This window comes from Equus caballus, chromosome 25 (assembly GCF_041296265.1).
Source record: "Equus caballus isolate H_3958 breed thoroughbred chromosome 25, TB-T2T, whole genome shotgun sequence".
NCBI lineage: Eukaryota > Metazoa > Chordata > Mammalia > Perissodactyla > Equidae > Equus > Equus caballus.
In genome coordinates, this window is record NC_091708.1 from 5,088,012 (window position 1) to 5,232,190 (window position 144,179).

The following is a 144,179-nucleotide window of genomic DNA, read 5'->3' on the forward strand; positions in this document are numbered from 1 at the left end:
AACCACGTGACGGCCATGCCTGAACCTCCTGCCGAGCACGGCGGAACCACCTGCCGGACACGCCAAAATCACCTGTGGGCTACGCCAGAACCACTTGGACGACTCTCCGAAATGACCTGCCGGGCATGTTGGAACCACCTCTCAGACGTGCCAGAAGCACGTGGCGGACAGTCCGGAATCACCTGTTGGGCATACGCAACCACCTCTGACACGTACCAGAACCACGTGCCGTGCACGCCGGAACCACCTACCGGACAGACCGGAATCAACTTTTGGGCATGCCGGAACCACCAGTCAGATGTGCCAGAAACACGTGCCGGAGACGCCGGAAGCACCTGCCGAGCACGTCGCAACCACCTGCTCAACTCGCCTGAACCACCTGCCGGACACGCCAAAATGACCTGCCCGCTACACCAGCACCACTTCGGGGACAAGCCGGAATCACGTGAGGGGCATGCTGGCACAGCCTCTCAGACTGAACCTCGTGCCGGACACCACAGAACCACCTGCCGGACAGACCGTAACCACCTGCCGGACACGCCGGAACGACCGCTGGACATGCAAAATCACCTGCCGGCTACGCCGGAAAAACTTGGCGAACACTCCGGAATCACCTGCCGGGCATGCCGGAACCACCTCTCAGATATGCCAGAACCACGTGCCAATGACCCCGGAAGCACCTGCCGAGCACGCCGGAACCATCTGCTCGACTCGCCAGAACCACCTGCCGGACACGCAAAAATCAACTGCCGGCTACGCCACAACCAGTTGGGGAACACTTCGGAATCACCTGCCGGGCTTGCTGGAACCACCTGCCGGTCATGCCAAAATCACCTGCCAACTACGCCAGTACCACTTGGCGGACACTGTGGAAACACCTGTCGGGCCGGCCGGAACCACATCTCAGACGTGCCAGAACCATGTGCATGAGATGCTGGAACCACACCCCGAACAGACGGAAAACACCTGCCAGACCCGTCTGAACAACCTGCCGAGCACGCCGGAGCCACCTGCTCGACGCGCCGGAACCACCTACCTGACATGCCCAAATCACCAGCCGGGTATGCCAGAACCACTTGGCGGACACTCTGGAATCATCTGCCGGACATGCCGGAACCAGCTCTCAGACACACCAGAACCACGTGCCGGGAACGCCGGAAGCACCTGCCGAGCATGCCGGAGCCACCTGCTCGACTCGCCAGAAACACCTGCCGGACACGCCAAAATCACCTGCCGGGTACGCCAGAACCACCTGGCGGACACTCCGAAATCACCTGTCGCGCATGCCGGAACCACCTCTCAGACGTGCCGGAAGCACGTGCCGGACACGCCGGAATCACCTACCGGACAGACCGGAACCACCTGCCGAGCACGCCGGAGCCACCTGTTCGACTCGCTGGAACCACCTGCCGGACAGGCCAATATCAACTGCTGGCTATGCCAGAACCACCTGGGGGACGGTCCGGAATCACCTGCCAGCCCTGGCGGAACCACCTCTCAGACGTACCAGAACCACCTGCCGGAGAAGCTGGAAACACGTCCTGGACAGTCTGGAACCACCTGCCGGCCAAGCCTGAACCACCTGCCAAGCACAACGGAACAACCTGCCAGACACGCCAAAATCACCTGCGTGTTATGCCAGAACCACTTGGAGGACTCTCTGGGATGACCTGCCGGGCATGCCGGAACCACCTCTCAGACGTGCCAGAACCATGTGGCGGACAGTCCGGAATCACCTGTTGGGCATGCGCAACCACCTCTGAGACGTACCAGAACCACATGCCGTGCAGGCTGGAACCACCTACCGGACAGACCGGAATCACCTTTCGGGCATGCCGGAACCACCTGTCAGATGTGCCAGAAACACGTGCCGGAGACGCCGGAAGCACCGTACAATCACGTTGGAACCACCTGCTCAACTCGCCTGAACCACCTGCCGGACATGCCAAAATCACCTGCCGACTATGCCAGAACCACTTGGCGAACACTCCGGAATCACTTGCCGGGCATGCAGGAACCACCTCTCAGACATGCCAGAACCCCGTGCCAATGACCCCGGAAGCACCAGCCGAGCACGCCGGAACCACCTGCTCGACTCGCCAGAACCACCTGCCGATCACGCAAAAATCACCTGCCGGCTACGCCACAACCAGTTGGTGAACACTTTGGAATCACCTGCCAGGCTTGCTGGAACCACCTGCCAGTCATGCCAAAATCACCTGCCAACTACGCCAGAACCGCTTGGCGGACACTGCGGAAACACCTGTCGGGCCGGCTGGAACCACATCTCAGACGTGCCAGAAACGTGTTCATGAGATGCTGGAACCACACCCCGAACAGACGGATACCACCTGCCAGAACCGCCTGAACCACCTGCCGAGCACGCCGGAACCACCTGCTCGACTCACCGGTACCACCTCCCTGACACGCCAAAATCACCTGCTGGGTATGCCAGAACCACTTGGCGGACACTCCGGAATCATCTGCCGGACATGCCGGAACCAGCTCTCAGACACACCAGAACCAAGTGCCGGAGACGCCGGAAGCACCTGCCGAGCATGCCGGAGCCACCTGCTCGACTCGCCAGAAACACCTGCCGGACACGCCAAAATCACCTGCCGGGTATGCCAGAACCACCTGGCGGACACTACGGGATCACCTGCCGCGCATGCCGGAAGCAGGTGCCAGACACGCCGGAAACACCTACCGGACAGACTGCAACCACCTGCCAAGAACGCCGGAGCCACCTGTTCGACTCGCTGGAACCACCTGCCGGACAGGCCAATATCAACTGCTGGCTATGCCAGAACCACCTGGGGGACAGTCCGGGATCACCTGCCAGCCATGGCAGAACCACCTCTCAGACGTACCAGAACCACCTGCCGGAGAAGCTGGAAACACGTCCTGGACAGACTGGAACCACGTGACGGCCATGCCTGAAACACCTGCCGAGAACGGCAGAACCACCTGCCGGACACGCCAAATCACCTGCGGGCTACGCCAGAACCACTTGGACGACTCTCCAAAATGACCTGCCGGGCATGTTGGAACCACCTCTCAGACGTGCCAGAAGCACGTGGCGGACAGTCCGGAATCACCTGTTGGGCATACGCAACCACCTCTGACACGTACCCGAACCACGTGCCGTGCACGCCGGAACCACCTACCGGACAGACCGGAATCAACTTTTGGGCATGCCAGAACCACCAGTCAGATGTGCCAGAAACACGTGCCGGAGACGCCGGAAGCACCTGCCGAGCACGTCGCAACCGCCTGCTCAACTCGCCTGAACCACCTGCCGGACATGGCAAAATCACCTGCCGACTATGCCAGAACCACTTGGCGAACACTCCGGAATCACTTGCCGGGCATGCAGGAACCACCTCTCAGACATGCCAGAACCCCGTGCCAATGACCCCGGAAGCACCAGCCGAGCACGCCGGAACCACCTGCTCGACTCGCCAGAACCACCTGCCGATGACGCAAAAATCATCTGCCGGGTACGCCAGAACCACCTGGCGGACACTCCGAAATCACCTGTCGGTCATGCCGGAACCACCTCTCAGACATGCCAGAACCCCGTGCCAATGACCCCGGAAGCACCAGCCGGGCACGCCGGAACCACCTGCTCGACTCGCCAGAACCACCTGCAGATCACGCAAAAATCACCTGCCGGCTACGCCACAACCAGTTGGGGAATACTTCGGAATCACCTGCCGGGCTTGCTGGAACCACCTGCCGGTCATGCCAAAATCACCTGCCAACTACGCCAGTACCACTTGGCGGACACTGTGGAAACACCTGTCGGGCCGGCCGGAACCACATCTCAGACGTGCCAGAACCATGTGCATGAGATGCTGGAACCACACCCCGAACAGACGGAAAACACCTGCCAGACCCGTCTGAACAACCTGCCGAGCACGCCGGAGCCACCTGCTCGACGCGCCGGAAACACCTACCTGACATGCCCAAATCACCAGCCGGGTATGCCAGAACCACTTGGCGGACACTCCGGAATCATCTGCCGGACATGCCGGAACCAGCTCTCAGACACACCATAACCACGTGCCGGAGACGCCGGAAGCACCTGCCGAGCATGCCGGAGCCACCTGCTCGACTCGCCAGAAACACCTGCCGGACACGCCAAAATCACCTGCCGGGTACGCCAGAACCACCTGGCGGACACTCCGAAATCACCTGTCGCGCATGCCGGAACCACCTCTCAGACGTGCCGGAAGCACGTGCCGGACACGCCGGAATCACCTACCGGACAGACCGGAACCACCTGCCGAGCACGCCGGAGCCACCTGTTCGACTCGCTGGAACCACCTGCCGGACAGGCCAATATCAACTGCTGGCTATGCCAGAACCACCTGGGGGACGGTCCGGAATCACCTGCCAGCCCTGGCGGAACCACCTCTCAGACGTACCAGAACCACCTGCCGGAGAAGCTGGAAACACGTCCTGGACAGTCTGGAACCACCTGCCGGCCAAGCCTGAACCACCTGCCAAGCACAACGGAACAACCTGCCAGACACGCCAAAATCACCTGCGTGTTATGCCAGAACCACTTGGAGGACTCTCTGGGATGACCTGCCGGGCATGCCGGAACCACCTCTCAGACGTGCCAGAACCATGTGGCGGACAGTCCGGAATCACCTGTTGGGCATGCGCAACCACCTCTGAGACGTACCAGAACCACATGCCGTGCAGGCTGGAACCACCTACCGGACAGACCGGAATCACCTTTCGGGCATGCCGGAACCACCTGTCAGATGTGCCAGAAACACGTGCCGGAGACGCCGGAAGCACCGTACAATCACGTTGGAACCACCTGCTCAACTCGCCTGAACCACCTGCCGGACATGCCAAAATCACCTGCCGACTATGCCAGAACCACTTGGCGAACACTCCGGAATCACTTGCCGGGCATGCAGGAACCACCTCTCAGACATGCCAGAACCCCGTGCCAATGACCCCGGAAGCACCAGCCGAGCACGCCGGAACCACCTGCTCGACTCGCCAGAACCACCTGCCGATGACGCAAAAATCACCTGCCGGGTACGCCAGAACCACCTGGCGGACACTCCGAAATCACCTGTCGGTCATGCCGGAACCACCTCTCAGACATGCCAGAACCCCGTGCCAATGACCCCGGAAGCACCAGCCGGGCACGCCGGAACCACCTGCTCGACTCGCCAGAACCACCTGCAGATCACGCAAAAAATCACCTGCCGGCTACGCCACAACCAGTTGGTGAACTCTTTGGAATCACCTGCCAGGCTTGCTGGAACCACCTGCCAGTCATGCCAAAATCACCTGCCAACTACGCCAGAACCGCTTGGCGGACACTGCGGAAACACCTGTCGGGCCGGCAGGAAGCACATGTCAGACGTGCCAGAAACGTGTTCATGAGATGCTGGAACCACACCCCGAACAGACGGATACCACCTGCCAGAACCGCCTGAACCACCTGCTGAGCACGCCGGAACCACCTGCTCGACTCACCGGTACCACCTCCCTGACACGCCAAAATCATCTGCTGGTCATGCCAGAACCACTTGGCGGACACTCCGGAATCACCTGCCGGACATGCCGGAACCAGCTCTCAGACACACCAGAACCAAGTGCCGGAGACGCCGGAAGCACCTGCCGAGCATGCCGGAGCCACCTGCTCGACTCGCCAGAAACATCTGCCGGACACGCCAAAATCACCTGCCGGGTATGCCAGAACCACCTGGCGGACACTACGGAATCACCTGCCGCGCATGCCGGAATCACGTGCCAGACACGCCGGAAACACCTACCGGACAGACCGGAACCACCTGCCAAGAACGCCGGAGCCACCTGTTCGACTCGCTGGAACCACCTGCCGGACAGGCCAATATCAACTGCTGGCTATGCCAGAACCACCTGGGGGACAGTCCGGGATCACCTGCCAGCCATGGCGGAACCACCTCTCAGACGTACCAGAACCACCTGCCGGAGAAGCTGGAAACCCGTCCTGGACAGACTGGAACCACGTGACGGCCATGCCTGAACCACCTGCCGAGCACGGCGGAAACACCTGCCGGACACGCCAAAATCACCTGTGGGCTACGCCAGAACCACTTGGACGACTCTCCGAAATGACCTGCCGGGCATGTTGGAACCACCTCTCAGACGTGCCAGAAGCACGTGGCGGACAGTCCGGAATCACCTGTTGGGCATACGCAACCACCTCTGACACGTACCAGAACCACGTGCCGTGCACGCCGGAACCACCTACCGGAAAGACCGGAATCAACTTTTGGGCATGCCGGAACCACCAGTCAGATGTGCCAGAAACACGTGCCGGAGACGCCGGAAGCACCTGCCGAGCACGTCGCAACCACCTGCTCAACTCGCCTGAACCACCTGCCGGACACGCCAAAATGACCTGCCCGCTACACCAGCACCACTTCGGGGACAAGCCGGAATCACGTGAGGGGCATGCTGGCACAGCCTCTCAGACTGAACCTCGTGCCGGACACCACAGAACCACCTGCCGGACAGACCGGAACCACCTGCCGGACACGCCGGAACGACCGCTGGACATGCAAAATCACCTGCTGGCTACGCCGGAAAAACTTGGCGAACACTCCGGAATCACCTGCCGGGCATGCCGGAACCACCTCTCAGATATGCCAGAACCACGTGCCAATGACCCCGGAAGCACCTGCCGAGCACGCCGGAACCATCTGCTCGACTCGCCAGAACCACCTGCCGGACACGCAAAAATCAACTGCCGGCTACGCCACAACCAGTTGGGGAATACTTCGGAATCACCTGCCGGGCTTGCTGGAACCACCTGCCGGTCATGCCAAAATCACCTGCCAACTACGCCAGTACCACTTGGCGGACACTGTGGAAACACCTGTCGGGCCGGCCGGAACCACATCTCAGACGTGCCAGAACCATGTGCATGAGATGCTGGAACCACACCCCGAACAGACGGAAAACACCTGCCAGACCCGTCTGAACAACCTGCCGAGCACGCCGGAGCCACCTGCTCGACGCGCCGGAAACACCTACCTGACATGCCCAAATCACCAGCCGGGTATGCCAGAACCACTTGGCGGACACTCCGGAATCATCTGCCGGACATGCCGGAACCAGCTCTCAGACACACCATAACCACGTGCCGGAGACGCCGGAAGCACCTGCCGAGCATGCCGGAGCCACCTGCTCGACTCGCCAGAAACACCTGCCGGACACGCCAAAATCACCTGCCGGGTACGCCAGAACCACCTGGCGGACACTCCGAAATCACCTGTCGCGCATGCCGGAACCACCTCTCAGACGTGCCGGAAGCACGTGCCGGACACGCCGGAATCACCTACCGGACAGACCGGAACCACCTGCCGAGCACGCCGGAGCCACCTGTTCGACTCGCTGGAACCACCTGCCGGACAGGCCAATATCAACTGCTGGCTATGCCAGAACCACCTGGGGGACGGTCCGGAATCACCTGCCAGCCCTGGCGGAACCACCTCTCAGACGTACCAGAACCACCTGCCGGAGAAGCTGGAAACACGTCCTGGACAGTCTGGAACCACCTGCCGGCCAAGCCTGAACCACCTGCCAAGCACAACGGAACAACCTGCCAGACACGCCAAAATCACCTGCGTGTTATGCCAGAACCACTTGGAGGACTCTCTGGGATGACCTGCCGGGCATGCCGGAACCACCTCTCAGACGTGCCAGAACCATGTGGCGGACAGTCCGGAATCACCTGTTGGGCATGCGCAACCACCTCTGAGACGTACCAGAACCACATGCCGTGCAGGCTGGAACCACCTACCGGACAGACCGGAATCACCTTTCGGGCATGCCGGAACCACCTGTCAGATGTGCCAGAAACACGTGCCGGAGACGCCGGAAGCACCGTACAATCACGTTGGAACCACCTGCTCAACTCGCCTGAACCACCTGCCGGACATGCCAAAATCACCTGCCGACTATGCCAGAACCACTTGGCGAACACTCCGGAATCACTTGCCGGGCATGCAGGAACCACCTCTCAGACATGCCAGAACCCCGTGCCAATGACCCCGGAAGCACCAGCCGAGCACGCCGGAACCACCTGCTCGACTCGCCAGAACCACCTGCCGATGACGCAAAAATCACCTGCCGGGTACGCCAGAACCACCTGGCGGACACTCCGAAATCACCTGTCGGTCATGCCGGAACCACCTCTCAGACATGCCAGAACCCCGTGCCAATGACCCCGGAAGCACCAGCCGGGCACGCCGGAACCACCTGCTCGACTCGCCAGAACCACCTGCAGATCACGCAAAAAATCACCTGCCGGCTACGCCACAACCAGTTGGTGAACTCTTTGGAATCACCTGCCAGGCTTGCTGGAACCACCTGCCAGTCATGCCAAAATCACCTGCCAACTACGCCAGAACCGCTTGGCGGACACTCTGGAAACACCTGTCGGGCCGGCTGGAAGCACATGTCAGACGTGCCAGAAACGTGTTCATGAGATGCTGGAACCACACCCCGAACAGACGGATACCACCTGCCAGAACCGCCTGAACCACCTGCTGAGCACGCCGGAACCACCTGCTCGACTCACCGGTACCACCTCCCTGACACGCCAAAATCATCTGCTGGTCATGCCAGAACCACTTGGCGGACACTCCGGAATCACCTGCCGGACATGCCGGAACCAGCTCTCAGACACACCAGAACCAAGTGCCGGAGACGCCGGAAGCACCTGCCGAGCATGCCGGAGCCACCTGCTCGACTCGCCAGAAACATCTGCCGGACACGCCAAAATCACCTGCCGGGTATGCCAGAACCACCTGGCGGACACTACGGAATCACCTGCCGCGCATGCCGGAATCACGTGCCAGACACGCCGGAAACACCTACCGGACAGACCGGAACCACCTGCCAAGAACGCCGGAGCCACCTGTTCGACTCGCTGGAACCACCTGCCGGACAGGCCAATATCAACTGCTGGCTATGCCAGAACCACCTGGGGGACAGTCCGGGATCACCTGCCAGCCATGGCGGAACCACCTCTCAGACGTACCAGAACCACCTGCCGGAGAAGCTGGAAACCCGTCCTGGACAGACTGGAACCACGTGACGGCCATGCCTGAACCACCTGCCGAGCACGGCGGAACCACCTGCCGGACACGCCAAAATCACCTGCGGGCTACGCCAGAACCACTTGGACGACTCTCCGAAATGACCTGCCGGGCATGTTGGAACCACCTCTCAGACGTGCCAGAAGCACGTGGCGGACAGTCCGGAATCACCTGTTGGGCATACGCAACCACCTCTGACACGTACCAGAACCACGTGCCGTGCACGCCGGAACCACCTACCGGACAGACCGGAATCAACTTTTGGGCATGCCGGAACCACCAGTCAGATGTGCCAGAAACACGTGCCGGAGACGCCGGAAGCACCTGCCGAGCACGTCGCAACCACCTGCTCAACTCGCCTGAACCACCTGCCGGACACGCCAAAATGACCTGCCCGCTACACCAGCACCACTTCGGGGACAAGCCGGAATCACGTGAGGGGCATGCTGGCACAGCCTCTCAGACTGAACCTCGTGCCGGACACCACAGAACCACCTGCCGGACAGACCGGAACCACCTGCCGGACACGCCGGAACGACCGCTGGACATGCAAAATCACCTGCCGGCTACGCCGGAAAAACTTGGCGAACACTCCGGAATCACCTGCCGGGCATGCCGGAACCACCTCTCAGATATGCCAGAACCACGTGCCAATGACCCCGGAAGCACCTGCCGAGCACGCCGGAACCATCTGCTCGACTCGCCAGAACCACCTGCCGGACACGCAAAAATCAACTGCCGGCTACGCCACAACCAGTTGGGGAATACTTCGGAATCACCTGCCGGGCTTGCTGGAACCACCTGCCGGTCATGCCAAAATCACCTGCCAACTACGCCAGTACCACTTGGCGGACACTGTGGAAACACCTGTCGGGCCGGCCGGAACCACATCTCAGACGTGCCAGAACCATGTGCATGAGATGCTGGAACCACACCCCGAACAGACGGAAAACACCTGCCAGACCCGTCTGAACAACCTGCCGAGCACGCCGGAGCCACCTGCTCGACGCGCCGGAACCACCTACCTGACATGCCCAAATCACCAGCCGGGTATGCCAGAACCACTTGGCGGACACTCCGGAATCATCTGCCGGACATGCCGGAACCAGCTCTCAGACACACCATAACCACGTGCCGGAGACGCCGGAAGCACCTGCCGAGCATGCCGGAGCCACCTGCTCGACTCGCCAGAAACACCTGCCGGACACGCCAAAATCACCTGCCGGGTACGCCAGAACCACCTGGCGGACACTCCGAAATCACCTGTCGCGCATGCCGGAACCACCTCTCAGACGTGCCGGAAGCACGTGCCGGACACGCCGGAATCACCTACCGGACAGACCGGAACCACCTGCCGAGCACGCCGGAGCCACCTGTTCGACTCGCTGGAACCACCTGCCGGACAGGCCAATATCAACTGCTGGCTATGCCAGAACCACCTGGGGGACGGTCCGGAATCACCTGCCAGCCCTGGCGGAACCACCTCTCAGACGTACCAGAACCACCTGCCGGAGAAGCTGGAAACACGTCCTGGACAGTCTGGAACCACCTGCCGGCCAAGCCTGAACCACCTGCCAAGCACAACGGAACAACCTGCCAGACACGCCAAAATCACCTGCGTGTTATGCCAGAACCACTTGGAGGACTCTCTGGGATGACCTGCCGGGCATGCCGGAACCACCTCTCAGACGTGCCAGAACCATGTGGCGGACAGTCCGGAATCACCTGTTGGGCATGCGCAACCACCTCTGAGACGTACCAGAACCACATGCCGTGCAGGCTGGAACCACCTACCGGACAGACCGGAATCACCTTTCGGGCATGCCGGAACCACCTGTCAGATGTGCCAGAAACACGCGCCGGAGACGCCGGAAGCACCTGCCAAGCACGTTGGAACCACCTGCTCAACTCGCCTGAACCACCTGCCGGACATGCCAAAATCACCTGCCGACTATGCCAGAACCACTTGGCGAACACTCCGGAATCACTTGCCGGGCATGCAGGAACCACCTCTCAGACATGACAGAACCCCGTGCCAATGACCCCGGAAGCACCAGCCGAGCACGCCGGAACCACCTGCTCGACTCGCCAGAACCACCTGCCGATCACGCAAAAATCACCTGCCGGCTACGCCACAACCAGTTGGTGAACACTTCAGAATCACCTGCCAGGCTTGCTGGAACCACCTGCCAGTCATGCCAAAATCACCTGCCAACTACGCCAGAACCGCTTGGCGGACACTCTGGAAACACCTGTCGGGCCGGCTGGAACCACATCTCAGACGTGCCAGAAACGTGTTCATGAGATGCTGGAACCACACCCCGAACAGACGGATACCACCTGCCAGAACCGCCTGAACCACCTGCTGAGCACGCCGGAAACACCTGCTCGACTCACCGGTACCACCTCCCTGACACGCCAAAATCACCAGCTGGGTATGCCAGAACCACTTGGCGGACACTCCGGAATCATCTGCCGGACGTGCCGGAACCAGCTCTCAGACACACCAGAACCAAGTGCTGGAGACGCCGGAAGCACCTGCCGAGCATGCCGGAGCCACCTGCTCGACTCGCCAGAAACACCTGCCGGACACGCCAAAATCACCTGCCGGGTACGCCACAACCACCTGGCGGACACTACGGAATCACCTGCCGCGCATGCCTGAACCACCTCTCAGACGTGCCGGAAGCACGTGCCAGACACGCCGGAAACACCTACCGGACAGACCGGAACCACCTGCCAAGAACGCCGGAGCAACCTGTTCGACTCGCTGGAACCACCTGCCGGACAGGCCAATATCAACTGCTGGGTATGCCAGAACCACCTGGGGGACAGTCCGGGATCACCTGCCAGCCATGGCGGAACCACATCTCAGACGTACCAGAACCACCTGCCGGAGAAGCTGGAAACACGTCCTGGACAGACTGGAACCACGTGACGGCCATGCCTGAACCACCTGCCGAGCACGGCGGAATCACCTGCCGGACACGCCAAAATCACCTGCCCGCTACACCAGCACCACTTCGGGGACAAGCCCGAATCACGTGAGGGGCATGCCGGCACAGCCTCTCAGACTGAACCTCGTGCCGGAAACCACAGAACCACCTGCCGGACAGACCGGAACCACCTGCCGGACACGCCGGAACCACCGGCTCGACCCCCCGGAACGACCGCTGGACGTGCAAATTCACCTGTGGGCTACGCCGGAAACACTTGGCGAACACTCGGGAATCACCTGCCGGGCATGCCGGAACCACCTCTCAGATATGCCAGAACCACGTGCCAATGACCCCGGAAGCACCTGACGAGCACGCCGGTACCACCTGCTCGACTCGCCAGAACCACCTGCCGGACACGCAAAAATCACCTGCCGGCTACGCCACAACAAGTTGGTGAACACTTTGGAATCACCTGCCAAGCTTGCTGGAACCAACTGCCAGTCATGCCAAAATCACCTGCCAACTACGCCAGAACCGCTTGGCGGACACTGCGGAAACACCTGTCGGGCCGGCTGGAACCACATCTCAGACGTGCCAGAACCATGTGGCGGACAGTCCGGAATAACCTGTTGGGCATACGCAACCACCTCTGACACGTACCAGAACCACGTGCCGTGCACGCAGGAACCACCTACCGGACAGACCGGAATCAACCATTGGGCATGCCGGAACCACAAGTCAGATGTGCCAGAAACATGTGCCGGAGAGGCCGGAAGCACCTGCCGAGCACGTCGCAACCACCTGCTCAACTCGCCTGAACCACCTGCCGGACACGCCAAAATCACCTGCCCGCTACACCAGCACCACTTCGGGGACAAGCCGGAATCACGTGAGGGGCCTGCCGGCACAGCCTCTCAGACTGAACCTCGTGCCGGACACCACAGAACCACCTGCCGGACAGACCGGAACCACCTGCCGGACACGCCGGAACCACCGGCTCGACCCGCCGGAACGACCGCTGGACGTGCAAAATCACCTGTCGGCTACGCCGGAAACACTTGGCGAACACTCCGGAATCACCTGCCGGGCATGCAGGAACCACCTCTCAGACATGCCAGAACCCCGTGCCAATGACACCGGAAGCACCAGCCGAGCACGCCGGAACCACCTGCTCGACTCGCCAGAACCACCTGCCGATCACGCAAAAATCACCTGCCGGCTACGCCACAACCAGTTGGTGAACACTTTGGAATCACCTGCCAGGCTTGCTGGAACCACCTGCCAGTCATGCCAAAATCACCTGCCAACTACGCCAGAACCGCTTGGCGGACACTGCGGAAACACCTGTCGGGCCGGCTGGAAGCACATGTCAGACGTGCCAGAAACGTGTTCATGAGATGCTGGAACCACACCCCGAACAGACGTATACCACCTGCCAGAACCGCCTGAACCACCTGCTGAGCACGCCGGAACCACCTGCTCGACTCACCGGTACCACCTCCCTGACACGCCAAAATCATCTGCTGGTCATGCCAGAACCACTTGGCGGACACTCCGGAATCACCTGCCGGACATGCCGGAACCAGCTCTCAGACATGCCAGAACCCCGTGCCAATGACCCCGGAAGCACCAGCCGGGCACGCCGGAACCACCTGCTCGACTCGCCAGAACCACCTGCAGATCACGCAAAAATCACCTGCCGGCTACGCCACAACCAGTTGGTGAACTCTTTGGAATCACCTGCCAGGCTTTCTGGAACCACCTGCCAGTCATGCCAAAATCACCTGCCAACTACGCCAGAACCGCTTGGCGGACACTGCGGAAACACCTGTCGGGCCGGCTGGAACCACATCTCAGACGTGCCAGAAACGTGTTCATGAGATGCTGGAACCACACCCCGAACAGACGGATACCACCTGCCAGAACCGCCTGAACCACCTGCTGAGCACGCCGGAACCACCTGCTCGACTCACCGGTACCACCTCCCTGACACGCCAAAATCATCTGCTGGTCATGCCAGAACCACTTGGCGGACACTCCGGAATCACCTGCCGGACATGCCGGAACCAGCTCTCAGACACACCAGAACCAAGTGCCGGAGACGCCGGAAGCACCTGCCGAGCATGCCGGAGCCACCTGCTCGACTCGCCAGAAACATCTGCCGGACACGCCAAAATCACCTGCCGGGTATGCCAGAACCACCTGGCGGACACTACGGAATCACCTGCCGCGCATGCCGGAATCACGTGCCAGACACGCCGGAAACACCTACCGGACAGACCGGAACCACCTGCCAAGAACGCCGGAGCCACCTGTTCGACTCGCTGGAACCACCTGCCGGACAGGCCAATATCAACTGCTGGCTATGCCAGAACCACCTGGGGGACAGTCCGGGATCACCTGCCAGCCATGGCGGAACCACCTCTCAGACGTACCAGAACCACCTGCCGGAGAAGCTGGAAACCCGTCCTGGACAGACTGGAACCACGTGACGGCCATGCCTGAACCACCTGCCGAGCACGGCAGAAACACCTGCCGGACACGCCAAAATCACCTGTGGGCTACGCCAGAACCACTTGGACGACTCTCCGAAATGACCTGCCGGGCATGTTGGAACCACCTCTCAGACGTGCCAGAAGCACGTGGCGGACAGTCCGGAATCACCTGTTGGGCATACGCAACCACCTCTGACACGTACCAGAACCACGTGCCGTGCACGCCGGAACCACCTACCGGACAGACCGGAATCAACTTTTGGGTATGCCGGAACCACCAGTCAGATGTGCCAGAAACACGTGCCGGAGACGCCGGAAGCACCTGCCGAGCACGTCGCAACCACCTGCTCAACTCGCTTGAACCACCTGACGGACACGCCAAAATCACCTGCCCGCTACACCAGCACCACATCGGGGACAAGCCGGAATCACGTGAGGGGCATGCCGGCACAGCCTCTCAGACTGAACCTCGTGCCGGACACCAAAGAACCACCTGCCGGACAGACCGGAACCACCTGCCGGACACGCCGGAACCACCGGCTTCACCCGCCGGAACGACCGCTGGACATGCAAACTCACCTGCCGGCTACGCCGGAAACACTTGGCGAACACTCCAGAATCACCTGCCGGGCATGCCGGAACCACCTCTCAGATATGACAGAACCACCTGCCGGACACGCAAAAATCACCTGCCGGCTACGCCACAACCAGTTGGGGAACACTTCGGAATCACCTGCCGGGCTTGCTGGAACCACCTGCCGGTCATGCCAAAATCACCTGCCAACTACGCCAGTACCACTTGGCGGACACTGTGGAAACACCTGTCGGGACGGCCGGAACCACATCTCAGACGTGCCAGAACCATGTGCATGAGATGCTGGAACCACACCCCGAACAGACGGAAAACACCTGCCAGACCCGTCTGAACAACCTGCCGAGCACGCCGGAGCCACCTGCTCGACTCGCCGGAACCACCTACCTGACATGCCCAAATCACCAGCCGGGTATGCCAGAACCACTTGGTGGACACTCCGGAATCATCTGCCGGACATGCCGGAACCAGCTCTCAGACACAGCAGAACCACGTGCTGGAGACGCCGGAAGCACCTGCCGAGCATGCCGGAGCCACCTGCTCGACTCGCCAGAAACACCTGCCGGACACGCCAAAATCACCTGCCGGGTATGCCAGAACCACCTGGCGGACACTCCGGAATCACCTGCTGCGCATGCCGGAACCACCTCTCAGACGTGCCGGAAGCACGTGCCAGACACGCCGGAAACACCTACCGACAGACCGGAACCACCTGCCAAGAACTCCGGAGCCACCTGTTCGACTCGCTGGAACCACCTGCCGGACAGGCCAATATCAACTGCTGGCTATGCCAGAACCACATGGGGGACAGTCCGGGATCACCTGCCAGCCATGGCAGAACCACCTCTCAGACGTACCAGAACCACCTGCCGGAGAAGCTGGAAACACGTCCTGGACAGACTGGAACCACGTGACGGCCATGCCTGAACCACCTGTCGAGCACGGCGGAACCACCTGCCGGACACGCCAAAATCACCTGTGGGCTACCCCAGAACCACTTGGACGACTCTCCGAAATGACCTGCCGGGCATGTTGGAACCACCTCTCAGACGTGCCAGAAGCACGTGGCGGACAGTCCGGAATCACCTGTTGGGCATACGCAACCACCTCTGAGACGTACCAGAACCACGTGCCGTGCACGCCGGAACCACCTACCGGACAGACCGGAATCAACTTTTGGGCATGCCGGAACCACCAGTCAGATGTGCCAGAAACACGTGCCGGAGACGCCGGAAGCACCTGCCGAGCACGTCGCAACCACCTGCTCAACTCGCCTGAACCACCTGCCGGACACGCCAAAATCACCTGCCCGCTACACCAGCACCACTTCGGGGACAAGCCGGAATCACGTGAGGGGCATGCCGGCACAGCCTCTCAGACTGAACCTTGTGCCGGACACCACAGAACCACCTGCCGGACAGACCGGAACCACCTGCCGGACACGCCGGAACCACCGGGTCGACCCGCCGGAACGACCGCTGGACATGCAAACTCACCTGCCAGCTACGCCGGAAACACTTGGCGAACACTCCGGAATCACCTGCCGGGCATGCCGGAACCACATCTCAGATATCCCAGAACCACCAGCCGGACACGCAAAAATCACCTGCCGGCTACGCCACAACCAGTTGGGGAACACTTCGGAATCACCTGCCGGGCTTGCTGGAACCACCTGCCGGTCATGCCAAAATCACCTGCCAACTACGCCAGTACCACTTGGCGGACACTGTGGAAACACCTGTCGGGCCGGCCGCAACCACATCTCAGAAGTGCCAGAACCATGTGCATGAGATGCTGGAACCACACCCCGAACAGACGGAAAACACCTGCCAGACCCGTCTGAACAACCTGCCAAGCACGCCGGAGCCATCTGCTCGACTCGCCGGAACCACCTACCTGACATGCCCAAATCACCAGCCGGATATGACAGAACCAGTTGGCAGACACTCCGGAATCATCTGCCGGACATGCCGGAACCAGCTCTGAAACACACCAGAACCACGTGCCGGAGACGCCGGAAGCACCTGCCGAGCATGCCACAGCCACCTGCTCGACTCGCCAGAAACACCTGCCGGACACGCCAAAATCACCTGCCGGGTACGCCACAACCACCTGGCGGACACTCCGAAATCACCTGTCGCGCATGCCGGAACCACCTCTCAGAAGTGCCGGAAGCACGTGCCGGACACGCCGGAATCACCTACCGGACAGACCGGAACCACCTGCCGAGCACGCCGGAGCCACCTGTTCGACTCGCTGGAACCACCTGCCGGACAGGCCAATATCAACTGCTGGCTATGCCAGAACCACCTGGGGGACGGTCCGGAATCACCTGCCAGCCCTGGCGGAACCACCTCTCAGACGTAGCAAAACCACCTGCCGGAGAAGCTGGAAACACGTCCTGGACAGTCTGGAACCACCTGCCGGCCAAGCCTGAACCACCTGCCAAGCACAACGGAACAACCTGCCAGACACGCCAAAATCACCTGCGTGTTATGCCAGAACCACTTGGAGGACTCTCTGGGATGACCTGCCGGGCATGCCGGAACCACCTCTCAGACGTGCCAGAACCATGTGGCGGACAGTCCGGAATCACCTGTTGGGCATGCGCAACCACCTCTGAGACGTACCAGAACCACATGCCGTGCAGGCTGGAACCACCTACCGGACAGACCGGAATCACCTTTCGGGCATGCCGGAACCACCTGTCAGATGTGCCAGAAACACGCGCCGGAGACGCCGGAAGCACCTGCCAAGCACGTTGGAACCACCTGCTCAACTCGCCTGAACCACCTGCCGGACATGCCAAAATCACCTGCCGACTATGCCAGAACCACTTGGCGAACACTCCGGAATCACTTGCTGGGCATGCAGGAACCACCTCTCAGACATGCCAGAACCCCGTGCCAATGACACCGGAAGCACCAGCCGAGCACGCCGGAACCACCTGCTCGACTCGCCAGAACCACCTGCCGATCACGCAAAAATCACCTGCCGGCTACGCCACAACCAGTTGGTGAACACTTTGGAATCACCTGCCAGGCTTGCTGGAACCACCTGCCGGTCATGCCGAAATCACCTGCCAACTATGCCAGAACCGCTTGGCGGACACTGCGGAAACACCTGTCGGGCCGGCTGGAACCACATCTCAGACGTGCCAGAAACGTGTTCATGAGATGCTGGAACCACACCCCGAACAGACGGATACCACCTGCCAGAACCGCCTGAACCACCTGCTGAGCACGCCGGAACCACCTGCTCGACTCACCGGTACCACCTCCCTGACACGCCAAAATCACCTGCTGGTCATGCCAGAACCACTTGGCGGACACTCCGGAATCACCTGCCGGACATGCCGGAACCAGCTGTCAGACACACCAGAACCAAGTGCCGGAGACGCCGGAAGCACCTGCCGAGCATGCCGGAGCCACCTGCTCGACTCGCAAGAAACATCTGCCGGACACGCCAAAATCACCTGCCGGGTATGCCAGAACCACCTGGCGGACACTACGGAATCACCTGCCGCGCATGCCGGAATCACCTGCCAGACACGCCGGAAACACCTACCGGACAGACCGGAACCACCTGCCAAGAACGCCGGAGCCACCTGTTCGACTCGCTGGAACCACCTGCCGGACAGGCCAATATCAACTGCTGGCTATGCCAGAACCACCTGGGGGACAGTCCGGGATCACCTGCCAGCCATGGCGGAACCACCTCTCAGACGTACCAGAACCACCTGCCGGAGAAGCTGGAAACCCGTCCTGGACAGACTGGAACCACGTGACGGCCATGCCTGAACCACCTGCCGAGCACGGCGGAACCACCTGCCGGACACGCCAAAATCACCTGTGGGCTACGCCAGAACCACTTGGACGACTCTCCGAAATGACCTGCCGGGCATGTTGGAACCACCTCTCAGACGTGCCAGAAGCACGTGGCGGACAGTCCGGAATCACCTGTTGGGCATACGCAACCACCTCTGACACGTACCAGAACCACGTGCCGTGCACGCCGGAACCACCTACCGGACAGACCGGAATCAACTTTTGGGCATGCCGGAACCACCAGTCAGATGTGCCAGAAACACGTGCCGGAGACGCCGGAAGCACCTGCCGAGCACGTCGCAACCACCTGCTCAACTCGCCTGAACCACCTGCCGGACACGCCAAAATGACCTGCCCGCTACACCAGCACCACTTCGGGGACAAGCCGGAATCACGTGAGGGGCATGCTGGCACAGCCTCTCAGACTGAACCTCGTGCCGGACACCACAGAACCACCTGCCGGACAGACCGGAACCACCTGCCGGACACGCCGGAACGACCGCTGGACATGCAAAATCACCTGCCGGCTACGCCGGAAACACTTGGCGAACACTCGGGAATCACCTGCCGGGCATGCCGGAACCACCTCTCAGATATGCCAGAACCACGTGCCAATGACCCCGGAAGCACCTGACGAGCACGCCGGTACCACCTGCTCGACTCGCCAGAACCACCTGCCGGACACGCAAAAATCACCTGCCGGCTACGCCACAACAAGTTGGTGAACACTTTGGAATCACCTGCCAAGCTTGCTGGAACCAACTGCCAGTCATGCCAAAATCACCTGCCAACTACGCCAGAACCGCTTGGCGGACACTGCGGAAACACCTGTCGGGCCGGCTGGAACCACATCTCAGACGTGCCAGAACCATGTGGCGGACAGTCCGGAATAACCTGTTGGGCATACGCAACCACCTCTGACACGTACCAGAACCACGTGCCGTGCACGCAGGAACCACCTACCGGACAGACCGGAATCAACCATTGGGCATGCCGGAACCACAAGTCAGATGTGCCAGAAACATGTGCCGGAGAGGCCGGAAGCACCTGCCGAGCACGTCGCAACCACCTGCTCAACTCGCCTGAACCACCTGCCGGACACGCCAAAATCACCTGCCCGCTACACCAGCACCACTTCGGGGACAAGCCGGAATCACGTGAGGGGCCTGCCGGCACAGCCTCTCAGACTGAACCTCGTGCCGGACACCACAGAACCACCTGCCGGACAGACCGGAACCACCTGCCGGACACGCCGGAACCACCGGCTCGACCCGCCGGAACGACCGCTGGACGTGCAAAATCACCTGTCGGCTACGCCGGAAACACTTGGCGAACACTCCGGAATCACCTGCCGGGCATGCAGGAACCACCTCTCAGACATGCCAGAACCCCGTGCCAATGACACCGGAAGCACCAGCCGAGCACGCCGGAACCACCTGCTCGACTCGCCAGAACCACCTGCCGATCACGCAAAAATCACCTGCCGGCTACGCCACAACCAGTTGGTGAACACTTTGGAATCACCTGCCAGGCTTGCTGGAACCACCTGCCAGTCATGCCAAAATCACCTGCCAACTACGCCAGAACCGCTTGGCGGACACTGCGGAAACACCTGTCGGGCCGGCTGGAAGCACATGTCAGACGTGCCAGAAACGTGTTCATGAGATGCTGGAACCACACCCCGAACAGACGTATACCACCTGCCAGAACCGCCTGAACCACCTGCTGAGCACGCCGGAACCACCTGCTCGACTCACCAGTACCACCTCCCTGACACGCCAAAATCATCTGCTGGTCATGCCAGAACCACTTGGCGGACACTCCGGAATCACCTGCCGGACATGCCGGAACCAGCTCTCAGACATGCCAGAACCCCGTGCCAATGACCCCGGAAGCACCAGCCGGGCACGCCGGAACCACCTGCTCGACTCGCCAGAACCACCTGCAGATCACGCAAAAATCACCTGCCGGCTACGCCACAACCAGTTGGTGAACTCTTTGGAATCACCTGCCAGGCTTTCTGGAACCACCTGCCAGTCATGCCAAAATCACCTGCCAACTACGCCAGAACCGCTTGGCGGACACTGCGGAAACACCTGTCGGGCCGGCTGGAACCACATCTCAGACGTGCCAGAAACGTGTTCATGAGATGCTGGAACCACACCCCGAACAGACGGATACCACCTGCCAGAACCGCCTGAACCACCTGCTGAGCACGCCGGAACCACCTGCTCGACTCACCGGTACCACCTCCCTGACACGCCAAAATCATCTGCTGGTCATGCCAGAACCACTTGGCGGACACTCCGGAATCACCTGCCGGACATGCCGGAACCAGCTCTCAGACACACCAGAACCAAGTGCCGGAGACGCCGGAAGCACCTGCCGAGCATGCCGGAGCCACCTGCTCGACTCGCCAGAAACATCTGCCGGACACGCCAAAATCACCTGCCGGGTATGCCAGAACCACCTGGCGGACACTACGGAATCACCTGCCGCGCATGCCGGAATCACGTGCCAGACACGCCGGAAACACCTACCGGACAGACCGGAACCACCTGCCAAGAACGCCGGAGCCACCTGTTCGACTCGCTGGAACCACCTGCCGGACAGGCCAATATCAACTGCTGGCTATGCCAGAACCACCTGGGGGACAGTCCGGGATCACCTGCCAGCCATGGCGGAACCACCTCTCAGACGTACCAGAACCACCTGCCGGAGAAGCTGGAAACCCGTCCTGGACAGACTGGAACCACGTGACGGCCATGCCTGAACCACCTGCCGAGCACGGCAGAAACACCTGCCGGACACGCCAAAATCACCTGTGGGCTACGCCAGAACCACTTGGACGACTCTCCGAAATGACCTGCCGGGCATGTTGGAACCACCTCTCAGACGTGCCAGAAGCACGTGGCGGACAGTCCGGAATCACCTGTTGGGCATACGCAACCACCTCTGACACGTACCAGAACCACGTGCCGTGCACGCCGGAACCACCTACCGGACAGACCGGAATCAACTTTTGGGTATGCCGGAACCACCAGTCAGATGTGCCAGAAACACGTGCCGGAGACGCCGGAAGCACCTGCCGAGCACGTCGCAACCACCTGCTCAACTCGCTTGAACCACCTGACGGACACGCCAAAATCACCTGCCCGCTACACCAGCACCACATCGGGGACAAGCCGGAATCACGTGAGGGGCATGCCGGCACAGCCTCTCAGACTGAACCTCGTGCCGGACACCAAAGAACCACCTGCCGGACAGACCGGAACCACCTGCCGGACACGCCGGAACCACCGGCTTCACCCGCCGGAACGACCGCTGGACATGCAAACTCACCTGCCGGCTACGCCGGAAACACTTGGCGAACACTCCAGAATCACCTGCCGGGCATGCCGGAACCACCTCTCAGATATGACAGAACCACCTGCCGGACACGCAAAAATCACCTGCCGGCTACGCCACAACCAGTTGGGGAACACTTCGGAATCACCTGCCGGGCTTGCTGGAACCACCTGCCGGTCATGCCAAAATCACCTGCCAACTACGCCAGTACCACTTGGCGGACACTGTGGAAACACCTGTCGGGACGGCCGGAACCACATCTCAGACGTGCCAGAACCATGTGCATGAGATGCTGGAACCACACCCCGAACAGACGGAAAACACCTGCCAGACCCGTCTGAACAACCTGCCGAGCACGCCGGAGCCACCTGCTCGACTCGCCGGAACCACCTACCTGACATGCCCAAATCACCAGCCGGGTATGCCAGAACCACTTGGTGGACACTCCGGAATCATCTGCCGGACATGCCGGAACCAGCTCTCAGACACAGCAGAACCACGTGCTGGAGACGCCGGAAGCACCTGCCGAGCATGCCGGAGCCACCTGCTCGACTCGCCAGAAACACCTGCCGGACACGCCAAAATCACCTGCCGGGTATGCCAGAACCACCTGGCGGACACTCCGGAATCACCTGCTGCGCATGCCGGAACCACCTCTCAGACGTGCCGGAAGCACGTGCCAGACACGCCGGAAACACCTACCGACAGACCGGAACCACCTGCCAAGAACTCCGGAGCCACCTGTTCGACTCGCTGGAACCACCTGCCGGACAGGCCAATATCAACTGCTGGCTATGCCAGAACCACATGGGGGACAGTCCGGGATCACCTGCCAGCCATGGCAGAACCACCTCTCAGACGTACCAGAACCACCTGCCGGAGAAGCTGGAAACACGTCCTGGACAGACTGGAACCACGTGACGGCCATGCCTGAACCACCTGTCGAGCACGGCGGAACCACCTGCCGGACACGCCAAAATCACCTGTGGGCTACCCCAGAACCACTTGGACGACTCTCCGAAATGACCTGCCGGGCATGTTGGAACCACCTCTCAGACGTGCCAGAAGCACGTGGCGGACAGTCCGGAATCACCTGTTGGGCATACGCAACCACCTCTGAGACGTACCAGAACCACGTGCCGTGCACGCCGGAACCACCTACCGGACAGACCGGAATCAACTTTTGGGCATGCCGGAACCACCAGTCAGATGTGCCAGAAACACGTGCCGGAGACGCCGGAAGCACCTGCCGAGCACGTCGCAACCACCTGCTCAACTCGCCTGAACCACCTGCCGGACACGCCAAAATCACCTGCCCGCTACACCAGCACCACTTCGGGGACAAGCCGGAATCACGTGAGGGGCATGCCGGCACAGCCTCTCAGACTGAACCTTGTGCCGGACACCACAGAACCACCTGCCGGACAGACCGGAACCACCTGCCGGACACGCCGGAACCACCGGGTCGACCCGCCGGAACGACCGCTGGACATGCAAACTCACCTGCCAGCTACGCCGGAAACACTTGGCGAACACTCCGGAATCACCTGCCGGGCATGCCGGAACCACATCTCAGATATCCCAGAACCACCAGCCGGACACGCAAAAATCACCTGCCGGCTACGCCACAACCAGTTGGGGAACACTTCGGAATCACCTGCCGGGCTTGCTGGAACCACCTGCCGGTCATGCCAAAATCACCTGCCAACTACGCCAGTACCACTTGGCGGACACTGTGGAAACACCTGTCGGGCCGGCCGCAACCACATCTCAGAAGTGCCAGAACCATGTGCATGAGATGCTGGAACCACACCCCGAACAGACGGAAAACACCTGCCAGACCCGTCTGAACAACCTGCCAAGCACGCCGGAGCCATCTGCTCGACTCGCCGGAACCACCTACCTGACATGCCCAAATCACCAGCCGGATATGACAGAACCAGTTGGCAGACACTCCGGAATCATCTGCCGGACATGCCGGAACCAGCTCTGAAACACACCAGAACCACGTGCCGGAGACGCCGGAAGCACCTGCCGAGCATGCCACAGCCACCTGCTCGACTCGCCAGAAACACCTGCCGGACACGCCAAAATCACCTGCCGGGTACGCCACAACCACCTGGCGGACACTCCGAAATCACCTGTCGCGCATGCCGGAACCACCTCTCAGAAGTGCCGGAAGCACGTGCCGGACACGCCGGAATCACCTACCGGACAGACCGGAACCACCTGCCGAGCACGCCGGAGCCACCTGTTCGACTCGCTGGAACCACCTGCCGGACAGGCCAATATCAACTGCTGGCTATGCCAGAACCACCTGGGGGACGGTCCGGAATCACCTGCCAGCCCTGGCGGAACCACCTCTCAGACGTAGCAAAACCACCTGCCGGAGAAGCTGGAAACACGTCCTGGACAGTCTGGAACCACCTGCCGGCCAAGCCTGAACCACCTGCCAAGCACAACGGAACAACCTGCCAGACACGCCAAAATCACCTGCGTGTTATGCCAGAACCACTTGGAGGACTCTCTGGGATGACCTGCCGGGCATGCCGGAACCACCTCTCAGACGTGCCAGAACCATGTGGCGGACAGTCCGGAATCACCTGTTGGGCATGCGCAACCACCTCTGAGACGTACCAGAACCACATGCCGTGCAGGCTGGAACCACCTACCGGACAGACCGGAATCACCTTTCGGGCATGCCGGAACCACCTGTCAGATGTGCCAGAAACACGCGCCGGAGACGCCGGAAGCACCTGCCAAGCACGTTGGAACCACCTGCTCAACTCGCCTGAACCACCTGCCGGACATGCCAAAATCACCTGCCGACTATGCCAGAACCACTTGGCGAACACTCCGGAATCACTTGCTGGGCATGCAGGAACCACCTCTCAGACATGCCAGAACCCCGTGCCAATGACACCGGAAGCACCAGCCGAGCACGCCGGAACCACCTGCTCGACTCGCCAGAACCACCTGCCGATCACGCAAAAATCACCTGCCGGCTACGCCACAACCAGTTGGTGAACACTTTGGAATCACCTGCCAGGCTTGCTGGAACCACCTGCCAGTCATGCCGAAATCACCTGCCAACTATGCCAGAACCGCTTGGCGGACACTGCGGAAACACCTGTCGGGCCGGCTGGAACCACATCTCAGACGTGCCAGAAACGTGTTCATGAGATGCTGGAACCACACCCCGAACAGACGGATACCACCTGCCAGAACCGCCTGAACCACCTGCTGAGCACGCCGGAACCACCTGCTCGACTCACCGGTACCACCTCCCTGACACGCCAAAATCACCTGCTGGTCATGCCAGAACCACTTGGCGGACACTCCGGAATCACCTGCCGGACATGCCGGAACCAGCTCTCAGACACACCAGAACCAAGTGCCGGAGACGCCGGAAGCACCTGCCGAGCATGCCGGAGCCACCTGCTCGACTCGCAAGAAACATCTGCCGGACACGCCAAAATCACCTGCCGGGTATGCCAGAACCACCTGGCGGACACTACGGAATCACCTGCCGCGCATGCCGGAATCACGTGCCAGACACGCCGGAAACACCTACCGGACAGACCGGAACCACCTGCCAAGAACGCCGGAGCCACCTGTTCGACTCGCTGGAACCACCTGCCGGACAGGCCAATATCAACTGCTGGCTATGCCAGAACCACCTGGGGGACAGTCCGGGATCACCTGCCAGCCATGGCGGAACCACCTCTCAGACGTACCAGAACCACCTGCCGGAGAAGCTGGAAACCCGTCCTGGACAGACTGGAACCACGTGACGGCCATGCCTGAACCACCTGCCGAGCACGGCGGAACCACCTGCCGGACACGCCAAAATCACCTGTGGGCTACGCCAGAACCACTTGGACGACTCTCCGAAATGACCTGCCGGGCATGTTGGAACCACCTCTCAGACGTGCCAGAAGCACGTGGCGGACAGTCCGGAATCACCTGTTGGGCATACGCAACCACCTCTGACACGTACCAGAACCACGTGCCGTGCACGCCGGAACCACCTACCGGACAGACCGGAATCAACTTTTGGGCATGCCGGAACCACCAGTCAGATGTGCCAGAAACACGTGCCGGAGACGCCGGAAGCACCTGCCGAGCACGTCGCAACCACCTGCTCAACTCGCCTGAACCACCTGCCGGACACGCCAAAATGACCTGCCCGCTACACCAGCACCACTTCGGGGACAAGCCGGAATCACGTGAGGGGCATGCTGGCACAGCCTCTCAGACTGAACCTCGTGCCGGACACCACAGAACCACCTGCCGGACAGACCGGAACCACCTGCCGGACACGCCGGAACGACCGCTGGACATGCAAAATCACCTGCCGGCTACGCCGGAAAAACTTGGCGAACACTCCGGAATCACCTGCCGGGCATGCCGGAACCACCTCTCAGATATGCCAGAACCACGTGCCAATGACCCCGGAAGCACCTGCCGAGCACGCCGGAACCATCTGCTCGACTCGCCAGAACCACCTGCCGGACACGCAAAAATCAACTGCCGGCTACGCCACAACCAGTTGGGGAATACTTCGGAATCACCTGCCGGGCTTGCTGGAACCACCTGCCGGTCATGCCAAAATCACCTGCCAACTACGCCAGTACCACTTGGCGGACACTGTGGAAACACCTGTCGGGCCGGCCGGAACCACATCTCAGACGTGCCAGAACCATGTGCATGAGATGCTGGAACCACACCCCGAACAGACGGAAAACACCTGCCAGACCCGTCTGAACAACCTGCCGAGCACGCCGGAGCCACCTGCTCGACGCGCCGGAACCACCTACCTGACATGCCCAAATCACCAGCCGGGTATGCCAGAACCACTTGGCGGACACTCCGGAATCATCTGCCGGACATGCCGGAACCAGCTCTCAGACACACCATAACCACGTGCCGGAGACGCCGGAAGCACCTGCCGAGCATGCCGGAGCCACCTGCTCGACTCGCCAGAAACACCTGCCGGACACGCCAAAATCACCTGCCGGGTACGCCAGAACCACCTGGCGGACACTCCGAAATCACCTGTCGCGCATGCCGGAACCACCTCTCAGACGTGCCGGAAGCACGTGCCGGACACGCCGGAATCACCTACCGGACAGACCGGAACCACCTGCCGAGCACGCCGGAGCCACCTGTTCGACTCGCTGGAACCACCTGCCGGACAGGCCAATATCAACTGCTGGCTATGCCAGAACCACCTGGGGGACGGTCCGGAATCACCTGCCAGCCCTGGCGGAACCACCTCTCAGACGTACCAGAACCACCTGCCGGAGAAGCTGGAAACACGTCCTGGACAGTCTGGAACCACCTGCCGGCCAAGCCTGAACCACCTGCCAAGCACAACGGAACAACCTGCCAGACACGCCAAAATCACCTGCGTGTTATGCCAGAACCACTTGGAGGACTCTCTGGGATGACCTGCCGGGCATGCCGGAACCACCTCTCAGACGTGCCAGAACCATGTGGCGGACAGTCCGGAATCACCTGTTGGGCATGCGCAACCACCTCTGAGACGTACCAGAACCACATGCCGTGCAGGCTGGAACCACCTACCGGACAGACCGGAATCACCTTTCGGGCATGCCGGAACCACCTGTCAGATGTGCCAGAAACACGTGCCGGAGACGCCGGAAGCACCGTACAATCACGTTGGAACCACCTGCTCAACTCGCCTGAACCACCTGCCGGACATGCCAAAATCACCTGCCGACTATGCCAGAACCACTTGGCGAACACTCCGGAATCACTTGCCGGGCATGCAGGAACCACCTCTCAGACATGCCAGAACCCCGTGCCAATGACCCCGGAAGCACCAGCCGAGCACGCCGGAACCACCTGCTCGACTCGCCAGAACCACCTGCCGATGACGCAAAAATCACCTGCCGGGTACGCCAGAACCACCTGGCGGACACTCCGAAATCACCTGTCGGTCATGCCGGAACCACCTCTCAGACATGCCAGAACCCCGTGCCAATGACCCCGGAAGCACCAGCCGGGCACGCCGGAACCACCTGCTCGACTCGCCAGAACCACCTGCAGATCACGCAAAAATCACCTGCCGGCTACGCCACAACCAGTTGGTGAACTCTTTGGAATCACCTGCCAGGCTTGCTGGAACCACCTGCCAGTCATGCCAAAATCACCTGCCAACTACGCCAGAACCGCTTGGCGGACACTGCGGAAACACCTGTCGGGCCGGCTGGAACCACATCTCAGACGTGCCAGAAACGTGTTCATGAGATGCTGGAACCACACCCCGAACAGACGGATACCACCTGCCAGAACCGCCTGAACCACCTGCTGAGCACGCCGGAACCACCTGCTCGACTCACCGGTACCACCTCCCTGACACGCCAAAATCATCTGCTGGTCATGCCAGAACCACTTGGCGGACACTCCGGAATCACCTGCCGGACATGCCGGAACCAGCTCTCAGACACACCAGAACCAAGTGCCGGAGACGCCGGAAGCACCTGCCGAGCATGCCGGAGCCACCTGCTCGACTCGCCAGAAACATCTGCCGGACACGCCAAAATCACCTGCCGGGTATGCCAGAACCACCTGGCGGACACTACGGAATCACCTGCCGCGCATGCCGGAATCACGTGCCAGACACGCCGGAAACACCTACCGGACAGACCGGAACCACCTGCCAAGAACGCCGGAGCCACCTGTTCGACTCGCTGGAACCACCTGCCGGACAGGCCAATATCAACTGCTGGCTATGCCAGAACCACCTGGGGGACAGTCCGGGATCACCTGCCAGCCATGGCGGAACCACCTCTCAGACGTACCACAACCACCTGCCGGAGAAGCTGGAAACACGTCCTGGACAGACTGGAACCACGTGACGGCCATGCCTGAACCACCTGCCGAGCACGGCGGAACCACCTGCCGGACACGCCAAAATCACCTGTGGGCTACGCCAGAACCACTTGGACGACTCTCCGAAATGACCTGCCGGGCATGTTGGAACCACCTCTCAGACGTGCCAGAAGCACGTGGCGGACAGTCCGGAATCACCTGTTGGGCATACGCAACCACCTCTGACACGTACCAGAACCACGTGCCGTGCACGCCGGAACCACCTACCGGACAGACCGGAATCAACTTTTGGGCATGCCGGAACCACCAGTCAGATGTGCCAGAAACACGTGCCGGAGACGCCGGAAGCACCTGCCGAGCACGTCGCAACCACCTGCTCAACTCGCCTGAACCACCTGCCGGACACGCCAAAATGACCTGCCCGCTACACCAGCACCACTTCGGGGACAAGCCGGAATCACGTGAGGGGCATGCTGGCACAGCCTCTCAGACTGAACCTCGTGCCGGACACCACAGAACCACCTGCCGGACAGACCGGAACCACCTGCCGGACACGCCGGAACGACCGCTGGACATGCAAAATCACCTGCCGGCTACGCCGGAAAAACTTGGCGAACACTCCGGAATCACCTGCCGGGCATGCCGGAACCACCTCTCAGATATGCCAGAACCACGTGCCAATGACCCCGGAAGCACCTGCCGAGCACGCCGGAACCATCTGCTCGACTCGCCAGAACCACCTGCCGGACACGCAAAAATCAACTGCCGGCTACGCCACAACCAGTTGGGGAATACTTCGGAATCACCTGCCGGGCTTGCTGGAACCACCTGCCGGTCATGCCAAAATCACCTGCCAACTACGCCAGTACCACTTGGCGGACACTGTGGAAACACCTGTCGGGCCGGCCGGAACCACATCTCAGACGTGCCAGAACCATGTGCATGAGATGCTGGAACCACACCCCGAACAGACGGAAAACACCTGCCAGACCCGTCTGAACAACCTGCCGAGCACGCCGGAGCCACCTGCTCGACGCGCCGGAAACACCTACCTGACATGCCCAAATCACCAGCCGGGTATGCCAGAACCACTTGGCGGACACTCCGGAATCATCTGCCGGACATGCCGGAACCAGCTCTCAGACACACCATAACCACGTGCCGGAGACGCCGGAAGCACCTGCCGAGCATGCCGGAGCCACCTGCTCGACTCGCCAGAAACACCTGCCGGACACGCCAAAATCACCTGCCGGGTACGCCAGAACCACCTGGCGGACACTCCGAAATCACCTGTCGCGCATGCCGGAACCACCTCTCAGACGTGCCGGAAGCACGTGCCGGACACGCCGGAATCACCTACCGGACAGACCGGAACCACCTGCCGAGCACGCCGGAGCCACCTGTTCGACTCGCTGGAACCACCTGCCGGACAGGCCAATATCAACTGCTGGCTATGCCAGAACCACCTGGGGGACGGTCCGGAATCACCTGCCAGCCCTGGCGGAACCACCTCTCAGACGTACCAGAACCACCTGCCGGAGAAGCTGGAAACACGTCCTGGACAGTCTGGAACCACCTGCCGGCCAAGCCTGAACCACCTGCCAAGCACAACGGAACAACCTGCCAGACACGCCAAAATCACCTGCGTGTTATGCCAGAACCACTTGGAGGACTCTCTGGGATGACCTGCCGGGCATGCCGGAACCACCTCTCAGACGTGCCAGAACCATGTGGCGGACAGTCCGGAATCACCTGTTGGGCATGCGCAACCACCTCTGAGACGTACCAGAACCACATGCCGTGCAGGCTGGAACCACCTACCGGACAGACCGGAATCACCTTTCGGGCATGCCGGAACCACCTGTCAGATGTGCCAGAAACACGTGCCGGAGACGCCGGAAGCACCGTACAATCACGTTGGAACCACCTGCTCAACTCGCCTGAACCACCTGCCGGACATGCCAAAATCACCTGCCGACTATGCCAGAACCACTTGGCGAACACTCCGGAATCACTTGCCGGGCATGCAGGAACCACCTCTCAGACATGCCAGAACCCCGTGCCAATGACCCCGGAAGCACCAGCCGAGCACGCCGGAACCACCTGCTCGACTCGCCAGAACCACCTGCCGATGACGCAAAAATCACCTGCCGGGTACGCCAGAACCACCTGGCGGACACTCCGAAATCACCTGTCGGTCATGCCGGAACCACCTCTCAGACATGCCAGAACCCCGTGCCAATGACCCCGGAAGCACCAGCCGGGCACGCCGGAACCACCTGCTCGACTCGCCAGAACCACCTGCAGATCACGCAAAAATCACCTGCCGGCTACGCCACAACCAGTTGGTGAACTCTTTGGAATCACCTGCCAGGCTTGCTGGAACCACCTGCCAGTCATGCCAAAATCACCTGCCAACTACGCCAGAACCGCTTGGCGGACACTGCGGAAACACCTGTCGGGCCGGCTGGAACCACATCTCAGACGTGCCAGAAACGTGTTCATGAGATGCTGGAACCACACCCCGAACAGACGGATACCACCTGCCAGAACCGCCTGAACCACCTGCTGAGCACGCCGGAACCACCTGCTCGGCTCACCGGTACCACCTCCCTGACACGCCAAAATCATCTGCTGGTCATGCCAGAACCACTTGGCGGACACTCTGGAATCACCTGCCGGACATGCCGGAACCAGCTCTCAGACACACCAGAACCAAGTGCCGGAGACGCCGGAAGCACCTGCCGAGCATGCCGGAGCCACCTGCTCAACTCGCCAGAAACATCTGCCGGACACGCCAAAATCACCTGCCGGGTATGCCAGAACCACCTGGCGGACACTACGGAATCACCTGCCGCGCATGCCGGAATCACGTGCCAGACACGCCGGAAACACCTACCGGACAGACCGGAACCACCTGCCAAGAACGCCAGAGCCACCTGTTCGACTCGCTGGAACCACCTGCCGGACAGGCCAATATCAACTGCTGGCTATGCCAGAACCACCTGGGGGACAGTCCGGGATCACCTGCCAGCCATGGCGGAACCACCTCTCAGACGTACCAGAACCACCTGCCGGAGAAGCTGGAAACCCGTCCTGGACAGACTGGAACCACGTGACGGCCATGCCTGAACCACCTGCCGAGCACGGCGGAACCACCTGCCGGACACGCCAAAATCACCTGTGGGCTACGCCAGAACCACTTGGACGACTCTCCGAAATGACCTGCCGGGCATGTTGGAACCACCTCTCAGACGTGCCAGAAGCACGTGGCGGACAGTCCGGAATCACCTGTTGGGCATACGCAACCACCTCTGACACGTACCAGAACCACGTGCCGTGCACGCCGGAACCACCTACCGGACAGACCGGAATCAACTTTTGGGCATGCCGGAACCACCAGTCAGATGTGCCAGAAACACGTGCCGGAGACGCCGGAAGCACCTGCCGAGCACGTCGCAACCACCTGCTCAACTCGCCTGAACCACCTGCCGGACACGCCAAAATGACCTGCCCGCTACACCAGCACCACTTCGGGGACAAGCCGGAATCACGTGAGGGGCATGCTGGCACAGCCTCTCAGACTGAACCTCGTGCCGGACACCACAGAACCACCTGCCGGACAGACCGGAACCACCTGCCGGACACGCCGGAACGACCGCTGGACATGCAAAATCACCTGCCGGCTACGCCGGAAAAACTTGGCGAACACTCCGGAATCACCTGCCGGGCATGCCGGAACCACCTCTCAGATATGCCAGAACCACGTGCCAATGACCCCGGAAGCACCTGCCGAGCACGCCGGAACCATCTGCTCGACTCGCCAGAACCACCTGCCGGACACGCAAAAATCAACTGCCGGCTACGCCACAACCAGTTGGGGAATACTTCGGAATCACCTGCCGGGCTTGCTGGAACCACCTGCCGGTCATGCCAAAATCACCTGCCAACTACGCCAGTACCACTTGGCGGACACTGTGGAAACACCTGTCGGGCCGGCCGGAACCACATCTCAGACGTGCCAGAACCATGTGCATGAGATGCTGGAACCACACCCCGAACAGACGGAAAACACCTGCCAGACCCGTCTGAACAACCTGCCGAGCACGCCGGAGCCACCTGCTCGACGCGCCGGAACCACCTACCTGACATGCCCAAATCACCAGCCGGGTATGCCAGAACCACTTGGCGGACACTCCGGAATCATCTGCCGGACATGCCGGAACCAGCTCTCAGACACACCATAACCACGTGCCGGAGACGCCGGAAGCACCTGCCGAGCATGCCGGAGCCACCTGCTCGACTCGCCAGAAACACCTGCCGGACACGCCAAAATCACCTGCCGGGTACGCCAGAACCACCTGGCGGACACTCCGAAATCACCTGTCGCGCATGCCGGAACCACCTCTCAGACGTGCCGGAAGCACGTGCCGGACACGCCGGAATCACCTACCGGACAGACCGGAACCACCTGCCGAGCACGCCGGAGCCACCTGTTCGACTCGCTGGAACCACCTGCCGGACAGGCCAATATCAACTGCTGGCTATGCCAGAACCACCTGGGGGACGGTCCGGAATCACCTGCCAGCCCTGGCGGAACCACCTCTCAGACGTACCAGAACCACCTGCCGGAGAAGCTGGAAACACGTCCTGGACAGTCTGGAACCACCTGCCGGCCAAGCCTGAACCACCTGCCAAGCACAACGGAACAACCTGCCAGACACGCCAAAATCACCTGCGTGTTATGCCAGAACCACTTGGAGGACTCTCTGGGATGACCTGCCGGGCATGCCGGAACCACCTCTCAGACGTGCCAGAACCATGTGGCGGACAGTCCGGAATCACCTGTTGGGCATGCGCAACCACCTCTGAGACGTACCAGAACCACATGCCGTGCAGGCTGGAACCACCTACCGGACAGACCGGAATCACCTTTCGGGCATGCCGGAACCACCTGTCAGATGTGCCAGAAACACGTGCCGGAGACGCCGGAAGCACCGTACAATCACGTTGGAACCACCTGCTCAACTCGCCTGAACCACCTGCCGGACATGCCAAAATCACCTGCCGACTATGCCAGAACCACTTGGCGAACACTCCGGAATCACTTGCCGGGCATGCAGGAACCACCTCTCAGACATGCCAGAACCCCGTGCCAATGACCCCGGAAGCACCAGCCGAGCACGCCGGAACCACCTGCTCGACTCGCCAGAACCACCTGCCGATGACGCAAAAATCACCTGCCGGTACGCCAGAACCACCTGGCGGACACTCCGAAATCACCTGTCGGTCATGCCGGAACCACCTCTCAGACATGCCAGAACCCCGTGCCAATGACCCCGGAAGCACCAGCCGGGCACGCCGGAACCACCTGCTCGACTCGCCAGAACCACCTGCAGATCACGCAAAAATCACCTGCCGGCTACGCCACAACCAGTTGGTGAACTCTTTGGAATCACCTGCCAGGCTTGCTGGAACCACCTGCCAGTCATGCCAAAATCACCTGCCAACTACGCCAGAACCGCTTGGCGGACACTGCGGAAACACCTGTCGGGCCGGCTGGAACCACATCTCAGACGTGCCAGAAACGTGTTCATGAGATGCTGGAACCACACCCCGAACAGACGGATACCACCTGCCAGAACCGCCTGAACCACCTGCTGAGCACGCCGGAACCACCTGCTCGACTCACCGGTACCACCTCCCTGACACGCCAAAATCATCTGCTGGTCATGCCAGAACCACTTGGCGGACACTCCGGAATCACCTGCCGGACATGCCGGAACCAGCTCTCAGACACACCAGAACCAAGTGCCGGAGACGCCGGAAGCACCTGCCGAGCATGCCGGAGCCACCTGCTCGACTCGCCAGAAACATCTGCCGGACACGCCAAAATCACCTGCCGGGTATGCCAGAACCACCTGGCGGACACTACGGAATCACCTGCCGCGCATGCCGGAATCACGTGCCAGACACGCCGGAAACACCTACCGGACAGACCGGAACCACCTGCCAAGAACGCCGGAGCCACCTGTTCGACTCGCTGGAACCACCTGCCGGACAGGCCAATATCAACTGCTGGCTATGCCAGAACCACCTCGGGGACAGTCCGGGATCACCTGCCAGCCATGGCGGAACCACCTCTCAGACGTACCACAACCACCTGCCGGAGAAGCTGGAAACACGTCCTGGACAGACTGGAACCACGTGACGGCCATGCCTGAACCACCTGCCGAGCACGGCGGAACCACCTGCCGGACACGCCAAAATCACCTGTGGGCTACGCCAGAACCACTTGGACGACTCTCCGAAATGACCTGCCGGGCATGTTGGAACCACCTCTCAGACGTGCCAGAAGCACGTGGCGGACAGTCCGGAATCACCTGTTGGGCATACGCAACCACCTCTGACACGTACCAGAACCACGTGCCGTGCACGCCGGAACCACCTACCGGACAGACCGGAATCAACTTTTGGGCATGCCGGAACCACCAGTCAGATGTGCCAGAAACACGTGCCGGAGACGCCGGAAGCACCTGCCGAGCACGTCGCAACCACCTGCTCAACTCGCCTGAACCACCTGCCGGACACGCCAAAATGACCTGCCCGCTACACCAGCACCACTTCGGGGACAAGCCGGAATCACGTGAGGGGCATGCTGGCACAGCCTCTCAGACTGAACCTCGTGCCGGACACCACAGAACCACCTGCCGGACAGACCGGAACCACCTGCCGGACACGCCGGAACGACCGCTGGACATGCAAAATCACCTGCCGGCTACGCCGGAAAAACTTGGCGAACACTCCGGAATCACCTGCCGGGCATGCCGGAACCACCTCTCAGATATGCCAGAACCACGTGCCAATGACCCCGGAAGCACCTGCCGAGCACGCCGGAACCATCTGCTCGACTCGCCAGAACCACCTGCCGGACACGCAAAAATCAACTGCCGGCTACGCCACAACCAGTTGGGGAATACTTCGGAATCACCTGCCGGGCTTGCTGGAACCACCTGCCGGTCATGCCAAAATCACCTGCCAACTACGCCAGTACCACTTGGCGGACACTGTGGAAACACCTGTCGGGCCGGCCGGAACCACATCTCAGACGTGCCAGAACCATGTGCATGAGATGCTGGAACCACACCCCGAACAGACGGAAAACACCTGCCAGACCCGTCTGAACAACCTGCCGAGCACGCCGGAGCCACCTGCTCGACGCGCCGGAACCACCTACCTGACATGCCCAAATCACCAGCCGGGTATGCCAGAACCACTTGGCGGACACTCCGGAATCATCTGCCGGACATGCCGGAACCAGCTCTCAGACACACCAGAACCACGTGCCGGAGACGCCGGAAGCACCTGCCGAGCATGCCGGAGCCACCTGCTCGACTCGCCAGAAACACCTGCCGGACACGCCAAAATCACCTGCCGGGTACGCCAGAACCACCTGGCGGACACTCCGAAATCACCTGTCGCGCATGCCGGAACCACCTCTCAGACGTGCCGGAAGCACGTGCCGGACACGCCGGAATCACCTACCGGACAGACCGGAACCACCTGCCGAGCACGCCGGAGCCACCTGTTCGACTCGCTGGAACCACCTGCCGGACAGGCCAATATCAACTGCTGGCTATGCCAGAACCACCTGGGGGACGGTCCGGAATCACCTGCCAGCCCTGGCGGAACCACCTCTCAGACGTACCAGAACCACCTGCCGGAGAAGCTGGAAACACGTCCTGGACAGTCTGGAACCACCTGCCGGCCAAGCCTGAACCACCTGCCAAGCACAACGGAACAACCTGCCAGACACGCCAAAATCACCTGCGTGTTATGCCAGAACCACTTGGAGGACTCTCTGGGATGACCTGCCGGGCATGCCGGAACCACCTCTCAGACGTGCCAGAACCATGTGGCGGACAGTCCGGAATCACCTGTTGGGCATGCGCAACCACCTCTGAGACGTACCAGAACCACATGCCGTGCAGGCTGGAACCACCTACCGGACAGACCGGAATCACCTTTCGGGCATGCCGGAACCACCTGTCAGATGTGCCAGAAACACGTGCCGGAGACGCCGGAAGCACCGTACAATCACGTTGGAACCACCTGCTCAACTCGCCTGAACCACCTGCCGGACATGCCAAAATCACCTGCCGACTATGCCAGAACCACTTGGCGAACACTCCGGAATCACTTGCCGGGCATGCAGGAACCACCTCTCAGACATGCCAGAACCCCGTGCCAATGACCCCGGAAGCACCAGCCGAGCACGCCGGAACCACCTGCTCGACTCGCCAGAACCACCTGCCGATGACGCAAAAATCACTTGCCGGGTACGCCAGAACCACCTGGCGGACACTCCGAAATCACCTGTCGGTCATGCCGGAACCACCTCTCAGACATGCCAGAACCCCGTGCCAATGACCCCGGAAGCACCAGCCGGGCACGCCGGAACCACCTGCTCGACTCGCCAGAACCACCTGCAGATCACGCAAAAATCACCTGCCGGCTACGCCACAACCAGTTGGTGAACTCTTTGGAATCACCTGCCAGGCTTGCTGGAACCACCTGCCAGTCATGCCAAAATCACCTGCCAACTACGCCAGAACCGCTTGGCGGACACTGCGGAAACACCTGTCGGGCCGGCTGGAAGCACATGTCAGACGTGCCAGAAACGTGTTCATGAGATGCTGGAACCACACCCCGAACAGACGGAAAACACCTGCCAGACCCGTCTGAACAACCTGCCGAGCACGCCGGAGCCACCTGCTCGACTCGCCGGAACCACCTACCTGACATGCCCAAATCACCAGCCGGGTATGCCAGAACCACTTGGCGGACACTCCGGAATCATCTGCCAGACATGCCGGAACCAGCTCTCAGACACACCAGAACCACGTGCCGGAGACGCCGGAAGCACCTGCCGAGCATGCCGGAGCCACCTGCTCGACTCGCCAGAAACACCTGCCGGACACGCCAAAATCACCTGCCGGGTACGCCAGAACCACCTGGCGGACACTCCGAAACCACCTGTCGCGCATGCCGGAACCACCTCTCAGACGTGCCGGAAGCACGTGCCGGACACGCCGGAATCACCTACCGGACAGACCGGAACCACCTGCCGAGCACGCCGGAGCCACCTGTTCGACTCGCTGGAACCACCTGCCGGACAGGCCAATATCAACTGCTGGCTATGCCAGAACCACCTGGGGGACGGTCCGGAATCACCTGCCAGCCATGGCGGAACCACCTCTCAGACGTACCAGAACCACCTGCCGGAGAAGCTGGAAACACGTCCTGGACAGTCTGGAACCACCTGCCGGCCAAGCCTGAAGCACCTGCCAAGCACAACGGAACAACCTGCCAGACACGCCAAAATCACCTGCGTGTTATGCCAGAACCACTTGGAGGACTCTCTGGGATGACCTGCCGGGCATGCCGGAACCACCTCTCAGACGTGCCAGAACCATGTGGCGGACAGTCCGGAATCACCTGTTGGGCATGCGCAACCACCTCTGAGACGTACCAGAACCACATGCCGTGCAGGCTGGAACCACCTACCGGACAGACCGGAATCACCTTTCGGGCATGCCGGAACCACCTGTCAGATGTGCCAGAAACACGTGCCGGAGACGCCGGAAGCACCTGCCAAGCACGTTGGAACCACCTGCTCAACTCTCCTGAACCACCTGCCGGACATGCCAAAATCACCTGCCGACTATGCCAGAACCACTTGGCGAACACTCCGGAATCACTTGCCGGGCATGCAGGAACCACCTCTCAGACATGCCAGAACCCCGTGCCAATGACCCCGGAAGCACCTGCCGAGCACGCCGCAACCACCTGCTCGACTCGCCAGAACCACCTGCCGATCACGCAAAAATCACCTGCCGGCTACGCCACAACCAGTTGGTGATCACTTTGGAATCACCTGCCAGGCTTGCTGGAACCACCTGCCAGTCATGCCAAAATCACATGCCAACTACTCCAGAACCGCTTGGCGGACACTGCGGAAACACCTGTCGGGCCGGCTGGAACCACATCTCAGACGTGCCAGAAACGTGTTCATGAGATGCTGGAACCACACCCCGAACAGACGGATACCACCTGCCAGAACCGCCTGAACCACCTGCTGAGCACGCCGGAACCACCTGCTTGACTCACCGGTACCACCTCCCTGACACGCCAAAATCACCTGCTGGGTATGCCAGAACCATTTGGGGGACAGTCCGGAATCATCTGCCGGACATGCCGTAACCAGCTCTCAGACACACCAGAACCAAGTGCCGGAGACGCCGGAAGCACCTGCCGAGCATGCCGGAGCCACCTGCTCGACTCGCCAGAAACACCTGCCGGACACGCCAAAATCACCTGCCGGGTATGCCAGAACCACCTGGCGGACACTCCGGAATCACCTGCCGCGCATGCCGGAACCACCTCTCAGACGTGCCGGAAGCACGTGCCAGACACGCCGGAAACACCTACCGGACAGACCGGAACCACCTGCCAAGAACGCCGGAGCCACCTGTTCGACTCGCTGGAACCACCTGCCGGACAGGCCAATATCAACTGCTGGCTATGCCAGAACCACCTGGGGGACAGTCCGGGATCACCTGCCAGCCATGGCGGAACCACCTCTCAGACGTACCAGAACCACCTGCCGGAGAAGCTGGAAACACGTCCTGGACAGACTGGAACCACGTGACGGCCATGCCTGAACCACCTGCCGAGCACGGCGGAACCACCTGCCGGACACGCCAAAATCACCTGCGGGCTACGCCAGAACCACTTGGACGACTCTCCGAAATGACCTGCCGGGCATGTTGGAACCACCTCTCAGACGTGCCAGAAGCACGTGGCGGACAGTCCGGAATCACCTGTTGGGCATACGCAACCACCTCTGACACGTACCAGAACCACGTGCCGTGCACGCCGGAACCACCTACCGGACAGACCGGAATCAACTTTTGGGCATGCCGGAACCACCAGTCAGATGTGCCAGAAACACGTGCCGGAGACGCCGGAAGCACCTGCCGAGCACGTCGCAACCACCTGCTCAACTCGCCTGAACCACCTGCCGGACACGCCAAAATCACCTGCCCGCTACACCAGCACCACTTCGGGGACAAGCCGGAATCACGTGAGGGGCATGCCGGCACAGCCTCTGAGACTGAACCTCGTGCCGGACACCACAGAACCACCTGCCGGACAGACCGGAACCACCTGCCGGACACGCCGGAACCACCGGCTCGACCCGCCGGAACGACCGCTGGACATGCAAAATCACCTGCCGGCTATGCCGGAAACACTTGGCGAACACTCCGGAATCACCTGCCGGGCATGCCGGAACCACCTCTCAGATATGCCAGAACCACGTGCCAATGACCCCGGAAGCACCTGCCGAGCACGCCGGAACCACTTGCTCGACTCGCCAGAACCACCTGCCGGACACGCAAAAATCACCTGGCGGCTACGCCACAACCAGTTGGGGAACACTTCGGAATCACCTGCCGGCTTGCTGGAACCACCTGCCGGTCATGCCAAAATCACCTGCCAACTACGCCAGTACCACTTGGCGGACACTGTGGAAACACCTGTCGGGCCGGCCGGAACCACATCTCAGACGTGCCAGAACCATGTGCATGAGATGCTGGAACCACACCCCGAACAGACGGAAAACACCTGCCAGACCCGTCTGAACAACCTGCCGAGCACGCCGGAGCCACCTGCTCGACTCGCCGGAACCACCTACCTGACATGCCCAAATCACCAGCCGGGTATGCCAGAACCACTTGGCGGACACTCTGGAATCATCTGCCGGACACGCCGGAATCACCTACCGGACAGACCGGAACCACCTGCCGAGCACGCCGGAGCCACCTGTTCGACTCGCTGGAAGCACCTGCCGGACAGGCCAATATCAACTGCTGGCTATGCCAGAACCACCTGGGGGGCGGTCCAGAATCACCTGCCAGCCATGGCGGAACCACCTCTCAGACGTACCAGAACCACCTGCCGGAGAAGCTGGAAACACGTCCTGGACAGTCTGGAACCACCTGCCGGCCAAGCCTGAACCACCTGCCAAGCACAACGGAACAACCTGCCAGACACGCCAAAATCACCTGCGTGTTATGCCAGAACCACTTGGAGGACTCTCTGGGATGACCTGCCGGGCATGCCGGAACCACCTCTCAGACGTGCCAGAACCATGTGGCGGACAGTCCGGAATCACCTGTTGGGCATGCGCAACCACCTCTGAGACGTACCAGAACCACATGCCGTGCAGGCTGGAACCACCTACCGGACAGACCGGAATCACCTTTCGGGCATGCCGGAACCACCTGTCAGATGTGCCAGAAACACGTGCCGGAGACGCCGGAAGCACCGTACAATCACGTTGGAACCACCTGCTCAACTCGCCTGAACCACCTGCCGGACATGCCAAAATCACCTGCCGACTATGCCAGAACCACTTGGCGAACACTCCGGAATCACTTGCCGGGCATGCAGGAACCACCTCTCAGACATGCCAGAACCCCGTGCCAATGACCCCGGAAGCACCAGCCGAGCACGCCGGAACCACCTGCTCGACTCGCCAGAACCACCTGCCGATGACGCAAAAATCACCTGCCGGTACGCCAGAACCACCTGGCGGACACTCCGAAATCACCTGTCGGTCATGCCGGAACCACCTCTCAGACATGCCAGAACCCCGTGCCAATGACCCCGGAAGCACCAGCCGGGCACGCCGGAACCACCTGCTCGACTCGCCAGAACCACCTGCAGATCACGCAAAAATCACCTGCCGGCTACGCCACAACCAGTTGGTGAACTCTTTGGAATCACCTGCCAGGCTTGCTGGAACCACCTGCCAGTCATGCCAAAATCACCTGCCAACTACGCCAGAACCGCTTGGCGGACACTGCGGAAACACCTGTCGGGCCGGCTGGAACCACATCTCAGACGTGCCAGAAACGTGTTCATGAGATGCTGGAACCACACCCCGAACAGACGGATACCACCTGCCAGAACCGCCTGAACCACCTGCTGAGCACGCCGGAACCACCTGCTCGACTCACCGGTACCACCTCCCTGACACGCCAAAATCATCTGCTGGTCATGCCAGAACCACTTGGCGGACACTCCGGAATCACCTGCCGGACATGCCGGAACCAGCTCTCAGACACACCAGAACCAAGTGCCGGAGACGCCGGAAGCACCTGCCGAGCATGCCGGAGCCACCTGCTCGACTCGCCAGAAACATCTGCCGGACACGCCAAAATCACCTGCCGGGTATGCCAGAACCACCTGGCGGACACTACGGAATCACCTGCCGCGCATGCCGGAATCACGTGCCAGACACGCCGGAAACACCTACCGGACAGACCGGAACCACCTGCCAAGAACGCCGGAGCCACCTGTTCGACTCGCTGGAACCACCTGCCGGACAGGCCAATATCAACTGCTGGCTATGCCAGAACCACCTCGGGGACAGTCCGGGATCACCTGCCAGCCATGGCGGAACCACCTCTCAGACGTACCACAACCACCTGCCGGAGAAGCTGGAAACACGTCCTGGACAGACTGGAACCACGTGACGGCCATGCCTGAACCACCTGCCGAGCACGGCGGAACCACCTGCCGGACACGCCAAAATCACCTGTGGGCTACGCCAGAACCACTTGGACGACTCTCCGAAATGACCTGCCGGGCATGTTGGAACCACCTCTCAGACGTGCCAGAAGCACGTGGCGGACAGTCCGGAATCACCTGTTGGGCATACGCAACCACCTCTGACACGTACCAGAACCACGTGCCGTGCACGCCGGAACCACCTACCGGACAGACCGGAATCAACTTTTGGGCATGCCGGAACCACCAGTCAGATGTGCCAGAAACACGTGCCGGAGACGCCGGAAGCACCTGCCGAGCACGTCGCAACCACCTGCTCAACTCGCCTGAACCACCTGCCGGACACGCCAAAATGACCTGCCCGCTACACCAGCACCACTTCGGGGACAAGCCGGAATCACGTGAGGGGCATGCTGGCACAGCCTCTCAGACTGAACCTCGTGCCGGACACCACAGAACCACCTGCCGGACAGACCGGAACCACCTGCCGGACACGCCGGAACGACCGCTGGACATGCAAAATCACCTGCCGGCTACGCCGGAAAAACTTGGCGAACACTCCGGAATCACCTGCCGGGCATGCCGGAACCACCTCTCAGATATGCCAGAACCACGTGCCAATGACCCCGGAAGCACCTGCCGAGCACGCCGGAACCATCTGCTCGACTCGCCAGAACCACCTGCCGGACACGCAAAAATCAACTGCCGGCTACGCCACAACCAGTTGGGGAATACTTCGGAATCACCTGCCGGGCTTGCTGGAACCACCTGCCGGTCATGCCAAAATCACCTGCCAACTACGCCAGTACCACTTGGCGGACACTGTGGAAACACCTGTCGGGCCGGCCGGAACCACATCTCAGACGTGCCAGAACCATGTGCATGAGATGCTGGAACCACACCCCGAACAGACGGAAAACACCTGCCAGACCCGTCTGAACAACCTGCCGAGCACGCCGGAGCCACCTGCTCGACGCGCCGGAACCACCTACCTGACATGCCCAAATCACCAGCCGGGTATGCCAGAACCACTTGGCGGACACTCCGGAATCATCTGCCGGACATGCCGGAACCAGCTCTCAGACACACCAGAACCACGTGCCGGAGACGCCGGAAGCACCTGCCGAGCATGCCGGAGCCACCTGCTCGACTCGCCAGAAACACCTGCCGGACACGCCAAAATCACCTGCCGGGTACGCCAGAACCACCTGGCGGACACTCCGAAATCACCTGTCGCGCATGCCGGAACCACCTCTCAGACGTGCCGGAAGCACGTGCCGGACACGCCGGAATCACCTACCGGACAGACCGGAACCACCTGCCGAGCATGCCGGAGCCACCTGTTCGACTCGCTGGAACCACCTGCCGGACAGGCCAATATCAACTGCTGGCTATGCCAGAACCACCTGGGGGACGGTCCGGAATCACCTGCCAGCCATGGCGGAACCACCTCTCAGACGTACCAGAACCACCTGCCGGAGAAGCTGGAAACACGTCCTGGACAGTCTGGAACCACCTGCCGGCCAAGCCTGAACCACCTGCCAAGCACAACGGAACAACCTGCCAGACACGCCAAAATCACCTGCGTGTTATGCCAGAACCACTTGGAGGACTCTCTGGGATGACCTGCCGGGCATGCCGGAACCACCTCTCAGACGTGCCAGAACCATGTGGCGGACAGTCCGGAATCACCTGTTGGGCATGCGCAACCACCTCTGAGACGTACCAGAACCACATGCCGTGCAGGCTGGAACCACCTACCGGACAGACCGGAATCACCTTTCGGGCATGCCGGAACCACCTGTCAGATGTGCCAGAAACACGTGCCGGAGACGCCGGAAGCACCGTACAATCACGTTGGAACCACCTGCTCAACTCGCCTGAACCACCTGCCGGACATGCCAAAATCACCTGCCGACTATGCCAGAACCACTTGGCGAACACTCCGGAATCACTTGCCGGGCATGCAGGAACCACCTCTCAGACATGCCAGAACCCCGTGCCAATGACCCCGGAAGCACCAGCCGAGCACGCCGGAACCACCTGCTCGACTCGCCAGAACCACCTGCCGATGACGCAAAAATCACTTGCCGGGTACGCCAGAACCACCTGGCGGACACTCCGAAATCACCTGTCGGTCATGCCGGAACCACCTCTCAGACATGCCAGAACCCCGTGCCAATGACCCCGGAAGCACCAGCCGGGCACGCCGGAACCACCTGCTCGACTCGCCAGAACCACCTGCAGATCACGCAAAAATCACCTGCCGGCTACGCCACAACCAGTTGGTGAACTCTTTGGAATCACCTGCCAGGCTTGCTGGAACCACCTGCCAGTCATGCCAAAATCACCTGCCAACTACGCCAGAACCGCTTGGCGGACACTGCGGAAACACCTGTCGGGCCGGCTGGAAGCACATGTCAGACGTGCCAGAAACGTGTTCATGAGATGCTGGAACCACACCCCGAACAGACGGAAAACACCTGCCAGACCCGTCTGAACAACCTGCCGAGCACGCCGGAGCCACCTGCTCGACTCGCCGGAACCACCTACCTGACATGCCCAAATCACCAGCCGGGTATGCCAGAACCACTTGGCGGACACTCCGGAATCATCTGCCAGACATGCCGGAACCAGCTCTCAGACACACCAGAACCACGTGCCGGAGACGCCGGAAGCACCTGCCGAGCATGCCGGAGCCACCTGCTCGACTCGCCAGAAACACCTGCCGGACACGCCAAAATCACCTGCCGGGTACGCCAGAACCACCTGGCGGACACTCCGAAACCACCTGTCGCGCATGCCGGAACCACCTCTCAGACGTGCCGGAAGCACGTGCCGGACACGCCGGAATCACCTACCGGACAGACCGGAACCACCTGCCGAGCACGCCGGAGCCACCTGTTCGACTCGCTGGAACCACCTGCCGGACAGGCCAATATCAACTGCTGGCTATGCCAGAACCACCTGGGGGACGGTCCGGAATCACCTGCCAGCCATGGCGGAACCACCTCTCAGACGTACCAGAACCACCTGCCGGAGAAGCTGGAAACACGTCCTGGACAGTCTGGAACCACCTGCCGGCCAAGCCTGAAGCACCTGCCAAGCACAACGGAACAACCTGCCAGACACGCCAAAATCACCTGCGTGTTATGCCAGAACCACTTGGAGGACTCTCTGGGATGACCTGCCGGGCATGCCGGAACCACCTCTCAGACGTGCCAGAACCATGTGGCGGACAGTCCGGAATCACCTGTTGGGCATGCGCAACCACCTCTGAGACGTACCAGAACCACATGCCGTGCAGGCTGGAACCACCTACCGGACAGACCGGAATCACCTTTCGGGCATGCCGGAACCACCTGTCAGATGTGCCAGAAACACGTGCCGGAGACGCCGGAAGCACCTGCCAAGCACGTTGGAACCACCTGCTCAACTCTCCTGAACCACCTGCCGGACATGCCAAAATCACCTGCCGACTATGCCAGAACCACTTGGCGAACACTCCGGAATCACTTGCCGGGCATGCAGGAACCACCTCTCAGACATGCCAGAACCCCGTGCCAATGACCCCGGAAGCACCTGCCGAGCACGCCGCAACCACCTGCTCGACTCGCCAGAACCACCTGCCGATCACGCAAAAATCACCTGCCGGCTACGCCACAACCAGTTGGTGATCACTTTGGAATCACCTGCCAGGCTTGCTGGAACCACCTGCCAGTCATGCCAAAATCACATGCCAACTACTCCAGAACCGCTTGGCGGACACTGCGGAAACACCTGTCGGGCCGGCTGGAACCACATCTCAGACGTGCCAGAAACGTGTTCATGAGATGCTGGAACCACACCCCGAACAGACGGATACCACCTGCCAGAACCGCCTGAACCACCTGCTGAGCACGCCGGAACCACCTGCTTGACTCACCGGTACCACCTCCCTGACACGCCAAAATCACCTGCTGGGTATGCCAGAACCATTTGGGGGACAGTCCGGAATCATCTGCCGGACATGCCGTAACCAGCTCTCAGACACACCAGAACCAAGTGCCGGAGACGCCGGAAGCACCTGCCGAGCATGCCGGAGCCACCTGCTCGACTCGCCAGAAACACCTGCCGGACACGCCAAAATCACCTGCCGGGTATGCCAGAACCACCTGGCGGACACTCCGGAATCACCTGCCGCGCATGCCGGAACCACCTCTCAGACGTGCCGGAAGCACGTGCCAGACACGCCGGAAACACCTACCGGACAGACCGGAACCACCTGCCAAGAACGCCGGAGCCACCTGTTCGACTCGCTGGAACCACCTGCCGGACAGGCCAATATCAACTGCTGGCTATGCCAGAACCACCTGGGGGACAGTCCGGGATCACCTGCCAGCCATGGCGGAACCACCTCTCAGACGTACCAGAACCACCTGCCGGAGAAGCTGGAAACACGTCCTGGACAGACTGGAACCACGTGACGGCCATGCCTGAACCACCTGCCGAGCACGGCGGAACCACCTGCCGGACACGCCAAAATCACCTGCGGGCTACGCCAGAACCACTTGGACGACTCTCCGAAATGACCTGCCGGGCATGTTGGAACCACCTCTCAGACGTGCCAGAAGCACGTGGCGGACAGTCCGGAATCACCTGTTGGGCATACGCAACCACCTCTGACACGTACCAGAACCACGTGCCGTGCACGCCGGAACCACCTACCGGACAGACCGGAATCAACTTTTGGGCATGCCGGAACCACCAGTCAGATGTGCCAGAAACACGTGCCGGAGACGCCGGAAGCACCTGCCGAGCACGTCGCAACCACCTGCTCAACTCGCCTGAACCACCTGCCGGACACGCCAAAATCACCTGCCCGCTACACCAGCACCACTTCGGGGACAAGCCGGAATCACGTGAGGGGCATGCCGGCACAGCCTCTGAGACTGAACCTCGTGCCGGACACCACAGAACCACCTGCCGGACAGACCGGAACCACCTGCCGGACACGCCGGAACCACCGGCTCGACCCGCCGGAACGACCGCTGGACATGCAAAATCACCTGCCGGCTATGCCGGAAACACTTGGCGAACACTCCGGAATCACCTGCCGGGCATGCCGGAACCACCTCTCAGATATGCCAGAACCACGTGCCAATGACCCCGGAAGCACCTGCCGAGCACGCCGGAACCACTTGCTCGACTCGCCAGAACCACCTGCCGGACACGCAAAAATCACCTGGCGGCTACGCCACAACCAGTTGGGGAACACTTCGGAATCACCTGCCGGCTTGCTGGAACCACCTGCCGGTCATGCCAAAATCACCTGCCAACTACGCCAGTACCACTTGGCGGACACTGTGGAAACACCTGTCGGGCCGGCCGGAACCACATCTCAGACGTGCCAGAACCATGTGCATGAGATGCTGGAACCACACCCCGAACAGACGGAAAACACCTGCCAGACCCGTCTGAACAACCTGCCGAGCACGCCGGAGCCACCTGCTCGACTCGCCGGAACCACCTACCTGACATGCCCAAATCACCAGCCGGGTATGCCAGAACCACTTGGCGGACACTCTGGAATCATCTGCCGGACACGCCGGAATCACCTACCGGACAGACCGGAACCACCTGCCGAGCACGCCGGAGCCACCTGTTCGACTCGCTGGAAGCACCTGCCGGACAGGCCAATATCAACTGCTGGCTATGCCAGAACCACCTGGGGGGCGGTCCAGAATCACCTGCCAGCCATGGCGGAACCACCTCTCAGACGTACCAGAACCACCTGCCGGAGAAGCTGGAAACACGTCCTGGACAGTCTGGAACCACCTGCCGGCCAAGCCTGAACCACCTGCCAAGCACAACGGAACAACCTGCCAGACACGCCAAAATCACCTGCGTGTTATGCCAGAACCACTTGGAGGACTCTCTGGGATGACCTGCCTGGCATGCCGGAACCACCTCTCAGACGTGCCAGAACCATGTGGCGGACAGTCCGGAATCACCTGTTGGGCATGCGCAACCAACTCTGAGACGTACCAGAACCACATGCCGTGCAGGCTGGAACCACCTACCGGACAGACCGGAATCACCTTTCGGGCATGCCGGAACCACCTGTCAGATGTGCCAGAAACACGTGCCGGAGACGCCGGAAGCACCTGCCAAGCACGTTGGAACCACCTGCTCAACTCGCCTGAACCACCTGCCGGACATGCCAAAATCACCTGCCGACTATGCCAGAACCACTTGGCGAACACTCCGGAATCACTTGCCGGGCATGCAGGAACCACCTCTCAGACGTGCCAGAACCCCGTGCCAATGACCCCGGAAGCACCAGCCGAGCACGCCGGAACCACCTGCTCGACTCGCCAGAACCACCTGCCGATCACGCAAAAATCACCTGCCGGCTACGCCACAACCAGTTGGTGAACACTTTGGAATCACCTGCCAGGCTTGCTGGAACCACCTGCCAATCATGCCAAAATCACCAGCCAACTACGCCAGAACCGCTTGGCGGACACTGCGAAATCACCTGTCGGGCCGGCTGGAACCACATCTCAGACGTGCCAGAAACGTGTTCATGAGATGCTGGAACCACACCCCGAACAGACGGATACCACCAGCCAGAACCGCCTGAACCACCTGCTGAGCACGCCGGAACCAGCTGCTCGACTCACCGGTACCACCTCCCTGACACGCCTAAATCACCTGCTGGGTATGCCGGAACCACTTGGCGGACACTCCGGAATCATCTGCCGGACATGCCGGAAACAGCTCTCAGACACACCAGAACCAAGTGCCGGATACGCCAGAAGCACCTGCCGAGCATACCGGAGCCACCTGCTCGACACGCCAGAAACACCTGCCGGACACGCCAAAATCACCTGCCGGGGATGCCAGAACCACCTGGCGGACACTACGGAATCACCTGCCGCGCATGCCGGAACCACCTCTCAGACGTGCCGGAAGCACGTGCCAGACACGCCGGAAACACCTACCGGACAGACCGGAACCACCTGCCAAGAACGCCGGAGCCACCTCTTCGACTCGCTGGAACCACCTGCCGGACAGGCCAATATCAACTGCTGGCTATGCCAGAACCACCTGGGGGACAGTCCGGGATCACCTGCCAGCCATGGCGGAACCACCTCTCAGACGTACCAGAACCACCTGCCGGAGAATCTGGAAACACGTCCTGGACAGACTGGAACCACGTGACGGCCATGCCTGAACCACCTGCCGAGCACGGCGGAACCACCTGCCGGACACGCCAAAATCACCTGCGGGCTACGCCAGAACCACTTGGACGACTCTCCGAAATGACCTGCCGGGCATGTTGGAACCACCTCTCAGACGTGCCAGAAGCACGTGGCGGACAGTCCGGAATCACCTGTTGGGCATACGCAACCACCTCTGACACGTACCAGAACCACGTGCCGTGCACGCCGGAACCACCTACCGGACAGACCGGAATCAACTTTTGGGCATGCCAGAACCACCAGTCAGATGTGCCAGAAACACGTGCCGGAGACGCCGGAAGCACCTGCCGAGCACGTCGCAACCACCTGCTCAACTCGCCTGAACCACCTGCCGGACACGCCAAAATCACCTGCCCGCTACACCAGCACCACTTCGGGGACAAGCTGGAATCACGTGAGGGGCATGCCGGCACAGCCTCTCAGACTGAACCTCGTGCCGGACACCACAGAACCACCTGCCGGACAGACCGGAACCACCTGGCGGAGACGCCGGAACCACCGGCTCGACCCGCCGGAACGACCGCTGGACATGCAAAATCACCTGCCGGCTACGCCGGAAACACTTGGCGAACACTCCGGAATCACCTGCCGGGCATGCCGGAACCACCTCTCAGATATGCCAGAACCACGTGCCAATGACCCCGGAAGCACCTGCCGAGCACGCCGGAACCACCTGCTCGACTCGCCAGAACCACCTGCCGGACACGCAAAAATCACCTGCCGGCTACGCCACAACCAGTTGGGGAACACTTCGGAATCACCTGCCGGGCTTGCTGGAACCACCTGCCGGTCATGCCAAAATCACCTGCCAACTACGCCAGTAGCACTTGGCGGACACTGTGGAAACACCTGTCGGGCCGGCCGGAACCACATCTCAGACGTGCCAGAACCATGTGCATGAGATGCTGGAACCACACCCCGAACAGACGGAAAACACCTGCCAGACCCGTCTGAACAACCTGCCGAGCACGCCGGAGCCACCTGCTCGACTCGCCGGAACCACCTACCTGACATGCCCAAATCACCAGCCGGGTATGCCAGAACCACTTGGCGGACACTCCGGAATCATCTGCCGGACATGCCGGAACCAGCTCTCAGACACACCAGAACCACGTGCCGGAGACGCCGGAAGCACCTGCCGAGCATGCCGGAGCCACCTGCTCGACTCGCCAGAAACACCTGCCGGACACGCCAAAATCACCTGCCGGGTACTCCAGAACCACCTGGCGGACACTCCGAAACCAACTGTCGCGCATGCCGGAACCACCTCTCAGACGTGCCGGAAGCACGTGCCGGACACGCCGGAATCACCTACCGGACAGACCGGAACCACCTGCCGAGCACGCCGGAGCCACCTGTTCGACTCGCTGGAACAACCTGCCGGACAGGCCAATATCAACTGCTGGCTATGCCAGAACCACCTGGGGGACGGTCCGGAATCACCTACCAGCCATGGCGGAACCACCTCTCAGACGTACCAGAACCACCTGCCGGAGAAGCTGGAAACACGTCCTGGACAGTCTGGAACCACCTGCCGGCCAAGCCTGAACCACCTGCCAAGCACAACGGAACAACCTGCCAGACACGCCAAAATCACCTGCGTGTTATGCCAGAACCACTTGGAGGACTCTCTGGGATGACCTGCCGGGCATGCCGGAACCACCTCTCAGACGTGCCAGAACCATGTGGCGGACAGTCCGGAATCACCTGTTGGGCATGCGCAACCACCTCTGAGACGTACCAGAACCACATGCCGTGCAGGCTGGAACCACCTACCGGACAGACCGGAATCACCTTTCGGGCATGCCGGAACCACCTGTCAGATGTGCCAGAAACACGTGCCGGAGACGCCGGAAGCACCTGCCAAGCACGTTGGAACCACCTGCTCAACTCGCCTGAACCACCTGCCGGACATGCCAAAATCACCTGCCGACTATGCCAGAACCACTTGGCGAACACTCCGGAATCACTTGCTGGGCATGCAGGAACCACCTCTCAGACATGCCAGAACCCCGTGCCAATGACACCGGAAGCACCAGCCGAGCACGCCGGAACCACATGCTCGACTCGCCAGAACCACCTGCCGATCACGCAAAAATCACCTGCCGGCTACGCCACAACCAGTTGGTGAACACTTTGGAATCACCTGCCAGGCTTGCTGGAACCACCTGCCAGTCATGCCAAAATCACCTGCCAACTATGCCAGAACCGCTTGGCGGACACTGCGGAAACACCTGTCGGGCCGGCTGGAACCACATCTCAGACGTGCCAGAAACGTGTTCATGAGATGCTGGAACCACACCCCGAACAGACGGATACCACCTGCCAGAACCGCCTGAACCACCTGCTGAGCACGCCGGAACCACCTGCTCGACTCACCGGTACCACCTCCCTGACACGCCAAAATCATCTGCTGGTCATGCCAGAACCACTTGGCGGACACTCCGGAATCACCTGCCGGACATGCCGGAACCAGCTCTCAGACACACCAGAACCAAGTGCCGGAGACGCCGGAAGCACCTGCCGAGCATGCCGGAGCCACCTGCTCGACTCGCCAGAAACATCTGCCGGACACGCCAAAATCACCTGCCGGGTATGCCAGAACCACCTGGCGGACACTACGGAATCACCTGCCGCGCATGCCGGAATCACGTGCCAGACACGCCGGAAACACCTACCGGACAGACCGGAACCACCTGCCAAGAACGCCGGAGCCACCTGTTCGACTCGCTGGAACCACCTGCCGGACAGGCCAATATCAACTGCTGGCTATGCCAGAACCACCTGGGGGACAGTCCGGGATCACCTGCCAGCCATGGCGGAACCACCTCTCAGACGTACCAGAACCACCTGCCGGAGAAGCTGGAAACCCGTCCTGGACAGACTGGAACCACGTGACGGCCATGCCTGAACCACCTGCCGAGCACGGCGGAACCACCTGCCGGACACGCCAAAATCACCTGTGGGCTACGCCAGAACCACTTGGACGACTCTCCGAAATGACCTGCCGGGCATGTTGGAACCACCTCTCAGACGTGCCAGAAGCACGTGGCGGACAGTCCGGAATCACCTGTTGGGCATACGCAACCACCTCTGACACGTACCAGAACCACGTGCCGTGCACGCCGGAACCACCTACCGGACAGACCGGAATCAACTTTTGGGCATGCCGGAACCACCAGTCAGATGTGCCAGAAACACGTGCCGGAGACGCCGGAAGCACCTGCCGAGCACGTCGCAACCACCTGCTCAACTCGCCTGAACCACCTGCCGGACACGCCAAAATGACCTGCCCGCTACACCAGCACCACTTCGGGGACAAGCCGGAATCACGTGAGGGGCATGCTGGCACAGCCTCTCAGACTGAACCTCGTGCCGGACACCACAGAACCACCTGCCGGACAGACCGGAACCACCTGCCGGACACGCCGGAACGACCGCTGGACATGCAAAATCACCTGCCGGCTACGCCGGAAAAACTTGGCGAACACTCCGGAATCACCTGCCGGGCATGCCGGAACCACCTCTCAGATATGCCAGAACCACGTGCCAATGACCCCGGAAGCACCTGCCGAGCACGCCGGAACCATCTGCTCGACTCGCCAGAACCACCTGCCGGACACGCAAAAATCAACTGCCGGCTACGCCACAACCAGTTGGGGAATACTTCGGAATCACCTGCCGGGCTTGCTGGAACCACCTGCCGGTCATGCCAAAATCACCTGCCAACTACGCCAGTACCACTTGGCGGACACTGTGGAAACACCTGTCGGGCCGGCCGGAACCACATCTCAGACGTGCCAGAACCATGTGCATGAGATGCTGGAACCACACCCCGAACAGACGGAAAACACCTGCCAGACCCGTCTGAACAACCTGCCGAGCACGCCGGAGCCACCTGCTCGACGCGCCGGAAACACCTACCTGACATGCCCAAATCACCAGCCGGGTATGCCAGAACCACTTGGCGGACACTCCGGAATCATCTGCCGGACATGCCGGAACCAGCTCTCAGACACACCATAACCACGTGCCGGAGACGCCGGAAGCACCTGCCGAGCATGCCGGAGCCACCTGCTCGACTCGCCAGAAACACCTGCCGGACACGCCAAAATCACCTGCCGGGTACGCCAGAACCACCTGGCGGACACTCCGAAATCACCTGTCGCGCATGCCGGAACCACCTCTCAGACGTGCCGGAAGCACGTGCCGGACACGCCGGAATCACCTACCGGACAGACCGGAACCACCTGCCGAGCACGCCGGAGCCACCTGTTCGACTCGCTGGAACCACCTGCCGGACAGGCCAATATCAACTGCTGGCTATGCCAGAACCACCTGGGGGACGGTCCGGAATCACCTGCCAGCCCTGGCGGAACCACCTCTCAGACGTACCAGAACCACCTGCCGGAGAAGCTGGAAACACGTCCTGGACAGTCTGGAACCACCTGCCGGCCAAGCCTGAACCACCTGCCAAGCACAACGGAACAACCTGCCAGACACGCCAAAATCACCTGCGTGTTATGCCAGAACCACTTGGAGGACTCTCTGGGATGACCTGCCGGGCATGCCGGAACCACCTCTCAGACGTGCCAGAACCATGTGGCGGACAGTCCGGAATCACCTGTTGGGCATGCGCAACCACCTCTGAGACGTACCAGAACCACATGCCGTGCAGGCTGGAACCACCTACCGGACAGACCGGAATCACCTTTCGGGCATGCCGGAACCACCTGTCAGATGTGCCAGAAACACGTGCCGGAGACGCCGGAAGCACCGTACAATCACGTTGGAACCACCTGCTCAACTCGCCTGAACCACCTGCCGGACATGCCAAAATCACCTGCCGACTATGCCAGAACCACTTGGCGAACACTCCGGAATCACTTGCCGGGCATGCAGGAACCACCTCTCAGACGTGCCAGAACCCCGTGCCAATGACCCCGGAAGCACCAGCCGAGCACGCCGGAACCACCTGCTCGACTCGCCAGAACCACCTGCCGATCACGCAAAAATCACCTGCCGGCTACGCCACAACCAGTTGGTGAACACTTTGGAATCACCTGCCAGGCTTGCTGGAACCACCTGCCAATCATGCCAAAATCACCAGCCAACTACGCCAGAACCGCTTGGCGGACACTGCGAAATCACCTGTCGGGCCGGCTGGAACCACATCTCAGACGTGCCAGAAACGTGTTCATGACATGCTGGAACCACACCCCGAACAGACGGATACCACCAGCCAGAACCGCCTGAACCACCTGCTGAGCACGCCGGAACCACCTGCTCGACTCACCGGTACCACCTCCCTGACACGCCTAAATCACCTGCTGGGTATGCCAGAACCACTTGGCGGACACTCCGGAATCATCTGCCGGACATGCCGGAACCAGCTCTCAGACACACCAGAACCAAGTGCCGGATACGCCAGAAGCACCTGCCGAGCATACCGGAGCCACCTGCTCGACACGCCAGAAACACCTGCCGGACACGCCAAAATCACCTGCCGGGTATGCCAGAACCACCTGGCGGACACTACGGAATCACCTGCCGCGCATGCCGGAACCACCTCTCAGACGTGCCGGAAGCACGTGCCAGACACGCCGGAAACACCTACCGGACAGACCGGAACCACCTGCCAAGAACGCCGGAGCCACCTCTTCGACTCGCTGGAACCACCTGCCGGACAGGCCAATATCAACTGCTGGCTATGCCAGAACCACCTGGGGGACAGTCCGGGATCACCTGCCAGCCATGGCGGAACCACCTCTCAGACGTACCAGAACCACCTGCCGGAGAATCTGGAAACACGTCCTGGACAGACTGGAACCACGTGACGGCCATGCCTGAACCACCTGCCGAGCACGGCGGAACCACCTGCCGGACACGCCAAAATCACCTGCGGGCTACGCCAGAACCACTTGGACGACTCTCCGAAATGACCTGCCGGGCATGTTGGAACCACCTCTCAGACGTGCCAGAAGCACGTGGCGGACAGTCCGGAATCACCTGTTGGGCATACGCAACCACCTCTGACACGTACCAGAAACACGTGCCGTGCACGCCGGAACCACCTACCGGACAGACCGGAATCAACTTTTGGGCATGCCGGAACCACCAGTCAGATGTGCCAGAAACACGTGCCGGAGACGCCGGAAGCACCTGCCGAGCACGTCGCAACCACCTGCTCAACTCGCCTGAACCACCTGCCGGACACGCCAAAATCACCTGCCCGCTACACCAGCACCACTTCGGGGACAAGCTGGAATCACGTGAGGGGCATGCCGGCACAGCCTCTCAGACTGAACCTCGTGCCGGACACCACAGAACCACCTGCCGGACAGACCGGAACCACCTGCCGGAGACGCCGGAACCACCGGCTCGACCCGCCGGAACGACCGCTGGACATGCAAAATCACCTGCCGGCTACGCCGGAAACACTTGGCGAACACTCCGGAATCACCTGCCGGGCATGCCGGAACCACCTCTCAGATATGCCAGAACCACGTGCCAATGACCCCGGAAGCACCTGCCGAGCACGCCGGAACCATCTGCTCGACTCGCCAGAACCACCTGCCGGACACGCAAAAATCAACTGCCGGCTACGCCACAACCAGTTGGGGAATACTTCGGAATCACCTGCCGGGCTTGCTGGAACCACCTGCCGGTCATGCCAAAATCACCTGCCAACTACGCCAGTACCACTTGGCGGACACTGTGGAAACACCTGTCGGGCCGGCCGGAACCACATCTCAGACGTGCCAGAACCATGTGCATGAGATGCTGGAACCACACCCCGAACAGACGGAAAACACCTGCCAGACCCGTCTGAACAACCTGCCGAGCACGCCGGAGCCACCTGCTCGACGCGCCGGAAACACCTACCTGACATGCCCAAATCACCAGCCGGGTATGCCAGAACCACTTGGCGGACACTCCGGAATCATCTGCCGGACATGCCGGAACCAGCTCTCAGACACACCATAACCACGTGCCGGAGACGCCGGAAGCACCTGCCGAGCATGCCGGAGCCACCTGCTCGACTCGCCAGAAACACCTGCCGGACACGCCAAAATCACCTGCCGGGTACGCCAGAACCACCTGGCGGACACTCCGAAATCACCTGTCGCGCATGCCGGAACCACCTCTCAGACGTGCCGGAAGCACGTGCCGGACACGCCGGAATCACCTACCGGACAGACCGGAACCACCTGCCGAGCACGCCGGAGCCACCTGTTCGACTCGCTGGAACCACCTGCCGGACAGGCCAATATCAACTGCTGGCTATGCCAGAACCACCTGGGGGACGGTCCGGAATCACCTGCCAGCCCTGGCGGAACCACCTCTCAGACGTACCAGAACCACCTGCCGGAGAAGCTGGAAACACGTCCTGGACAGTCTGGAACCACCTGCCGGCCAAGCCTGAACCACCTGCCAAGCACAACGGAACAACCTGCCAGACACGCCAAAATCACCTGCGTGTTATGCCAGAACCACTTGGAGGACTCTCTGGGATGACCTGCCGGGCATGCCGGAACCACCTCTCAGACGTGCCAGAACCATGTGGCGGACAGTCCGGAATCACCTGTTGGGCATGCGCAACCACCTCTGAGACGTACCAGAACCACATGCCGTGCAGGCTGGAACCACCTACCGGACAGACCGGAATCACCTTTCGGGCATGCCGGAACCACCTGTCAGATGTGCCAGAAACACGTGCCGGAGACGCCGGAAGCACCGTACAATCACGTTGGAACCACCTGCTCAACTCGCCTGAACCACCTGCCGGACATGCCAAAATCACCTGCCGACTATGCCAGAACCACTTGGCGAACACTCCGGAATCACTTGCCGGGCATGCAGGAACCACCTCTCAGACGTGCCAGAACCCCGTGCCAATGACCCCGGAAGCACCAGCCGAGCACGCCGGAACCACCTGCTCGACTCGCCAGAACCACCTGCCGATCACGCAAAAATCACCTGCCGGCTACGCCACAACCAGTTGGTGAACACTTTGGAATCACCTGCCAGGCTTGCTGGAACCACCTGCCAATCATGCCAAAATCACCAGCCAACTACGCCAGAACCGCTTGGCGGACACTGCGAAATCACCTGTCGGGCCGGCTGGAACCACATCTCAGACGTGCCAGAAACGTGTTCATGACATGCTGGAACCACACCCCGAACAGACGGATACCACCAGCCAGAACCGCCTGAACCACCTGCTGAGCACGCCGGAACCACCTGCTCGACTCACCGGTACCACCTCCCTGACACGCCTAAATCACCTGCTGGGTATGCCAGAACCACTTGGCGGACACTCCGGAATCATCTGCCGGACATGCCGGAACCAGCTCTCAGACACACCAGAACCAAGTGCCGGATACGCCAGAAGCACCTGCCGAGCATACCGGAGCCACCTGCTCGACACGCCAGAAACACCTGCCGGACACGCCAAAATCACCTGCCGGGTATGCCAGAACCACCTGGCGGACACTACGGAATCACCTGCCGCGCATGCCGGAACCACCTCTCAGACGTGCCGGAAGCACGTGCCAGACACGCCGGAAACACCTACCGGACAGACCGGAACCACCTGCCAAGAACGCCGGAGCCACCTCTTCGACTCGCTGGAACCACCTGCCGGACAGGCCAATATCAACTGCTGGCTATGCCAGAACCACCTGGGGGACAGTCCGGGATCACCTGCCAGCCATGGCGGAACCACCTCTCAGACGTACCAGAACCACCTGCCGGAGAATCTGGAAACACGTCCTGGACAGACTGGAACCACGTGACGGCCATGCCTGAACCACCTGCCGAGCACGGCGGAACCACCTGCCGGACACGCCAAAATCACCTGCGGGCTACGCCAGAACCACTTGGACGACTCTCCGAAATGACCTGCCGGGCATGTTGGAACCACCTCTCAGACGTGCCAGAAGCACGTGGCGGACAGTCCGGAATCACCTGTTGGGCATACGCAACCACCTCTGACACGTACCAGAAACACGTGCCGTGCACGCCGGAACCACCTACCGGACAGACCGGAATCAACTTTTGGGCATGCCGGAACCACCAGTCAGATGTGCCAGAAACACGTGCCGGAGACGCCGGAAGCACCTGCCGAGCACGTCGCAACCACCTGCTCAACTCGCCTGAACCACCTGCCGGACACGCCAAAATCACCTGCCCGCTACACCAGCACCACTTCGGGGACAAGCTGGAATCACGTGAGGGGCATGCCGGCACAGCCTCTCAGACTGAACCTCGTGCCGGACACCACAGAACCACCTGCCGGACAGACCGGAACCACCTGCCGGAGACGCCGGAACCACCGGCTCGACCCGCCGGAACGACCGCTGGACATGCAAAATCACCTGCCGGCTACGCCGGAAACACTTGGCGAACACTCCGGAATCACCTGCCGGGCATGCCGGAACCACCTCTCAGATATGCCAGAACCACGTGCCAATGACCCCGGAAGCACCTGCCGAGCACGCCGGAACCACCTGCTCGACTCGCCAGAACCACCTGCCGGACACGCAAAAATCACCTGCCGGCTACGCCACAACCAGTTGGGGAACACTTCGGAATCACCTGCCGGGCTTGCTGGAACCACCTGCCGGTCATGCCAAAATCACCTGCCAACTACGCCAGTAGCACTTGGCGGACACTGTGGAAACACCTGTCGGGCCGGCCGGAACCACATCTCAGACGTGCCAGAACCATGTGCATGAGATGCTGGAACCACACCCCGAACAGACGGAAAACACCTGCCAGACCCGTCTGAACAACCTGCCGAGCACGCCGGAGCCACCTGCTCGACTCGCCGGAACCACCTACCTGACATGCCCAAACCACCAGCCGGGTATGCCAGAACCACTTGGCGGACACTCCGGAATCATCTGCCGGACATGCCGGAACCAGCTCTCAGACACACCAGAACCACGTGCCGGAGACGCCGGAAGCACCTGCCGAGCATGCCGGAGCCACCTGCTCGACTCGCCAGAAACACCTGCCGGACACGCCAAAATCACCTGCCGGGTACGCCAGAACCACCTGGCGGACACTCCGAAATCACCTGTCGCGCATGCCGGAACCACCTCTCAGACGTGCCGGAAGCACGTGCCGGACACGCCGGAATCACCTACCGGACAGACCGGAACCACCTGCCGAGCACGCCGGAGCCACCTGTTCGACTCGCTGGAACCACCTGCCGGACAGGCCAATATCAACTGCTGGCTATGCCAGAACCACCTGGGGGACGGTCCGGAATCACCTGCCAGCCCTGGCGGAACCACCTCTCAGACGTACCAGAACCACCTGCCGGAGAAGCTGGAAACACGTCCTGGACAGTCTGGAACCACCTGCCGGCCAAGCCTGAACCACCTGCCAAGCACAACGGAACAACCTGCCAGACACGCCAAAATCACCTGCGTGTTATGCCAGAACCACTTGGAGGACTCTCTGGGATGACCTGCCGGGCATGCCGGAACCACCTCTCAGACGTGCCAGAACCATGTGGCGGACAGTCCGGAATCACCTGTTGGGCATGCGCAACCACCTCTGAGACGTACCAGAACCACATGCCGTGCAGGCTGGAACCACCTACCGGACAGACCGGAATCACCTTTCGGGCATGCCGGAACCACCTGTCAGATGTGCCAGAAACACGTGCCGGAGACGCCGGAAGCACCGTACAATCACGTTGGAACCACCTGCTCAACTCGCCTGAACCACCTGCCGGACATGCCAAAATCACCTGCCGACTATGCCAGAACCACTTGGCGAACACTCCGGAATCACTTGCCGGGCATGCAGGAACCACCTCTCAGACGTGCCAGAACCCCGTGCCAATGACCCCGGAAGCACCAGCCGAGCACGCCGGAACCACCTGCTCGACTCGCCAGAACCACCTGCCGATCACGCAAAAATCACCTGCCGGCTACGCCACAACCAGTTGGTGAACACTTTGGAATCACCTGCCAGGCTTGCTGGAACCACCTGCCAATCATGCCAAAATCACCAGCCAACTACGCCAGAACCGCTTGGCGGACACTGCAAAATCACCTGTCGGGCCGGCTGGAACCACATCTCAGACGTGCCAGAAACGTGTTCATGACATGCTGGAACCACACCCCGAACAGACGGATACCACCAGCCAGAACCGCCTGAACCACCTGCTGAGCACGCCGGAACCACCTGCTCGACTCACCGGTACCACCTCCCTGACACGCCTAAATCACCTGCTGGGTATGCCAGAACCACTTGGCGGACACTCCGGAATCATCTGCCGGACATGCCGGAACCAGCTCTCAGACACACCAGAACCAAGTGCCGGATACGCCAGAAGCACCTGCCGAGCATACCGGAGCCACCTGCTCGACACGCCAGAAACACCTGCCGGACACGCCAAAATCACCTGCCGGGTATGCCAGAACCACCTGGCGGACACTACGGAATCACCTGCCGCGCATGCCGGAACCACCTCTCAGACGTGCCGGAAGCACGTGCCAGACACGCCGGAAACACCTACCGGACAGACCGGAACCACCTGCCAAGAACGCCGGAGCCACCTCTTCGACTCGCTGGAACCACCTGCCGGACAGGCCAATATCAACTGCTGGCTATGCCAGAACCACCTGGGGGACAGTCCGGGATCACCTGCCAGCCATGGCGGAACCACCTCTCAGACGTACCAGAACCACCTGCCGGAGAATCTGGAAACACGTCCTGGACAGACTGGAACCACGTGACGGCCATGCCTGAACCACCTGCCGAGCACGGCGGAACCACCTGCCGGACACGCCAAAATCACCTGCGGGCTACGCCAGAACCACTTGGACGACTCTCCGAAATGACCTGCCGGGCATGTTGGAACCACCTCTCAGACGTGCCAGAAGCACGTGGCGGACAGTCCGGAATCACCTGTTGGGCATACGCAACCACCTCTGACACGTACCAGAAACACGTGCCGTGCACGCCGGAACCACCTACCGGACAGACCGGAATCAACTTTTGGGCATGCCGGAACCACCAGTCAGATGTGCCAGAAACACGTGCCGGAGACGCCGGAAGCACCTGCCGAGCACGTCGCAACCACCTGCTCAACTCGCCTGAACCACCTGCCGGACACGCCAAAATCACCTGCCCGCTACACCAGCACCACTTCGGGGACAAGCTGGAATCACGTGAGGGGCATGCCGGCACAGCCTCTCAGACTGAACCTCGTGCCGGACACCACAGAACCACCTGCCGGACAGACCGGAACCACCTGCCGGAGACGCCGGAACCACCGGCTCGACCCGCCGGAACGACCGCTGGACATGCAAAATCACCTGCCGGCTACGCCGGAAACACTTGGCGAACACTCCGGAATCACCTGCCGGGCATGCCGGAACCACCTCTCAGATATGCCAGAACCACGTGCCAATGACCCCGGAAGCACCTGCCGAGCACGCCGGAACCACCTGCTCGACTCGCCAGAACCACCTGCCGGACACGCAAAAATCACCTGCCGGCTACGCCACAACCAGTTGGGGAACACTTCGGAATCACCTGCCGGGCTTGCTGGAACCACCTGCCGGTCATGCCAAAATCACCTGCCAACTACGCCAGTAGCACTTGGCGGACACTGTGGAAACACCTGTCGGGCCGGCCGGAACCACATCTCAGACGTGCCAGAACCATGTGCATGAGATGCTGGAACCACACCCCGAACAGACGGAAAACACCTGCCAGACCCGTCTGAACAACCTGCCGAGCACGCCGGAGCCACCTGCTCGACTCGCCGGAACCACCTACCTGACATGCCCAAATCACCAGCCGGGTATGCCAGAACCACTTGGCGGACACTCCGGAATCATCTGCCGGACATGCCGGAACCAGCTCTCAGACACACCAGAACCACGTGCCGGAGACGCCGGAAGCACCTGCCGAGCATGCCGGAGCCACCTGCTCGACTCGCCAGAAACACCTGCCGGACACGCCAAAATCACCTGCCGGGTACTCCAGAACCACCTGGCGGACACTCCGAAACCAACTGTCGCGCATGCCGGAACCACCTCTCAGACGTGCCGGAAGCACGTGCCGGACACGCCGGAATCACCTACCGGACAGACCGGAACCACCTGCCGAGCACGCCGGAGCCACCTGTTCGACTCGCTGGAACAACCTGCCGGACAGGCCAATATCAACTGCTGGCTATGCCAGAACCACCTGGGGGACGGTCCGGAATCACCTACCAGCCATGGCGGAACCACCTCTCAGACGTACCAGAACCACCTGCCGGAGAAGCTGGAAACACGTCCTGGACAGTCTGGAACCACCTGCCGGCCAAGCCTGAACCACCTGCCAAGCACAACGGAACAACCTGCCAGACACGCCAAAATCACCTGCGTGTTATGCCAGAACCACTTGGAGGACTCTCTGGGATGACCTGCCGGGCATGCCGGAACCACCTCTCAGACGTGCCAGAACCATGTGGCGGACAGTCCGGAATCACCTGTTGGGCATGCGCAACCACCTCTGAGACGTACCAGAACCACATGCCGTGCAGGCTGGAACCACCTACCGGACAGACCGGAATCACCTTTCGGGCATGCCGGAACCACCTGTCAGATGTGCCAGAAACACGTGCCGGAGACGCCGGAAGCACCTGCCAAGCACGTTGGAACCACCTGCTCAACTCGCCTGAACCACCTGCCGGACATGCCAAAATCACCTGCCGACTATGCCAGAACCACTTGGCGAACACTCCGGAATCACTTGCTGGGCATGCAGGAACCACCTCTCAGACATGCCAGAACCCCGTGCCAATGACACCGGAAGCACCAGCCGAGCACGCCGGAACCACCTGCTCGACTCGCCAGAACCACCTGCCGATCACGCAAAAATCACCTGCCGGCTACGCCACAACCAGTTGGTGAACACTTTGGAATCACCTGCCAGGCTTGCTGGAACCACCTGCCAGTCATGCCAAAATCACCTGCCAACTATGCCAGAACCGCTTGGCGGACACTGCGGAAACACCTGTCGGGCCGGCTGGAACCACATCTCAGACGTGCCAGAAACGTGTTCATGAGATGCTGGAACCACACCCCGAACAGACGGATACCACCTGCCAGAACCGCCTGAACCACCTGCTGAGCACGCCGGAACCACCTGCTCGACTCACCGGTACCACCTCCCTGACACGCCAAAATCATCTGCTGGTCATGCCAGAACCACTTGGCGGACACTCCGGAATCACCTGCCGGACATGCCGGAACCAGCTCTCAGACACACCAGAACCAAGTGCCGGAGACGCCGGAAGCACCTGCCGAGCATGCCGGAGCCACCTGCTCGACTCGCCAGAAACATCTGCCGGACACGCCAAAATCACCTGCCGGGTATGCCAGAACCACCTGGCGGACACTACGGAATCACCTGCCGCGCATGCCGGAATCACGTGCCAGACACGCCGGAAACACCTACCGGACAGACCGGAACCACCTGCCAAGAACGCCGGAGCCACCTGTTCGACTCGCTGGAACCACCTGCCGGACAGGCCAATATCAACTGCTGGCTATGCCAGAACCACCTGGGGGACAGTCCGGGATCACCTGCCAGCCATGGCGGAACCACCTCTCAGACGTACCAGAACCACCTGCCGGAGAAGCTGGAAACCCGTCCTGGACAGACTGGAACCACGTGACGGCCATGCCTGAACCACCTGCCGAGCACGGCGGAACCACCTGCCGGACACGCCAAAATCACCTGTGGGCTACGCCAGAACCACTTGGACGACTCTCCGAAATGACCTGCCGGGCATGTTGGAACCACCTCTCAGACGTGCCAGAAGCACGTGGCGGACAGTCCGGAATCACCTGTTGGGCATACGCAACCACCTCTGACACGTACCAGAACCACGTGCCGTGCACGCCGGAACCACCTACCGGACAGACCGGAATCAACTTTTGGGCATGCCGGAACCACCAGTCAGATGTGCCAGAAACACGTGCCGGAGACGCCGGAAGCACCTGCCGAGCACGTCGCAACCACCTGCTCAACTCGCCTGAACCACCTGCCGGACACGCCAAAATGACCTGCCCGCTACACCAGCACCACTTCGGGGACAAGCCGGAATCACGTGAGGGGCATGCTGGCACAGCCTCTCAGACTGAACCTCGTGCCGGACACCACAGAACCACCTGCCGGACAGACCGGAACCACCTGCCGGACACGCCGGAACGACCGCTGGACATGCAAAATCACCTGCCGGCTACGCCGGAAAAACTTGGCGAACACTCCGGAATCACCTGCCGGGCATGCCGGAACCACCTCTCAGATATGCCAGAACCACGTGCCAATGACCCCGGAAGCACCTGCCGAGCACGCCGGAACCATCTGCTCGACTCGCCAGAACCACCTGCCGGACACGCAAAAATCAACTGCCGGCTACGCCACAACCAGTTGGGGAATACTTCGGAATCACCTGCCGGGCTTGCTGGAACCACCTGCCGGTCATGCCAAAATCACCTGCCAACTACGCCAGTACCACTTGGCGGACACTGTGGAAACACCTGTCGGGCCGGCCGGAACCACATCTCAGACGTGCCAGAACCATGTGCATGAGATGCTGGAACCACACCCCGAACAGACGGAAAACACCTGCCAGACCCGTCTGAACAACCTGCCGAGCACGCCGGAGCCACCTGCTCGACGCGCCGGAAACACCTACCTGACATGCCCAAATCACCAGCCGGGTATGCCAGAACCACTTGGCGGACACTCCGGAATCATCTGCCGGACATGCCGGAACCAGCTCTCAGACACACCATAACCACGTGCCGGAGACGCCGGAAGCACCTGCCGAGCATGCCGGAGCCACCTGCTCGACTCGCCAGAAACACCTGCCGGACACGCCAAAATCACCTGCCGGGTACGCCAGAACCACCTGGCGGACACTCCGAAATCACCTGTCGCGCATGCCGGAACCACCTCTCAGACGTGCCGGAAGCACGTGCCGGACACGCCGGAATCACCTACCGGACAGACCGGAACCACCTGCCGAGCACGCCGGAGCCACCTGTTCGACTCGCTGGAACCACCTGCCGGACAGGCCAATATCAACTGCTGGCTATGCCAGAACCACCTGGGGGACGGTCCGGAATCACCTGCCAGCCCTGGCGGAACCACCTCTCAGACGTACCAGAACCACCTGCCGGAGAAGCTGGAAACACGTCCTGGACAGTCTGGAACCACCTGCCGGCCAAGCCTGAACCACCTGCCAAGCACAACGGAACAACCTGCCAGACACGCCAAAATCACCTGCGTGTTATGCCAGAACCACTTGGAGGACTCTCTGGGATGACCTGCCGGGCATGCCGGAACCACCTCTCAGACGTGCCAGAACCATGTGGCGGACAGTCCGGAATCACCTGTTGGGCATGCGCAACCACCTCTGAGACGTACCAGAACCACATGCCGTGCAGGCTGGAACCACCTACCGGACAGACCGGAATCACCTTTCGGGCATGCCGGAACCACCTGTCAGATGTGCCAGAAACACGTGCCGGAGACGCCGGAAGCACCGTACAATCACGTTGGAACCACCTGCTCAACTCGCCTGAACCACCTGCCGGACATGCCAAAATCACCTGCCGACTATGCCAGAACCACTTGGCGAACACTCCGGAATCACTTGCCGGGCATGCAGGAACCACCTCTCAGACATGCCAGAACCCCGTGCCAATGACCCCGGAAGCACCAGCCGAGCACGCCGGAACCACCTGCTCGACTCGCCAGAACCACCTGCCGATGACGCAAAAATCACTTGCCGGGTACGCCAGAACCACCTGGCGGACACTCCGAAATCACCTGTCGGTCATGCCGGAACCACCTCTCAGACATGCCAGAACCCCGTGCCAATGACCCCGGAAGCACCAGCCGGGCACGCCGGAACCACCTGCTCGACTCGCCAGAACCACCTGCAGATCACGCAAAAATCACCTGCCGGCTACGCCACAACCAGTTGGTGAACTCTTTGGAATCACCTGCCAGGCTTGCTGGAACCACCTGCCAGTCATGCCAAAATCACCTGCCAACTACGCCAGAACCGCTTGGCGGACACTGCGGAAACACCTGTCGGGCCGGCTGGAAGCACATGTCAGACGTGCCAGAAACGTGTTCATGAGATGCTGGAACCACACCCCGAACAGACGGAAAACACCTGCCAGACCCGTCTGAACAACCTGCCGAGCACGCCGGAGCCACCTGCTCGACTCGCCGGAACCACCTACCTGACATGCCCAAATCACCAGCCGGGTATGCCAGAACCACTTGGCGGACACTCCGGAATCATCTGCCAGACATGCCGGAACCAGCTCTCAGACACACCAGAACCACGTGCCGGAGACGCCGGAAGCACCTGCCGAGCATGCCGGAGCCACCTGCTCGACTCGCCAGAAACACCTGCCGGACACGCCAAAATCACCTGCCGGGTACGCCAGAACCACCTGGCGGACACTCCGAAACCACCTGTCGCGCATGCCGGAACCACCTCTCAGACGTGCCGGAAGCACGTGCCGGACACGCCGGAATCACCTACCGGACAGACCGGAACCACCTGCCGAGCACGCCGGAGCCACCTGTTCGACTCGCTGGAACCACCTGCCGGACAGGCCAATATCAACTGCTGGCTATGCCAGAACCACCTGGGGGACGGTCCGGAATCACCTGCCAGCCATGGCGGAACCACCTCTCAGACGTACCAGAACCACCTGCCGGAGAAGCTGGAAACACGTCCTGGACAGTCTGGAACCACCTGCCGGCCAAGCCTGAACCACCTGCCAAGCACAACGGAACAACCTGCCAGACACGCCAAAATCACCTGCGTGTTATGCCAGAACCACTTGGAGGACTCTCTGGGATGACCTGCCGGGCATGCCGGAACCACCTCTCAGACGTGCCAGAACCATGTGGCGGACAGTCCGGAATCACCTGTTGGGCATGCGCAACCACCTCTGAGACGTACCAGAACCACATGCCGTGCAGGCTGGAACCACCTACCGGACAGACCGGAATCACCTTTCGGGCATGCCGGAACGACCTGTCAGATGTGCCAGAAACACGTGCCGGAGACGCCGGAAGCACCTGCCAAGCACGTTGGAACCACCTGCTCAACTCTCCTGAACCACCTGCCGGACATGCCAAAATCACCTGCCGACTATGCCAGAACCACTTGGCGAACACTCCGGAATCACTTGCCGGGCATGCAGGAACCACCTCTCAGACATGCCAGAACCCCGTGCCAATGACCCCGGAAGCACCTGCCGAGCACGCCGCAACCACCTGCTCGACTCGCCAGAACCACCTGCCGATCACGCAAAAATCACCTGCCGGCTACGCCACAACCAGTTGGTGATCACTTTGGAATCACCTGCCAGGCTTGCTGGAACCACCTGCCAGTCATGCCAAAATCACATGCCAACTACTCCAGAACCGCTTGGCAGACACTGCGGAAACACCTGTCGGGCCGGCTGGAACCACATCTCAGACGTGCCAGAAACGTGTTCATGAGATGCTGGAACCACACCCCGAACAGACGGATACCACCTGCCAGAACCGCCTGAACCACCTGCTGAGCACGCCGGAACCACCTGCTTGACTCACCGGTACCACCTCCCTGACACGCCAAAATCACCTGCTGGGTATGCCAGAACCATTTGGGGGACAGTCCGGAATCATCTGCCGGACATGCCGTAACCAGCTCTCAGACACACCAGAACCAAGTGCCGGAGACGCCGGAAGCACCTGCCGAGCATGCCGGAGCCACCTGCTCGACTCGCCAGAAACACCTGCCGGACACGCCAAAATCACCTGCCGGGTATGCCAGAACCACCTGGCGGACACTCCGGAATCACCTGCCGCGCATGCCGGAACCACCTCTCAGACGTGCCGGAAGCACGTGCCAGACACGCCGGAAACACCTACCGGACAGACCGGAACCACCTGCCAAGAACGCCGGAGCCACCTGTTCGACTCGCTGGAACCACCTGCCGGACAGGCCAATATCAACTGCTGGCTATGCCAGAACCACCTGGGGGACAGTCCGGGATCACCTGCCAGCCATGGCGGAACCACCTCTCAGACGTACCAGAACCACCTGCCGGAGAAGCTGGAAACACGTCCTGGACAGACTGGAACCACGTGACGGCCATGCCTGAACCACCTGCCGAGCACGGCGGAACCACCTGCCGGACACGCCAAAATCACCTGCGGGCTACGCCAGAACCACTTGGACGACTCTCCGAAATGACCTGCCGGGCATGTTGGAACCACCTCTCAGACGTGCCAGAAGCACGTGGCGGACAGTCCGGAATCACCTGTTGGGCATACGCAACCACCTCTGACACGTACCAGAACCACGTGCCGTGCACGCCGGAACCACCTACCGGACAGACCGGAATCAACTTTTGGGCATGCCGGAACCACCAGTCAGATGTGCCAGAAACACGTGCCGGAGACGCCGGAAGCACCTGCCGAGCACGTCGCAACCACCTGCTCAACTCGCCTGAACCACCTGCCGGACACGCCAAAATCACCTGCCCGCTACACCAGCACCACTTCGGGGACAAGCCGGAATCACGTGAGGGGCATGCCGGCACAGCCTCTCAGACTGAACCTCGTGCCGGACACCACAGAACCACCTGCCGGACAGACCGGAACCACCTGCCGGACACGCCGGAACCACCGGCTCGACCCGCCGGAACGACCGCTGGACATGCAAAATCACCTGCCGGCTACGCCGGAAACACTTGGCGAACACTCCGGAATCACCTGCCGGGCATGCCGGAACCACCTCTCAGATATGCCAGAACCACGTGCCAATGACCCCGGAAGCACCTGCCGAGCACGCCGGAACCACCTGTTCGACTCGCCAGAACCACCTGCCGGACACGCAAAAATCACCTGGCGGCTACGCCACAACCAGTTGGGGAACACTTCGGAATCACCTGCCGGCTTGCTGGAACCACCTGCCGGTCATGCCAAAATCACCTGCCAACTACGCCAGTACCACTTGGCGGACACTGTGGAAACACCTGTCGGGCCGGCCGGAACCACATCTCAGACGTGCCAGAACCATGTGCATGAGATGCTGGAACCACACCCCGAACAGACGGAAAACACCTGCCAGACCCGTCTGAACAACCTGCCGAGCACGCCGGAGCCACCTGCTCGACTCGCCGGAACCACCTACCTGACATGCCCAAACCACCAGCCGGGTATGCCAGAACCACTTGGCGGACACTCCGGAATCATCTGCCGGACATGCCGGAACCAGCTCTCAGACACACCAGAACCACGTGCCGGAGACGCCGGAAGCACCTGCCGAGCATGCCGGAGCCACCTGCTCGACTCGCCAGAAACACCTGCCGGACACGCCAAAATCACCTGCCGGGTACGCCAGAACCACCTGGCGGACACTCCGAAACCACCTGTCGCGCATGCCGGAACCACGTCTCAGACGTGCCGGAAGCACGTGCCGGACACGCCGGAATCACCTACCGGACAGACCGGAACCACCTGCCGAGCACGCCGGAGCCACCTGTTCGACTCGCTGGAACCACCTGCCGGACAGGCCAATATCAACTGCTGGCTATGCCAGAACCACCTGGGGGACGGTCCGGAATCACCTGCCAGCCATGGCGGAACCACCTCTCAGACGTACCAGAACCACCTGCCGGAGAAGCTGGAAACACGTCCCGGACAGTCTGGAACCACCTGCCGGCCAAGCCTGAACCACCTGCCAAGCACAACGGAACAACCTGCCAGACACGCCAAAATCACCTGCATGTTATGCCAGAACCACTTGGAGGACTCTCTGGGATGACCTGCCGGGCATGCCGGAACCACCTCTCAGACGTGCCAGAACCATGTGGCGGACAGTCCGGAATCACCTGTTGGGCATGCGCAACCACCTCTGAGACGTACCAGAACCACATGCCGTGCAGGCTGGAACCACCTACCGGACAGACCAGAATCACCTTTCGGGCATGCCGGAACCACCTGTCATATGTGCCAGAAACACGTGCCGGAGCCGCCGGAAGCACCGTACAATCACGTTGGAACCACCTGCTCAACTCGCCTGAACCACCTGCCGGACATGCCAAAATCACCTGCCGACTATGCCAGAACCACTTGGCGAACACTCCGGAATCACTTGCCGGGCATGCAGGAACCACCTCTCAGACATGCCAGAACCCCGTGCCAATGACCCCGGAAGCACCAGCCGAGCACGCCGGAACCACCTGCTCGACTCGCCAGAACCACCTGCCGATCACGCAAAAATCACCTGCCGGCTACGCCACAACCAGTTGGTGAACACTTTGGAATCACCTGCCAGGCTTGCTGGAACCACCTGCCAGTCATGCCAAAATCACCTGCCAACTACGCCAGAACCGCTTGGCGGACACTGCGGAAACACCTGTCGGGCCGGCTGGAACCACATCTCAGACGTGCCAGAAACGTGTTCATGAGATGCTGGAACCACACCCCGAACAGACGGATATCACCTGCCAGAACCGCCTGAACCACCTGCTCAGCACGCCGGAACCACCTGCTCGACTCACCGGTACCACCTCCCTGACACGCCAAAATCACCTGCTGGGTATGCCAGAACCACTTGGCGGACACTCCGGAATCATCTGCCGGACATGCCGGAAACAGCTCTCAGACACACCAGAACCAAGTGCCGGAGACGCCGGAAGCACCTGCCGAGCATGCCGGAGCCACCTGCTCGACTCGCCAGAAACACCTGCCGGACACGCCAAAATCACCTGCCGGGTATGCCAGAACCACCTGGCGGACACTCCGGAATCACCTGCCGCGCATGCCGGAACCACCTCTCAGACGTGCCGGAAGCACGTGCCAGACACGCCGGAAACACCTACCGGACAGACCGGAACCACCTGCCAAGAACGCCGGAGCCACCTGTTCGACTCGCTGGAACCACCTGCCGGACAGGCCAATATCAACTGCTGGCTATGCCAGAACCACCTGGGGGACAGTCCGGGATCACCTGCCAGCCATGGCGGAACCACCTCTCAGACGTACCAGAACCACCTGCCGGAGAAGCTGGAAACACGTCCTGGACAGACTGGAACCACGTGACGGCCATGCCTGAACCACCTGCCGAGCACGGCGGAACCACCTGCCGGACACGCCAAAATCACCTGCGGGCTACGCCAGAACCACTTGGACGACTCTCCGAAATGACCTGCCGGGCATGTTGGAACCACCTCTCAGACGTGCCAGAAGCACGTGGCGGACAGTCCGGAATCACCTGTTGGGAATACACAACCACCTCTGAGACGTACCAGAACCACGTGCCGTGCACGCCGGAGCCACCCACCGGACAGACCGGAATCAACTTTTGGGCATGCCGGAACCACCAGTCAGATGTGCCAGAAACACGTGCCGGAGACGCCGGAAGCACCTGCCAAGCACGTCGCAACCACCTGCTCAACTCACCTGAACCACCTGCCGGACATGCCAAAATCACCTGCCGACTATGCCAGAACCACTTGGCAAACACTCTGGAATCACTTGCCGGGCATGCAGGTACGACCTCTCAGACATGCCAGAACCCCGTGCCAATGACCCCGGAAGCACCTGCCGAGCACGCCGCAACCACCTGCTCGACTCGCCAGAACCACCTGCCGATCACGCAAATATCACCTGCCGGCTACGCCACAACCAGTTGGTGAACACTTTGGAATCACCTGCCAGGCTTGCTGGAACCACCTGCCAGTCATGCCAAAATCACCTGCCAACTACGCCAGAACCGCTTGGCGGACACTGCGGAAACACCTGTCGGGCCGGCTGGAACCACATCTCAGACGTGCCAGAAACGTGTTCATGAGATGCTGGAACCACACCCCGAACAGACGGATACCACCTGCCAGAACCGCCTGAACCACCTGCTGAGCACGCCGGAACCACCTGCTCGACTCACCGGTACCACCTCCCTGACACGCCAAAATCACCTGCTGGGTATGCCAGAACCACTTGGCGGACACTCCGGAATCATCTGCCGGACATGCCGGAAACAGCTCTCAGACACACCAGAACCAAGTGCCGGAGACGCCGGAAGCACCTGCCGAGCATGCCGGAGCCACCTGCTCGACTCGCCAGAAACACCTGCCGGACACGCCAAAATCACCTGCCGGGTATGCCAGAACCACCTGGCGGACACTCCGGAATCACCTGCCGCGCATGCCGGAACCACCTCTCAGACGTGCCGGAAGCACGTGCCAGACACGCCGGAAACACCTACCGGACAGACCGGAACCACCTGCCGAGAACGCCGGAGCCACCTGTTCGACTCGCTGGAACCACCTGCCGGACAGGCCAATATCAACTGCTGGCTATGCCAGAACCACCTGGGGGACAGTCCGGGATCACCTGCCAGCCATGGCGGAACCACCTCTCAGACGTACCAGAACCACCTGCCGGAGAATCTGGAAACACGTCCTGGACAGACTGGAACCACGTGACGGCCATGCCTGAACCACCTGCCGAGCACGGCGGAACCACCTGCCGGACACGCCAAAATCACCTGCGGGCTACGCCAGAACCACTTGGACGACTCTCCGAAATGACCTGCCGGGCATGTTGGAACCACCTCTCAGACGTGCCAGAAGCACGTGGCGGACAGTCCGGAATCACCTGTTGGGAATACACAACCACCTCTGAGACGTACCAGAACCACGTGCCGTGCACGCCGGAGCCACCCACCGGACAGACCGGAATCAACTTTTGGGCATGCCGGAACCACCAGTCAGATGTGCCAGAAACACGTGCCGGAGACGCCGGAAGCACCTGCCGAGCACGTCGCAACCACCTGCTCAACTCACCTGAACCACCTGCCGGACATGCCAAAATCACCTGCCGACTATGCCAGAACCACTTGGCGAACACTCCGGAATCACTTGCCGGGCATGCAGGAACCACCTCTCAGACATGCCAGAACCCCGTGCCAATGACCCCGGAAGCACCAGCCGAGCACGCCGGAACCACCTGCTCGACTCGCCAGAACCACCTGCCGATCACGCAAAAATCACCTGCCGGCTACGCCACAACCAGTTGGTGAACACTTTGGAATCACCTGCCAGGCTTGCTGGAACCACCTGCCAGTCATGCCAAAATCACCTGCCAACTACGCCAGAACCGCTTGGCGGACACTGCGGAAACACCTGTCGGGCCGGCTGGAACCACATCTCAGACGTGCCAGAAACGTGTTCATGAGATGCTGGAACCACACCCCGAACAGACGGATACCACCTGCCAGAACCGCCTGAACCACCTGCTCAGCACGCCGGAACCACCTGCTCGACTCACCGGTACCACCTCCCTGACACGCCAAAATCACCTGCTGGGTATGCCAGAACCACTTGGCGGACACTCCGGAATCATCTGCCGGACATGCCGGAAACAGCTCTCAGACACACCAGAACCAAGTGCCGGAGACGCCGGAAGCACCTGCCGAGCATGCCGGAGCCACCTGCTCGACTCGCCAGAAACACCTTCCGGACACGCCAAAATCACCTGCCGGGTACGCCAGAACCACCTGGCGGACACTCCGGAATCACCTGCTGCGCATGCCGGAACCACCTCTCAGACGTGCCGGAAGCACGTGCCAGACACGCCGGAAACACCTACCGGACAGACCGGAACCACCTGCCGAGAACGCCGGAGCCACCTGTTCGACTCGCTGGAACCACCTGCCGGACAGGCCAATATCAACTGCTGGCTATGCCAGAGCCACCTGGGGGACAGTCAGGGATCACCTGCCAGCCATGGCGGAACCACCTCTCAGACGTACCAGAACCACCTGCCGGAGAAGCTGGAAACACGTCCTGGACAGACTGGAACCACGTGACGGCCATGCCTGAACCACCTGCCGAGCACGGCGGAACCACCTGCCGGACACGCCAAAATCACCTGCGGGCTACGCCAGAACCACTTGGACGACTCTCCGAAATGACCTGCCGGGCATGTTGGAACCACCTCTCAGACGTGCCAGAACCATGTGGCGGACAGTCCGGAATCACCTGTTGGGCATACGCAACCACCTCTGAGACGTACCAGAACCACGTGCCGTGCACGCCGGAACCACCTAGCGGACAGACCAGAATCAACTTTTGGCCATGCCGGAACCACCAGTCAGATGTGCCAGAAACACGTGCCGGAGACGCCGGAAGCACCTGCCGAGCACGTCGCAACCACCTGCTCAACTCGCCTGAACCACCTGCCGGACATGCCAAAATCACCTGCCCGCTACACAAGCACCACTTCGGGGACAAGCCGGAATCACGTGAGGGGCATGCCGGCACAGCCTCTCAGACTGAACCTCGTGCCGGACACCACAGAACCACCTGCCGGACAGACCGGAACCACATTCCAGACACGCCGGAACCACCGGCTCGACCCGCCTGAACGACCGGTGGACATGCAAAATCACCTGCCGGCTACGCCGGAAACACTTGGCGAACACTCTGGAATCACCTGCCGGGCATGCCGGAACCACCTCTCAGATATGCCAGAACCACGTGCCAAAGACCCCGGAAGCACCGGCCGAGCACGCCGGAACCACCTGCTCGACTCGCCAGAACCACCTGCCGGACACGCAAAAATCACCTGCCGGCTACGCCACAACCAGTTGGGGAACACTTCGGAATCACCTGCCGGGCTTGCTGGAACCACCTGCCGGTCATGCCAAAATCACCTGCCAACTACGCCAGTACCACTTGGCGGACACTGTGGAAACACCTGTCGGGCCGGCCGGAACCACATCTCAGACGTGCCAGAACCATGTGCATGAGATGCTGGAACCACACCCCGAACAGACGGAAAACACCTGCCAGACCCGTCTGAACAACCTGCCGAGCACGCCGGAGCCACCTGCTCGACTCGCCGGAACCACCTACCTGACATGCCCAAACCACCAGCCGGGTATGCCAGAACCACTTGGCGGACACTCCGGAATCATCTGCCGGACATGCCGGAACCAGCTCTCAGACACACCAGAACCACGTGCCGGAGACGCCGGAAGCACCTGCCGAGCATGCCGGAGCCACCTGCTCGACTCGCCAGAAACACCTGCCGGACACGCCAAAATCACCTGCCGGGTACGCCAGAACCACCTGGCGGACACTCCGAAACCACCTGTCGCGCATGCCGGAACCACCTCTCAGACGTGCCGGAAGCACGTGCCGGACACGCCGGAATCACCTACCGGACAGACCGGAACCACCTGCCGAGCACGCCGGAGCCACCTGTTCGACTCGCTGGAACCACCTGCCGGACAGGCCAATATCAACTGCTGGCTATGCCAGAACCACCTGGGGGACGGTCCGGAATCACCTGCCAGCCATGGCGGAACCACCTCTCAGACGTACCAGAACCACCTGCCGGAGAAGCTGGAAACACGTCCTGGACAGACTGGAACCACGTGACGGCCATGCCTGAACCACCTGCCGAGCACGGCGGAACCACCTGCCGGACACGCCAAAATCACCTGCGGGCTACGCCAGAACCACTTGGACGACTCTCCGAAATGACCTGCAGGGCATGTTGGAACCACCTCTCAGACGTGCCAGAACCATGTGGCGGACAGTCCGGAATCACCTGTTGGGCATACACAACCACCTCTGAGACGTACCAGAACCACGTGCCGTGCACGCCGGAACCACCTACCGGACAGACCAGAATCAACTTTTGGCCATGCCGGAACCACCAGTCAGATGTGCCAGAAACACGTGCCGGAGACGCCGGAAGCACCTGCCGAGCACGTCGCAACCACCTGCTCAACTCGCCTGAACCACCTGCCGGACACGCCAAAATGACCTGCCCGCTACACCAGCACCACTTCGGGGACAAGCCGGAATCACGTGAGGGGCATGCCGGCACAGCCTCTCAGACTGAACCTCGTGCCGGACACCACAGAACCACCTCCCGGACAGACCGGAACCACATTCCAGACACGCCGGAACCACCGGCTCGACCCGCCTGAACGACCGGTGGACATGCAAAATCACCTGCCGGCTACGCCGGAAACACTTGGCGAACACTCTGGAATCACCTGCCGGGCATGCCGGAACCACCTCTCAGATATGCCAGAACCACGTGCCAAAGACCCCGGAAGCACCGGCCGAGCACGCCGGAACCACCTGCTCGACTCGCCAGAACCACCTGCCGGACACGCAAAAATCACCTGCCGGCTACGCCACAACCAGTTGGGGAACACTTCGGAATCACCTGCCGGGCTTGCTGGAACCACCTGCCGGTCATGCCAAAATCACGTGCCAACTACGCCAGTACCACATGGCGGACACTGTGGAAACATCTGTCGGGCCGGCCGGAACCACATCTCAGACGTGCCAGAACCATGTGCATGAGATGCTGGAACCACACCCCGAACAGACGGAAAACACCTGCCAGACCCGTCTGAACAACCTGCCGAGCACGCCGGAGCCACCTGCTCGACTCGCCGGAACCACCTACCTGACATGCCCAAACCACCAGCCGGGTATGCCAGAACCACTTGGCGGACACTCCGGAATCATCTGCCGGACATGCCGGAACCAGCTCTCAGACACACCAGAACCACGTGCCGGAGACGCCGGAAGCACCTGCCGAGCATGCCGGAGCCACCTGCTCGACTCGCCAGAAACACCTGCCGGACACGCCAAAATCACCTGCCGGGTACGCCAGAACCACCTGGCGGACACTCCGAAACCACCTGTCGCGCATGCCGGAACCACCTCTCAGACGTGCCGGAAGCACGTGCCGGACACGCCGGAATCACCTACCGGACAGACCGGAACCACCTGCCGAGCACGCCGGAGCCACCTGTTCGACTCGCTGGAACCACCTGCCGGACAGGCCAATATCAACTGCTGGCTATGCCAGAACCACCTGGGGGACGGTCCGGAATCACCTGCCAGCCATGGCGGAACCACCTCTCAGACGTACCAGAACCACCTGCCGGAGAAGCTGGAAACACGTCCCGGACAGTCTGGAACCACCTGCCGGCCAAGCCTGAAGCACCTGCCAAGCACAACGGAACAACCTGCCAGGCACGCCAAAATCACCTGCGTGTTATGCCAGAACCACTTGGAGGACTCTCTGGGATGACCTGCCGGGCATGCCGGAACCACCTCTCAGACGTGCCAGAACCATGTGGCGGACAGTCCGGAATCACCTGTTGGTCATGCGCAACCACCTCTGAGACGTACCAGAAACACATGCCGTGCAGGCTGGAACCACCTACCGGACAGACCGGAATCGCCTTTCGGGCATGCCGGAACCACCTGTCAGATGTGCCAGAAACACGTGCCGGAGACGCCGGAAGCACCTGCCAAGCACGTTGGAACCACCTGCTCAACTCGCCTGAACCACCTGCCGGACATGCCAAAATCACCTGCCGACTATGCCAGAACCACTTGGCGAACACTCCGGAATCACTTGCCGGGCATGCAGGAACCACCTCTCAGACATGCCAGAACCCCGTGCCAATGACCCCGGAAGCACCAGCCGAGCACGCCGGAACCACCTGCTCGACTCGCCAGAACCACCTGCCGATCACGCAAAAATCACCTGCCGGCTACGCCACAACCAGTTGGTGAACACTTTGGAATCACCTGCCAGGCTTGCTGGAACCACCTGCCAGTCATGCCAAAAGCACCTGCCAACTACGCCAGAACCGCTTGGCGGACACTGCGGAAACACCTGTCGGGCCGGCTGGAACCACATCTCAGACGTGCCAGAAACGTGTTCATGAGATGCTGGAACCACACCCCGAACAGACGGATACCACCTGCCAGAACCGCCTGAACCACCTGCTGAGCACGCCGGAACCACCTGCTCGACTCACCGGTACCACCTCCCTGACACACCAAAATCACCTGCTGGGTATGCCAGAACCACTTGGCGGACACTCCGGAATCATCTGCCGGACATGCCGGAACCAGCTCTCAGACACACCAGAACCAAGTGCCGGAGACGCCGGAAGCACCTGCCGAGCATGCCGGAGCCACCTGCTCGACTCGCCAGAAACACCTGCCGGACACGCCAAAATCACCTGCTGAGTATGCCAGAACCACTTGGCGGACACTCCGGAATCATCTGCCGGACATGCCGGAAACAGCTCTCAGACACACCAGAACCAAGTGCCGGAGACGCCGGAAGCACCTGCCGAGCATGCCGGAGCCACCTGCTCGACTCGCCAGAAACACCTGCCGGACACGCCAAAATCACCTGCCGGGTATGCCAGAACCACCTGGCGGACACTCCGGAATCACCTGCCGCGCATGCCGGAACCACCTCTCAGACGTGCCGGAAGCACGTGCCAGACACGCCGGAAACACCTACCGGACAGACCGGAACCACCTGCCAAGAACGCCGGAGCCACCTGTTCGACTCGCTGGAACCACCTGCCGGACAGGCCAATATCAACTGCTGGCTATGCCAGAACCACCTGGGGGACAGTCCTGGATCACCTGCCAGCCATGGCGGAACCACCTCTCAGACGTACCAGAACCACCTGCCGGAGAAGCTGGAAACACGTCCTGGACAGACTGGAACCACGTGACGGCCATGCCTGAACCACCTGCCGAGCACGGCGGAACCACCTGCCGGACACGCCAAAATCACCTGCGGGCTACGCCAGAACCACTTGGACGACTCTCCGAAATGACCTGCCGGGCATGTTGGAACCACCTCTCAGACGTGCCAGAAGCACGTGGCGGACAGTCCGGAATCACCTGTTGGGAATACACAACCACCTCTGAGACGTACCAGAACCACGTGCCGTGCACGCCGGAGCCACCCACCGGACAGACCGGAATCAACTTTTGGGCATGCCGGAACCACCAGTCAGATGTGCCAGAAACACGTGCCGGAGACGCCGGAAGCACCTGCCAAGCACGTCGCAACCACCTGCTCAACTCACCTGAACCACCTGCCGGACATGCCAAAATCACCTGCCGACTATGCCAGAACCACTTGGCAAACACTCTGGAATCACTTGCCGGGCATGCAGGTACGACCTCTCAGACATGCCAGAACCCCGTGCCAATGACCCCGGAAGCACCTGCCGAGCACGCCGCAACCACCTGCTCGACTCGCCAGAACCACCTGCCGATCACGCAAATATCACCTGCCGGCTACGCCACAACCAGTTGGTGAACACTTTGGAATCACCTGCCAGGCTTGCTGGAACCACCTGCCAGTCATGCCAAAATCACCTGCCAACTACGCCAGAACCGCTTGGCGGACACTGCGGAAACACCTGTCGGGCCGGCTGGAACCACATCTCAGACGTGCCAGAAACGTGTTCATGAGATGCTGGAACCACACCCCGAACAGACGGATACCACCTGCCAGAACCGCCTGAACCACCTGCTGAGCACGCCGGAACCACCTGCTCGACTCACCGGTACCACCTCCCTGACACGCCAAAATCACCTGCTGGGTATGCCAGAACCACTTGGCGGACACTCCGGAATCATCTGCCGGACATGCCGGAAACAGCTCTCAGACACACCAGAACCAAGTGCCGGAGACGCCGGAAGCACCTGCCGAGCATGCCGGAGCCACCTGCTCGACTCGCCAGAAACACCTGCCGGACACGCCAAAATCACCTGCCGGGTATGCCAGAACCACCTGGCGGACACTCCGGAATCACCTGCCGCGCATGCCGGAACCACCTCTCAGACGTGCCGGAAGCACGTGCCAGACACGCCGGAAACACCTACCGGACAGACCGGAACCACCTGCCGAGAACGCCGGAGCCACCTGTTCGACTCGCTGGAACCACCTGCCGGACAGGCCAATATCAACTGCTGGCTATGCCAGAACCACCTGTGGGACAGTCCGGGATCACCTGCCAGCCATGGCGGAACCACCTCTCAGACGTACCAGAACCACCTGCCGGAGAATCTGGAAACACGTCCTGGACAGACTGGAACCACGTGACGGCCATGCCTGAACCACCTGCCGAGCACGGCGGAACCACCTGCCGGACACGCCAAAATCACCTGCGGGCTACGCCAGAACCACTTGGACGACTCTCCGAAATGACCTGCCGGGCATGTTGGAACCACCTCTCAGACGTGCCAGAAGCACGTGGCGGACAGTCCGGAATCACCTGTTGGGAATACACAACCACCTCTGAGACGTACCAGAACCACGTGCCGTGCACGCCGGAGCCACCCACCGGACAGACCGGAATCAACTTTTGGGCATGCCGGAACCACCAGTCAGATGTGCCAGAAACACGTGCCGGAGACGCCGGAAGCACCTGCCGAGCACGTCGCAACCACCTGCTCAACTCACCTGAACCACCTGCCGGACATGCCAAAATCACCTGCCGACTATGCCAGAACCACTTGGCGAACACTCCGGAATCACTTGCCGGGCATGCAGGAACCACCTCTCAGACATGCCAGAACCCCGTGCCAATGACCCCGGAAGCACCAGCCGAGCACGCCGGAACCACCTGCTCGACTCGCCAGAACCACCTGCCGATCACGCAAAAATCACCTGCCGGCTACGCCACAACCAGTTGGTGAACACTTTGGAATCACCTGCCAGGCTTGCTGGAACCACCTGCCAGTCATGCCAAAATCACCTGCCAACTACGCCAGAACCGCTTGGCGGACACTGCGGAAACACCTGTCGGGCCGGCTGGAACCACATCTCAGACGTGCCAGAAACGTGTTCATGAGATGCTGGAACCACACCCCGAACAGACGGATACCACCTGCCAGAACCGCCTGAACCACCTGCTCAGCACGCCGGAACCACCTGCTCGACTCACCGGTACCACCTCCCTGACACGCCAAAATCACCTGCTGGGTATGCCAGAACCACTTGGCGGACACTCCGGAATCATCTGCCGGACATGCCGGAAACAGCTCTCAGACACACCAGAACCAAGTGCCGGAGACGCCGGAAGCACCTGCCGAGCATGCCGGAGCCACCTGCTCGACTCGCCAGAAACACCTTCCGGACACGCCAAAATCACCTGCCGGGTACGCCAGAACCACCTGGCGGACACTCCGGAATCACCTGCTGCGCATGCCGGAACCACCTCTCAGACGTGCCGGAAGCACGTGCCAGACACGCCGGAAACACCTACCGGACAGACCGGAACCACCTGCCGAGAACGCCGGAGCCACCTGTTCGACTCGCTGGAACCACCTGCCGGACAGGCCAATATCAACTGCTGGCTATGCCAGAACCACCTGGGGGACAGTCAGGGATCACCTGCCAGCCATGGCGGAACCACCTCTCAGACGTACCAGAACCACCTGCCGGAGAAGCTGGAAACACGTCCTGGACAGACTGGAACCACGTGACGGCCATGCCTGAACCACCTGCCGAGCACGGCGGAACCACCTGCCGGACACGCCAAAATCACCTGCGGGCTACGCCAGAACCACTTGGACGACTCTCCGAAATGACCTGCCGGGCATGTTGGAACCACCTCTCAGACGTGCCAGAACCATGTGGCGGACAGTCCGGAATCACCTGTTGGGCATACGCAACCACCTCTGAGACGTACCAGAACCACGTGCCGTGCACGCCGGAACCACCTAGCGGACAGACCAGAATCAACTTTTGGCCATGCCGGAACCACCAGTCAGATGTGCCAGAAACACGTGCCGGAGACGCCGGAAGCACCTGCCGAGCACGTCGCAACCACCTGCTCAACTCGCCTGAACCACCTGCCGGACATGCCAAAATCACCTGCCCGCTACACAAGCACCACTTCGGGGACAAGCCGGAATCACGTGAGGGGCATGCCGGCACAGCCTCTCAGACTGAACCTCGTGCCGGACACCACAGAACCACCTGCCGGACAGACCGGAACCACATTCCAGACACGCCGGAACCACCGGCTCGACCCGCCTGAACGACCGGTGGACATGCAAAATCACCTGCCGGCTACGCCGGAAACACTTGGCGAACACTCTGGAATCACCTGCCGGGCATGCCGGAACCACCTCTCAGATATGCCAGAACCACGTGCCAAAGACCCCGGAAGCACCGGCCGAGCACGCCGGAACCACCTGCTCGTCTCGCCAGAACCACCTGCCGGACACGCAAAAATCACCTGCCGGCTACGCCACAACCAGTTGGGGAACACTTCGGAATCACCTGCCGGGCTTGCTGGAACCACCTGCCGGTCATGCCAAAATCACCTGCCAACTACGCCAGTAGCACTTGGCGGACACTGTGGAAACACCTGTCGGGCCGGCCGGAACCACATCTCAGACGTGCCAGAACCATGTGCATGAGATGCTGGAACCACACCCCGAACAGACGGAAAACACCTGCCAGACCCGTCTGAACAACCTGCCGAGCACGCCGGAGCCACCTGCTCGACTCGCCGGAACCACCTACCTGACATGCCCAAACCACCAGCCGGGTATGCCAGAACCACTTGGCGGACACTCCGGAATCATCTGCCGGACATGCCGGAACCAGCTCTCAGACACACCAGAACCACGTGCCGGAGACGCCGGAAGCACCTGCCGAGCATGCCGGAGCCACCTGCTCGACTCGCCAGAAACACCTGCCGGACACGCCAAAATCACCTGCCGGGTACGCCAGAACCACCTGGCGGACACTCCGAAACCACCTGTCGCGCATGCCGGAACCACCTCTCAGACGTGCCGGAAGCACGTGCCGGACACGCCGGAATCACCTACCGGACAGACCGGAACCACCTGCCTAGCACGCCGGAGCCACCTGTTCGACTCGCTGGAACCACCTGCCGGACAGGCCAATATCAACTGCTGGCTATGCCAGAACCACCTGGGGGACGGTCCGGAATCACCTGCCAGCCATGGCGGAACCACCTCTCAGACGTACCAGAACCACCTGCCGGAGAAGCTGGAAACACGTCCCGGACAGTCTGGAACCACCTGCCGGCCAAGCCTGAAGCACCTGCCAAGCACAACGGAACAACCTGCCAGACACGCCAAAATCACCTGCGTGTTATGCCAGAACCACTTGGAGGACTCTCTGGGATGACCTGCCGGCATGCCGGAACCACCTCTCAGACGTGCCAGAACCATGTGGCGGACAGTCCGGAATCACCTGTTGGGCAGGCGCAACCACCTCTGAGACGTACCAGAAACACATGCCGTGCAGGCTGGAACCACCTACCGGACAGACCGGAATCACCTTTCGGGCATGCCGGAACCACCTGTCAGATGTGCCAGAAACACGTGCCGGAGACGCCGGAAGCACCTGCCAAGCACGTTGGAACCACCTGCTCAACTCGCCTGAACCACCTGCCGGACATGCCAAAATCACCTGCCGACTATGCCAGAACCACTTGGCGAACACTCCGGAATCACTTGCCGGGCATGCAGGAACCACCTCTCAGACATGCCAGAACCCCGTGCCAATGACCCCGGAAGCACCAGCCGAGCACGCCGGAACCACCTGCTCGACTCGCCAGAACCACCTGCCGATCACGCAAAAATCACCTGCCGGCTACGCCACAACCAGTTGGTGAACACTTTGGAATCACCTGCCAGGCTTGCTGGAACCACCTGCCAGTCATGCCAAAATCACCTGCCAACTACGCCAGAACCGCTTGGCGGACACTGCGGAAACACCTGTCGGGCCGGCTGGAACCACATCTCAGACGTGCCAGAAACGTGTTCATGAGATGCTGGAACCACACCCCGAACAGACGGATACCACCTGCCAGAACCGCCTGAACCACCTGCTCAGCACGCCGGAACCACCTGCTCGACTCACCGGTACCACCTCCCTGACACGCCAAAATCACCTGCTGGGTATGCCAGAACCACTTGGCGGACACTCCGGAATCATCTGCCGGACATGCCGGAACCAGCTCTCAGACACACCAGAACCAAGTGCCGGAGACGCCGGAAGCACCTGCCGAGCATGCCGGAGCCACCTGCTCGACTCGCCAGAAACACCTGCCGGACACGCCAAAATCACCTGCTGGGTATGCCAGAACCACCTGGCGGACACTCCGGAATCACCTGCCGCGCATGCCGGAACCACCTCTCAGACGTGCCGGAAGCACGTGCCAGACACGCCGGAAACACCTACCGGACAGACCGGAACCACCTGCCAAGAACGCCGGAGCCACCTGTTCGACTCGCTGGAACCACCTGCCGGACAGGCCAATATCAACTGCTGGCTATGCCAGAACCACCCGCGGGACAGTCAGGGATCACCTGCCAGCCATGGCGGAACCACCTCTCAGACGTACCAGAACCACCTGCCGGAGAAGCTGGAAACACGTCCTGGACAGACTGGAACCACGTGACGGCCATGCCTGAACCACCTGCCGAGCACGGCGGAACCACCTGCCGGACACGCCAAAATCACCTGCGGGCTACGCCAGAACCACTTGGACGACTCTCCGAAATGACCTGCCGGGCATGTTGGAACCACCTCTCAGACGTGCCAGAACCATGTGGCGGACAGTCCGGAATCACCTGTTGGGCATACGCAACCACCTCTGAGACGTACCAGAACCACGTGCCGTGCACGCCGGAACCACCTACCGGACAGACCAGAATCAACTTTTGGGCATGCCGGAACCACCAGTCAGATGTGCCAGAAACACGTGCCGGAGACGCCGGAAGCACCTGCCGAGCACGTCGCAACCACCTGCTCAACTCGCCTGAACCACCTGCCGGACATGCCAAAATCACCTGCCCGCTACACAAGCACCACTTCGGGGACAAGCCGGAATCACGTGAGGGGCATGCCGGCACAGCCTCTCAGACTGAACCTCGTGCCGGACACCACAGAACCACCTGCCGGACAGACCGGAACCACATTCCAGACACGCCGGAACCACCGGCTCGACCCGCCTGAACGACCGGTGGACATGCAAAATCACCTGCCGGCTACGCCGGAAACACTTGGCGAACACTCTGGAATCACCTGCCGGGCATGCCGGAACCACCTCTCAGATATGCCAGAACCACGTGCCAAAGACCCCGGAAGCACCGGCCGAGCACGCCGGAACCACCTGCTCGACTCGCCAGAACCACCTGCCGGACACGCAAAAATCACCTGCCGGCTACGCCACAACCAGTTGGGGAACACTTCGGAATCACCTGCCGGGCTTGCTGGAACCACCTGCCGGTCATGCCAAAATCACCTGCCAACTACGCCAGTACCACTTGGCGGACACTGTGGAAACACCTGTCGGGCCGGCCGGAACCACATCTCAGACGTGCCAGAACCATGTGCATGAGATGCTGGAACCACACCCCGAACAGACGGAAAACACCTGCCAGACCCGTCTGAACAACCTGCCGAGCACGCCGGAGCCACCTGCTCGACTCGCCGGAACCACCTACCTGACATGCCCAAACCACCAGCCGGGTATGCCAGAACCACTTGGCGGACACTCCGGAATCATCTGCCGGACATGCCGGAACCAGCTCTCAGACACACCAGAACCACGTGCCGGAGACGCCGGAAGCACCTGCCGAGCATGCCGGAGCCACCTGCTCGACTCGCCAGAAACACCTGCCGGACACGCCAAAATCACCTGCCGGGTACGCCAGAACCACCTGGCGGACACTCCGAAACCACCTGTCGCGCATGCCGGAACCACCTCTCAGACGTGCCGGAAGCACGTGCCGGACACGCCGGAATCACCTACCGGACAGACCGGAACCACCTGCCGAGCACGCCGGAGCCACCTGTTCGACTCGCTGGAACCACCTGCCGGACAGGCCAATATCAACTGCTGGCTATGCCAGAACCACCTGGGGGACGGTCCGGAATCACCTGCCAGCCATGGCGGAACCACCTCTCAGACGTACCAGAACCACCTGCCGGAGAAGCTGGAAACACGTCCCGGACAGTCTGGAACCACCTGCCGGCCAAGCCTGAACCACCTGCCAAGCACAACGGAACAACCTGCCAGACACGCCAAAATCACCTGCGTGTTATGCCAGAACCACTTGGAGGACTCTCTGGGATGACCTGCCGGGCATGCCGGAACCACCTCTCAGACGTGCCAGAACCATGTGGCGGACTGTCCGGAATCACCTGTTGGGCATGCGCAACCACCTCTGAGACGTACCAGAAACACATGCCGTGCAGGCTGGAACCACCTACCGGACAGACCGGAATCACCTTTCGGGCATGCCGGAACCACCTGTCAGATGTGCCAGAAACACGTGCCGGAGACGCCGGAAGCACCTGCCAAGCACGTTGGAACCACCTGCTCAACTCGCCTGAACCACCTGCCGGACATGCCAAAATCACCTGCCGACTATGCCAGAACCACTTGGCGAACACTCCGGAATCACTTGCCGGGCATGCAGGAACCACCTCTCAGACATGCCAGAACCCCGTGCCAATGACCCCGGAAGCACCAGCCGAGCACGCCGGAAGCACCTGCTCGACTCGCCAGAACCACCTGCCGATCACGCAAAAATCACCTGCCGGCTACGCCACAACCAGTTGGTGAACACTTTGGAATCACCTGCCAGGCTTGCTGGAACCACCTGCCACTCATGCCAAAATCACCTGCCAACTACGCCAGAACCGCTTGGCGGACACTGCGGAAACACCTGTCGGGCCGGCTGGAACCACATCTCAGACGTGCCAGAAACGTGTTCATGAGATGCTGGAACCACACCCCGAACAGACGGATACCACCTGCCAGAACCGCCTGAACCACCTGCTCAGCACGCCGGAACCACCTGCTCGACTCACCGGTACCACCTCCCTGACACGCCAAAATCACCTGCTGGGTATGCCAGAACCACTTGGCGGACACTCCGGAATCATCTGCCGGACATGCCGGAACCAGCTCTCAGACACACCAGAACCAAGTGCCGGAGACGCCGGAAGCACCTGCCGAGCATGCCGGAGCCACCTGCTCGACTCGCCAGAAACACCTGCCGGACACGCCAAAATCACCTGCCGGGTATGCCAGAACCACCTGGCGGACACTCCGGAATCACCTGCCGCGCATGCCGGAACCACCTCTCAGACGTGCCGGAAGCACGTGCCAGACACGCCGGAAACACCTACCGGACAGACCGGAACCACCTGCCAAGAACGCCGGAGCCACCTGTTCGACTCGCTGGAACCACCTGCCGGACAGGCCAATATCAACTGCTGGCTATGCCAGAACCACCCGCGGGACAGTCAGGGATCACCTGCCAGCCATGGCGGAACCACCTCTCAGACGTACCAGAACCACCTGCCGGAGAAGCTGGAAACACGTCCTGGACAGACTGGAACCACGTGACGGCCATGCCTGAACCACCTGCCGAGCACGGCGGAACCACCTGCCGGACACGCCAAAATCACCTGCGGGCTACGCCAGAACCACTTGGACGACTCTCCGAAATGACCTGCCGGGCATGTTGGAACCACCTCTCAGACGTGCCAGAACCATGTGGCGGACAGTCCGGAATCACCTGTTGGGCATACGCAACCACCTCTGAGACGTACCAGAACCACGTGCCGTGCACGCCGGAACCACCTAGCGGACAGACCAGAATCAACTTTTGGGCATGCCGGAACCACCAGTCAGATGTGCCAGAAACACGTGCCGGAGACGCCGGAAGCACCTGCCGAGCACGTCGCAACCACCTGCTCAACTCGCCTGAACCACCTGCCGGACATGCCAAAATCACCTGCCCGCTACACAAGCACCACTTCGGGGACAAGCCGGAATCACGTGAGGGGCATGCCGGCACAGCCTCTCAGACTGAACCTCGTGCCGGACACCACAGAACCACCTGCCGGACAGACCGGAACCACATTCCAGACACGCCGGAACCACCGGCTCGACCCGCCTGAACGACCGGTGGACATGCAAAATCACCTGCCGGCTACGCCGGAAACACTTGGCGAACACTCTGGAATCACCTGCCGGGCATGCCGGAACCACCTCTCAGATATGCCAGAACCACGTGCCAAAGACCCCGGAAGCACCGGCCGAGCACGCCGGAACCACCTGCTCGACTCGCCAGAACCACCTGCCGGACACGCAAAAATCACCTGCCGGCTACGCCACAACCAGTTGGGGAACACTTCGGAATCACCTGCCGGGCTTGCTGGAACCACCTGCCGGTCATGCCAAAATCACCTGCCAACTACGCCAGTACCACTTGGCGGACACTGTGGAAACACCTGTCGGGCCGGCCGGAACCACATCTCAGACGTGCCAGAACCATGTGCATGAGATGCTGGAACCACACCCCGAACAGACGGAAAACACCTGCCAGACCCGTCTGAACAACCTGCCGAGCACGCCGGAGCCACCTGCTCGACTCGCCGGAACCACCTACCTGACATGCCCAAACCACCAGCCGGGTATGCCAGAACCACTTGGCGGACACTCCGGAATCATCTGCCGGACATGCCGGAACCAGCTCTCAGACACACCAGAACCACGTGCCGGAGACGCCGGAAGCACCTGCCGAGCATGCCGGAGCCACCTGCTCGACTCGCCAGAAACACCTGCCGGACACGCCAAAATCACCTGCCGGGTACGCCAGAACCACCTGGCGGACACTCCGAAACCACCTGTCGCGCATGCCGGAACCACCTCTCAGACGTGCCGGAAGCACGTGCCGGACACGCCGGAATCACCTACCGGACAGACCGGAACCACCTGCCGAGCACGCCGGAGCCACCTGTTCGACTCGCTGGAACCACCTGCCGGACAGGCCAATATCAACTGCTGGCTATGCCAGAACCACCTGGGGGACGGTCCGGAATCACCTGCCAGCCATGGCGGAACCACCTCTCAGACGTACCAGAACCACCTGCCGGAGAAGCTGGAAACACGTCCCGGACAGTCTGGAACCACCTGCCGGCCAAGCCTGAACCACCTGCCAAGCACAACGGAACAACCTGCCAGACACGCCAAAATCACCTGCGTGTTATGCCAGAACCACTTGGAGGACTCTCTGGGATGACCTGCCGGGCATGCCGGAACCACCTCTCAGACGTGCCAGAACCATGTGGCGGACTGTCCGGAATCACCTGTTGGGCATGCGCAACCACCTCTGAGACGTACCAGAAACACATGCCGTGCAGGCTGGAACCACCTACCGGACAGACCGGAATCACCTTTCGGGCATGCCGGAACCACCTGTCAGATGTGCCAGAAACACGTGCCGGAGACGCCGGAAGCACCTGCCAAGCACGTTGGAACCACCTGCTCAACTCGCCTGAACCACCTGCCGGACATGCCAAAATCACCTGCCGACTATGCCAGAACCACTTGGCGAACACTCCGGAATCACTTGCCGGGCATGCAGGAACCACCTCTCAGACATGCCAGAACCCCGTGCCAATGACCCCGGAAGCACCAGCCGAGCACGCCGGAACCACCTGCTCGACTCGCCAGAACCACCTGCCGATCACGCAAAAATCACCTGCCGGCTACGCCACAACCAGTTGGTGAACACTTTGGAATCACCTGCCAGGCTTGCTGGAACCACCTGCCACTCATGCCAAAATCACCTGCCAACTACGCCAGAACCGCTTGGCGGACACTGCGGAAACACCTGTCGGGCCGGCTGGAACCACATCTCAGACGTGCCAGAAACGTGTTCATGAGATGCTGGAACCACACCCCGAACAGACGGATACCACCTGCCAGAACCGCCTGAACCACCTGCTCAGCACGCCGGAACCACCTGCTCGACTCACCGGTACCACCTCCCTGACACGCCAAAATCACCTGCTGGGTATGCCAGAACCACTTGGCGGACACTCCGGAATCATCTGCCGGACATGCCGGAACCAGCTCTCAGACACACCAGAACCAAGTGCCGGAGACGCCGGAAGCACCTGCCGAGCATGCCGGAGCCACCTGCTCGACTCGCCAGAAACACCTGCCGGACACGCCAAAATCACCTGCCGGGTATGCCAGAACCACCTGGCGGACACTCCGGAATCACCTGCCGCGCATGCCGGAACCACCTCTCAGACGTGCCGGAAGCACGTGCCAGACACGCCGGAAACACCTACCGGACAGACCGGAACCACCTGCCAAGAACGCCGGAGCCACCTGTTCGACTCGCTGGAACCACCTGCCGGACAGGCCAATATCAACTGCTGGCTATGCCAGAACCACCCGCGGGACAGTCAGGGATCACCTGCCAGCCATGGCGGAACCACCTCTCAGACGTACCAGAACCACCTGCCGGAGAAGCTGGAAACACGTCCTGGACAGACTGGAACCACGTGACGGCCATGCCTGAACCACCTGCCGAGCACGGCGGAACCACCTGCCGGACACGCCAAAATCACCTGCGGGCTACGCCAGAACCACTTGGACGACTCTCCGAAATGACCTGCCGGGCATGTTGGAACCACCTCTCAGACGTGCCAGAACCATGTGGCGGACAGTCCGGAATCACCTGTTGGGCATACGCAACCACCTCTGAGACGTACCAGAACCACGTGCCGTGCACGCCGGAACCACCTACCGGACAGACCAGAATCAACTTTTGGGCATGCCGGAACCACCAGTCAGATGTGCCAGAAACACGTGCCGGAGACGCCGGAAGCACCTGCCGAGCACGTCGCAACCACCTGCTCAACTCGCCTGAACCACCTGCCGGACATGCCAAAATCACCTGCCCGCTACACAAGCACCACTTCGGGGACAAGCCGGAATCACGTGAGGGGCATGCCGGCACAGCCTCTCAGACTGAACCTCGTGCCGGACACCACAGAACCACCTGCCGGACAGACCGGAACCACATTCCAGACACGCCGGAACCACCGGCTCGACCCGCCTGAACGACCGGTGGACATGCAAAATCACCTGCCGGCTACGCCGGAAACACTTGGCGAACACTCTGGAATCACCTGCCGGGCATGCCGGAACCACCTCTCAGATATGCCAGAACCACGTGCCAAAGACCCCGGAAGCACCGGCCGAGCACGCCGGAACCACCTGCTCGACTCGCCAGAACCACCTGCCGGACACGCAAAAATCACCTGCCGGCTACGCCACAACCAGTTGGGGAACACTTCGGAATCACCTGCCGGGCTTGCTGGAACCACCTGCCGGTCATGCCAAAATCACCTGCCAACTACGCCAGTACCACTTGGCGGACACTGTGGAAACACCTGTCGGGCCGGCCGGAACCACATCTCAGACGTGCCAGAACCATGTGCATGAGATGCTGGAACCACACCCCGAACAGACGGAAAACACCTGCCAGACCCGTCTGAACAACCTGCCGAGCACGCCGGAGCCACCTGCTCGACTCGCCGGAACCACCTACCTGACATGCCCAAACCACCAGCCGGGTATGCCAGAACCACTTGGCGGACACTCCGGAATCATCTGCCGGACATGCCGGAACCAGCTCTCAGACACACCAGAACCACGTGCCGGAGACGCCGGAAGCACCTGCCGAGCATGCCGGAGCCACCTGCTCGACTCGCCAGAAACACCTGCCGGACACGCCAAAATCACCTGCCGGGTACGCCAGAACCACCTGGCGGACACTCCGAAACCACCTGTCGCGCATGCCGGAACCACCTCTCAGACGTGCCGGAAGCACGTGCCGGACACGCCGGAATCACCTACCGGACAGACCGGAACCACCTGCCGAGCACGCCGGAGCCACCTGTTCGACTCGCTGGAACCACCTGCCGGACAGGCCAATATCAACTGCTGGCTATGCCAGAACCACCTGGGGGACGGTCCGGAATCACCTGCCAGCCATGGCGGAACCACCTCTCAGACGTACCAGAACCACCTGCCGGAGAAGCTGGAAACACGTCCCGGACAGTCTGGAACCACCTGCCGGCCAAGCCTGAACCACCTGCCAAGCACAACGGAACAACCTGCCAGACACGCCAAAATCACCTGCGTGTTATGCCAGAACCACTTGGAGGACTCTCTGGGATGACCTGCCGGGCATGCCGGAACCACCTCTCAGACGTGCCAGAACCATGTGGCGGACTGTCCGGAATCACCTGTTGGGCATGCGCAACCACCTCTGAGACGTACCAGAAACACATGCCGTGCAGGCTGGAACCACCTACCGGACAGACCGGAATCACCTTTCGGGCATGCCGGAACCACCTGTCAGATGTGCCAGAAACACGTGCCGGAGACGCCGGAAGCACCTGCCAAGCACGTTGGAACCACCTGCTCAACTCGCCTGAACCACCTGCCGGACATGCCAAAATCACCTGCCGACTATGCCAGAACCACTTGGCGAACACTCCGGAATCACTTGCCGGGCATGCAGGAACCACCTCTCAGACATGCCAGAACCCCGTGCCAATGACCCCGGAAGCACCAGCCGAGCACGCCGGAACCACCTGCTCGACTCGCCAGAACCACCTGCCGATCACGCAAAAATCACCTGCCGGCTACGCCACAACCAGTTGGTGAACACTTTGGAATCACCTGCCAGGCTTGCTGGAACCACCTGCCACTCATGCCAAAATCACCTGCCAACTACGCCAGAACCGCTTGGCGGACACTGCGGAAACACCTGTCGGGCCGGCTGGAACCACATCTCAGACGTGCCAGAAACGTGTTCATGAGATGCTGGAACCACACCCCGAACAGACGGATACCACCTGCCAGAACCGCCTGAACCACCTGCTCAGCACGCCGGAACCACCTGCTCGACTCACCGGTACCACCTCCCTGACACGCCAAAATCACCTGCTGGGTATGCCAGAACCACTTGGCGGACACTCCGGAATCATCTGCCGGACATGCCGGAACCAGCTCTCAGACACACCAGAACCAAGTGCCGGAGACGCCGGAAGCACCTGCCGAGCATGCCGGAGCCACCTGCTCGACTCGCCAGAAACACCTGCCGGACACGCCAAAATCACCTGCTGGGTATGCCAGAACCACCTGGCGGACACTCCGGAATCACCTGCCGCGCATGCCGGAACCACCTCTCAGACGTGCCGGAAGCACGTGCCAGACACGCCGGAAACACCTACCGGACAGACCGGAACCACCTGCCAAGAACGCCGGAGCCACCTGTTCGACTCGCTGGAACCACCTGCCGGACAGGCCAATATCAACTGCTGGCTATGCCAGAACCACCCGCGGGACAGTCAGGGATCACCTGCCAGCCATGGCGGAACCACCTCTCAGACGTACCAGAACCACCTGCCGGAGAAGCTGGAAACACGTCCTGGACAGACTGGAACCACGTGACGGCCATGCCTGAACCACCTGCCGAGCACGGCGGAACCACCTGCCGGACACGCCAAAATCACCTGCGGGCTACGCCAGAACCACTTGGACGACTCTCCGAAATGACCTGCCGGGCATGTTGGAACCACCTCTCAGACGTGCCAGAACCATGTGGCGGACAGTCCGGAATCACCTGTTGGGCATACGCAACCACCTCTGAGACGTACCAGAACCACGTGCCGTGCACGCCGGAACCACCTACCGGACAGACCAGAATCAACTTTTGGGCATGCCGGAACCACCAGTCAGATGTGCCAGAAACACGTGCCGGAGACGCCGGAAGCACCTGCCGAGCACGTCGCAACCACCTGCTCAACTCGCCTGAACCACCTGCCGGACATGCCAAAATCACCTGCCCGCTACACAAGCACCACTTCGGGGACAAGCCGGAATCACGTGAGGGGCATGCCGGCACAGCCTCTCAGACTGAACCTCGTGCCGGACACCACAGAACCACCTGCCGGACAGACCGGAACCACATTCCAGACACGCCGGAACCACCGGCTCGACCCGCCTGAACGACCGGTGGACATGCAAAATCACCTGCCGGCTACGCCGGAAACACTTGGCGAACACTCTGGAATCACCTGCCGGGCATGCCGGAACCACCTCTCAGATATGCCAGAACCACGTGCCAAAGACCCCGGAAGCACCGGCCGAGCACGCCGGAACCACCTGCTCGACTCGCCAGAACCACCTGCCGGACACGCAAAAATCACCTGCCGGCTACGCCACAACCAGTTGGGGAACACTTCGGAATCACCTGCCGGGCTTGCTGGAACCACCTGCCGGTCATGCCAAAATCACCTGCCAACTACGCCAGTACCACTTGGCGGACACTGTGGAAACACCTGTCGGGCCGGCCGGAACCACATCTCAGACGTGCCAGAACCATGTGCATGAGATGCTGGAACCACACCCCGAACAGACGGAAAACACCTGCCAGACCCGTCTGAACAACCTGCCGAGCACGCCGGAGCCACCTGCTCGACTCGCCGGAACCACCTACCTGACATGCCCAAACCACCAGCCGGGTATGCCAGAACCACTTGGCGGACACTCCGGAATCATCTGCCGGACATGCCGGAACCAGCTCTCAGACACACCAGAACCACGTGCCGGAGACGCCGGAAGCACCTGCCGAGCATGCCGGAGCCACCTGCTCGACTCGCCAGAAACACCTGCCGGACACGCCAAAATCACCTGCCGGGTACGCCAGAACCACCTGGCGGACACTCCGAAACCACCTGTCGCGCATGCTGGAACCACCTCTCAGACGTGCCGGAAGCACGTGCCGGACACGCCGGAATCACCTACCGGACAGACCGGAACCACCTGCCGAGCACGCCGGAGCCACCTGTTCGACTCGCTGGAACCACCTGCCGGACAGGCCAATATCAACTGCTGGCTATGCCAGAACCACCTGGGGGACGGTCCGGAATCACCTGCCAGCCATGGCGGAACCACCTCTCAGACGTACCAGAACCACCTGCCGGAGAAGCTGGAAACACGTCCCGGACAGTCTGGAACCACCTGCCGGCCAAGCCTGAACCACCTGCCAAGCACAACGGAACAACCTGCCAGACACGCCAAAATCACCTGCGTGTTATGCCAGAACCACTTGGAGGACTCTCTGGGATGACCTGCCGGGCATGCCGGAACCACCTCTCAGACGTGCCAGAACCATGTGGCGGACTGTCCGGAATCACCTGTTGGGCATGCGCAACCACCTCTGAGACGTACCAGAAACACATGCCGTGCAGGCTGGAACCACCTACCGGACAGACCGGAATCACCTTTCGGGCATGCCGGAACCACCTGTCAGATGTGCCAGAAACACGTGCCGGAGACGCCGGAAGCACCTGCCAAGCACGTTGGAACCACCTGCTCAACTCGCCTGAACCACCTGCCGGACATGCCAAAATCACCTGCCGACTATGCCAGAACCACTTGGCGAACACTCCGGAATCACTTGCCGGGCATGCAGGAACCACCTCTCAGACATGCCAGAACCCCGTGCCAATGACCCCGGAAGCACCAGCCGAGCACGCCGGAACCACCTGCTCGACTCGCCAGAACCACCTGCCGATCACGCAAAAATCACCTGCCGGCTACGCCACAACCAGTTGGTGAACACTTTGGAATCACCTGCCAGGCTTGCTGGAACCACCTGCCACTCATGCCAAAATCACCTGCCAACTACGCCAGAACCGCTTGGCGGACACTGCGGAAACACCTGTCGGGCCGGCTGGAACCACATCTCAGACGTGCCAGAAACGTGTTCATGAGATGCTGGAACCACACCCCGAACAGACGGATACCACCTGCCAGAACCGCCTGAACCACCTGCTCAGCACGCCGGAACCACCTGCTCGACTCACCGGTACCACCTCCCTGACACGCCAAAATCACCTGCTGGGTATGCCAGAACCACTTGGCGGACACTCCGGAATCATCTGCCGGACATGCCGGAAACAGCTCTCAGACACACCAGAACCAAGTGCCGGAGACGCCGGAAGCACCTGCCGAGCATGCCGGAGCCACCTGCTCGACTCGCCAGAAACACCTGCCGGACACGCCAAAATCACCTGCCGGGTATGCCAGAACCACCTGGCGGACACTCCGGAATCACCTGCCGCGCATGCCGGAACCACCTCTCAGACGTGCCGGAAGCACGTGCCAGACACGCCGGAAACACCTACCGGACAGACCGGAACCACCTGACAAGAACGCCGGAGCCACCTGTTCGACTCGCTGGAACCACCTGCCGGACAGGCCAATATCAACTGCTGGCTATGCCAGAACCACCCGCGGGACAGTCAGGGATCACCTGCCAGCCATGGCGGAACCACCTCTCAGACGTACCAGAACCACCTGCCAGAGAAGCTGGAAACACGTCCTGGACAGACTGGAACCACGTGACGGCCATGCCTGAACCACCTGCCGAGCACGGCGGAACCACCTGCCGGACACGCCAAAATCACCTGCGGGCTACGCCAGAACCACTTGGACGACTCTCCGAAATGACCTGCCGGGCATGTTGGAACCACCTCTCAGACGTGCCAGAACCATGTGGCGGACAGTCCGGAATCACCTGTTGGGCATACGCAACCACCTCTGAGACGTACCAGAACCACGTGCCGTGCACGCCGGAACCACCTACCGGACAGACCAGAATCAACTTTTGGGCATGCCGGAACCACCAGTCAGATGTGCCAGAAACACGTGCCGGAGACGCCGGAAGCACCTGCCGAGCACGTCGCAACCACCTGCTCAACTCGCCTGAACCACCTGCCGGACATGCCAAAATCACCTGCCCGCTACACAAGCACCACTTCGGGGACAAGCCGGAATCACGTGAGGGGCATGCCGGCACAGCCTCTCAGACTGAACCTCGTGCCGGACACCACAGAACCACCTGCCGGACAGACCGGAACCACATTCCAGACACGCCGGAACCACCGGCTCGACCCGCCTGAACGACCGGTGGACATGCAAAATCACCTGCCGGCTACGCCGGAAACACTTGGCGAACACTCTGGAATCACCTGCCGGGCATGCCGGAACCACCTCTCAGATATGCCAGAACCACGTGCCAAAGACCCCGGAAGCACCGGCCGAGCACGCCGGAACCACCTGCTCGACTCGCCAGAACCACCTGCCGGACACGCAAAAATCACCTGCCGGCTACGCCACAACCAGTTGGGGAACACTTCGGAATCACCTGCCGGGCTTGCTGGAACCACCTGCCGGTCATGCCAAAATCACCTGCCAACTACGCCAGTACCACTTGGCGGACACTGTGGAAACACCTGTCGGGCCGGCCGGAACCACATCTCAGACGTGCCAGAACCATGTGCATGAGATGCTGGAACCACACCCCGAACAGACGGAAAACACCTGCCAGACCCGTCTGAACAACCTGCCGAGCACGCCGGAGCCACCTGCTCGACTCGCCGGAACCACCTACCTGACATGCCCAAACCACCAGCCGGGTATGCCAGAACCACTTGGCGGACACTCCGGAATCATCTGCCGGACATGCCGGAACCAGCTCTCAGACACACCAGAACCACGTGCCGGAGACGCCGGAAGCACCTGCCGAGCATGCCGGAGCCACCTGCTCGACTCGCCAGAAACACCTGCCGGACACGCCAAAATCACCTGCCGGGTACGCCAGAACCACCTGGCGGACACTCCGAAACCACCTGTCGCGCATGCCGGAACCACCTCTCAGACGTGCCGGAAGCACGTGCCGGACACGCCGGAATCACCTACCGGACAGACCGGAACCACCTGCCGAGCACGCCGGAGCCACCTGTTCGACTCGCTGGAACCACCTGCCGGACAGGCCAATATCAACTGCTGGCTATGCCAGAACCACCTGGGGGACGGTCCGGAATCACCTGCCAGCCATGGCGGAACCACCTCTCAGACGTACCAGAACCACCTGAAGGAGAAGCTGGAAACACGTCCCGGACAGTCTGGAACCACCTGCCGGCCAAGCCTGAACCACCTGCCAAGCACAACGGAACAACCTGCCAGACACGCCAAAATCACCTGCGTGTTATGCCAGAACCACTTGGAGGACTCTCTGGGATGACCTGCCGGGCATGCCGGAACCACCTCTCAGACGTGCCAGAACCATGTGGCAGACAGTCCGGAATCACCTGTTGGGCATGCGCAACCACCTCTGAGACGTACCAGAAACACATGCCGTGCAGGCTGGAACCACCTACCGGACAGACCGGAATCACCTTTCGGGCATGCCGGAACCACCTGTCAGATGTGCCAGAAACACGTGCCGGAGACGCCGGAAGCACCTGCCAAGCACGTTGGAACCACCTGCTCAACTCGCCTGAACCACCTGCCGGACATGCCAAAATCACCTGCCGACTATGCCAGAACCACTTGGCGAACACTCCGGAAACACTTGCCGGGCATGCAGGAACCACCTCTCAGACATGCCAGAACCCCGTGCCAATGACCCCGGAAGCACCAGCCGAGCACGCCGGAACCACCTGCTCGACTCGCTGGAACCACCTGCCGGACAGGCCAATATCAACTGCTGGCTATGCCAGAACCACCTGGGGGACGGTCCGGAATCACCTGCCAGCCATGGCGGAACCACCTCTCAGACGTACCAGAACCACCTGCCGGAGAAGCTGGAAACACGTCCCGGACAGTCTGGAACCACCTGCCGGCCAAGCCTGAAGCACCTGCCAAGCACAACGGAACAACCTGCCAGACACGCCAAAATCACCTGCCGACTATGCCAGAACCACTTGGCGAACACTCCGGAATCACTTGCCGGGCATGCAGGAACCACCTCTCAGACATGCCAGAACCCCGTGCCAATGACCCCGGAAGCACCAGCCGAGCACGCCGGAACCACCTGCTCGACTCGCCAGAACCACCTGCCGATCACGCAAAAATCACCTGCCGGCTACGCCACAACCAGTTGGTGAACACTTTGGAATCACCTGCCAGGCTTGCTGGAACCACCTGCCAGTCATGCCAAAATCACCTGCCAACTACGCCAGAACCGCTTGGCGGACACTGCGGAAACACCTGTCGGGCCGGCTGGAACCACATCTCAGACGTGCCAGAAACGTGTTCATGAGATGCTGGAACCACACCCCGAACAGACGGATACCACCTGCCAGAACCGCCTGAACCACCTGCTCAGCACGCCGGAACCACCTGCTCGACTCACCGGTACCACCTCCCTGACACGCCAAAATCACCTGCTGGGTATGCCAGAACCACTTGGCGGACACTCCGGAATCATCTGCCGGACATGCCGGAACCAGCTCTCAGACACACCAGAACCAAGTGCCGGAGACGCCGGAAGCACCTGCCGAGCATGCCGGAGCCACCTGCTCGACTCGCCAGAAACACCTTCCGGACACGCCAAAATCACCTGCCGGGTACGCCAGAACCACCTGGCGGACACTCCGGAATCACCTGCTGCGCATGCCGGAACCACCTCTCAGACGTACCAGAACCACCTGCCGGAGAAGCTGGAAACACGTCCTGGACAGACTGGAACCACGTGACGGCCATGCCTGAACCACCTGCCGAGCACGGCGGAACCACCTGCCGGACACGCCAAAATCACCTGCGGGCTACGCCAGAACCACTTGGACGACTCTCCGAAATGACCTGCCGGGCATGTTGGAACCACCTCTCAGACGTGCCAGAACCATGTGGCGGACAGTCCGGAATCACCTGTTGGGCATACGCAACCACCTCTGAGACGTACCAGAACCACGTGCCGTGCACGCCGGAACCACCTACCGGACAGACCAGAATCAACTTTTGGGCATGCCGGAACCACCAGTCAGATGTGCCAGAAACACGTGCCGGAGACGCCGGAAGCACCTGCCGAGCACGTCGCAACCACCTGCTCAACTCGCCTGAACCACCTGCCGGACATGCCAAAATCACCTGCCCGCTACACAAGCACCACTTCGGGGACAAGCCGGAATCACGTGAGGGGCATGCCGGCACAGCCTCTCAGACTGAACCTCGTGCCGGACACCACAGAACCACCTGCCGGACAGACCGGAACCACATTCCAGACACGCCGGAACCACCGGCTCGACCCGCCTGAACGACCGGTGGACATGCAAAATCACCTGCCGGCTACGCCGGAAACACTTGGCGAACACTCTGGAATCACCTGCCGGGCATGCCGGAACCACCTCTCAGATATGCCAGAACCACGTGCCAAAGACCCCGGAAGCACCGGCCGAGCACGCCGGAACCACCTGCTCGACTCGCCAGAACCACCTGCCGGACACGCAAAAATCACCTGCCGGCTACGCCACAACCAGTTGGGGAACACTTCGGAATCACCTGCCGGGCTTGCTGGAACCACCTGCCGGTCATGCCAAAATCACCTGCCAACTACGCCAGTACCACTTGGCGGACACTGTGGAAACACCTGTCGGGCCGGCCGGAACCACATCTCAGACGTGCCAGAACCATGTGCATGAGATGCTGGAACCACACCCCGAACAGACGGAAAACACCTGCCAGACCCGTCTGAACAACCTGCCGAGCACGCCGGAGCCACCTGCTCGACTCGCCGGAACCACCTACCTGACATGCCCAAACCACCAGCCGGGTATGCCAGAACCACTTGGCGGACACTCCGGAATCATCTGCCGGACATGCCGGAACCAGCTCTCAGACACACCAGAACCACGTGCCGGAGACGCCGGAAGCACCTGCCGAGCATGCCGGAGCCACCTGCTCGACTCGCCAGAAACACCTGCCGGACACGCCAAAATCACCTGCCGGGTACGCCAGAACCACCTGGCGGACACTCCGAAACCACCTGTCGCGCATGCTGGAACCACCTCTCAGACGTGCCGGAAGCACGTGCCGGACACGCCGGAATCACCTACCGGACAGACCGGAACCACCTGCCGAGCACGCCGGAGCCACCTGTTCGACTCGCTGGAACCACCTGCCGGACAGGCCAATATCAACTGCTGGCTATGCCAGAACCACCTGGGGGACGGTCCGGAATCACCTGCCAGCCATGGCGGAACCACCTCTCAGACGTACCAGAACCACCTGCCGGAGAAGCTGGAAACACGTCCCGGACAGTCTGGAACCACCTGCCGGCCAAGCCTGAACCACCTGCCAAGCACAACGGAACAACCTGCCAGACACGCCAAAATCACCTGCGTGTTATGCCAGAACCACTTGGAGGACTCTCTGGGATGACCTGCCGGGCATGCCGGAACCACCTCTCAGACGTGCCAGAACCATGTGGCGGACTGTCCGGAATCACCTGTTGGGCATGCGCAACCACCTCTGAGACGTACCAGAAACACATGCCGTGCAGGCTGGAACCACCTACCGGACAGACCGGAATCACCTTTCGGGCATGCCGGAACCACCTGTCAGATGTGCCAGAAACACGTGCCGGAGACGCCGGAAGCACCTGCCAAGCACGTTGGAACCACCTGCTCAACTCGCCTGAACCACCTGCCGGACATGCCAAAATCACCTGCCGACTATGCCAGAACCACTTGGCGAACACTCCGGAATCACTTGCCGGGCATGCAGGAACCACCTCTCAGACATGCCAGAACCCCGTGCCAATGACCCCGGAAGCACCAGCCGAGCACGCCGGAACCACCTGCTCGACTCGCCAGAACCACCTGCCGATCACGCAAAAATCACCTGCCGGCTACGCCACAACCAGTTGGTGAACACTTTGGAATCACCTGCCAGGCTTGCTGGAACCACCTGCCACTCATGCCAAAATCACCTGCCAACTACGCCAGAACCGCTTGGCGGACACTGCGGAAACACCTGTCGGGCCGGCTGGAACCACATCTCAGACGTGCCAGAAACGTGTTCATGAGATGCTGGAACCACACCCCGAACAGACGGATACCACCTGCCAGAACCGCCTGAACCACCTGCTCAGCACGCCGGAACCACCTGCTCGACTCACCGGTACCACCTCCCTGACACGCCAAAATCACCTGCTGGGTATGCCAGAACCACTTGGCGGACACTCCGGAATCATCTGCCGGACATGCCGGAAACAGCTCTCAGACACACCAGAACCAAGTGCCGGAGACGCCGGAAGCACCTGCCGAGCATGCCGGAGCCACCTGCTCGACTCGCCAGAAACACCTGCCGGACACGCCAAAATCACCTGCCGGGTATGCCAGAACCACCTGGCGGACACTCCGGAATCACCTGCCGCGCATGCCGGAACCACCTCTCAGACGTGCCGGAAGCACGTGCCAGACACGCCGGAAACACCTACCGGACAGACCGGAACCACCTGACAAGAACGCCGGAGCCACCTGTTCGACTCGCTGGAACCACCTGCCGGACAGGCCAATATCAACTGCTGGCTATGCCAGAACCACCCGCGGGACAGTCAGGGATCACCTGCCAGCCATGGCGGAACCACCTCTCAGACGTACCAGAACCACCTGCCAGAGAAGCTGGAAACACGTCCTGGACAGACTGGAACCACGTGACGGCCATGCCTGAACCACCTGCCGAGCACGGCGGAACCACCTGCCGGACACGCCAAAATCACCTGCGGGCTACGCCAGAACCACTTGGACGACTCTCCGAAATGACCTGCCGGGCATGTTGGAACCACCTCTCAGACGTGCCAGAACCATGTGGCGGACAGTCCGGAATCACCTGTTGGGCATACGCAACCACCTCTGAGACGTACCAGAACCACGTGCCGTGCACGCCGGAACCACCTACCGGACAGACCAGAATCAACTTTTGGGCATGCCGGAACCACCAGTCAGATGTGCCAGAAACACGTGCCGGAGACGCCGGAAGCACCTGCCGAGCACGTCGCAACCACCTGCTCAACTCGCCTGAACCACCTGCCGGACATGCCAAAATCACCTGCCCGCTACACAAGCACCACTTCGGGGACAAGCCGGAATCACGTGAGGGGCATGCCGGCACAGCCTCTCAGACTGAACCTCGTGCCGGACACCACAGAACCACCTGCCGGACAGACCGGAACCACATTCCAGACACGCCGGAACCACCGGCTCGACCCGCCTGAACGACCGGTGGACATGCAAAATCACCTGCCGGCTACGCCGGAAACACTTGGCGAACACTCTGGAATCACCTGCCGGGCATGCCGGAACCACCTCTCAGATATGCCAGAACCACGTGCCAAAGACCCCGGAAGCACCGGCCGAGCACGCCGGAACCACCTGCTCGACTCGCCAGAACCACCTGCCGGACACGCAAAAATCACCTGCCGGCTACGCCACAACCAGTTGGGGAACACTTCGGAATCACCTGCCGGGCTTGCTGGAACCACCTGCCGGTCATGCCAAAATCACCTGCCAACTACGCCAGTACCACTTGGCGGACACTGTGGAAACACCTGTCGGGCCGGCCGGAACCACATCTCAGACGTGCCAGAACCATGTGCATGAGATGCTGGAACCACACCCCGAACAGACGGAAAACACCTGCCAGACCCGTCTGAACAACCTGCCGAGCACGCCGGAGCCACCTGCTCGACTCGCCGGAACCACCTACCTGACATGCCCAAACCACCAGCCGGGTATGCCAGAACCACTTGGCGGACACTCCGGAATCATCTGCCGGACATGCCGGAACCAGCTCTCAGACACACCAGAACCACGTGCCGGAGACGCCGGAAGCACCTGCCGAGCATGCCGGAGCCACCTGCTCGACTCGCCAGAAACACCTGCCGGACACGCCAAAATCACCTGCCGGGTACGCCAGAACCACCTGGCGGACACTCCGAAACCACCTGTCGCGCATGCCGGAACCACCTCTCAGACGTGCCGGAAGCACGTGCCGGACACGCCGGAATCACCTACCGGACAGACCGGAACCACCTGCCGAGCACGCCGGAGCCACCTGTTCGACTCGCTGGAACCACCTGCCGGACAGGCCAATATCAACTGCTGGCTATGCCAGAACCACCTGGGGGACGGTCCGGAATCACCTGCCAGCCATGGCGGAACCACCTCTCAGACGTACCAGAACCACCTGAAGGAGAAGCTGGAAACACGTCCCGGACAGTCTGGAACCACCTGCCGGCCAAGCCTGAACCACCTGCCAAGCACAACGGAACAACCTGCCAGACACGCCAAAATCACCTGCGTGTTATGCCAGAACCACTTGGAGGACTCTCTGGGATGACCTGCCGGGCATGCCGGAACCACCTCTCAGACGTGCCAGAACCATGTGGCAGACAGTCCGGAATCACCTGTTGGGCATGCGCAACCACCTCTGAGACGTACCAGAAACACATGCCGTGCAGGCTGGAACCACCTACCGGACAGACCGGAATCACCTTTCGGGCATGCCGGAACCACCTGTCAGATGTGCCAGAAACACGTGCCGGAGACGCCGGAAGCACCTGCCAAGCACGTTGGAACCACCTGCTCAACTCGCCTGAACCACCTGCCGGACATGCCAAAATCACCTGCCGACTATGCCAGAACCACTTGGCGAACACTCCGGAAACACTTGCCGGGCATGCAGGAACCACCTCTCAGACATGCCAGAACCCCGTGCCAATGACCCCGGAAGCACCAGCCGAGCACGCCGGAACCACCTGCTCGACTCGCTGGAACCACCTGCCGGACAGGCCAATATCAACTGCTGGCTATGCCAGAACCACCTGGGGGACGGTCCGGAATCACCTGCCAGCCATGGCGGAACCACCTCTCAGACGTACCAGAACCACCTGCCGGAGAAGCTGGAAACACGTCCCGGACAGTCTGGAACCACCTGCCGGCCAAGCCTGAAGCACCTGCCAAGCACAACGGAACAACCTGCCAGACACGCCAAAATCACCTGCCGACTATGCCAGAACCACTTGGCGAACACTCCGGAATCACTTGCCGGGCATGCAGGAACCACCTCTCAGACATGCCAGAACCCCGTGCCAATGACCCCGGAAGCACCAGCCGAGCACGCCGGAACCACCTGCTCGACTCGCCAGAACCACCTGCCGATCACGCAAAAATCACCTGCCGGCTACGCCACAACCAGTTGGTGAACACTTTGGAATCACCTGCCAGGCTTGCTGGAACCACCTGCCAGTCATGCCAAAATCACCTGCCAACTACGCCAGAACCGCTTGGCGGACACTGCGGAAACACCTGTCGGGCCGGCTGGAACCACATCTCAGACGTGCCAGAAACGTGTTCATGAGATGCTGGAACCACACCCCGAACAGACGGATACCACCTGCCAGAACCGCCTGAACCACCTGCTCAGCACGCCGGAACCACCTGCTCGACTCACCGGTACCACCTCCCTGACACGCCAAAATCACCTGCTGGGTATGCCAGAACCACTTGGCGGACACTCCGGAATCATCTGCCGGACATGCCGGAACCAGCTCTCAGACACACCAGAACCAAGTGCCGGAGACGCCGGAAGCACCTGCCGAGCATGCCGGAGCCACCTGCTCGACTCGCCAGAAACACCTTCCGGACACGCCAAAATCACCTGCCGGGTACGCCAGAACCACCTGGCGGACACTCCGGAATCACCTGCTGCGCATGCCGGAACCACCTCTCAGACGTGCCGGAAGCACGTGCCAGACACGCCGGAAACACCTACCGGACAGACCGGAACCACCTGCCGAGAACGCCGGAGCCACCTGTTCGACTCGCTGGAACCACCTGCCGGACAGGCCAATATCAACTGCTGGCTATGCCAGAACCACCTGGGGGACAGTCAGGGATCACCTGCCAGCCATGGCGGAACCACCTCTCAGACGTACCAGAACCACCTGCCGGAGAAGCTGGAAACACGTCCTGGACAGACTGGAACCACGTGACGGCCATGCCTGAACCACCTGCCGAGCACGGCGGAACCACCTGCCGGACACGCCAAAATCACCTGCGGGCTACGCCAGAACCACTTGGACGACTCTCCGAAATGACCTGCCGGGCATGTTGGAACCACCTCTCAGACGTGCCAGAACCATGTGGCGGACAGTCCGGAATCACCTGTTGGGCATACGCAACCACCTCTGAGACGTACCAGAACCACGTGCCGTGCACGCCGGAACCACCTACCGGACAGACCAGAATCAACTTTTGGCCATGCCGGAACCACCAGTCAGATGTGCCAGAAACACGTGCCGGAGACGCCGGAAGCACCTGCCGAGCACGTCGCAACCACCTGCTCAACTCGCCTGAGCCACCTGCCGGACATGCCAAAATCACCTGCCCGCTACACAAGCACCACTTCGGGGACAAGCCGGAATCACGTGAGGGGCATGCCTGCACAGCCTCTCAGACTGAACCTCGTGCCGGACACCACAGAACCACCTGCCGGACAGACCGGAACCACATTCCAGACACGCCGGAACCACCGGCTCGACCCGCCTGAACGACCGGTGGACATGCAAAATCACCTGCCGGCTACGCCGGAAACACTTGGCGAACACTCTGGAATCACCTGCCGGGCATGCCGGAACCACCTCTCAGATATGCCAGAACCACGTGCCAAAGACCCCGGAAGCACCGGCCGAGCACGCCGGAACCACCTGCTCGACTCGCCAGAACCACCTGCCGGACACGCAAAAATCACCTGCCGGCTACGCCACAACCAGTTGGGGAACACTTCGGAATCACCTGCCGGGCTTGCTGGAACCACCTGCCGGTCATGCCAAAATCACCTGCCAACTACGCCAGTACCACTTGGCGGACACTGTGGAAACACCTGTCGGGCCGGCCGGAACCACATCTCAGACGTGCCAGAACCATGTGCATGAGATGCTGGAACCACACCCCGAACAGACGGAAAACACCTGCCAGACCCGTCTGAACAACCTGCCGAGCACGCCGGAGCCACCTGCTCGACTCGCCGGAACCACCTACCTGACATGCCCAAACCACCAGCCGGGTATGCCAGAACCACTTGGCGGACACTCCGGAATCATCTGCCGGACATGCCGGAACCAGCTCTCAGACACACCAGAACCACGTGCCGGAGACGCCGGAAGCACCTGCCGAGCATGCCGGAGCCACCTGCTCGACTCGCCAGAAACACCTGCCGGACACGCCAAAATCACCTGCCGGGTACGCCAGAACCACCTGGCGGACACTCCGAAACCACCTGTCGCGCATGCCGGAACCACCTCTCAGACGTGCCGGAAGCACGTGCCGGACACGCCGGAATCACCTACCGGACAGACCGGAACCACCTGCCGAGCACGCCGGAGCCACCTGTTCGACTCGCTGGAACCACCTGCCGGACAGGCCAATATCAACTGCTGGCTATGCCAGAACCACCTGGGGGACGGTCCGGAATCACCTGCCAGCCATGGCGGAACCACCTCTCAGACGTACCAGAACCACCTGCCGGAGAAGCTGGAAACACGTCCCGGACAGTCTGGAACCACCTGCCGGCCAAGCCTGAACCACCTGCCAAGCACAACGGAACAACCTGCCAGACACGCCAAAATCACCTGCGTGTTATGCCAGAACCACTTGGAGGACTCTCTGGGATGACCTGCCGGGCATGCCGGAACCACCTCTCAGACGTGCCAGAACCATGTGGCGGACTGTCCGGAATCACCTGTTGGGCATGCGCAACCACCTCTGAGACGTACCAGAAACACATGCCGTGCAGGCTGGAACCACCTACCGGACAGACCGGAATCACCTTTCGGGCATGCCGGAACCACCTGTCAGATGTGCCAGAAACACGTGCCGGAGACGCCGGAAGCACCTGCCAAGCACGTTGGAACCACCTGCTCAACTCGCCTGAACCACCTGCCGGACATGCCAAAATCACCTGCCGACTATGCCAGAACCACTTGGCGAACACTCCGGAATCACTTGCCGGGCATGCAGGAACCACCTCTCAGACATGCCAGAACCCCGTGCCAATGACCCCGGAAGCACCAGCCGAGCACGCCGGAACCACCTGCTCGACTCGCCAGAACCACCTGCCGATCACGCAAAAATCACCTGCCGGCTACGCCACAACCAGTTGGTGAACACTTTGGAATCACCTGCCAGGCTTGCTGGAACCACCTGCCAGTCATGCCAAAATCACCTGCCAACTACGCCAGAACCACTTGGCGGACACTGCGGAAACACCTGTTGGGCCGGCTGGAACCACATCTCAGACGTGCCAGAAACGTGTTCATGAGATGCTGGAACCACACCCCGAACAGACGGATTCCACCTGCCAGAACCGCCTGAACCACCTGCTCAGCACGCCGGAACCACCTGCTCGACTCACCGGTACCACCTCCCTGACACGCCAAAATCACCTGCTGGGTATGCCAGAACCACTTGGCGGACACTCCGGAATCATCTGCCGGACATGCCGGAACCAGCTCTCAGACACACCAGAACCAAGTGCCGGAGACGCCGGAAGCACCTGCCGAGCATGCCGGAGCCACCTGCTCGACTCGCCAGAAACACCTGCCGGACACGCCAAAATCACCTGCTGGGTATGCCAGAACCACCTGGCGGACACTCCGGAATCACCTGCCGCGCATGCCGGAACCACCTCTCAGACGTGCCGGAAGCACGTGCCAGACACGCCGGAAACACCTACCGGACAGACCGGAACCACCTGACAAGAACGCCGGAGCCACCTGTTCGACTCGCTGGAACCACCTGCCGGACAGGCCAATATCAACTGCTGGCTATGCCAGAACCACCCGCGGGACAGTCAGGGATCACCTGCCAGCCATGGCGGAACCACCTCTCAGACGTACCAGAACCACCTGCCGGAGAAGCTGGAAACACGTCCTGCACAGACTGGAACCACGTGACGGCCATGCCTGAACCACCTGCCGAGCACGGCGGAACCACCTGCCGGACACGCCAAAATCACCTGCGGGCTACGCCAGAACCACTTGGACGACTCTCCGAAATGACCTGCCGGGCATGTTGGAACCACCTCTCAGACGTGCCAGAACCATGTGGCGGACAGTCCGGAATCACCTGTTGGGCATACGCAACCACCTCTGAGACGTACCAGAACCACGTGCCGTGCACGCCGGAACCACCTACCGGACAGACCAGAATCAACTTTTGGGCATGCCGGAACCACCAGTCAGATGTGCCAGAAACACGTGCCGGAGACGCCGGAAGCACCTGCCGAGCACGTCGCAACCACCTGCTCAACTCGCCTGAACCACCTGCCGGACATGCCAAAATCACCTGCCCGCTACACAAGCACCACTTCGGGGACAAGCCGGAATCACGTGAGGGGCATGCCGGCACAGCCTCTCAGACTGAACCTCGTGCCGGACACCACAGAACCACCTGCCGGACAGACCGGAACCACATTCCAGACACGCCGGAACCACCGGCTCGACCCGCCTGAACGACCGGTGGACATGAAAAATCACCTGCCGGCTACGCCGGAAACACTTGGCGAACACTCCGGAATCACCTGCCGGGCATGCCGGAACCACCTCTCAGATATGCCAGAACCACGTGCCAAAGATCCCGGAAGCACCTGCCGAGCACGCCGGAACCACCTGCTCGACTCGCCAGAACCACCTGCCGGACACGCAAAAATCACCTGCCGGCTACGCCACAACCAGTTGGGGAACACTTCGGAATCACCTGCCGGGCTTGCTGGAACCACCTGCCGGTCATGCCAAAATCACCTGCCAACTACGCCAGTACCACTTGGCGGACACTGTGGAAACACCTGTCGGGCCGGCCGGAACCACATCTCAGACGTGCCAGAACCATGTGCATGAGATGCTGGAACCACACCCCGAACAGACGGAAAACACCTGCCAGACCCGTCTGAACAACCTGCCGAGCACGCCGGAGCCACCTGCTCGACTCGCCGGAACCACCTACCTGACATGCCCAAACCACCAGCCGGGTATGCCAGAACCACTTGGCGGACACTCCGGAATCATCTGCCGGACATGCCGGAACCAGCTCTCAGACACACCAGAACCACGTGCCGGAGACGCCGGAAGCACCTGCCGAGCATGCCGGAGCCACCTGCTCGACTCGCCAGAAACACCTGCCGGACACGCCAAAATCACCTGCCGGGTACGCCAGAACCACCTGGCGGACACTCCGAAACCACCTGTCGCGCATGCCGGAACCACCTCTCAGACGTGCCGGAAGCACGTGCCGGACACGCCGGAATCACCTACCGGACAGACCGGAACCACCTGCCGAGCACGCCGGAGCCACCTGTTCGACTCGCTGGAACCACCTGCCGGACAGGCCAATATCAACTGCTGGCTATGCCAGAACCACCTGGGGGACGGTCCGGAATCACCTGCCAGCCATGGCGGAACCACCTCTCAGACGTACCAGAACCACCTGCCGGAGAAGCTGGAAACACGTCCCGGACAGTCTGGAACCACCTGCCGGCCAAGCCTGAAGCACCTGCCAAGCATAACGGAACAACCTGCCAGACACGCCAAAATCACCTGCCGACTATGCCAGAACCACTTGGCGAACACTCCGGAATCACTTGCCGGGCATGCAGGAACCACCTCTCAGACATGCCAGAACCCCGTGCCAATGACCCCGGAAGCACCAGCCGAGCACGCCGGAACCACCTGCTCGACTCGCCAGAACCACCTGCCGATCACGCAAAAATCACCTGCCGGCTACGCCACAACCAGTTGGTGAACACTTTGGAATCACCTGCCAGGCTTGCTGGAACCACCTGCCAGTCATGCCAAAATCACCTGCCAACTACGCCAGAACCGCTTGGCGGACACTGCGGAAACACCTGTCGGGCCGGCTGGAACCACATCTCAGACGTGCCAGAAACGTGTTCATGAGATGCTGGAACCACACCCCGAACAGACGGAAAACACCTGCCAGAACCGCCTGAACCACCTGCTGAGCACGCCGGAACCACCTGCTCGACTCACCGGTACCACCTCCCTGACACGCCAAAATCACCTGCTGGGTATGCCAGAACCACTTGGCGGACACTCCGGAATCATCTGCCGGACATGCCGGAAACAGCTCTCAGACACACCAGAACCAAGTGCCGGAGACGCCGGAAGCACCTGCCGAGCATGCCGGAGCCACCTGCTCGACTCGCCAGAAACACCTTCCGGACACGCCAAAATCACCTGCCGGGTACGCCAGAACCACCTGGCGGACACTCCGGAATCACCTGCTGCGCATGCCGGAACCACCTCTCAGACGTGCCGGAAGCACGTGCCAGACACGCCGGAAACACCTACCGGACAGACCGGAACCACCTGCCGAGAACGCCGGAGCCACCTGTTCGACTCGCTGGAACCACCTGCCGGACAGGCCAATATCAACTGCTGGCTATGCCAGAACCACCTGGGGGACAGTCAGGGATCACCTGCCAGCCATGGCGGAACCACCTCTCAGACGTACCAGAACCACCTGCCGGAGAAGCTGGAAACACGTCCTGGACAGACTGGAACCACGTGACGGCCATGCCTGAACCACCTGCCGAGCACGGCGGAACCACCTGCCGGACACGCCAAAATCACCTGCGGGCTACGCCAGAACCACTTGGACGACTCTCCGAAATGACCTGCCGGGCATGTTGAAACCACCTCTCAGACGTGCCAGAACCATGTGGCGGACAGTCCGGAATCACCTGTTGGGCATACGCAACCACCTCTGAGACGTACCAGAACCACGTGCCGTGCACGCCGGAACCACTTACCGGACAGACCAGAATCAACTTTTGGCCATGCCGGAACCACCAGTCAGATGTGCCAGAAACACGTGCCGGAGACGCCGGAAGCACCTGCCGAGCACGTCGCAACCACCTGCTCAACTCGCCTGAGCCACCTGCCGGACATGCCAAAATCACCTGCCCGCTACACAAGCACCACTTCGGGGACAAGCCGGAATCACGTGAGGGGCATGCCGGCACAGCCTCTCAGACTGAACCTCGTGCCGGACACCACAGAACCACCTGCCGGACAGACCGGAACCACATTCCAGACACGCCGGAACCACCGGCTCGACCCGCCTGAACGACCGGTGGACATGCAAAATCACCTGCCGGCTACGCCGGAAACACTTGGCGAACACTCCGGAATCACCTGCCGGGCATGCCGGAACCACCTCTCAGATATGCCAGAACCACGTGCCAAAGACCCCGGAAGCACCGGCCGAGCACGCCGGAACCACCTGCTCGACTCGCCAGAACCACCTGCCGGACACGCAAAAATCACCTGCCGGCTACGCCACAACCAGTTGGGGAACACTTCGGAATCACCTGCCGGGCTTGCTGGAACCACCTGCCGGTCATGCCAAAATCACCTGCCAACTACGCCAGTACCACTTGGCGGACACTGTGGAAACACCTGTCGGGCCGGCCGGAACCACATCTCAGACGTGCCAGAACCATGTGCATGAGATGCTGGAACCACACCCCGAACAGACGGAAAACACCTGCCAGACCCGTCTGAACAACCTGCCGAGCACGCCGGAGCCACCTGCTCGACTCGCCGGAACCACCTACCTGACATGCCCAAACCACCAGCCGGGTATGCCAGAACCACTTGGCGGACACTCCGGAATCATCTGCCGGACATGCCGGAACCAGCTCTCAGACACACCAGAACCACGTGCCGGAGACGCCGGAAGCACCTGCCGAGCATGCCGGAGCCACCTGCTCGACTCGCCAGAAACACCTGCCGGACACGCCAAAATCACCTGCCGGGTACGCCAGAACCACCTGGCGGACACTCCGAAACCACCTGTCGCGCATGCCGGAACCACCTCTCAGACGTGCCGGAAGCACGTGCCGGACACGCCGGAATCACCTACCGGACAGACCGGAACCACCTGCCGAGCACGCCGGAGCCACCTGTTCGACTCGCTGGAACCACCTGCCGGACAGGCCAATATCAACTGCTGGCTATGCCAGAACCACCTGGGGGACGGTCCGGAATCACCTGCCAGCCATGGCGGAACCACCTCTCAGACGTACCAGAACCACCTGCCGGAGAAGCTGGAAACACGTCCCGGACAGTCTGGAACCACCTGCCGGCCAAGCCTGAACCACCTGCCAAGCACAACGGAACAACCTGCCAGACACGCCAAAATCACCTGCGTGTTATGCCAGAACCACTTGGAGGACTCTCTGGGATGACCTGCCGGGCATGCCGGAACCACCTCTCAGACGTGCCAGAACCATGTGGCGGACTGTCCGGAATCACCTGTTGGGCATGCGCAACCACCTCTGAGACGTACCAGAAACACATGCCGTGCAGGCTGGAACCACCTACCGGACAGACCGGAATCACCTTTCGGGCATGCCGGAACCACCTGTCAGATGTGCCAGAAACACGTGCCGGAGACGCCGGAAGCACCTGCCAAGCACGTTGGAACCACCTGCTCAACTCGCCTGAACCACCTGCCGGACATGCCAAAATCACCTGCCGACTATGCCAGAACCACTTGGCGAACACTCCGGAATCACTTGCCGGGCATGCAGGAACCACCTCTCAGACATGCCAGAACCCCGTGCCAATGACCCCGGAAGCACCAGACGAGCACGCCGGAACCACATGCTCGACTCGCCAGAACCACCTGCCGATCACGCAAAAATCACCTGCCGGCTACGCCACAACCAGTTGGTGAACACTTTGGAATCACCTGCCAGGCTTGCTGGAACCACCTGCCATTCATGCCAAAATCACCTGCCAACTACGCCAGAACCGCTTGGCGGACACTGCGGAAACACCTGTCGGGCCGGCTGGAACCACATCTCAGACGTGCCAGAAACGTGTTCATGAGATGCTGGAACCACACCCCGAACAGACGGATACCACCTGCCAGAACCGCCTGAACCACCTGCTGAGCACGCCGGAACCACCTGCTCGACTCACCGGTACCACCTCCCTGACACGCCAAAATCACCTGCTGGGTATGCCAGAACCACTTGGCGGACACTCCGGAATCATCTGCCGGACATGCCGGAACCAGCTCTCAGACACACCAGAACCAAGTGCCGGAGACGCCGGAAGCACCTGCCGAGCATGCCGGAGCCACCTGCTCGACTCGCCAGAAACACCTGCCGGACACGCCAAAATCACCTGCCGGGTATGCCAGAACCACCTGGCGGACACTCCGGAATCACCTGCCGCGCATGCCGGAACCACCTCTCAGACGTGCCGGAAGCACGTGCCAGACACGCCGGAAACACCTACCGGACAGACCGGAACCACCTGCCAAGAACGCCGGAGCCACCTGTTCGACTCGCTGGAACCACCTGCCGGACAGGCCAATATCAACTGCTGGCTATGCCAGAACCACCCGCGGGACAGTCAGGGATCACCTGCCAGCCATGGCGGAACCACCTCTCAGACGTACCAGAACCACCTGCCGGAGAAGCTGGAAACACGTCCTGCACAGACTGGAACCACGTGACGGCCATGCCTGAACCACCTGCCGAGCACGGCGGAACCACCTGCCGGACACGCCAAAATCACCTGCGGGCTACGCCAGAACCACTTGGACGACTCTCCGAAATGACCTGCCGGGCATGTTGGAACCACCTCTCAGACGTGCCAGAAGCACGTGGCGGACAGTCCGGAATCACCTGTTGGGCATACACAACCACCTCTGAGACGTACCAGAACCACGTGCCGTGCACGCCGGAGCCACCTACCGGACAGACCGGAATCAACTTTTGGGCATGCCGGAACCACCAGTCAGATGTGCCAGAAACACGTGCCGGAGACGCCGGAAGCACCTGCCGAGCACGTCGCAACCACCTGCTCAACTCACCTGAACCACCTGCCGGACACGCCAAAATCACCTGCCCGCTACACCAGCACCACTTCGGGGACAAGCCGGAATCACGTGAGGGGCATGCCGGCACAGCCTCTCAGACTGAACCTCGTGCCGGACACCACAGAACCACCTGCCGGACAGACCGGAACCACATTCCAGACACGCCGGAACCACCGGCTCGACCCGCCTGAACGACCGGTGGACATGAAAAATCACCTGCCGGCTACGCCAGAAACACTTGGTGAACACTCCGGAATCACCTGCCGGGCATGCCGGAACCACCTCTCAGATATGCCAGAACCACGTGCCAAAGACCCCGGAAGCACCGGCCGAGCACGCCGGAACCACCTGCTCGACTCGCCAGAACCACCTGCCGGACACGCAAAAATCACCTGCCGGCTACGCCACAACCAGTTGGGGAACACTTCGGAATCACCTGCCGGGCTTGCTGGAACCACCTGCCGGTCATGCCAAAATCACCTGCCAACTACGCCAGTACCACTTGGCGGACACTGTGGAAACACCTGTCGGGCCGGCCGGAACCACATCTCAGACGTGCCAGAACCATGTGCATGAGATGCTGGAACCACACCCCGAACAGACGGAAAACACCTGCCAGACCCGTCTGAACAACCTGCCGAGCACGCCGGAGCCACCTGCTCGACTCGCCGGAACCACCTACCTGACATGCCCAAACCACCAGCCGGGTATGCCAGAACCACTTGGCGGACACTCCGGAATCATCTGCCGGACATGCCGGAACCAGCTCTCAGACACACCAGAACCACGTGCCGGAGACGCCGGAAGCACCTGCCGAGCATGCCGGAGCCACCTGCTCGACTCGCCAGAAACACCTGCCGGACACGCCAAAATCACCTGCCGGGTACGCCAGAACCACCTGGCGGACACTCCGAAACCACCTGTCGCGCATGCCGGAACCACCTCTCAGACGTGCCGGAAGCACGTGCCGGACACGCCGGAATCACCTACCGGACAGACCGGAACCACCTGCCGAGCACGCCGGAGCCACCTGTTCGACTCGCTGGAACCACCTGCCGGACAGGCCAATATCAACTGCTGGCTATGCCAGAACCACCTGGGGGACGGTCCGGAATCACCTGCCAGCCATGGCGGAACCACCTCTCAGACGTACCAGAACCACCTGCCGGAGAAGCTGGAAACACGTCCCGGACAGTCTGGAACCACCTGCCGGCCAAGCCTGAACCACCTGCCAAGCACAACGGAACAACCTGCCAGACACGCCAAAATCACCTGCCGACTATGCCAGAACCACTTGGCGAACACTCCGGAATCACTTGCCGGGCATGCAGGAACCACCTCTCAGACATGCCAGAACCCCGTGCCAATGACCCCGGAAGCACCAGCCGAGCACGCCGGAACCACCTGCTCGACTCGCCAGAACCACCTGCCGATCACGCAAAAATCACCTGCCGGCTACGCCACAACCAGTTGGTGAACACTTTGGAATCACCTGCCAGGCTTGCTGGAACCACCTGCCACTCATGCCAAAATCACCTGCCAACTACGCCAGAACCGCTTGGCGGACACTGCGGAAACACCTGTCGGGCCGGCTGGAACCACATCTCAGACGTGCCAGAAACGTGTTCATGAGATGCTGGAACCACACCCCGAACAGACGGATACCACCTGCCAGAACCGCCTGAACCACCTGCTCAGCACGCCGGAACCACCTGCTCGACTCACCGGTACCACCTCCCTGACACGCCAAAATCACCTGCTGGGTATGCCAGAACCACTTGGCGGACACTCCGGAATCATCTGCCGGACATGCCGGAACCAGCTCTCAGACACACCAGAACCAAGTGCCGGAGACGCCGGAAGCACCTGCCGAGCATGCCGGAGCCACCTGCTCGACTCGCCAGAAACACCTGCCGGACACGCCAAAATCACCTGCCGGGTATGTCAGAACCACCTGGCGGACACTCCGGAATCACCTGCCGCGCATGCCGGAACCACCTCTCAGACGTGCCGGAAGCACGTGCCAGACACGCCGGAAACACCTACCAGACAGACCGGAACCACCTGCCAAGAACGCCGGAGCCACCTGTTCGACTCGCTGGAACCACCTGCCGGACAGGCCAATATCAACTGCTGGCTATGCCAGAACCACCTGGGGGACAGTCAGGGATCACCTGCCAGCCATGCCGGAACCACCTCTCAGACGTGCCGGAAGCACGTGCCGGACACGCTGGAATCACCTACCGGACAGACCGGAACCACCTGCCGAGCACGCCGGAGCCACCTGTTCGACTCGCTGGAACCACCTGCCGGACAGGCCAATATCAACTGCTGGCTATGCCAGAACCACCTGGGGGACGGTCCGGAATCACCTGCCAGCCATGGCGGAACCACCTCTCAGACGTACCAGAACCACCTGCCGGAGAAGCTGGAAACACGTCCCGGACAGTCTGGAACCACCTGCCGGCCAAGCCTGAACCACCTGCCAAGCACAACGGAACAACCTGCCAGACACGCCAAAATCACCTGCGTGTTATGCCAGAACCACTTGGAGGACTCTCTGGGATGACCTGCCGGGCATGCCGGAACCACCTCTCAGACGTGCCAGAACCATGTGGCGGACAGTCCGGAATCACCTGTTGGGCATGCGCAACCACCTCTGAGACGTACCAGAAACACATGCCGTGCAGGCTGGAACCACCTACCGGACAGACCGGAATCACCTTTCGGGCATGCCGGAACCACCTGTCAGATGTGCCAGAAACACGTGCCGGAGACGCCGGAAGCACCTGCCAAGCACGTTGGAACCACCTGCTCAACTCGCCTGAACCACCTGCCGGACATGCCAAAATCACCTGCCGACTATGCCAGAACCACTTGGCGAACACTCCGGAATCACTTGCCGGGCATGCAGGAACCACCTCTCAGACATGCCAGAACCCCGTGCCAATGACCCCGGAAGCACCAGCCGAGCACGCCGGAACCACCTGCTCGACTCGCCAGAACCACCTGCCGATCACGCAAAAATCACCTGCCGGGTACGCCACAACCAGTTGGTGAACACTTTGGAATCACCTGCCAGGCTTGCTGGAACCACCTGCCACTCATGCCAAAATCACCTGCCAACTACGCCAGAACCGCTTGGCGGACACTGCGGAAACACCTGTCGGGCCGGCTGGAACCACATCTCAGACGTGCCAGAAACGTGTTCATGAGATGCTGGAACCACACCCCGAACAGACGGATACCACCTGCCAGAACCGCCTGAACCACCTGCTCAGCACGCCGGAACCACCTGCTCGACTCACCGGTACCACCTCCCTGACACGCCAAAATCACCTGCTGGGTATGCCAGAACCACTTGGCGGACACTCCGGAATCATCTGCCGGACATGCCGGAACCAGCTCTCAGACACACCAGAACCAAGTGCCGGAGACGCCGGAAGCACCTGCCGAGCATGCCGGAGCCACCTGCTCGACTCGCCAGAAACACCTGCCGGACACGCCAAAATCACCTGCCGGGTATGTCAGAACGACCTGGCGGACACTCCGGAATCACCTGCCGCGCATGCCGGAACCACCTCTCAGACGTGCCGGAAGCACGTGCCAGACACGCCGGAAACACCTACCGGACAGACCGGAACCACCTGCCAAGAACGCCGGAGCCACCTGTTCGACTCGCTGGAACCACCTGCCGGACAGGCCAATATCAACTGCTGGCTATGCCAGAACCACCTGGGGGACAGTCCGGGATCACCTGCCAGCCATGGCGGAACCACCTCTCAGACGTACCAGAACCACCTGCCGGAGAAGCTGGAAACACGTCCTGGACAGACTGGAACCACGTGACGGCCATGCCTGAACCACCTGCCGAGCACGGCGGAACCACCTGCCGGACACGCCAAAATCACCTGCGGGCTACGCCAGAACCACTTGGACGACTCTCCGAAATGACCTGCCGGGCATGTTGGAACCACCTCTCAGACGTGCCAGAACCATGTGGCGGACAGTCCGGAATCACCTGTTGGGCATACGCAACCACCTCTGAGACGTACCAGAACCACGTGCCATGCACGCCGGAACCACCTACCGGACAGACCAGAATCAACTTTTGGGCATGCCGGAACCACCAGTCAGATGTGCCAGAAACACGTGCCGGAGACGCCGGAAGCACCTGCCGAGCACGTCGCAACCACCTGCTCAACTCGCCTGAACCACCTGCCGGACATGCCAAAATCACCTGCCCGCTACACCAGCACCACTTCGGGGACAAGCCGGAATCACGTGAGGGGCATGCCGGCACAGCCTCTCAGACTGAACCTCGTGCCGGACACCACAGACCCACCTGCCGGACAGACCGGAACCACATTCCAGACACGCCAGAACCACCGGCTCGACCCGCCTGAACGACCGGTGGACATGCAAAATCACCTGCCGGCTACGCCGGAAACACTTGGCGAACACTCTGGAATCACCTGCCGGGCATGCCGGAACCACCTCTCAGATATGCCAGAACCACGTGCCAAAGACCCCGGAAGCACCGGCCGAGCACGCCGGAACCACCTGCTCGACTCGCCAGAACCACCTGCCGGACACGCAAAAATCACCTGCCGGCTACGCCACAACCAGTTGGGGAACACTTCGGAATCACCTGCCGGGCTTGCTGGAACCACCTGCCGGTCATGCCAAAATCACCTGCCAACTACGCCAGTACCACTTGGCGGACACTGTGGAAACACCTGTCGGGCCGGCCGGAACCACATCTCAGACGTGCCAGAACCATGTGCATGAGATGCTGGAACCACACCCCGAACAGACGGAAAACACCTGCCAGACCCGTCTGAACAACCTGCCGAGCACGCCGGAGCCACCTGCTCGACTCGCCGGAACCACCTACCTGACATGCCCAAACCACCAGCCGGGTATGCCAGAACCACTTGGCGGACACTCCGGAATCATCTGCCGGACATGCCGGAACCAGCTCTCAGACACACCAGAACCACGTGCCGGAGACGCCGGAAGCACCTGCCGAGCATGCCGGAGCCACCTGCTCGACTCGCCAGAAACACCTGCCGGACACGCCAAAATCACCTGCCGGGTACGCCAGAACCACCTGGCGGACACTCCGAAACCACCTGTCGCGCATGCCGGAACCACCTCTCAGACGTGCCGGAAGCACGTGCCGGACACGCCGGAATCACCTACCGGACAGACCGGAACCACCTGCCGAGCACGCCGGAGCCACCTGTTCGACTCGCTGGAACCACCTGCCGGACAGGCCAATATCAACTGCTGGCTATGCCAGAACCACCTGGGGGACGGTCCGGAATCACCTGCCAGCCATGGCGGAACCACCTCTCAGACGTACCAGAACCACCTGCCGGAGAAGCTGGAAACACGTCCTGGACAGTCTGGAACCACCTGCCGGCCAAGCCTGAACCACCTGCCAAGCACAACGGAACAACCTGCCAGACACGCCAAAATCACCTGCGTGTTATGCCAGAACCACTTGGAGGACTCTCTGGGATGACCTGCCGGGCATGCCGGAACCACCTCTCAGACGTGCCAGAACCATGTGGCGGACTGTCCGGAATCAGCTGTTGGGCATGCGCAACCACCTCTGAGACGTACCAGAAACACATGCCGTGCAGGCTGGAACCACCTACCGGACAGACCGGAATCACCTTTCGGGCATGCCGGAACCACCTGTCAGATGTACCAGAAACACGTGCCGGAGACGCCGGAAGCACCTGCCAAGCACGTTGGAACCACCTGCTCAACTCGCCTGAACCACCTGCCGGACATGCCAAAATCACCTGCCGACTATGCCAGAACCACTTGGCGAACACTCCGGAATCACTTGCCGGGCATGCAGGAACCACCTCTCAGACATGCCAGAACCCCGTGCCAATGACCCCGGAAGCACCAGCCGAGCACGCCGGAACCACATGCTCGACTCGCCAGAACCACCTGCCGATCACGCAAAAATCACCTGCCGCTACGCCACAACCAGTTGGTGAACACTTTGGAATCACCTGCCAGGCTTGCTGGAATCACCTGCCATTCATGCCAAAATCACCTGCCAACTACGCCAGAACCGCTTGGCGGACACTGCGGAAACACCTGTCGGGCCGGCTGGAACCACATCTCAGACGTGCCAGAAACGTGTTCATGAGATGCTGGAACCACACCCCGAACAGACGGATACCACCTGCCAGAACCGCCTGAACCACCTGCTGAGCACGCCGGAACCACCTGCTCGACTCACCGGTACCACCTCCCTGACACGCCAAAATCACCTGCTGGGTATGCCAGAACCACTTGGCGGACACTCCGGAATCATCTGCCGGACATGCCGGAACCAGCTCTCAGACACACCAGAACCAAGTGCCGGAGACGCCGGAAGCACCTGCCGAGCATGCCGGAGCCACCTGCTCGACTCGCCAGAAACACCTGCCGGACACGCCAAAATCACCTGCCGGGTATGCCAGAACCACCTGGCGGACACTCCGGAATCACCTGCCGCGCATGCCGGAACCACCTCTCAGACGTGCCGGAAGCACGTGCCAGACACGCCGGAAACACCTACCGGACAGACCGGAACCACCTGCCAAGAACGCCGGAGCCACCTGTTCGACTCGCTGGAACCACCTGCCGGACAGGCCAATATCAACTGCTGGCTATGCCAGAACCACCCGCGGGACAGTCAGGGATCACCTGCCAGCCATGGCGGAACCACCTCTCAGACGTACCAGAACCACCTGCCGGAGAAGCTGGAAACACGTCCTGGACAGACTGGAACCACGTGACGGCCATGCCTGAACCACCTGCCGAGCACGGCGGAACCACCTGCCGGACACGCCAAAATCACCTGCGGGCTACGCCAGAACCACTTGGACGACTCTCCGAAATGACCTGCCGGGCATGTTGGAACCACCTCTCAGACGTGCCAGAAGCACGTGGCGGACAGTCCGGAATCACCTGTGGGGCATACACAACCACCTCTGAGACGTACCAGAACCACGTGCCGTGCACGCCGGAGCCACCTACCGGACAGACTGGAATCAACTTTTGGGCATGCCGGAACCACCAGTCAGATGTGCCAGAAACACGTGCCGGAGACGCCGGAAGCACCTGCCGAGCACGTCGCAACCACCTGCTCAACTCACCTGAACCACCTGCCGGACACGCCAAAATCACCTGCCCGCTACACCAGCACCACTTCGGGGACAAGCCGGAATCACGTGAGGGGCATGCCGGCACAGCCTCTCAGACTGAACCTCGTGCCGGACACCACAGAACCACCTGCCGGACAGACCGGAACCACATTCCAGACACGCCGGAACCACCGGCTCGACCCGCCTGAACGACCGGTGGACATGAAAAATCACCTGCCGGCTACGCCAGAAACACTTGGCGAACACTCCGGAATCACCTGCCGGGCATGCCGGAACCACCTCTCAGATATGCCAGAACCACGTGCCAAAGACCCCGGAAGCACCGGCCGAGCACGCCGGAACCACCTGCTCGATTCGCCAGAACCACCTGCCGGACACGCAAAAATCACCTGCCGGCTACGCCACAACCAGTTGGGGAACACTTCGGAATCACCTGCCGGGCTTGCTGGAACCACCTGCCGGTCATGCCAAAATCACCTGCCAACTACGCCAGTACCACTTGGCGGACACTGTGGAAACACCTGTCGGGCCGGCCGGAACCACATCTCAGACGTGCCAGAACCATGTGCATGAGATGCTGGAACCACACCCCGAACAGACGGAAAACACCTGCCAGACCCGTCTGAACAACCTGCCGAGCACGCCGGAGCCACCTGCTCGACTCGCCGGAACCACCTACCTGACATGCCCAAACCACCAGCCGGGTATGCCAGAACCACTTGGCGGACACTCCGGAATCATCTGCCGGACATGCCGGAACCAGCTCTCAGACACACCAGAACCACGTGCCGGAGACGCCGGAAGCACCTGCCGAGCATGCCGGAGCCACCTGCTCGACTCGCCAGAAACACCTGCCGGACACGCCAAAATCACCTGCCGGGTACGCCAGAACCACCTGGCGGACACTCCGAAACCACCTGTCGCGCATGCCGGAACCACCTCTCAGACGTGCCGGAAGCACGTGCCGGACACGCCGGAATCACCTACCGGACAGACCGGAACCACCTGCCGAGCACGCCGGAGCCACCTGTTCGACTCGCTGGAACCACCTGCCGGACAGGCCAATATCAACTGCTGGCTATGCCAGAACCACCTGGGGGACGGTCCGGAATCACCTGCCAGCCATGGCGGAACCACCTCTCAGACGTACCAGAACCACCTGCCGGAGAAGCTGGAAACACGTCCTGGACAGTCTGGAACCACCTGCCGGCCAAGCCTGAACCACCTGCCAAGCACAACGGAACAACCTGCCAGACACGCCAAAATCACCTGCGTGTTATGCCAGAACCACTTGGAGGACTCTCTGGGATGACCTGCCGGGCATGCCGGAACCACCTCTCAGACGTGCCAGAACCATGTGGCGGACTGTCCGGAATCAGCTGTTGGGCATGCGCAACCACCTCTGAGACGTACCAGAAACACATGCCGTGCAGGCTGGAACCACCTACCGGACAGACCGGAATCACCTTTCGGGCATGCCGGAACCACCTGTCAGATGTACCAGAAACACGTGCCGGAGACGCCGGAAGCAACTGCCAAGCACGTTGGAACCACCTGCTCAACTCGCCTGAACCACCTGCCGGACATGCCAAAATCACCTGCCGACTATGCCAGAACCACTTGGCGAACACTCCGGAATCACTTGCCGGGCATGCAGGAACCACCTCTCAGACATGCCAGAACCCCGTGCCAATGACCCCGGAAGCACCAGCCGAGCACGCCGGAACCACATGCTCGACTCGCCAGAACCACCTGCCGATCACGCAAAAATCACCTGCCGGCTACGCCACAACCAGTTGGTGAACACTTTGGAATCACCTGCCAGGCTTGCTGGAATCACCTGCCATTCATGCCAAAATCACCTGCCAACTACGCCAGAACCGCTTGGCGGACACTGCGGAAACACCTGTCGGGCCGGCTGGAACCACATCTCAGACGTGCCAGAAACGTGTTCATGAGATGCTGGAACCACACCCCGAACAGACGGATACCACCTGCCAGAACCGCCTGAACCACCTGCTCAGCACGCCGGAACCACCTGCTCGACTCACCGGTACCACCTCCCTGACACGCCAAAATCACCTGCTGGGTATGCCAGAACCACTTGGCGGACACTCCGGAATCATCTGCCGGACATGCCGGAACCAGCTCTCAGACACACCAGAACCAAGTGCCGGAGACGCCGGAAGCACCTGCCGAGCATGCCGGAGCCACCTGCTCGACTCGCCAGAAACACCTGCCGGACACGCCAAAATCACCTGCCGGGTATGCCAGAACCACCTGGCGGACACTCCGGAATCACCTGCCGCGCATGCCGGAACCACCTCTCAGACGTGCCGGAAGCACGTGCCAGACACGCCGGAAACACCTACCGGACAGACCGGAACCACCTGCCAAGAACGCCGGAGCCACCTGTTCGACTCGCTGGAACCACCTGCCGGACAGGCCAATATCAACTGCTGGCTATGCCAGAACCACCCGCGGGACAGTCAGGGATCACCTGCCAGCCATGGCGGAACCACCTCTCAGACGTACCAGAACCACCTGCCGGAGAAGCTGGAAACACGTCCTGGACAGACTGGAACCACGTGACGGCCATGCCTGAACCACCTGCCGAGCACGGCGGAACCACCTGCCGGACACGCCAAAATCACCTGCGGGCTACGCCAGAACCACTTGGACGACTCTCCGAAATGACCTGCCGGGCATGTTGGAACCACCTCTCAGACGTGCCAGAAGCACGTGGCGGACAGTCCGGAATCACCTGTTGGGCATACACAACCACCTCTGAGACGTACCAGAACCACGTGCCGTGCACGCCGGAGCCACCTACCGGACAGACCGGAATCAACTTTTGGGCATGCCGGAACCACCAGTCAGATGTGCCAGAAACACGTGCCGGAGACGCCGGAAGCACCTGCCGAGCACGTCGCAACCACCTGCTCAACTCACCTGAACCACCTGCCGGACACGCCAAAATCACCTGCCCGCTACACCAGCACCACTTCGGGGACAAGCCGGAATCACGTGAGGGGCATGCCGGCACAGCCTCTCAGACTGAACCTCGTGCCGGACACCACAGAACCACCTGCCGGACAGACCGGAACCACATTCCAGACACGCCGGAACCACCGGCTCGACCCGCCTGAACGACCGGTGGACATGAAAAATCACCTGCCGGCTACGCCAGAAACACTTGGCGAACACTCCGGAATCACCTGCCGGGCATGCCGGAACCACCTCTCAGATATGCCAGAACCACGTGCCAAAGACCCCGGAAGCACCGGCCGAGCACGCCGGAACCACCTGCTCGACTCGCCAGAACCACCTGCCGGACACGCAAAAATCACCTGCCGGCTACGCCACAACCAGTTGGGGAACACTTCGGAATCACCTGCCGGGCTTGCTGGAACCACCTGCCGGTCATGCCAAAATCACCTGCCAACTACGCCAGTACCACTTGGCGGACACTGTGGAAACACCTGTCGGGCCGGCCGGAACCACATCTCAGACGTGCCAGAACCATGTGCATGAGATGCTGGAACCACACCCCGAACAGACGGAAAACACCTGCCAGACCCGTCTGAACAACCTGCCGAGCACGCCGGAGCCACCTGCTCGACTCGCCGGAACCACCTACCTGACATGCCCAAACCACCAGCCGGGTATGCCAGAACCACTTGGCGGACACTCCGGAATCATCTGCCGGACATGCCGGAACCAGCTCTCAGACACACCAGAACCACGTGCCGGAGACGCCGGAAGCACCTGCCGAGCATGCCGGAGCCACCTGCTCGACTCGCCAGAAACACCTGCCGGACACGCCAAAATCACCTGCCGGGTACGCCAGAACCACCTGGCGGACACTCCGAAACCACCTGTCGCGCATGCCGGAACCACCTCTCAGACGTGCCGGAAGCACGTGCCGGACACGCCGGAATCACCTACCGGACAGACCGGAACCACCTGCCGAGCACGCCGGAGCCACCTGTTCGACTCGCTGGAACCACCTGCCGGACAGGCCAATATCAACTAGTGGCTATGCCAGAACCACCTGGGGGACGGTCCGGAATCACCTGCCAGCCATGGCGGAACCACCTCTCAGACGTACCAGAACCACCTGCCGGAGAAGCTGGAAACACGTCCCGGACAGTCTGGAACCACCTGCCGGCCAAGCCTGAACCACCTGCCAAGCACAACGGAACAACCTGCCAGACACGCAAAAATCACCTGCGTGTTATGCCAGAACCACTTGGAGGACTTTCTGGGATGACCTGCCGGGCATGCCGGAACCACCTCTCAGACGTGCCAGAACCATGTGGCGGACAGTCCGGAATCACTTGCCAGGCATGAAGGAACCACCTCTCAGACATGCCAGAACCCCGTGCCAATGACCCCGGAAGCACCAGCCGAGCACGCCGGAACCACCTGCTCGACTCGCCAGAACCACCTGCCGATCACGCAAAAATCACCTGCCGGCTACGCCACAACCAGTTGGTGAACACTTTGGAATCACCTGCCAGGCTTGCTGGAACCACCTGCCAGTCATGCCAAAATCACCTGCCAACTACGCCAGAACCGCTTGGCGGACACTGCGGAAACACCTGTCGGGCCGGCTGGAACCACATCTCAGACGTGCCAGAAACGTGTTCATGAGATGCTGGAACCACACCCCGAACAGACGGATACCACCTGCCAGAACCGCCTGAACCACCTGCTCAGCACGCCGGAACCACCTGCTCGACTCACCGGTACCACCTCCCTGACACGCCAAAATCACCTGCTGGGTATGCCAGAACCACTTGGCGGACACTCCGGAATCATCTGCCGGACATGCCGGAACCAGCTCTCAGACACACCAGAACCAAGTGCCGGAGACGCCGGAAGCACCTGCCGAGCATGCCGGAGCCACCTGCTCGACTCGCCAGAAACACCTGCCGGACACGCCAAAATCACCTGCCGGGTATGCCAGAACCACCTGGCGGACACTCCGGAATCACCTGCCGCGCATGCCGGAACCACCTCTCAGACGTGCCGGAAGCACGTGCCAGACACGCCGGAAACACCTACCGGACAGACCGGAACCACCTGCCAAGAACGCCGGAGCCACCTGTTCGACTCGCTGGAACCACCTGCCGGACAGGCCAATATCAACTGCTGGCTATGCCAGAACCACCCGCGGGACAGTCAGGGATCACCTGCCAGCCATGGCGGAACCACCTCTCAGACGTACCAGAACCACCTGCCGGAGAAGCTGGAAACACGTCCTGGACAGACTGGAACCACGTGACGGCCATGCCTGAACCACCTGCCGAGCACGGCGGAACCACCTGCCGGACACGCCAAAATCACCTGCGGGCTACGCCAGAACCACTTGGACGACTCTCCGAAATGACCTGCCGGGCATGTTGGAACCACCTCTCAGACGTGCCAGAAGCACGTGGCGGACAGTCCGGAATCACCTGTTGGGCATACACAACCACCTCTGAGACGTACCAGAACCACGTGCCGTGCACGCCGGAGCCACCTACCGGACAGACCGGAATCAACTTTTGGGCATGCCGGAACCACCAGTCAGATGTGCCAGAAACACGTGCCGGAGACGCCGGAAGCACCTGCCGAGCACGTCGCAACCACCTGCTCAACTCACCTGAACCACCTGCCGGACACGCCAAAATCACCTGCCCGCTACACCAGCACCACTTCGGGGACAAGCCGGAATCACGTGAGGGGCATGCCGGCACAGCCTCTCAGACTGAACCTCGTGCCGGACACCACAGAACCACCTGCCGGACAGACCGGAACCACATTCCAGACACGCCGGAACCACCGGCTCGACCCGCCTGAACGACCGGTGGACATGAAAAATCACCTGCCGGCTACGCCGGAAACACTTGGCGAACACTCCGGAATCACCTGCCGGGCATGCCGGAACCACCTCTCAGATATGCCAGAACCACGTGCCAAAGATCCCGGAAGCACCGGCCGAGCACGCCGGAACCACCTGCTCGACTCGACAGAACCACCTGCCGGACACGCAAAAATCACCTGCCGGCTACGCCACAACCAGTTGGGGAACACTTCGGAATCACCTGCCGGGCTTGCTGGAACCACCTGCCGGTCATGCCAAAATCACCTGCCAACTACGCCAGTACCACTTGGCGGACACTGTGGAAACACCTGTCGGGCCGGCCGGAACCACATCTCAGACGTGCCAGAACCATGTGCATGAGATGCTGGAACCACACCCCGAACAGACGGAAAACACCTGCCAGACCCGTCTGAACAACCTGCCGAGCACGCCGGAGCCACCTGCTCGACTCGCCGGAACCACCTACCTGACATGCCCAAACCACCAGCCGGGTATGCCAGAACCACTTGGCGGACACTCCGGAATCATCTGCCGGACATGCCGGAACCAGCTCTCAGACACACCAGAACCACGTGCCGGAGACGCCGGAAGCACCTGCCGAGCATGCCGGAGCCACCTGCTCGACTCGCCAGAAACACCTGCCGGACACGCCAAAATCACCTGCCGGGTACGCCAGAACCACCTGGCGGACACTCCGAAACCACCTGTCGCGCATGCCGGAACCACCTCTCAGACGTGCCGGAAGCACGTGCCGGACACGCCGGAATCACCTACCGGACAGACCGGAACCACCTGCCGAGCACGCCGGAGCCACCTGTTCGACTCGCTGGAACCACCTGCCGGACAGGCCAATATCAACTGCTGGCTATGCCAGAACCACCTGGGGGACGGTCCGGAATCACCTGCCAGCCATGGCGGAACCACCTCTCAGACGTACCAGAACCACCTGCCGGAGAAGCTGGAAACACGTCCCGGACAGTCTGGAACCACCTGCCGGCCAAGCCTGAAGCACCTGCCAAGCACAACGGAACAACCTGCCAGACACGCCAAAATCACCTGCGTGTTATGCCAGAACCACTTGGAGGACTCTCTGGGATGACCTGCCGGGCATGCCGGAACCACCTCTCAGACGTGCCAGAACCATGTGGCGGACTGTCCGGAATCACCTGTTGGGCATGCGCAACCACCTCTGAGACGTACCAGAAACACATGCCGTGCAGGCTGGAACCACCAACCGGACAGACCGGAATCACCTTTCGGGCATGCCGGAACCACCTGTCAGATGTGCCAGAAACACGTGCCGGAGACGCCGGAAGCACCTGCCAAGCACGTTGGAACCACCTGCTCAACTCGCCTGAACCACCTGCCGGACATGCCAAAATCACCTGCCGACTATGCCAGAACCACTTGGCGAACACTCCGGAATCACTTGCCAGGCATGCAGGAACCACCTCTCAGACATGCCAGAACCCCGTGCCAATGACCCCGGAAGCACCAGCCGAGCACGCCGGAACCACCTGCTCGACTCGCCAGAACCACCTGCCGATCACGCAAAAATCACCTGCCGGCTACGCCACAACCAGTTGGTGAACACTTTGGAATCACCTGCCAGGCTTGCTGGAACCACCTGCCAGTCATGCCAAAATCACCTGCCAACTACGCCAGAACCGCTTGGCGGACACTGCGGAAACACCTGTCGGGCCGGCTGGAACCACATCTCAGACGTGCCAGAAACGTGTTCATGAGATGCTGGAACCACACCCCGAACAGACGGATACCACCTGCCAGAACCGCCTGAACCACCTGCTGAGCACGCCGGAACCACCTGCTCGACTCACCGGTACCACCTCCCTGACACGCCAAAATCACCTGCTGGGTATGCCAGAACCACTTGGCGGACACTCCGGAATCATCTGCCGGACATGCCGGAACCAGCTCTCAGACACACCAGAACCAAGTGCCGGAGACGCCGGAAGCACCTGCCGAGCATGCCGGAGCCACCTGCTCGACTCGCCAGAAACACCTGCCGGACACGCCAAAATCACCTGCCGGGTACGCCAGAACCACCTGGCGGACACTCCGGAATCACCTGCCGCGCATTCCGGAACCACCTCTCAGACGTGCCGGAAGCACGTGCCAGACACGCCGGAAACACCTACCGGACAGACCGGAACCACCTGCCAAGAACGCCGGAGCCACCTGTTCGACTCGCTGGAACCACCTGCCGGACAGGCCAATATCAACTGCTGGCTATGCCAGAACCACCTGGGGGACAGTCCGGGATCACCTGCCAGCCATGGCGGAACCACCTCTCAGACGTACCAGAACCACCTGCCGGAGAAGCTGGAAACACGTCCTGGACAGACTGGAACCACGTGACGGCCATGCCTGAACCACCTGCCGAGCACGGCGGAACCACCTGCCGGACACGCCAAAATCACCTGCGGGCTACGCCAGAACCACTTGGACGACTCTCCGAAATGACCTGCCGGGCATGTTGGAACCACCTCTCAGACGTGCCAGAAGCACGTGGCTGACAGTCCAGAATCACCTGTTGGGCATACGCAACCACCTCTGAGACGTACCAGAACCACGTGCCGTGCACGCCGGAACCACCTACCGGACAGACCGGAATCAACTTTTGGGCATGCCGGAACCACCAGTCAGATGTGCCAGAAACACGTGCCGGAGACGCCGGAAGCACCTGCCGAGCACGTCGCAACCACCTGCTCAACTCGCCTGAACCACCTGCCGGACACGCCAAAATTACCTGCCCGCTACACCAGCACCACTTCGGGACAAGCCGGAATCACGTGAGGGGCATGCCGGCACAGCCTCTCAGACTGAACCTCGTGCCGGACACCACAGAACCACCTGCCGGACAGACCGGAACCACCTGCCGGACACGCCTTAACCACCGGCTCGACCCGCCGGAACGACCGCTGGACATGCAAAATCACCTGCCGGCTACGCCGGAAACACTTGGCGAACACTCTGGAATCACCTGCCGGGCATGCCGGAACCACCTCTCAGATGTGCCAAAACCACGTGCCAATGACCCCGGAAGCACCTGCCGAGCAGCCGGAACCACCTGCTCGACTCGCCAGAACCACCTGCCGGACACGCAAAAATCACCTGCCGGCTACGCCACAACCAGTTGGGGAACACTTCGGAATCACCTGCCGGGCTTGCTGGAACCACCTGCCGGTCATGCCAAAATCACCTGCCAACTACGCCAGTACCACTTGGCGCACACTGTGGAAACACCTGTCGGGCCGGCCGGAACCACATCTCAGACGTGCCAGAACCATGTGCATGAGATGCTGGAACCACACCCCGAACAGACGGAAAACACCTGCCAGACCCGTCTGAACAACCTGCCGAGCACGCCGGAGCCACCTGCTCGACTCGCCGGAACCACCTACCTGACATGCCCAAACCACCAGCCGGGTATGCCAGAACCACTTGGCGGACACTCCGGAATCATCTGCCGGACATGCCGGAACCAGCTCTCAGACACACCAGAACCACGTGCCGGAGACGCCGGAAGCACCTGCCGAGCATGCCGGAGCCACCTGCTCGACTCGCCAGAAACACCTGCCGGACACGCCAAAATCACCTGCCGGGTACGCCAGAACCACCTGGCGGACACTCCGAAACCACCTGTCGCGCATGCCGGAACCACCTCTCAGACGTGCCGGAAGCACGTGCCGGACACGCCGGAATCACCTACCGGACAGACCGGAACCACCTGCCGAGCACGCCGGAGCCACCTGTTTGACTCGCTGGAACCACCTGCCGGACAGGCCAATATCAACTGCTGGCTATGCCAGAACCACCTGGGGGACGGTCCGGAATCACCTGCCAGCCATGGCGGAACCACCTCTCAGACGTACCAGAACCACCTGCCGGAGAAGCTGGAAACACGTCCCGGACAGTCTGGAACCACCTGCCGGCCAAGCCTGAACCACCTGCCAAGCACAACGGAACAACCTGCCAGACACGCCAAAATCACCTGCGTGTTATGCCAGAACCACTTGGAGGACTCTCTGGGATGACCTGCCGGCATGCCGGAACCACCTCTCAGACGTGCCAGAACCATGTGGCGGACAGTCCGGAATCACCTGTTGGGCATGCGCAACCACCTCTGAGACGTACCAGAAACACATGCCGTGCAGGCTGGAACCACCTACCGGACAGACCGGAATCACCTTTCGGGCATGCCGGAACCACCTGTCAGATGTGCCAGAAACACGTGCCGGAGACGCCGGAAGCACCTGCCAAGCACGTTGGAACCACCTGCTCAACTCGCCTGAACCACCTGCCGGACATGCCAAAATCACCTGCCGACTATGCCAGAACCACTTGGCGAACACTCCGGAATCACTTGCCGGGCATGCAGGAACCACCTCTCAGACATGCCAGAACCCCGTGCCAATGACCCCGGAAGCACCAGCCGAGCACGCCGGAACCACCTGCTCGACTCGCCAGAACCACCTGCCGATCACGCAAAAATCACCTGCCGGCTACGCCACAACCAGTTGGTGAACACTTTGGAATCACCTGCCAGGCTTGCTGGAACCACCTGCCAGTCATGCCAAAATCACCTGCCAACTACGCCAGAACCGCTTGGCGGACACTGCGGAAACACCTGTCGGGCCGGCTGGAACCACATCTCAGACGTGCCAGAAACGTGTTCATGAGATGCTGGAACCACACCCCGAACAGACGGATACCACCTGCCAGAACCGCCTGAACCACCTGCTCAGCACGCCGGAACCACCTGCTCGACTCACCGGTACCACCTCCCTGACACGCCAAAATCACCTGCTGGGTATGCCAGAACCACTTGGCGGACACTCCGGAATCATCTGCCGGACATGCCGGAACCAGCTCTCAGACACACCAGAACCAAGTGCCGGAGACGCCGGAAGCACCTGCCGAGCATGCCGGAGCCACCTGCTCGACTCGCCAGAAACACCTTCCGGACACGCCAAAATCACCTGCCGGGTACGCCAGAACCACCTGGCGGACACTCCGGAATCACCTGCTGCGCATGCCGGAACCACCTCTCAGACGTGCCGGAAGCACGTGCCAGACACGCCGGAAACACCTACCGGACAGACCGGAACCACCTGCCGAGAACGCCGGAGCCACCTGTTCGACTCGCTGGAACCACCTGCCGGACAGGCCAATATCAACTGCTGGCTATGCCAGAACCACCTGGGGGACAGTCAGGGATCACCTGCCAGCCATGGCGGAACCACCTCTCAGACGTACCAGAACCACCTGCCGGAGAAGCTGGAAACACATCCTGGACAGACAGGAACCACGTGACGGCCATGCCTGAACCACCTGCCGAGCACGGCGGAACCACCTGCCGGACACGCCAAAATCACCTGCGGGCTACGCCAGAACCACTTGGACGACTCTCCGAAATGACCTGCCGGGCATGTTGGAACCACCTCTCAGACGTGCCAGAACCATGTGGCGGACAGTCCGGAATCACCTGTTGGGCATGCGCAACCACCTCTGAGACGTACCAGAAACACATGCCGTGCAGGCTGGAACCACCTACCGGACAGACCGGAATCACCTTTCGGGCATGCCGGAACCACCTGTCAGATGTGCCAGAAACACGTGCCGGAGACGCCGGAAGCACCTGCCAAGCACGTTGGAACCACCTGCTCAACTCGCCTGAACCACCTGCCGGACATGCCAAAATCACCTGCCGACTATGCCAGAACCACTTGGCGAACACTCCGGAATCACTTGCCGGGCATGCAGGAACCACCTCTCAGACATGCCAGAACCCCGTGCCAATGACCCCGGAAGCACCAGCCGAGCACGCCGGAACCACCTGCTCGACTCGCCAGAACCACCTGCCGATCACGCAAAAATCACCTGCCGGCTACGCCACAACCAGTTGGTGAACACTTTGGAATCACCTGCCAGGCTTGCTGGAACCACCTGCCAGTCATGCCAAAATCACCTGCCAACTACGCCAGAACCGCTTGGCGGACACTGCGGAAACACCTGTCGGGCCGGCTGGAACCACATCTCAGACGTGCCAGAAACGTGTTCATGAGATGCTGGAACCACACCCCGAACAGACGGATACCACCTGCCAGAACCGCCTGAACCACCTGCTCAGCACGCCGGAACCACCTGCTCGACTCACCGGTACCACCTCCCTGACACGCCAAAATCACCTGCTGGGTATGCCAGAACCACTTGGCGGACACTCCGGAATCATCTGCCGGACATGCCGGAACCAGCTCTCAGACACACCAGAACCAAGTGCCGGAGACGCCGGAAGCACCTGCCGAGCATGCCGGAGCCACCTGCTCGACTCGCCAGAAACACCTTCCGGACACGCCAAAATCACCTGCCGGGTACGCCAGAACCACCTGGCGGACACTCCGGAATCACCTGCTGCGCATGCCGGAACCACCTCTCAGACGTGCCGGAAGCACGTGCCAGACACGCCGGAAACACCTACCGGACAGACCGGAACCACCTGCCGAGAACGCCGGAGCCACCTGTTCGACTCGCTGGAACCACCTGCCGGACAGGCCAATATCAACTGCTGGCTATGCCAGAACCACCTGGGGGACAGTCAGGGATCACCTGCCAGCCATGGCGGAACCACCTCTCAGACGTACCAGAACCACCTGCCGGAGAAGCTGGAAACACATCCTGGACAGACAGGAACCACGTGACGGCCATGCCTGAACCACCTGCCGAGCACGGCGGAACCACCTGCCGGACACGCCAAAATCACCTGCGGGCTACGCCAGAACCACTTGGACGACTCTCCGAAATGACCTGCCGGGCATGTTGGAACCACCTCTCAGACGTGCCAGAACCATGTGGCGGACAGTCCGGAATCACCTGTTGGGCATACGCAACCACCTCTGAGACGTACCAGAACCACGTGCCGTGCACGCCGGAACCACCTACCGGACAGACCAGAATCAACTTTTGGCCATGCCGGAACCACCAGTCAGATGTGCCAGAAACACGTGCCGGAGACGCCGGAAGCACCTGCCGAGCACGTCGCAACCACCTGCTCAACTCGCCTGAACCACCTGCCGGACATGCCAAAATCACCTGCCCGCTACACAAGCACCACTTCGGGGACAAGCCGGAATCACGTGAGGGGCATGCCGGCACAGCCTCTCAGACTGAACCTCGTGCCGGACACCACAGAACCACCTGCCGGACAGACCGGAACCACATTCCAGACACGCCGGAACCACCGGCTCGACCCGCCTGAACGACCGCTGGACATGCAAAATCACCTGCCGGCTACGCCGGAAACACTTGGCGAACACTCCGGAATCACCTGCCGGGCATGCCGGAACCACCTCTCAGATATGCCAGAACCACGTGCCAAAGACCCCGGAAGCACCGGCCGAGCACGCCGGAACCACCTGCTCGACTCGCCAGAACCACCTGCCGGACACGCAAAAATCACCTGCCGGCTACGCCACAACCAGTTGGGGAACACTTCGGAATCACCTGCCGGGCTTGCTGGAACCACCTGCCGGTCATGCCAAAATCACCTGCCAACTACGCCAGTACCGCTTGGCGGACACTGTGGAAACACCTGTCGGGCCGGCCGGAACCACATCTCAGACGTGCCAGAACCATGTGCATGAGATGCTGGAACCACACCCCGAACAGACGGAAAACACCTGCCAGACCCGTCTGAACAACCTGCCGAGCACGCCGGAGCCACCTGCTCGACTCGCCGGAACCACCTACCTGACATGCCCAAACCACCAGCCGGGTATGCCAGAACCACTTGGCGGACACTCCGGAATCATCTGCCGGACATGCCGGAACCAGCTCTCAGACACACCAGAACCACGTGCCGGAGACGCCGGAAGCACCTGCCGAGCATGCCGGAGCCACCTGCTCGACTCGCCAGAAACACCTGCCGGACACGCCAAAATCACCTGCCGGGTACGCCAGAACCACCTGGCGGACACTCCGAAACCACCTGTCGCGCATGCCGGAACCACCTCTCAGACGTGCCGGAAGCACGTGCCGGACACGCCGGAATCACCTACCGGACAGACCGGAACCACCTGCCGAGCACGCCGGAGCCACCTGTTCGACTCGCTGGAACCACCTGCCGGACAGGCCAATATCAACTGCTGGCTATGCCAGAACCACCTGGGGGACGGTCCGGAATCACCTGCCAGCCATGGCGGAACCACCTCTCAGACGTACCAGAACCACCTGCCGGAGAAGCTGGAAACACGTCCTGGACAGTCTGGAACCACCTGCCGGCCAAGCCTGAACCACCTGCCAAGCACAACGGAACAACCTGCCAGACACGCCAAAATCACCTGCGTGTTATGCCAGAACCACTTGGAGGACTCTCTGGGATGACCTGCCGGGCATGCCGGAACCACCTCTCAGACGTGCCAGAACCATGTGGCGGACTGTCCGGAATCACCTGTTGGGCATGCGCAACCACCTCTGAGACGTACCAGAAACACATGCCGTGCAGGCTGGAACCACCTACCGGACAGACCGGAATCACCTTTCGGGCATGCCGGAACCACCTGTCAGATGTGCCAGAAACACGTGCCGGAGACGCCGGAAGCACCTGCCAAGCACGTTGGAACCACCTGCTCAACTCGCCTGAACCACCTGCCGGACATGCCAAAATCACCTGCCGACTATGCCAGAACCACTTGGCGAACACTCCGGAATCACTTGCCGGGCATGCAGGAACCACCTCTCAGACATGCCAGAACCCCGTGCCAATGACCCCGGAAGCACCAGCCGAGCACGCCGGAACCACCTGCTCGACTCGCCAGAACCACCTGCCGATCACGCAAAAATCACCTGCCGGCTACGCCACAACCAGTTGGTGAACACTTTGGAATCACCTGCCAGGCTTGCTGGAACCACCTGCCAGTCATGCCAAAATCACCTGCCAACTACGCCAGAACCGCTTGGCGGACACTGCGGAAACACCTGTCGGGCCGGCTGGAACCACATCTCAGACGTGCCAGAAACGTGTTCATGAGATGCTGGAACCACACCCCGAACAGACGGAAAACACCTGCCAGAACCGCCTGAACCACCTGCTGAGCACGCCGGAACCACCTGCTCGACTCACCAGTACCACCTCCCTGACACGCCAAAATCACCTGCTGGGTATGCCAGAACCACTTGGCGGACACTCCGGAATCATCTGCCGGACATGCCGGAACCAGCTCTCAGACACACCAGAACCAAGTGCCGGAGACGCCGGAAGCACCTGCCGAGCATGCCGGAGCCACCTGCTCGACTCGCCAGAAACACCTGCCGGACACGCCAAAATCACCTGCCGGGTATGCCAGAACCACCTGGCGGACACTCCGGAATCACCTGCCGCGCATGCCGGAACCACCTCTCAGACGTGCCGGAAGCACGTGCCAGACACGCCGGAAACACCTACCGGACAGACCGGAACCACCTGCCAAGAACGCCGGAGCCACCTGTTCGACTCGCTGGAACCACCTGCCGGACAGGCCAATATCAACTGCTGGCTATGCCAGAACCACCTGGGGGACGGTCCGGGATCACCTGCCAGCCATGGCGGAACCACCTCTCAGACGTACCAGAACCACCTGCCGGAGAAGCTGGAAACACGTCCTGGACAGACTGGAACCACGTGACGGCCATGCCTGAACCACCTGCCGAGCATGGCGGAACCACCTGCCGGACACGCCAAAATCACCTGCGGGCTACGCCAGAACCACTTGGACGACTCTCCGAAATGACCTGCTGGGCATGTTGGAACCACCTCTCAGACGTGCCAGAAGCACGTGGCGGACAGTCCGGAATCACCTGTTGGGCATACACAACCACCTCTGAGACGTACCAGAACCACGTGCCGTGCACGCCGGAGCCACCTACCGGACAGACCGGAATCAACTTTTGGGCATGCCGGAACCACCAGTCAGATGTGCCAGAAACACGTGCCGGAGACGCCGGAAGCACCTGCCGAGCACGTCGCAACCACCTGCTCAACTCACCTGAACCACCTGCCGGACACGCCAAAATCACCTGCCCGCTACACCAGCACCACTTCGGGGACAAGCCGGAATCACGTGAGGGGCATGCCGGCACAGCCTCTCAGACTGAACCTCGTGCCGGACACCACAGAACCACCTGCCGGACAGACCGGAACCACATTCCAGACACGCCGGAACCACCGGCTCGACCCGCCTGAACGACCGCTGGACATGCAAAATCACCTGCCGGCTACGCCGGAAACACTTGGCGAACACTCCGGAATCACCTGCCGGGCATGCCGGAACCACCTCTCAGATATGCCAGAACCACGTGCCAAAGATCCCGGAAGCACCTGCCGAGCACGCCGGAACCACCTGCTCGACTCGCCAGAACCACCTGCCGGACACGCAAAAATCACCTGCCGGCTACGCCACAACCAGTTGGGGAACACTTCGGAATCACCTGCCGGGCTTGCTGGAACCACCTGCCGGTCATGCCAAAATCACCTGCCAACTACGCCAGTACCACTTGGCGGACACTGTGGAAACACCTGTCGGGCCGGCCGGAACCACATCTCAGACGTGCCAGAACCATGTGCATGAGATGCTGGAACCACACCCCGAACAGACGGAAAACACCTGCCAGACCCGTCTGAACAACCTGCCGAGCACGCCGGAGCCACCTGCTCGACTCGCCGGAACCACCTACCTGACATGCCCAAACCACCAGCCGGGTATGCCAGAACCACTTGGCGGACACTCCGGAATCATCTGCCGGACATGCCGGAACCAGCTCTCAGACACACCAGAACCACGTGCCGGAGACGCCGGAAGCACCTGCCGAGCATGCCGGAGCCACCTGCTCGACTCGCCAGAAACACCTGCCGGACACGCCAAAATCACCTGCCGGGTACGCCAGAACCACCTGGCGGACACTCCGAAACCACCTGTCGCGCATGCCGGAACCACCTCTCAGACGTGCCGGAAGCACGTGCCGGACACGCCGGAATCACCTACCGGACAGACCGGAACCACCTGCCGAGCACGCCGGAGCCACCTGTTCGACTCGCTGGAACCACCTGCCGGACAGGCCAATATCAACTGCTGGCTATGCCAGAACCACCTGGGGGACGGTCCGGAATCACCTGCCAGCCATGGCGGAACCACCTCTCAGACGTACCAGAACCACCTGCCGGAGAAGCTGGAAACACGTCCCGGACAGTCTGGAACCACCTGCCGGCCAAGCCTGAACCACCTGCCAAGCACAACGGAACAACCTGCCAGACACGCCAAAATCACCTGCCGACTATGCCAGAACCACTTGGCGAACACTCCGGAATCACTTGCCGGGCATGCAGGAACCACCTCTCAGACATGCCAGAACCCCGTGCCAATGACCCCGGAAGCACCAGCCGAGCACGCCGGAACCACCTGCTCGACTCGCCAGAACCACCTGCCGATCACGCAAAAATCACCTGCCGGCTACGCCACAACCAGTTGGTGAACACTTTGGAATCACCTGCCAGGCTTGCTGGAACCACCTGCCAGTCATGCCAAAATCACCTGCCAACTACGCCAGAACCGCTTGGCGGACACTGCGGAAACACCTGTCGGGCCGGCTGGAACCACATCTCAGACGTGCCAGAAACGTGTTCATGAGATGCTGGAACCACACCCCGAACAGACGGATACCACCTGCCAGAACCGCCTGAACCACCTGCTCAGCACGCCGGAACCACCTGCTCGACTCACCGGTACCACCTCCCTGACACGCCAAAATCACCTGCTGGGTATGCCAGAACCACTTGGCGGACACTCCGGAATCATCTGCCGGACATGCCGGAACCAGCTCTCAGACACACCAGAACCAAGTGCCGGAGACGCCGGAAGCACCTGCCGAGCATGCCGGAGCCACCTGCTCGACTCGCCAGAAACACCTGCCGGACACGCCAAAATCACCTGCCGGGTATGTCAGAACCACCTGGCGGACACTCCGGAATCACCTGCCGCGCATGCCGGAACCACCTCTCAGACGTGCCGGAAGCACGTGCCAGACACGCCGGAAACACCTACCAGACAGACCGGAACCACCTGCCAAGAACGCCGGAGCCACCTGTTCGACTCGCTGGAACCACCTGCCGGACAGGCCAATATCAACTGCTGGCTATGCCAGAACCACCTGGGGGACAGTCCGGGATCACCTGCCAGCCATGGCGGAACCACCTCTCAGACGTACCAGAACCACCTGCCGGAGAAGCTGGAAACACGTCCTGCACAGACTGGAACCACGTGACGGCCATGCCTGAACCACCTGCCGAGCACGGCGGAACCACCTGCCGGACACGCCAAAATCACCTGCGGGCTATGCCAGAACCACTTGGACGACTCTCCGAAATGACCTGTTGGGCATGTTGGAACCACCTCTCAGACGTGCCAGAAGCACGTGGCGGACAGTCCAGAATCACCTGTTGGGCATACGCAACCACCTCTGAGACGTACCAGAACCACGTGCCGTGCACGCCGGAACCACCTACCGGACAGACCGGAATCAACTTTTGGGCATGCCGGAACCACCAGTCAGATGTGCCAGAAACACGTGCCGGAGACGCCGGAAGCACCTGCCGAGCACGTCGCAACCACCTGCTCAACTCGCCTGAACCACCTGCCGGACACGCCAAAATCACCTGCCCGCTACACCAGCACCACTTCGGGGACAAGCCGGAATCACGTGAGGGGCATGCCGGCACAGCCTCTCAGACTGAACCACAGAACCACCTGCCGGACAGACCGGAACCACCTGCCGGACACGCCGGAACCACCGGCTCGACCCGCCAGAACGACCGCTGGACATGCAAAATCACCTGCCGGCTACGCCGGAAACACTTGGCGAACACTCCGGAATCACCTGCCGGGCATGCCGGAACCACCTCTCAGATATGCCAGAACCACGTGCCAATGACCCCGGAAGCACCTGCCGAGCACGCTGGAACCACCTGCTCGACTCGCCAGAACCACCTGCCGGACACGCAAAAATCACCTGCCGGCTACGCCACAACCAGTTGGGGAACACTTCGGAATCACCTGCCGGGCTTGCTGGAACCACCTGCCGGTCATGCCAAAATCACCTGCCAACTACGCCAGTACCACTTGGCGGACACTGTGGAAACACCTGTCGGGCCGGCCGGAACCACATCTCAGACGTGCCAGAACCATGTGCATGAGATGCTGGAACCACACCCCGAACAGACGGAAAACACCTGCCAGACCCGTCTGAACAACGTGCCGAGCACGCCGGAGCCACCTGCTCGACTCGCCGGAACCACCTACCTGACATGCCCAAATCACCAGCCGGGTATGCCAGAACCACTTGGCGGACACTCCGGAATCATCTGCCGGATATGCCGCAACCACCTCTCAGACACACCAGAACCACGTGCCGGAGACGCCGGAAGCACCTGCCGAGCATGCCGGAGCCACCTGCTCGACTCGCCAGAAACACCTGCCGGACACGCCAAAATCACCTGCCGGGTACGCCAGAACCACCTGGCGGACGCTCCGAAACCACCTGTCGCGCATGCCGGAACCACCTCTCAGACGTGCCGGAAGCACGTGCTGGACACGCCGGAATCACCTACCGGACAGACCGGAACCACCTGCCGAGCACGCCGGAGCCACCTGTTCGACTCGCTGGAACCACCTGCCGGACAGGCCAATATCAACTGCTGGCTATGCCAGAACCACCTGGGGGACGGTCCGGAATCACCTGCCAGCCATGGCGGAACAACCTCTCAGACGTACCAGAACCACCTGCCGGAGAAGCTGGAAACACGTCCCGGACAGTCTGGAACCACCTGCCGGCCAAGCCTGAACCACCTGCCAAGCACAACGGAACAACCTGCCAGACACGCCAAGATCACCTGCATGTTATGCCAGAACCACTTGGAGGACTCTCTGGGATGACCTGCCGGGCATGCCGGAACCACCTCTCAGACGTGCCAGAACCATGTGGCGGACAGTCCGGAATCACCTGTTGGGCATGCGCAACCACCTCTGAGACGTACCAGAACCACATGCCGTGCAGGCTGGAACCACCTACCGGACAGACCGGAATCACCTTTCGGGCATGCCGGAACCACCTGTCAGATGTGCCAGAAACACGTGCCGGAGACGCCGGAAGCACCTGCCAAGCACGTTGGAACCACCTGCTCAACTCGCCTGAACCACCTGCCGGACATGCCAAAATCACCTGCCGACTATGCCAGAACCACTTGGCGAACACTCCGGAATCACTTGCCGGGCATGCAGGAACCACCTCTCAGACATGCCAGAACCCCGTGCCAATGACCCCGGAAGCACCAGCCGAGCACGCCGGAACCACCTGCTCGACTCGCCAGAACCACCTGCCGATCATGCAAAAATCACCTGCCGGCTACGCCACAACCAGTTGGTGAACACTTTGGAATCACCTGCCAGGCTTGCTGGAACCACCTGCCAGTCATGCCAAAATCACCTGCCAACTACGCCAGAACCGCTTGGAGGACACTGCGGAAACACCTGTCGGGCTGGCTGGAACCACATCTCAGACGTGCCCGAAACGTGTTCATGAGATGCTGGAACCACACCCCGAACAGACGGATACCACCTGCCAGAACCGCCTGAACCACCTGCTGAGCACGCCGGAACCACCTGCTCGACTCACCGGTACCACCTCCCTGACACGCCAAAATCACCTGCTGGGTATGCCAGAACCACTTGGCGGACACTCCGGAATCATCTGCCGGACATGCCGGAACCAGCTCTCAGACACACCAGAACCAAGTGCCGGAGACGCCGGAAGCACCTGCCGAGCATGCCGGAGCCACCTGCTCGACTCGCCAGAAACACCTGCCGGACACGCCAAAATCACCTGCCGGGTATGCCAGAACCACCTGGCGGACACTCCGGAATCACCTGCCGCGCATGCCGGAACCACCTCTCAGACGTGCCGGAAGCACGTGACAGACACGCCGGAAACACCTACCGGACAGACCGGAACCACCTGCCAAGAACGCCGGAGCCACCTGTTCGACTCGCTGGAACCACCTGCCAGACAGGCCAATATCAACTGCTGGCTATGCCAGAACCACCTGGGGGACAGTCAGGGATCACCTGCCAGCCATGGCGGAACCACCTCTCAGACGTACCAGAACCACCTGCCGGAGAAGCTGGAAACACGTCCTGGACAGACTGGAACCACGTGACGGCCATGCCTGAACCACCTGCCGAGCACGGCGGAACCACCTGCCGGACACGCCAAAATCACCTGCGGGCTACGCCAGAACCACTTGGACGACTCTCCGAAATGACCTGCCGGGCATGTTGGAACCACCTCTCAGACGTGCCAGAACCATGTGGCGGACAGTCCGGAATCACCTGTTGGGCATACGCAACCACCTCTGAGACGTACCAGAACCACGTGCCGTGCACGCCG